We start from the raw sequence: 142,549 nt of genomic DNA, 5'->3' as shown, positions 1-142,549 counted from the left end.
CTGTGGGTGAAGCCCACTTTACCAGGTATACCTTATTGCCGCCCAGAGGAGTCTAGTTAAACTTGCTTAGCCCACCTTGGAGGTATGGTAGGCTAACTGATTCAAAACTGAAGGAGGAATGACAATATGGGCAAACTACAGCATTGTCATGGGAACAAATCAGTTTCATCAGAGAACAGAGCGTGGTCTCCTGTCCCCACACCTCAGATCTCCCAGGAAAGAGCTTGTCGGTTTAAGGAAACAGATAAAGAAACAGACCCAAGGCTGCACTGAGCTGCCCCAAGTCTTTCAGGAAAAATAAGAAGATTGATCTGTATTATTTGATTTAATCTTGTTTAAATTTCCATTTTGTATATAATGAGAACTTGTAAATGTTTTTACTTTATAAGCCCATAAATAAACGTACACTGAGGGGCATGCTCACTGACAGGGAGGCCAGAACCAACTGAGCAGTATGGCTATGGGATCCCATGTGAGGTCTGCATGCGTTATCCCACAAGTCGGATCTCAGACATCTCAGGGACTCACAGTCATACAACCAAATAGGCTGTTGGGGAATTGCTTCCATCAAACTGGCCTGTGAGTGGGTCTGTGGAACATTTTCTAGTGATGGATGTGGGAAGGTCCAGCTTACTGTGGGTGGTGACAGCCCTGGATAGGTGGCCTCGGGATGTATAAGAAAGCAAACTGAGCCGGGCGGTGGTGGCGCACGCCTTTAATCCCAGCACTCGGGAGGCAGAGCCAGGCGGATCTCTGTGAGTTCGAGGCCAGCCTGGTCTCCAAAGCGAGTTCCAGGAAAAGGCGCAAAGCTACACAGAGAAACCCTGTCTCGAAAAAAAAAAAAAACAAAAAAAAAAAAAAAGAAAGCAAACTGAGCAGCATGGAGAGCAAGGTAGTAGTCAGCTTTCCTCCATGGTTCCTGCCTCTGCTCCTGCTTGAGTTCCTGCTTTGGTTTTCATCAATGGCGTATGGTGATTGGGCCATATGAGCCAAATCACTCTTTGCTCCCCAAGTTGCTTTTGGTTACTGTGGTTATCACAAAACCAGAGAAGCAAATGCAGAAGCAAAAGCTGATTCTTAGCTTGGCTGTTGTGAAACAGTGCCACAGTGAACACGGGTTGCAGCAGGTACTTCTGTGGTATACTTAGGTTCCTTCAGATATGTACACAGGGGTGGTATAACTAGGTCTGCTGTACCTTAGTTTTAGGGTTTTTTTTTTTTTGAGAAACCTCCATATTAATTTTCACTGGTGGCTGTACTAGCTTACAATCCCACCATCAAAGAATAAGGAGGTTCCCCCTGACATCCTCACCACATTTTGTTATCATTTGATTTCTTTTATTTTTCAAAAACAGTATGCATGTATGTGTGTAAGTATGTGTGTGCTGAGTGTATGCATTGAGTGTATGCGTATGTCTGTACCCATCCTACAGCACACACGTGGAGATCAGAGGACAACCAGTGGGGTCAGTTCTCACCTTCCATCACATGGGTTCTGGGGGTTGAACTCAGATCATCCAGCTTGGCAGCAAGTGCCTTTACCCACAGAAACATCTCACTGGCCTTTGTTTTCTTGATGATAGACATGCGGCTGAGGTGAGCTGGAATCTCAAAGCAGTTTTAATTTTCATCTCCCTGATGGCTTAGGATGTTGTACATTTCCCACGTTTATCGACTGTTTGTGCTTCTTCCTTTGAGAACCTTCCATTCCATCACCCCCATTTATGGATTGGATGATTTGGGTTTTTTTTTCACCTTTAACTTCTTGAGTTCTTTATATGTTCTGGTTACTAATGCCCCCATCAGATGCATGACTACAGTGGCTTCCTGTGTCTTCACTCTGCTGCTTCCTTTGCGGTACAGAAGCTTTTTAATTTCACACAAACTCCAATCAATTCTTGCCGTTACTTCCTGGGGCCGTTTTCAGAAAGGCCTTGCCTGAGCCATGACCTTAAGGTGTTTTCTAGCAGCTCTAGAAATTCAGGACTTACAGTGAGATCTTTGACGCAGTTTGAATTGATTTTTCTTTGTACAGATATATGTATGGATCTAGTCTCATCCTTATACATGTGGGGAACCCAGTTTTCCACACAGCATTTGTTAAAGAGGGGGTCTCCTCTATGAAAAAGCAGGTGCTGAAGCTGAGTGGATTTCCATAGTGTTCCCTCTGTTTACATGTCTGCTCTTGCTCTCTTTGGGGGTAGCGTGTTCTTTGTTACCCCCAATACTTCTCCTTTATAGAGTCATGTAAGGCAGCTTCTGGAAATGTCCTCATTTCAGATGCCATATGGAGGCTCCCTCCTGTAACCAGGAGGGGATGTTAGCTTAGTCGTAGCCACTTTCCCTCCCTGGTTTCCTCATGCGATGGATGTTGATTGTTTTTCCTGCTGCTGATTTTTGTTAATTTTGTCTCGGTGTCTTTCTTCACTATCATTGTGGATGCTGCTTCCGGCTGGGTCGGCTCAACTGTAACAATGATCTCTCTCAAACTCTCAGGCCTTCCCCGTTCCATTGCAATGGCCCTTTAAATGTAATTGTTTTCTTTGAATACTTGAACCCAGTCCCTGTTCACCCTGAAAACAGTTCTATGATATGCCTCCCTGTGTGATTTCCTGCTATTTCCCCTCTGAGCTCTGACTTTAATACCTATTGCGTTTTGGGCAGAGAGTCAAGAAACCCCTGTCTTCTGCTGTTAAACACCTGTCTCCTGCATTTCAGGTTGCCCTAGAAAAGTCACAAAGTAAAGACCATGAGATTCTCGGCTTCAACTCAAGCTCCCGTCTTCCCCTCCAGTCATGTAGACTTTGACCAATGGGATAACGGCAAACATCACGGTGGGAAGCAGGGAAATGACTTCTACATTTGGGTCTTTGCTTCCTTCAGCTCAGGTGCCCACCCCAAGGCTGACAAGGAACCCCAGCTGGATTCCTGAAGGAATAGTGGACCTGTGATGAGATCATCTCTGTTATCTCAGCTGATTTCAGCTGAGTGGGTCACTGTAGAGTAGCTGACATTTGAGGGAGACATTTGAGGGAGGGCAGACAGAGCCACATCAGCCTAAGATCTATGTCTTAGTTAGGGTTTCTATTGCTGTGAAGAGACACCATGACCATGGCAACTCTTAAAAAGGAAAAACATTTAATTGGGATGGATGGCTTACATTTTCAAAGGTTTAGCTAGCCCATTATCATTATAATGCTGGAGAAGTAGCTGAGAGTCCTACATCTTGACTCCCAATGGCAACAGGAAGTGGTCTGAGACACGGGGCAGTATCTTGAGCATATGTGAGAACTCAAAGCCCACTTCCACAGTGACACACTTCCTCCAACAAAGCCACACCCACCTCAACAAAGCCACACCTCCTAATACTGCTACTCCCTTTGGGGGGCATTTTCTTTCAAACCACCACACTATACTATGAACCAATCCATTGTGGCTAAGTTACTAAGTTTTGAGGCAATCCCCATCTCTGGAAATGCTAAATTCAGTTCCCATTTTTGGAAGAGACCCTTTCCTTTTACTCCCCATCCCCTTCCCTACCACTCCCTTTCTATTCACATTCTAGCAGTGTAGCCATTTAAAAACATCCATCACATTAGGAGGCGGAGCTCCTGACCATGAGGTACAATCCACTCTTCCTCCCTTAGGTTATGTCTTTTGGTACTGTGGTCACAGAAATAGGAGACTTGATGTGGTTCTCAGAGCATTCTTCACATGGGAGAAGAGGGAGGGCAGAGGTATTCCTAACATTCTAGAATAAGTCAGGCAAAAGGTCTGAGACCCTCCCTTTCCCTGGGCCTGGAGTGTCTCCCTTGGTAGCCTCATTGGTCCCCCTTTCCGGTGAGCTGCTCTTGCTGGTGGGTTCTATGTGGAGCCCTGGGCAGGGAGGGTTGGGGATCCAGGGCTTCCAAGCCTAGCTTTCTCCTACCCCAGCCTCTCTAGTTCCTCCTCTGGTATCTGGTGCCTCGAGTCCTTGAGCCTTTCAGAAAAACCACCCAACCCTCTTTGCAGCACCAGAGCAGCCAGCACAAGGCCACTAAGTGTAGAGGAGAACAACACTCCCTTTACGTAACTGCAGTTCAGAGCTTCAAACATCTCAGCTCCTGAGTTTGAATTTCTGCTTGCTCTTATTTGGGGGAGGTTATATCTATTTACTTTTTATTTTGAGGTAGGGCCTCACTACGTAGCCCTGGCAGGCCCAGAACTCACTGTGTAAACCACGCTGGCCTCGAACTTGTGGACATCATCTGCCTATGCCTCCTGAGTGCTAGGATTAAAGGTGTGTGCCAGAGGTGGTTATTTTTTTTAACAAGAAGAACAGCAATGTCTTTAGCCGGCTACCATCCTAGGCTCTTCCACCAGAGATCCAAGTGGAAAAATACCCTAGTACTGGGCAGAGCCTCAGCAAACTGGTTCATTAGTATTTTAAATGGAAAAACACTGTTTTGAGGGGTAGAAATGTGCCAATAATATGGGTTCAGAGACCGTCACTAGACACTCCATGTCTCCCACGAAAGGGCTTGGCATTCTGGTTTTACAGATGCACTGGGCACAGTTAATAAAGCAACAAGGGATGTACTGAAGGAGTCATGGGTAAGCCACTGCAGGCTGGGCAGCAGTGAACCACTGCTAGGAAACCTAGACTAGAAAAGCAGGTGGGGTGGGGGTTCAGCCTGCGCTTCCAACATGGAAGTCTCATTGTCAAATACTTGGACCCCTTCTCTCTGTAGGCCTCTGCTCAGAGTCACTTTTTCAGAGGGTCCCCTGCTCTCCTAAGACTGTTCAGCCATGACCTGACTTATGTGCTTGTCTGTCAGCCTGGCAAGGAATGACAGACATACTGGTTGACACATCTATTTGGAATACCTGCTGAACCCTGTATCCTATGAGCTGTGGGAGGGGATCAGGGTGTTTTTTGTTTGTTTGTTTGTTTGTTTGTTTGTTTGTTTTTTCTCACCCTCTTGCCTAGAACAGTGCCTGGCACACAGTAAAAAGTTGAGGTGTAAATGAACATGTAAATGGGTGATTGCATGGCGATCCAGTTTTCTATGACAGCCACAGATCGAGTCTGTGGGGGACTGATTGGGCCCCACTGCCCACAGAGTGAATACTCTGCAGATGGTGGCTCTTGCTCTCCAGGAACCTCTTCAGTGTCCACAATAATAACCCCCTCCTGGGAGGTCAGGGGACTATAAGAATGGGAAGAACATGTAGTCCTCTTCAGGGGAGTGGATTCTGTCTCAATTAAAAATTGTTACCTCCAAGACCACCAGCTGCCTGCCCACCATATCCCCATGGTCTGCCTACAGGCCTAGCCTGGCCAGAAAGAGCCCTGGAAACTAGTCTCCCCTTTAATTAACAAGGAGCATAAGCAGGCTAGGGAGTGGGGTGGGGTCAGGCTCATAAAGTCCCTGAAGGATCACAGTCTCATGTTTATTTTCCCCAACAATGTTCCCCTTTCCCCAGAACAGGGTGGGGGCCCAGCAGGCCGCAGGCAGGGAAAAAGCCTTAACCTCCACTGCCTGCTTCCCTCAGTATGTTGCAAATGACTTGCACTTTTCAATAATTACAAACTTAATGAAAAAATAATCTAACCCCCAAATAGGCCAGGGACTCATGGCTGGCACTGGCCGGAGCCCCAGGCAGCTGCCAGGGTGAGACGCAAGGAACAGAGGAGCTCCTGGGAGACAACGGACATGTTCTGCCTGGAGACACCTCCCCAGAACTGGCCTTCATTCCCCACTGCCTTTTTGGATTTGGTTCGAATGTTTCAGCCTGCGTCTTAGAGCTGATTTCGCCCTGTCTTCCATGCAGCAGCCCCCAGCTGCTCCCAACACAAAGAGGAAAGGGAATAGTTCTGATTGTGTGGGGCAGCAAGCTAGGTGACGACGAAGGTCAGAGGCCAAGCTGGGGAAGAGGGCATGCGGCCTCAGCCCCTTCAGAGTCGACTGAGGACACGCAACCCACTCAGGGAAGCATGCACATGTGCATCCGTCCTCCTGCCAGAGGACTAGATCCCAGGCTTGCCTGTCTCTTGAACTCCGCATGGAGGGTTCTAAAGGGAACTGGGGGTAGGAAAGTGGACAAACCCTCCTGACAGCACAGATGTGCACTGCCCACCTGCAGCACATAGGCTGTGCCCAGTTGGTCCCCATTACCATCTCTTCTCATGCTCTGAGTGGGAGGTGGTGGTATTGACCCACTTTGCAAATGAGTCCAAAGTTCTAGAGACTGTAAGCTTATGCCATAGGACAAATGCTGGGCCACAAGAGGGGTCTGGAATGAGCTTTCTCAGAGCTCCAGGGACCCTGTCTTCCATATTTACCTTTATGTCCTTGGAGCCCAGAACAATTTGACATGCAGATATTCAATCAAATAGTTGGGGTGTGACTAAGAATGAACAAAGATATGTAGTCCCAGAAGCAGCTTCCCAGGCGCCATCCCAACTCCCCTTCTCCATTTCATAAACCTTCAACTTTAAAGTGGATGAGAGCTAACGGGGCTTCAGAAGCCAGGCTGAGAAAGAGGACTGCCTTGCAGATCCAGTAGGGAGCCACAGCACGTTCTTAATAAAAGAGTTCCAGGCTATGAGAGGAATGCTCTTCCTTTGTCTGCATGGACTATAGGCCTTAGTAAAGGTCAATGAACCTTTGGCCAGAAGGTCAAGCTCTCTCCAGATGTTTCTCAAGCTTGTCCTGTTTATTTGGTTGGTGGCTGAGAGTGCCAGGATCCGCTAGCCAGCCAGGCTCCTAGCTTGCGTGAGGCAAATCCACAGGGTTATGGATCAAGGATCCCAGAACGTGGTGTCTCCACTAGCGGCTTACAGAGTTGGAATGGCACAGAATCCTTGAACAATAGATTCTTTGAAACTTGCAACTCTAGAGTCTTGGAAATAGCCATCTTAGGGTGAGAGTGTCGGAACATTCTCTCTGAGTCTAGAGGTGGGTATGAAGCATTTATTGAGTGGTTACTGTGCTCCAGGCACTGTGTACAAATATCAGCCCATTTAACCCCGCAAAACACCCTGTGAGTTAGTAGCTACCAGAATCCCTATGGGTGGGAAACTGAGGCCCCAGAAGGGCATGCAACTACCAAGATCGCCTAACCAGCGGGGTAGGGCCCACAGTGGGCAAAGAGTGTTTTTTGGTTACTTTTTTTCCCTGTCATTTCTTTTGAGACTAAAGTCTCATGTAGCCCAAGCAGGCCTCCAACTAGCTATGTAACCAATGATGACTCTGAACTTCTGATCCTCCTGCCCCCACCTTTCCATTTCTGGGATTACAGGCATGTAATACCGTACCACTTTTCATGTTGTGTCGTGGATCAAACCCGGGGTCACATGCATACTAGGTACTCTGGTTTGCTTCTTGTTGCTATGATAAAGCACTGACTGGAAGCAACTTGGCAAGGAAAGGATTTATTTGGCTTATACTTCCATGTCACAGTCTGTCACTGAGGGGAGGCAAGACAAGGATTGGAAGCTGGAGGCAAGATGCCCGGAGCAAGGCTGCTCACTGGCTCATTATCTGGCTTGTTCTCTGGGCTTGCTCACTGGCTCTGCGAGGCTTCTTATATAGCTCAGACCCACCTGCCTGGGGAGGGTGACACCCACAATGGGCTGGGACCTCGTACATCAGCTGTTAATCAAGACAATCTCCATAGACATGGCCACTGGCCAATCTGATAGAAGCAATCCTTTCATCAAAGTTCTCTCTTCCTAGGCAGGCATCTTGCCAACTGAGCTACATCTCCAGCTCACCAGGGTCTTTAAAGCCCAAGATGTTTAGATTCTTGGACTCACTCCATAGGCAGCAGTCCCAAGCCCAGTCTTCTACATGATGGATGTAGGAAGTGGGGTCTGTGGAGCTGAAGGGAGATTTCCCCAAAGACTGAGCTTAATGGACTCACTGTCAGTATTCAGAGAGAGAAATTAGAGTGAACAAAGAAGGGGCCGGGTCGGCAGGGATCTGCTGGTGGTCTATGGCAGAGGATGTGCCCTGGTCACTGGTTCCACCACCGCCGTTAGCTGTTACCTCTTCCTTCCCTCTCTTGTACCATCTCCCCAGGCTGTCCCCACCAGGCTGGAGGTCCTGTTTATACTGCTCACAAATTTTTAGAATTTGACCCACACAACTGGCTTCATGTGCTGCAGGCTTTCCTCATAGATGTGGGTTTTGTCTGTAGGATGCATACTCCGCAGGGGCTCAGCGTAGCCTCTCTGCTTGACTCACTGGGATCTTAGGCCAAGAAAGATGGGGGACAGGAACTGTGAGACAGGTGGCTGGGGCATGGGTAGGTCAGAGCAGGGAAGCGATATGTTCATGGAGCTCCACGCCTGGAGATGAGCATCTGATATGGAGTTCTCAGTCATTCAGTTATGTCTGTCACATGGGGCTTGTCTTAGGAGTGGAGACCAGTAACCCGGGAAGGCTTAAGCCTGGGGCCGATGAATGACCTCTGCAGTTAGGCCTTAGTCCCGGAACCCCACAGTCAATGGTAGATGGGGCCCTAAGGGGCTAGCCTCAGACTGAAGGCAAAAGCATGTGGAACTTTCTAGACCATTCTAGAGTGTTCGCAGTCTAACTCTTAGGAATGGTAAGACATCATCTTTTCTCCTCACTCCAGGGGTTTCCCAAATTCCAAGCACAGCAAGTGATGCACCATCGTGCTGAGAGAGGCACAAAATATTAATGCCCAAAATTCCCTCACAAATAAAAAAACCCAAACTTCAAGTAATTACATTAATTACATTAATTCAATCCACATTACTCACTTTCCCTTTTGTCTTACGGTCTCCCTTATGTATACAATGTTCTGCCTGCATATATGCATGCAGGCCAGAAGAGGGCACTGGATCTCATTACAGATGGTTGTGAGTCACCAAGTGGTTGCTAGGAATTGAACTCAGGACCTCTGGAAGAACAGCCAGTGCTCTTAACCCCTGAGCCATCTCTCCAGCCCCATGGATTATATTTTTAAGTATTGAAATGTTTATTTTAATGACTGGAAATTTTTTTTTTTTGGATTTTTCGAGACAGGGTTTCTCTGTGTAGCTTTGCGCCTTTCCTGGAACTCACTTGGTAGTCCAGGCTGGCCTCGAACTCATAGAGATCCTCCTGGCTCTGCCTCCCGAGTGCTGGGATTAAAGGCGTGCGCCACCACCGCCCGGCATGACTGGAAATTTTTAAAGATTTATTTTTATTTTCAATTATATCTCCACTTCTACCCTGTGTGTGAGTGGTGTGTGTGTTTGTGTGTGTGTGTGTGTGTGTGTGTGTGTGTGTGTGTGTGTGTGTGTGTGTTTATGTGTGTGTGTGCAGTGCCCAAGAAAGCCAGAGGTGTTGAACTGCCTGGAGCTGGGCTTACAAGTGGTTGTGAGCTGCTTGACATTGGTGCTGGGAATTGAAATCCAGTCCTCTGCAAGATCAGTACACCCTCCTAACTACTGAGCCATCTCTCCAGCCCATGACTGGGATTTCTGATGCACTTAAATTTGACACCCTACTGAGTGCCTCATTATCATTAACCTTGCTCTACTTCCGGGTCAGGTGTGTATAAGTGGAAGTGTTCCAAAGGTCCTGAATGGCTGAAGGGCATAAAGGGGGTCCCCAGATCAAAATGACGCGGGGATTAACAAAGGAAGTGGAAGGACCTAGACTCCAAGGTTATGAGCCCCATCACAAGGCATGTAGCCTAGGGGAGGGGCTAAGTGCCCAGACCTTCTGCCCCTGACATCTATGCCATTGTCTTATTAGTCAATGGGAAAGTACCCAACAGCTTTCTGTCACACTCCACGTGAAAACCAAGCCTTCTCCATGCTTCCATGTCCTGTGAGTCCTGGTCTGTCCCCAGACCCTTGCGTCTGGCTGGCATCTTTCCTGCCACAGTAGTCTCTTCCCAGTTTCTCAACGTGCCAAGCTCTTTCTCATGCTGATCCCTCTGACTGGAACTTCTTCTTTCCTCTTACTGGCTATTCCCCCCCACCAACTTTTTATTTTTAAAGTATTTAAAATATTATTTTAAATGGATACATAAAACTGTATGTATTTACAAGGCAATATATGACATTCTAATATATGTATAAACTGTATCATATTCAAATCTGCTCAAATATATCTACCTGCTTCAACACTTTTTTTTTTCAAGACAGGGTCTCACTATGTAGCCCTGGAACTCACTATGTAGATCAGGCTGGCCTAGAACTCAGAGATGTGCTTGCCTCTGCCTCCCAAGAGCTAGGATTACAGGTGTGCACCACTATTCCCAGCGAACCATTTCTTCGTGGTGAAAACATTCAGAGTCTTTTCTTCTGGTGTTTTGAACATGCGGTACACCAGTCACCCTCCTGTGCAGCAGGTCCCAGAGCTTCTTGCTCCTATCTAGCTGTAACTTACCACCCACTGCTCTGCAGTTCCTGAGCCCCCTCCCCTCCTCTCCCCAGCCTCTGGGTACCATCATTCTGCCCTCCACACCCAAGAGATCACCTTTCTCATGAATAACCTTTGAGAGGGAGAAAGGGAACCCTACCCGGTCAGTCAGATTAACCTTGGCCATTGGAGGGTAACAGGGGTCACAGCCAGATTGCCCTCACAGCCCCCAGTTCCTTTATATAGACAGTTCTACCAAGGCTCAGAGGTGAAGGACTGACAGAGACCTACACTAGGCCATGGAGGGCACCAAGGCCAGCAATTGCCAGCACTGTGACAGCTCATGGGGACAGGGACAGAGAAAGGCTGGAACTAGAACATGGGGGCCAGCTGGCAGCCTTCCATTCCTCTTCTGTTATCTCACCACCGCCTCCTTCCTCCCCAAGTCCTCCTCTGCCATCTTCTCTGTGTGTATCTGTCCTAGTTAGGATTTCTGTTGCTGCGAAGACACCATGACCATGACAGTAACTCTTACAAAGGAAAAACATTTAATTGGGCTGGCTTACAGTTTCAGTGGTTTAGTCCATTATCATCACGGTGAGACATGGTGGCATGCAGGCAGACATGGTGCTGGAGCAGAAGCGAGGAGTTCTGCATCCTGCAGGCAACAGGAAGTGAGCTGAGACATTGGATGTAGCTTGAACATATACGTGACCTCAAAGCCCGCCTTCACGGGGACACACTTCCTCCAGGACCACACCCACTCCAAAAAACCACACCTCCAAATAGTGCCACTCCCTTTGGAGACCATTTTCTTTCAAATCACCATAGTATCTCTCTGTCCCTTCTCTCTTTTCTCACTGCAGAAATAAGAATCTGAGGTAAAAATGGGTTGCAGAAGCTTGCTTGGCCAAGTGCCTTGGGATGACTCTGGTGAGGAGTAAGGATGACATGCTGGGAATGAGGGCACAGGGGCATGGCAAGTAAAATCACAGCAGGAGCTAAGGATACCCTCAGAGTTGTCATGGCTTCGATGTAAAAAGACATGCATGGGCCATGTGCAGAAGGTTTGGTTCCCATCTGGTGGTGCTATGGGACTAGGGAGAGGAGGTCAGTCTTTAGCAGCATGTATTTGAAGGTATAGTATGGCCTTTCTCCTGCTCTCTCTTCTCCCTGGTTTCCAGAAGTGAGAGGCTTTTCTTTGTCCTGCCTTCTCTACCTCGATGTTCTTCCTCACCACTGACACAGAGCAGGGCCAAGTGACCATGGATTGGATCCTCGGAAACTATGACCAAAACAAGCCATTCCTTCTTTTAAGTTGTTTCTCTCAGGTATTTTGTAACAGTGACAGAATGACAGGCCTCTTTTTATCCTAGACACTGGCCATGGACCACCCCTGGGAGGGACTGTGTCCTTCAGCAGGGCCAGGGCAGTTCCCAGCCAGGAGCCACCTGCAGCCATAGTTCCATCAGCTGGAATGGGTGTCGGGGGCGGGAATCCTGAGGAGCCCCAGCACCCCCTCCGACTCTACCCTCATCGCACAGTGTCATTCCCACAGTGGCCTCTGCTGGTGGACACTGGCCACTTCTCGGACACCTAACTGCACATATCTAGATTCCCTCGTGTCATCCCAATAGTGACTCCAAGAGGAGGTTACCCCCACTTTACAGATGAGGAAACTAAGGCTCAGTGCATTGAGGAGTTTGCTGGAGAATTTTATAGCTGGGTCCTAACCCAAGTATGAGATCTCAGGCTTCTACCTGGTCTCTCCTAAGGGTGCCTTCATTTAGTCCACCTTATCTCAGAGTCCCCGGAGCCATAGCTCCTGGCTTTACGAAGCCTGTAGATTAGTGAGGAATTCGGGACACCTAGGAAGAGGACAAGGTGCAGTGACTGTGAGAGGTGACTTGAAGTGGGGACAGGCCATCGGGCAAGGCACAGATACTGAGTTCAGCCTCAGTGGATGACAGATGAGAAGAATGTTCCAGAAGGGGTGGCAGGGGAGATTCTAAATGGTGAAAACACAAATGTAAAGACAGTTTGAAAGAGCAAGACCCATTAGGAATGGAAAATGGTCTGCTGGGACAGGACAGGTTGGGGGCGGGGGAGATAGAAAGGGCCTAGCTCCATTGCTTTGTCCCTATTAGTATTTTTTGAATGAATGAATGAATGAATGAATGAATGGTTTTCTACAAATGGGGGTGGGTAGGGAGACCAGAGGAAGGCAGAGTGACTGTCCAGGTGAGAAACAATGGGCCGAATTACATAGGAACCATAGAGATGGAGAAGGAAGGAAGAAGGAAAGAGAGAGAAGAGAGATAGACACACACACACACACACACACACACACACACACACACACACACACAAGGAGAGAGAGAGAGAGAGAGAGAGAGAGAGAGAGAGAGAGAGAGAGAGAGAGAGAGAGAATGTGCACCCCACGGAGTCCACGACCCAGAACTTCTCTGGCACATCTCAAAATCTAAGTTGTATTCTTAGATTTTGGTACCACATCCTCTGCCCAGCTGTTCTTCTCCCTTGGCATCTCCAAGACTTGCTTAAACTCTGTGTCATTGGGAAGTTTGCTGGACCACTGCCCCTTTCCCTTCCCCTGATGGGCCTCTTCCCTCCTGTCTCAGTTCTGAGACTTCCAACCACAGAGTCTGTGTTCGAAGCCCAGCACTCTACAACCTTGAGCGTGTGTCTGGGGAGGCAACCTGGAGGATGTACTGGAGCTGGCTGTGACAGGCCGAGCACAGGGCCACATCTCAACAGAGGTGGGAGCTCCCCCCAGCCCACCCACTGCCCGCTCCCTGGCCCTCTCAAGGCAGCATCTGGTTAGAACTGGGGCCTGAAGTTTGGATAATTGGAAACAGAATGACATCTCTGAGGACAGTCCCTAGATTCTCACAGAGCAGACAGCACAATTCTTCACAGAGGGGCTTGAAAGCCCTTAATTAAAGTTGCCATCGGAACAAAGACTCTGATGTAAGAGTTTGGACCCCACTGGAGCTCTGGATCCAGGGAACCACGCTGCCCCAGGGTGCTGCACAAAAGCCCACAAGCCCCTGGGGAAGAAGGGCTCCCTCATGAGGGATGAGCCTGCAGCAGGCACTCATCAGCCTTGTATCTGATGGCTCTTCTTGCAGAGAGAACTGGCCTTCATATAGGATGGGAAGGCTCCTGCTTGAGCTCCAGGGGCACCAGGCTCCAGGAGGCTCTAGTGTGTTGCTGGGGTAGACTTTGCCTCCATTTCTCTGCTCAGTATCCCTCAGAGTAGGCTCCGTTCTGAGTCTCTAAGGAAGCCAGATTGGCTACATCAGGAAGCAGCCATCACAGGCAAGCTGTATTACACTGTGAGTAGCTGCCCTTAGGTTATACTGTCCAAGGGCAGGAAGGGGTTCCACAAACAGAAGAGTTGAGGGGGGCTGGATTCAAGGGCAGGACACCATCAAGGAAGAGGCAGGCAAGCACAGAGCCAAGCCCGCCTGCCATCACAGCTCACCCTCCAAGTGCTCTGCCGCCCTGCCTGCCAGGCCACATCTGTTTGAACTTGGGGCATGGCACCGGGTAATTAGAAGGGTGACAGCGCCAAGGGGCCTTCCCTGACACCCTCCCTGACAGCCTGACACTCGGTGGCAGTGGCTTGAATTAAAGCCACCCTCAGAGGAGACACATTTGGGGCTATCTGAGGAGACAGAGGAGCTGGGGGAAGGGGCAGCTGCAGCGGGTGTGGAGGACCTCCAAGCAAACAGGGACTGCAGGAGGAAGATGCTCCGTTCTCCCTGGGCTTCGTGGAGCTCTTCTGAAATCGTGATAAGGAACATTTCTTCATTATGTGCCGCGGGGTGGGGGGTGGGGGTCTGTTCTATGTCTCTTGTGTGCTTTAGCCTTGGTCTTTTCAACAGTTCCATGAAGCTGGTGTTATTATTGATCCCCATTGTTGGGTTGTAGAAACTGAGGCATCATGTAGCCTCCACTCAGTTCAGAGTTCAATAAACCCCATGTTAGTCAACTTTCCAATGCTGTGGCAAAATACCAGAGACAATCAACTTAAAATACAGAAATACTTAGTTTGACTTATAGTTTTAGTCCATGGTTGCTTACTCTTGTTCATTTGAGCTTATTATGGACAGTGTAGTGGATGGATGCATAGATAGAAGGGTGGATATAGAAGGAGTAAGATGGTTGGGTAGGTGGAAGGAATGATGAATAGGTGGAGGGAAGAATGAAGAGGTGGAAGGGAGGATGAAGAGGTGGAAGGGAGGATGAAGAGGTGGAAGGAAGGATGAAGAGGTGGAAGGTTGGCTAGTCGTATTTTGCCTATGTGGTTTACTGGCTGGTTGGATGGTAACTTGGTAGATGGTTAGAAGGAAGGATGGCCATGTGGATAGGTGGTAGATGGTTAGGAGGAAGGATGGCCATGTGGATAGGTGGTAGATGGTTAGGAGGAAGGATGGCCATGTGGATAGGTGGTAGATGGTTAGGAGGAAGGATGGCCATGTGGATAGGTGGTAGATGGTTAGGAGGAGGGATGGCCATGTGGATAGGTGGTAGATGGTTAGGAGGAAGGATGGCCATGTGGATAGGTGGTAGATGGTTAGGAGGAAGGATGGCCATGTGGATAGGTGGTAGACAGGTTTGGAAGGTGGTAAGTGAGAGGACAGGCAGAAGGGTGAATTGGTATCTAGCTAGAGGATAGGTAGAATGGTGTTGAGAGAAACACGGATGATTGTCTCTGGCCTCTTGGCCACCTCTTCCCAGCTTCCTTCTCCAGTGGAAAAATTGAAAATCATGGGCCCTGGGAAGACATTCCCCTGTGTGGTCTGTTAATAGAGGCCCAGAAAGGCCAGCCGAGGTTGTCAGCTCACCCCATACCAGGACCCTGTCATTAGCCACATTCCCCCTACCCTGCCCTAGAGTGTAAGTATGAGTTGGTGGCCACTGAGGGGCTAGGCCCCTCATTAAGGCTTATTAAGACCACAGAGGGAGAGCAGACCAGGAGGGGAACTTTCTCCAAAGGTCAGCAGTTGGAAAAAGAAGGCACTGCCATGCTCTGGGGAGGTCATCTGCCCTTGGCACGCTGTGAAGAATGTGGAGTGTTGCCTAGCCCATTCTGAGCCACCCTCATCTTGCAGGCTGGGAAACCAAGGCCAGCAGAAGACAAAAGAGAGGTGGACACAGAAGCCAGGGCAGAGCCAAGCCTGTCCCCAGGCTTCTTGACTCAGACATTAGCCTTACCTTTCTGAGATTTATATCCTCTTGATCAGCAAGGGCAGTTTTCATACTCTAAAGCATTTTCTGATCATGAAGCTACTAGGCCTCCTGCGGGCTGTTGTAGAGTCTGGGTTGGCAGTTAGTATTGTACCAACTTCACAAGATGAGCTGGAACATATTTTCTCCTCTTCTAGTATCTGGATAATAGCAATTAAAAAAAAACCATCAAGCAGCTGCCATTGGCAGAACCCTGATCTAGATGCTAGGAATATGGAATAGCATGGCCAAAGTCCCCACCCTCACAGGGTTTACCTTCCAGAAGGATTATAGACAGACACATAGATGAAAGATGATGAAGAAAATTAAATAATGACAGGAGATGTGCAGTGACAGAGGGACATTTCTTTTTTTAAGAGATGGTCTAAGAAAGGTGTCTCTGAGAAGGTGATCATGGGCTGTGTAGTAAACTGTAACTAAACTCTGCGCTCCCCTTCACTAATACTTGCCCATGGACTATCTACATCCAGTATATATCTACTATGACTCCATGACCTGTTCTTGCCATCTAGGTGGGAGCAGACCTGGATTTTGCAGAACTGAGCAAACCTCTTCCATGTTCTCTTGTCTTCCCCTTGGCTGAATGCAAAGATGTGGCCCTGCGATGGAATAGCCATAGCTGAGGGGAGCCCAGGTTCCTGTGTCACCACCTGGAAGAGCGCCACTCATTGCCCTACCTTGTCTAATACAGGACTGAGAAATGCACTCCACAGCTGCTTGAGCCTGTAAACATTTCAGGGATTTTTGTCACTTACATCTTATCATGGTGCTTGAAAGACATGTGGCAAACTGAGTCAGGACAGAACTGAGCTCGGCATGTTTTAGGGATAGAGAGGATGGTGAGAGCATGGTAAAAAATAAACCCAAACAAACAAACAAAAAACAGAACAAAACAACAACAAGAAAACCAAAATGAAAAACCAAAATGGCATAAGAAGTAGAAAGGTATGATAGGAGTGACCTTAGTCAAAAGTCTTGATTTTGGAGAAATGTCAACAGGGTGGGAGGGGGACACAGGCAGTGTAGAAATGGAGGAATACCGTTCAGTTCATACTTTGAAAAGATCCCCCTGGCTGCTGGGGAGTGAGCTGGAGAGATGCAGCTGTAAGTTGACACAGCACACAGCCCCATGAGGATGGGGACAACAGAGGGTATGACAGAATGCATTCTGGATCAGCATCAGAGGCTGGGCTGGTGGGTAGCCAGCAGAGGGCAAGGACAACTACATATCCCACAAACCATCAAACCAGTGCATAAGACAGTATATGCTAACTGACACTTCCGGGGTATCCTTCTAGTTCCTAGCTTCTCTTCCCAAAGAACCTCTCAACCATGCTTATCCGACAACTTACGCTTATCTGAGGACCTTGTCCCACCTCTGTCCTAGCTGACTGGACCAGAGCTGGGTCCTCAGCTGATAATCCTAGCTGTCAGAAGACAGAGCTTGCTTCACTCCTGTGGGAAAGGAACTGAGTCCCAGAGTTCTTCCTCCTCAATGAAAACTCAAGAGGGATGGGTGAACCTAGAAACTAAGAAAGAATGTGCAGTTCAGTGACTATCCATTCACCCCATAGGCACACGCAGATGGGGTCAACCTCCCTTATCCATAGCAAGTATTCATTAAATACTTCTCCCCATTTCCCCAACCAGCCTCTATGTCCTGCAAGCTCCAGGAAGCCCTTCCACACTTCACAGGATCTGCTGAGGGTCTCGGCCACCCCAGCCTAAGTTCCTGCTTATTGTGTGACTTTTCCTGGGGAGATGTAAACACATCTCTTCACCTGAGATAGGGCACTGACAGTGGACTGAACAAGCAATACCACTCAATTCTAGCTTAGCAAATCAGTGAGTTTATTGGGGTCACTTACAGAGTAAGGATGAAGGAATTACTTACAGAAGCATGGTGACTTACAGGCAGCTGTCACTGAGAAGCTCACCCCAGCATGGATGACAACTACATTCCTGGAACTCCATCAGGCTGTTTCGCTGTTCAGACTTTCCCTTCTCACTAGCAATTGTTGCCTATATAACCTTGGGGAAACCTGTTGTGAATCTTGTTAAGTTTCAGGAGCTTCCTAAGACTTGTGAGTTCACTGGCTTCCTAAGACTGCCTGAGTCTTAGCATCCCTCCAGGAAGGTATATATCAACTAGAATAGCTAGGCAGCCTCAGAGAAAAATCACTATATAACAAGCTACACCCCCATTCCTCACCTCCTACTCCGTCCTTCATGTGAAGCAAGGCTCACTTTGTTCCAAGTGTCCATCATGGCAATGGCCCTGCTTCAACTTAGAGAGCAGAACCAGTCCAGAGAAGAAGCCCCGCTTCTGTGCCTGCCATGCCAGATGCACACTTGCCCCTAGGCTACAGACTCTCCCAGTTGCCAGGGTCCCACTGTTGATGCCAGGAGATGCTCCCCTCAACCCCAAAGGGACCGGAGCCTGCCTTCCTTCCAGATTCTAACATCTGTAACACTTTCCCCACATCCCAGAGCCCTCCCCTCCAAATTCCTCCCGCTTCATTACTAGTGTACACACAACATGAAAAAAATTCAGCTGTCTTCATCATTTTCCATATTAGCTGACAGCCGGCTTCCACATGTCTGGGGGATACCATACCTCCTGTGTATCCCCCTGCCATTCCAAAGTAACTACCTCAAATGAAGTCCAGTTGTTGAAAACCTTTGGTATTGGGGCCTCCACAGCCCTGTCCCCTGGGTCCTGCATGGCTGGCTGAAGGTTGACTCATGTCCCAGCAGACACGGGGCTCAGGGCAGGACCCTACTAAGCCTGGACCCAATCTTAGCACTATCATTCATGAATGGGGGGCCTCCATTTCCCCTGTGCTCTCCAGAAAAGGAAAGGATGTGCATTCTAGAGCAGATGGATCCGATCCAAATGCCAGCTCTGCAGCTGTGAGTCACCTAACCTCTCTGAGCCTCAGTTTCTCATTTGTGAAGAGGCAGAAACAATGCAACCAACAGCTCAGCATTGTGACCAGGAGTTAAGAACACGGTGCCAATGAGGACAGTTGACCCCCACACAGTCCTGCTGTGTGCCAAACACTGAGCCAGGTCCCTCCCTGGAGCCCTTACACACTTTAAAGACAGGGAATGGAAGGGCCAAGAGGTGAGGGGGTCTCCCCCAAGGTCAAGAAAGGGACAGTGCAGGAGCAGAACCAAATGTAAGTATCCTGAGTCCAAGGCCTGCCACATGTCTGCATGCCCTGCTCATCCCCACTTACTCTTGAATGTGGATATCAGAGATTTGCAGCTTTGCAGAGTCCCAGCCCCACTGTTCAAGTGATGAGTATCAGAAGGCGAGGGAGGGCATCGCTAGCCACATCTAACACAGATCTCGAATAAGAAGTCCCAAGCTGGAGGGAGATGCACTGTCTCCCAGAGCCTCACTCTTGAGAGTGAGGTTTTTGTTGTTGTTGCTGTTGCTGTTGTTGTTGTATACTCAACTGCAAACCAAACTGACTTGTTTGTTGTTTGTTTGTTTGAGACAGGGTTTCTCTGTCTAGCCCTGGTTGTTCTGGAACTCTCTCTGTAGACCTGGCTGACCTCAAACTCATAGATATCTGCCTGCCTCTGCCTCCTGAGTGCTGGAATTAAAGGCATGTGCCGCCGCCACCTGGCCTCTTTCTGATAAAAGGAAAGACAGAGTAAGTCAGTTTCTGATAGAAAATTCCAATGCATCTTCTACAATTTAGCCTAAATAGATCTTGATCAAATTAGCCATATTGACTTGGAATATTTATATCTATAAATATTTATGTTTGTAAAGACATCTAATATTTAGATCACCCCTAATATTTGATCCAAACCCCTACCGGTTATATTGAAGCACTTATTCTGAGCCTTGCACTTTGAGTGGTAAAATTTTATCCTTTGCATAGCCATTTGAGGGAAGTATCATTTATTTCTATCTTACAGATGAGGAGGTTGATACAGGAGGTTAAATGATCTGTAAGAATAGGAGGTGAAGATTGAACCCAGACCCCCGCTCTTTGGCTCTGTATGTGTGCCTTCACATGACTCTGTAGGAGGCTGCTGGCCTGTAGAGGAACAGCCATGGACCTCCCTCCTCTGACCAGAGTGGCTTCCATCCTAGGAGCTGGTACCACAGGCTGCTGCTTGGCGCAAGTACGGCTGAGTCGTTCAATCACCATGACAACTCTGGGAAGTCCTTTGCCTCCTCTGTATTAAGACAGAACACACAATATCTTCTGGAATTCTTCTGGGGAAGGAAGCAGTGATGAGCCTGAAGAAGTGATGTCCAGGGGCTAGAATTATTTTACTCCTATGACCACACCCCCAACCCAGTGTGAAGTGAGGAGTACAGGGCAGGAGCTCGCAGATTGCTCACTGGTGGCAAAGGAAAGCCGAAACAATATGAAAATGATGGGAAAGGACTCTCACAACCCCGCTGGTGATGGATGTCTCTGTGGGATGGTAGGTGAAATTCGTGGTACTGGGTTTCCTGGCTGTATGAAGGCCTGATCTGGGAGCAGAACCACCGAAGCTTATCTGGGAGAGAGGCAGACCTGCCCACACTGTGTTTCAAAACATGTTTGGCTTTTAGAAAGTTAAACTCTGTATGAACAGAGAAAGGAGGGTGCCTAGAACTGAGGAGCCAGATCCCCCGTTGCACCATCAAGGTCATGGTCTGGAAGGCTGTGGTGGTGTATGTCTGTAATCCCAGCACTTGGGAGACTTTGGAGACCAAAGCAGGGGGCAGGAGTTCAAGGTCATCCTCAGCTACATATATTAGGTCCATGAGTAGCCTGGGTCTCAAATGAGAGAGAGAGAAGGAGAGAAAGGGAGGGAGGGAGGAATGGAGAGAGAGAGAGAGAACAGGAAAACGAGGGGGGAGGAGGAAGGAGAAAGGGAAGGAAAAATCAGTAAAGAAAGATAAGACAGCGGTCAGGTAGAGAGAAAGCTGCTAACATTGTTGTGTGTTTATTTGAAGTATTGGGGATGAACCTTGTGCGTACTAGGTAAACGCTCTACCACTGAGCCACACTACCAGCTTCCAACTGTACTTTTTGAGAGGATGAGGAAATGAACACTCTTCATTGTTCTCAGAATCCTGAATGTCATCTGAATCCTGCCTGCTCACCTGTCCCACCTCGAGCACGCTAAAAATCATTACGTGCATATGTGCAGGCCGGTGTGAGAAGTCTGTGTCTCTGGCTTGGGACTTGGGAGTCTACTGAAGGTAGAGATCCCCATTCTGATCCCTGTCCCTGTCCATTTCCTGTCCTTTCTGACCCCATATTACAAATGAGAAAAAGGAGAGGCTAGAGGGTGAGGTCATCAGGACCTTCCCGCCAGACGGATGGAAACCCTTCTGCTTTTCCACTCCCCAGCATCCTTCTCAGCCTGCCCACCTTATCCCAGCCCTCTCCCCTTCCTGCTGGCCAGATTTCTTCATACACTTTCTCCCTAAGTGCTGAGTGCCCTGTTCTTCATTAACAAGACTTCGGGTATTTTTGTCTCTCCGAGTACTGTATTCTAGTGCCAGCAAATAACTTTAAATAGAAAAAATATGCCCAAAATTAGACTGGAAAACAGACAATAAATAGAAAGGGGTTGGGCTGAATGTCAGCCTGCTTCTTGGACAGAGAGGGGAATGTAATTAACCTCCTCAGAGCACCTGGCTTCCAATCAGAGGAAATGGGGAGTGGACACGCCATTCAGGGACGACGGGGCACGCCCACGTGACTGGCAGGCAAGGGTGGGAGGAAGGCAGAGAGAGATGAACTTTGGAGGGCTTCATGGTGCCTGTCCTGGAGGACTACCCAGCCAAGGGGATTAAGGCTGGGGAGTTGGGAAGGTTACACTTCAACTCTGGCGGTCATTGTGTCGACCTCCTAGGGTGCGATGGGACTCTGTAGAGATGATTCATGCCCTGCTTAGATCATCTAAGTGCCCATTGCTGAGTGGAATTACAGGTTCATTCATTGCTCAGACATGGGGATACTGTGCGGAGAGTTAAGGGACTCTGTCTGAGTCCCCAGTCGACCATTCTCATTCAAGACGTATTGCAGTCATGTCATTTTTCTGTAAGTACAGTTTTAAGAGAAACTATCTTCCCCCCTATTCCTGATCTAATGGTTCCCAGCTGCAGTGTGACTTTTCTGAAGGCCTAACTTAGGTCACAGAATTCCCAGCTTCAAAACCTTCCCATACTCCCTAGCCTCAGTCCTGGGCTAAGCCCTCCTGGATAGCCTCTGTGAAGGCTTCAAATTCCATCTTCCTTCATTTCCCTGTGATGGTTCTTCTTGTCAGCTTGACTGGGTCTGGAATCAACTAAGAGACGTGCCTCTGGGTGAGTCTGTAAGGTGTTTTCTAGAAACATTAAGGATGAAGACCCCTTCTTGAGTGGGTATCATCTCCCATCTCTAGCCCATTTATAAAGAGGTCCCATGCAAAAGCTTTTGCTTTTGCCTGCCTACTTCTACTTCCTGCTGGTGAGTGCATATACTCTGTGGCTGCCACTGATCCTGCCGTCCATTGTTGACATCAGAACCTACTAAAGATCAGTGGCTCTCCAAGAATCCCCCAAGTCTTCAGCACCAGATTGGAACTGCTGAGGCTTCCAGCCTTGTAGACTGAGCAGCTGCCAGGCTTTCAGCCTTTCCAGTGGGAAGACAGCCATTGTGCAAACCAACTGAATAAATCCTCCTTTAATACAGATTGCTTCTATTGCTTCTTTTCCTGTAGAGTACTAGTCAGCTTCCTTTCACCCCTGCTTGCCAGCCATGTACTCCTTCCCCCTTGGTCCCTAACTGGCACTATCCTCTTTCAGGTCCCCCCTCACTGGCATCCAGGTGAGGAGAGGTGGCTAGTCCTATTGTTCTATAATAATTTGCCCATTGTATGTCTCCACAGATCATCCCTTTCACGCCACTTGACTATTTTCATCCTGCTTAACCCAACACTCCCACAACACATGGAGGGTATGTCTCTAAACATGCACAGCTCCTTGGAGAACACACACAGGTGTTTTCTGTGTGTATAATTTGAATTTGCAGACATGCTTCAGGGTAATCTGGGCTTACCCTGATTGTGCTCAGCTGATAAGATGCAGCAGTGTTTTTTATTTTTTGTTTGTTTGTTTGTTTTTTTCTGACTGCAAAATTCAAAATGAGGCTCAGGGTATTCATTTCATCTAAATCAGAGAAAGCAGACTAAGTGTCGAGGCTTTTGTTCAATGTGAAGCAGATGATGAAATCAAATAGCCTTGGGAAAAGACAGAGAAACTATGGGGCACAGATAATGTTGAAGTATTCAGGTTAAACAACATTGAAGCAAATTGGGTGTTGAAGCACACAGCTCAAAATAGTTATGGCATGGCCAATGGCCTTTTGTACAGTATAGAGGAGTCCCCCTGGGTGTAGCAAGGAAGAAATTGCTCAGTTCTTCTCAGGGCTGGAAATGGTGCCAAATGGAATGACACTGCAGGTGGACTTCCAGAGGGTGAGTACAGGGGAGCCTTCCTGACATTTGCTTCACTGAAAAGGCTCTAAAGATATACAAGGAAAGAATGTGACATTGGTATATTGAAATATTTAAGACAGTGGAGCTGAAGTTAGAACTCACTATGATCCACTACGAGAACTTACGGCCATGCAGCAGCCAGGTCTCTATGACAGACCTGCAGATGGCAGAGGGTATAACAGCATTGGTAGAGGAGCTGGCTTTGAGAGATGAAGTGTGGTGTTTGTGGTGGAGGTTACTGAGGCTATGTTGATTATAATGGCTATAATGATAGCTATTGGTTTGGTTCAGACAGATTTGGAAGAGACCTCAATTATTGTTTTTCATGAACATCTGGCCACAGATATGGGGATGGAGGCTCTATTTCCCAGAATACAACACTGGACACAATGTACACATTACCTTACAAAGAACTACTGAGAATGACATTTATATTTTTTCACCACTCAACCCTGTGATAGTACATATTGAGATTGGACCTGATGGCAGATTCACTGGTGAATCTGTGGTTGAGTTTGCAAACTATGAAGGTGCTGTTGCCGTTACGTTTAAAGACAAAGCAAATATGCAGCACAGATATATAGAACTCCCCTTGAATTCTACAGCAGGAGCAAGCAGTGGTGCTTATAGTAGCCAAATGCTAGAAGGCATGGGTTTGTCAAACCAGTCCAATGACAGTGGCCCAGCCAGACAGCAGCTGAATAGTATGGAGGTAGCTACGGCAGCCAGAGCAACATCAGTGAATATGACCAAGTTTTACAGGAAAACTCCAGTGATTTTCATTCAAACATTGCATACGTAGCCAAGGAACAGTGAATCACATTACTACAATAGGAAGCTGTGCATCTATGTTCATGAATGGAATGAGAGGGATGTCTAGCATGTTGGTGTGAGTGGTAGGTAAATGGGGACTGTAACTGATTTTGATAATTGATGCTCAGTAAATTTTTTTTAAAAGAAAGTAAACCCTTGACCTACTTTAACAGTTTTTGCAATCCAGCCCTGTGATTTATGTCTACTCTCATAAATGAACATTAGGATCACTTGAAGGACTAAGGTTCAATATTGTTGAACAAAGCAGTCACCTAGGATGAAGATATAGTGAAGTTGAGTGAACTATAACTGTTAAACAATTTCTGTTGCTTTTGAATCAAAATATAGAACTCTCAGCTCCTTCTCCAGCACCACATGTGCCTGCATGCTGCCATACTCCTGGCCACCATGCTCCACACCATGATGATAATGGACTAAACCTCTGAAACTGTAAGTCACCACTTCAATTAAATTCTTTCCTTTATAAGAATTGCCTTGGTCATAGTGTCTCTTCACAGCCATAGAAACCCTACCTAAGACAGAAGTTGGTACCAGAGATGGGGATATTGCCATGATAGGCCTGACCATGTTTTTATTTGGAGGAATTTGGACTTTGGAACTTTGGGTTAGGAAAGCAGGAGAATGCTAATGGATCATATTAGTAGAAGCATGGAAGATAATGGTGCTGAGAATGATTTGGACTATGGGGGGCTGACTTAAGAGGTTTCAGAGGAGAAGAATTTTAGTATGTTGCCTAGAGATCATTCTTGTGATATTTTGGTGAAGAATGTGGCTGCTTTTTGCCTTGTCCAAAGAGTCAGCCTGAGGCTGAAGTGAAGAGATTTAGATTAATTCTGTTGGCAGAGAAAAATCTCAAAACAGCCTAGTATAAACTCTATTGTGTGGTTGTTAGTAGTAACTCTAATGAAGATTTATAATGAAAAAGAACAATCTGAGAAAGGAAAAATACAAAATGTACAATTTGAGGAGAAAAGGAGCACCAGGAAGTGGAATGAGGCCAAATTCTGTGTTCAAGGAGATAAACAGATTAAAAAATGGAATAAAGGGAGTGGTAACTTCAGGGCAAGATTCCACCCAGCTAAATTTCCAACTTGTGAAAAGGAATTAAATGAAAGCTTAAATCAGGGTATGGTGGTGTACATCTTTAATCCCAGCACCCCCAGGACTTGGAAATCAGAGGATGGCAGATCTCTGAGTCTGAAGCCAGCCTGGTCTACAGATAAAGTTCAAAGACAGCCAAGCTTAGGCAGTGAAGGAAACCACTGAAAATAGAAAGTTGGTGAAGATGTAATTGAATGAGGCAGCCATGTTCCATGGACATGTTTGCCAGCAAGCAGCAGAACTTGGCAGCTTTAGTCACATGGTTCTGGCATCAAGGATAGAAGAAGGGAGCCTTAGAATTTGCCTCCTCTACTAAGGAAAGCTGCTGAGGCATGTGTCTGGGGTATCCCTGAATGGAGGCCTAGAGAGGCCATTGTGTGAAGCTGTGAAGTTGAAGGAAACTTGGATTTCCTTAGAGACCCCAAGATATTGGAGATACCAGAGTTGTGGGATATTTGCCAAGGAAGCTGCTAACAGGGAGTGGAACCAGCCCGAGAGAGAGAAGTATGCTGCAGTCAACAAAGCTGAAAGGAGTTGGATATCTGAAGAGTGTTTTGACATTAGATAAGGAGATGCAGAGTTTAGAGTTTGCCCAGCTGGTTTTTGGTCTTTTTTTGGTCCAGTATTTCCTCACTGTGCTCCTTTCCCTACATTTTGGAATGGTAATGTATATCTTGTGCCATTACGTGCTGGAAGTATGTGATCTGCTTTTTTATTTTAATTTTACAGGGAATTACAGTTAAGAGACTGAATCTCAGAAGAGACTTTGAACTTTAGACTTTTAAACATTGTTGAGACTAGACTTTTGAAGTTAGACTAAATGCATTTTTGCATTATGATATTGTTACAAGCTTATGGGGGGGCAAGGAGTGGAATGTGGTAGTTTGAATGTAATTGGCCCCCATAAGCTCATAGGGAGTGGCACTATTAGGAGGTGTGACTTTGTTGGAGTGGGTGTAGCCTTGTTGGAAGAAGTGTGTCACTGTGCGGGTGGGATTTGAGGTCTCTTATATGTTCAAGCCACACCCAGTGTCTCAGCTCACTTCCTGTTGCTTTTGGATCAAGATGTAGACTTCTCAGCTCCTTCTTCAGCACCATGTCTGCCTGCATGTTGCTATACATCCAGCCACCAAGCCCCCACCATAATGATAAGGGACTAAACCTCTGAAACTATAAGCCACCACCTCAATGAAATGCTTTCCTTTATAAGAGAGCTGAGCTCTTGGTCCCATTGGCCACTGACAGCCTCCCCCTGACTCCACTATACCTATGGACAGTGGCTCGTGCTGTGTCTGACAGTATGTACCTATCCCTTCATTCTGTCATCGGGATGATGCCACCACACCCTCTGAGTCCTCCTGTGTCTCTTGGGAAGGACACAGGCCTAGAGGTCCTGGGAGTGAAGAGTGGAGAGAGCTGTGTGTAGCAGACCTACATTGATCTTGGAGTCTGTCCCAGATCAACTGAGCCCTGGCTTACTGGTCCTCATGAGGGACTGTGGGGAATGGACAAAGTCCTAGATGTGGGGAAAGGATGACGTAGATGTGTATGGTTGATGTGAGCACAGCCATGTCAAGGATCCTAATGCCTCTGACCTGTAAGAATGGCAAGGTCTTCCCAGCGTATCCCACTTTGCTGTTTATCAGTCAGTTTGCCTTTGTCTGCAAGTGTGCTGCTTCATGGTTGCAAGATAACTGCCACAGCTCCAAGCATTACATCCATCCTCAAAGATACAGAGAAGAGGGAAATCAATACCAGCATGTGAACACATAGGTTGGCTGTGTCTCATCCACATAGCATCTAATTTTGTAGGTGTCGAGTGAAACCTGTGCTGTGGCATTTCTAATTAACTCCAGGTGCTGGTCATGCTGTAGATCTGGGGACCAAGCCCTGAGACATCTGGATGACCTACCTTGAGCAGTGTTCAGAGCCTGCCTATATGTTGGACTCACAATACTGGTGCGTGGGTCCCATCATCCAGAGCCCGCTGCTAGTGCCCTGTATTATATCCCAGGAACCCAGAACTAAAAGCCTCCCTGGTGATCCTTGCATGTTGCCACAGCCAAGAACGACTGGTTAGGAGACTGTGCACATACTGCTGGGTCCTCATTTACTTCCCTTCCCCACATTTGTCCTCTGAGTTCAACCCGGACAGCAGTCAGTCATCCAGCACCTTCACTTGCCTGATTACAGGTGTCTAATGTCTGCAGGGCTGAGGTGGACTTTTGTTTTCTTTTTCTGTGGTGGGCACAGTGTTCCTGTGGGTATGTGCAAAGGTGTGTGCTAGAACGTGTGTGTATGTGTGTGTGTGCTAGTGCGTTTGTGTGTGGATGCATGTACACTGGTGTGTGTGCATGTGTGTACACTGGTGCGTGTGGTTGTGTGTGCAAGTGTGTGAGTATGTGTACAGGTGTGTGTACAAGTGTGTTTGCATGTTCATGATGCACAAGTGGAGACCAGAGGTTGATATCAGGGGTCTTCCTCCATTTATCTTCACCTTATTTTTTAATTATTATTTGATGTATATGGATGTTTTGGCTGCATGTGTGTCTGTGCACCATGTGTGTGCCTGGTGCCCACAGGGGCCAGAAGAGAATTCCCTGGAACTGGAGTTATAGATGTTTGTGAACTGCTATGCCAGTTCTTGGAATCAAACTTTGGTCCTCTAGAAGAGAAGCCAATGCTCCAGCCCCTTCTACTTTAGTTTTTGAGAGAAGGTCTGTCACTGAACCTGGAGCTCATTGAATGACCTCTAGGGATCCACCTGTCCCATTCCCTGAGTTCTGGGATTACAGACACCCACTTCTATGTCTGGCTTTTATGTGAGTGCTGGGGTTACAGACACCCCTGGGGCCTCATTCCTATGCAGCGACCCTTTACAGACTGAGACATCCCTCAGCTCCACATCTGACTCTTTATTTCCAAACACACCACGTCTCTGTCTTCCTCATTTCAGGAACAGCATCTTGGTCCTCTGGTTTCTCAGATAACATCCTTGCATTTGGCCTTGGCTGCCTTCTCTCCTCCGGTGCTCCAGATCCTTAGGTATATTCTGCCCACTCTGCCTCCAGCATATCCTCCAGTCTCCTCTTTTTCCCACAATCACGGCTACACCTGAGTCACAACTCCGTGGGCTCCTACCAGGCACTCAAAGAGGCCTTCCCCTTCCCTGACTCTCCCTCTCTTGCCAAGATATCCTTCACACAGCAGCCAGAACCAGACCTGTACAGAGTCTTCCAAACCTTCTTCATGCCCAGTATGCAGGTCCCAGTGTGACCCACAGCCGGGGATCCCTTCTGAAGCATCTCTAGCTCCCTCTTTCCCTGGCTCAGGTGCTCCACCATGCTGGCTTGCCCTTTCCCCACACAATGCTGACTACCTCCCCTGCCAGCTGTCCCAATGGCCTGCTTCTTGTTCTCCAGCCTCTGCGAGGCAAGCTGTCGCTCATCACTCCTAGCAAACATGTCCCTGAGCCACCTATTACTTCCGGTCACATATTTGTACCCTTTTAGTTCCTTCCAGCGTCTGCCATCATCTGCTTTTCTCTCTAGACCAGGAGCTTCATGAGACAAGTTGGAAAATACTCAGGTAAGGGGTGGGGAGAAGGAAAAGACCAGAAAAAGGAAATGAAGAAGGAAAAGAACCAGAAGGGAGGAGGGAAGGGAAGAGAGGAGGGGAGGGAGGGAGGGAGAGAAGGAGGGAAGGAGGGAGGGAAAAAGAAGAGGGGGAGGAGGGACAGGGGAAGGAAAAGGATCCAGCAATGCTCAGAGACATCCTCACCACCATACTTGCTTCTACCCTTGAAGTGGTTCAGGCTTGAAGTTGATTTCACGTGTCCAGACTGAGTGTCCTGAATTGCTGACCCGAGACAGAACATTTGGGCAGTAATGCCCCAGTGGGAACTGCCTCCAAGTCCCCTGAGCTTAGCAATCATAGCTCTTTGGCTCTTAAACCTGGGCTTTTGCACAGCTCCTGGCTTAAACACTGGTTCAGTCAGTGTTTAGTGAGTTATTTGAATGGCCCAAAACTCAAAACGGACATCCAAGGAAGCCTTGCCTCAGTTTCTGCATGAAAAGGGGTGAGGAGTTCCGGTCTCCCTTTCCACAGATCTGCCATCATCCTGGAAGGACTGGCACGCCAGCGCCCCTGCGGGGTGTCTCCAGGAAGCTGTGTCCCTGCACGTCAGAGCTCTGACCTCCCCGGGACCCCCAGTGGCCCAGCCTACCCTGCTCTGCTTTGCAGGAGGATGTCTAGCCGTCCTGGCCGGCTCACAGCTGGCGGCACAGGGGGCTTCCTCTAATCAAAAGCCAAACTGCAATTATAGCTGGGCCGAAGCTAGGCACATGGTGCCACTTAAAGGGACAGATTTATGGGACATTAACAACTCCAGCGGCAGAGCACCAGGTGCCACAAATCATCAAAATTAGAACCAAACGAGTCACTGAGGCTCCCGATACAGCTGCCAGTGGGGCCTGATGGGTAATTCCCAGACATGTATAAGGAGCACTTGAAATCCACTCGCTGTGTTCTGTCATAGGGCCTTGGCACACACTGCTCCTTCTACATCGTCCCTGATGCAGCAGAGAGTCCAATCTCCATGAAGATTTGCTCCTTTACAGATGGCTTCCCTGGCCACCCGATCAGCATCCTGGTTTACTTTTCATCATAGCATTTATTGTTGTTAGTACTGAGACAGGGTCTCCTGTACCCCAGGGTACCCTCAAACTCACTATGTAGCTGTTGATGTCATAGAAATTCTGGCCTTCCTGCTCCCACCCACTGAGGGCTGGGATTATAGACACACACCACTACACCTAGTTTTTGTGATATTGGGGATCAAAGTCAGAACCTCCTGAATGGTAGTCAACCTCTTTACTGGCCGAGCTACATCCACAGCCCCAAGCATTTATCATCATCTGATAGTGTACTTGTGTTCAGATTGACAGCCCTACTTGAATGAAAGTAAAACACATATCCAAACTTAAAAAAATTTTTTTTCAGATATGTTTTCCCATGCTGTATTTTCTTTATCTAGTCTCACACAGTCATGTGCTCCAGGTCAGTCTGCATTTCCACTCTCCTGGCAACATTTGTAGCTTCCTCAGATCTCATGCTTCTTTCCTCTCATGTTTCACTGAGCAAATGAAAGCTATTGGGTTAACAGTCACGGTTTTTTGTAAAAACTTTCATCACCACTTTGCTCTCTTCTTCCTCTCTCCCTCCCTTCCTTCATGTGTCCTGGACCCCTGCCATCTTTCGCCTAAACAAGAGCTTCACTCCTACAATCAGCCCCATGCGCTGCTATCCCTCTCAGATGAATCATTCCCCTTGGTAAGTAAGCACACCGCTATGCCCCATCTTAAAACAGAAAGCAAACCTCTGTATTCAGCGTTCTCTGTCTTCACGTCTTTTCCTTCAACACCAGTCAAGTTTTCTCCCTCCAGTCCACCAAAGCCACGGTCACCACTGACTTCTCCTTGCCACATCTGGGGGTCACTTTGCAGTCCTCATCCCACAATCGCAGACTACTCATAAGCGTTGGACATGATTCTTTTTGTAATTCCTCCCCCTGGTTCCTGACTTCCAGGTGTTGGTGGCCCCAGACTTCAGCCCCAGGAACCTCTACCTTCCTTCTCTCTACTCCTTCTTCAAGGCTTTGTCTAGATCCGTGACTCTAAATAACATGTCTGTTCTGGCGACTTTTGAACAGCTCTAGCTAGAAGCTCTCCGGAACTTGAGGCTTTCCCTGAAACCTGACCGCCTTCTGCTTCCAGTCACCACAAACGAAAATGAAGATGCTTTTGATCGCCTTCACCCAGCGAAGGGGAATGACTGGTTCCCGTGACACAGGCTCAGAAACCTCACCCAGGATGGCACGGGGAGAACGCTTGGTGGGCCCCAGAGAGAAGCCTACGTGTTTGTGAATGCCCTTCCTTTCAGCAAGAATGGTGCCCTACTCACTGTGATTTCCCAGCATGCTGGGAAGATCTCTCACTCGTCTCTCAAATTCCTCTCCAACCTGTTAGAATGTTGGAAGGTCTGCTGTTGCTGTGCCGTGGCAGATCACGCTTCATTCAGCTATGTTAAGCTGAACTGTTTCCCAGTACGGCTCCTCCTCTCTGCAGCCCTTCCAGCAGGGGTCAGGGGCTCTTGCTGCTGTGTCCCCAACAACAATCAGCACTACCAGCCCCCCGATGTTTGCCAGGCCAATAGATGTAAAGCAGTGACTCATTGGTGACTTATTTACTGTATTAATGAACTGAAACATCTCTCATCCATTTATTATCTTGTATTTCTTCACTAATCATTAACCATTTCTCCTTGCCAGTTGTGTGTGGGCACATGAAGAGCACACATGCTCAATCCAGGTGCTGCAGAGGCCAGAGGAAGGTGCAGGATCCTCTGGAGCTGGAGTTACAGCACGTTGTGAGCTGGCTGACGTGGGTGCTGGGAACTGTACTCTGGCCCTCTCAAACAGCAGTATACACTCAACTGCTGAGCCATCTCATCAGCCTCCATGGTTATATTCTTCAGTGCCAATTAAAGGACTCTGCTGAAGTGACTTGTCCTTGGTCAGCTTTCAAAATCTGCTGTCACCCAATTATCTTTGCATGTCTTTTAAGAAAAGCCCTTAACTTGTGAGGTTTTTTTTTTTTTTTTTTTTTTTTTTTTTTCCGAGACAGGGTTTCTCTGTGTAGCTTTGCGCCTTTCCTGGGACTCACTTGGTAGCCCAGGCTGGCCGTGAACTCACAGAGATCTGCCTGGCTCTGCCTCCCGAGTGCTGGGATTAAAGGCGTGCGCCACCACCGCCCGACAACTTGTGAGTTTTTTAAAAAAACTTTTTAGATATAAAGTGAAACATAGAGAAAATCACACTGATTAGTAAATTTTTACACGCTGAACCTTTGTTCACATAGGTCAACATGTGCAACTTTTCAAAATTAATGTTTTAGGCTAACATATGCTTGTTCCCCTCCCCCACTGCCTGTCCCCATTCCCCCTCCAGCTGGTCCCCTTCTGTCCCTTGGTCACCCTTCTGCTTTCTTTCTTTCTTTTTTTTTTTTTTTTTTTTTTGGAGCTGAGGATCGAACCCAGGGCTTTGTGCTTGCTAGGCAAGCGCTCTACCACTGAGCTAAATCCCCAACCGCCTCTTTCTGCTTTCTTATCCTGTGTGCGACATTACCCTCTATTTCCCTGTAAGATCTCTTCCTCTGCTCTCATGATCCCCTTTCTACTTTTACGACCTACACACACAAACACACATATCTGTACATATATACTTATAATTTTTAGACTAAGTTCTTAGTAAGAAAGAAAACAGGCCATGTTTGTCTTTCAAATCTGGCCATTTTGTTTAACGTGATGATTTCCTGTTTCACCCATTTTCCTGAAAATGCCATGATTTTGTTTTTTGTTTTTCAAGGCTATGAAAAATTCCATTGTGTACATGTTCCACTAGCTTAATCCATTCGTCAGTTGATGGACATCTAGGCTGGTTCTGTTTCCTGTTTGTGAGTAAGCAACAATGAGCATGAATTTGTGAGTATCTCTACAGTGAGATAAAAGCCCTTTCGCTGTGTACCCAAGAGTGATACAGTTGGGTCTTATGGTAATTCTAGCTTTAATTTTTTGAGGAACCTCCACGCTGGTTTTCACAGCGATGGTATATGTTTACAAGCCCATCAACAGAGAATAAACATTTTTCTTTCCCCACATCCTGGACAGTGTTTGCCACCATTTTTCTTGATGGCCGCCATTCTGACTGGAGGTGATCTCCCAATGTACTTTCAGTTTGCAGTTTCCTGGTGACTAGCAGTGTAGGACACTTTTCCAAGAAACTATTGGTTATTTGCATGCTTTCTTTTGAGAACTGTCTGGCCAGTTCATTTGCCCATTTATTGATTGGAAGATTTCTTTTTCTTTTTGGCATTTAATTTTTTGAAGTTCTTTATATATTATATATATTGGCTACTGTCTGAGGTGTGGCTGGCAATGATTTTCTCCCATTCTGTAGCCTGTCTGTTAACTCTGCAGATAGGTTCCCTCATTGAGCAGAAATGTTTTACTTTCATGTAATCACATTTGTCTGTTCTTGGTGTAATTTCCCATGCTGTTGGAGCCTTTTCAGAAAGCCTTTGCTTGTGCCCACATCTCGAAGTGTTTTACCTGTTTCCCTCTACCCATTCCAAAGTTTCAGGTCTTACATTAAGGTCTTTGATCCATTTTGAGTTGAGTTTTGTGCAGGATGAGAGGCATGGATCTTTCATTCTCCCACATATGGAAATACAGTTTCCCCAGCATCCTTTGTTTAGTGTGGTAAGTGTTCTGGTGGAGTCTGTAGGGTCCATTAAGTAGAGAGAATGCCATCTGCAAATAAGGATAACTTGACTTCTCTCTTCCCTGATTATAATCCCTTTATTGATTTCTTTTGTTTTATTGTTCTGGCAAAGGCTTGCACACAATATGGAATAAGAATAAAGAAAGTGAGCACCTTTGTCTCATTTCATATTTTAGAGAAAATGCTCTCAGTTTTTCCCCATTTAGGATAATGCTGGCTATGGGTTTGCCATATGTAGCCTTTATTTTGTCAAGGTATGCCCCCTTCTATTGCTCATTTCTTTGGGGGCTTTTACCATGAAGGTATGTTAAATTTTCTCAAAGGCTTTTTCTTTGATTAAGATGACCATGTGATTTCTGTCAAGTCTATTTGTGTGCTGTATTACATTCATTGATTTGCATATGTTGCACCAACTGTATACTCCTATAATAAAGCCAACTCAGTAATGATGTGTTTGATAATACACTAGCTGATCTGAAAATGGAACAATTAAATGAGAGGATAATTAATGTAGATGGGATTTACATAATGTTAATTATAAATATTATTTGTTTAATCATTTCTGTTTTATTATTTAAAAAGTTGGTTGATATGAGTGTCAAGATACAAGTCTTAGAAAAACTTATTAAAACAGATCATAGAGATATTCAGACCCAGACAGAGGAATTAAAGGGAGTACCAATTTAGCATTGCAGAGAAACAGCCTAAGGCTTTCAAACAGCCAACTTTAATTTATCCAGTAACCTTACAGGAACTGCCAAATGATAAATATCCTCAAGACGGTGTAAGAGCTGAATGGATGGACGCCTGTGCAAATGTTAGATTTGAGGAGATTCAAAGAAGTGATAGTCTCATATGGTATTCTTTCACCTTTTGTGAAGCAGATGTTAAACTTGTGGTCAACCTGTAATAGAATTATCCTTCAAGACTAGAGAGATTTGGTTACATCAGTCTTAGAGGCTGGTTCCCAATTACATTGGAGGACCTGGTGGAAGGATGAGGCTAAGACCATTGAACAATGAAGTAGGGCAAGAAGTATTGAAATTTGCCAAGATCAACTTCTTGGGGAGAGTGATTATACTGATATACAAAGACAATCTTTATACTATGACCACACCCTAGCTTTATGTGACATGGCAGCCTTGAATGCTTGGGACAGAATTGAAGATGTAGGAAAGAAAATGGAGTCATTTACAAAAGTTATAGAGGGCCCAAAAGAAACCGTCACTGATTTCTTACAAAGATTGACTTTAGCAGTGAATAGATTGATACTAAATTCAGAAGCTAGATAAATAATAATTGAATCTCTGGCTTTTGAAAATGCTAATACAAAATGGTAATTAGGTAATTAGGCAAGATCAGCACCTTTGGAGGAATGGATCCAAGATACAATCAATATTGAATCTCATGACCTTGATGATGCTTGGATAGAAGATCAGAGGACAGAGCTAGCCACAGAGTTAGCCAGAGAGATCAGGCAGTGGTGGCACACACCTTTAATCCTAGCACTCAGGAGGCAGAGGCAGAGATCTGTCTGAATCTCTGTGAGTTCAAGGCCACCCTAGACTACGCAAGATTAATCCAGTCTAAAAGAAACAGAGCAAGGCAGTGGTGGCACACACCTTTAATCCCAACACTTGAGATCTCATGCCTTTGCTACCAGTATTTGAGAAGCATACATGCCATTAATCCCAGCACTAGGAAGACTGAGACAGGAAGTGATATGGTGGGACAGAGAAAGGCATATAAGGCATGAGGAGACAGGAACTGAGGTCTTTTTGGCTGAGGACTCAGAGGCATTCCGTCAGGATTTGTGGAGATTGGCTGAGGAGTTGGTGAGGTGAGATGTGGCTATGGCTTATTCCTATGTCTCTCTGATCTTTCAGCCTTTACCCCAATATCTGTCTCTGGGTTTTTATTATAAGACCATTTAGGATTTGTGCAACAATGGTGTATCATCTTCTTTATGTGTTTTTTAGTATTTGTTTGTAAGAATTTTATTGAGAAATTTTATATCTATGCTCATCAGGGAAATTAGTCTATAGTTTTCTTTCATTGAGGTACCCTCATCCTTTTTTGGTATCAGGATAATGCTGGCTTTATAGAATGAGTTTGGTAATGTTTCTTCTTTTCTATTCTGTGGAGCAGTTTGAGGATCATTTGTGGTAGCATTTCCTTAAAGGTTAGATAGAACCAATCAGTAAGTCCACCTACTTCTGGGCATTTTTGTATGGGGATTTTTTTTTTTTACAATTTTATAATTTTAATCTTATGTGTACAGGTGTTTTGCATGCACATATGTCTGTGCACCACATGTGTGCTTGGTGCCCACAGACGACAGAAGGGGGTGTCCACAAAGTGTATTGGGTCCTCTGGAACTGGAGTTACAGATGGTTGCGAACCACCATGTGGGTACTGGGAATTGAACCCAGGTCCTCTGGAAGAACAGTCAGTGTTCTTAAACTCTAAGCCATCTCTCCAGTCCCATGTGGGGATATTATTATAACTGCCTCAGTCTTGTTGATTGTTATGGGTCTGTTTTAGTTTTTTCATCTTTTTACTTTAAATTTGATGGGTTATATGTGTCCAGGAAGTTATTATCTTACAGACTTTTCCATCTCCCTGGATTTATTAGATGTTAGCAGTCTCCTTTTACCACTCTAGTTGGTGGCATGGACCTGGGAGAGCAGGGCCTAAAAATGAGGCGGACTAAAGTCTCATGCAGTAGCCATCTTTATTCAGAGCACCAGACAGTTTATAGTCTGAGGGTTAAGAAGAGTCACCCAGGTAAAGTGTCCAATCACAAGGACAAGCCACATGTGACAAAAACATGTTTTTAACAAAACTGAAGTAACAAAATAACAAATTAACAAACTAACTTTTAATAACAAAAGCTGAAGTAAACTCACTCCTATTCACTACACCTGGGAGGAGCATGAAAACACATTGCAAGAACAGTTCTGTGTCTTGAAGAAACGGAGGTCACAAGACTTGTTTTCTTGGGGTTTTCTCACAAGCACTCAGAATTCTCACACAATTCCATTCTTGGACTGTGTTCTGACAACCTCTCCTTTTTCCTCTCCAATTTTTTTAATTTAAGACCTTCTTCCTCATTCTTTTGGTTAATTTAGCTAGGAGTTTGTCAAATTTGTCAATCTTGTTAATTTTCAAACATTCAATTCTTTATCTGACCAATCTGTGCATTGTTCTTTCAGTCTCCAGTTTATTAATTTCTGCCCTGATTATCATTATTACCATTATTCCTTGAGTTTGGGTTGCCCTTGTTTTCTTGGAGCTGCAGGTGCATCATTAGGTTATTCATTGGAGATGTTTCTCACTTTTTAATGTTAGCATTTAGAGTAAATCGTATTTTCATTTTCATTTGATTCTAGGAATTTCATATTTAACCCCTGCTTTTTCAACCACCTACTAGTCATTCAAGGATGTATTATTCCATCTCCATGTATTTATGTACCATCATTTTCCCTGCTGTTGATTTCTCATTTTATCCCACTGTGTTTTGATAAAATGCAAGAGACCATTTTAATTCTTTTTATGCAAAAGACTTGATTTGTGACTTGGGAAGTGATCTGTCTTAGAGAAGATTCCATGAGCTACTGAGAATATGTAGTATGTATTTGTTGGGTGGACTATACATACATATACATTCATACATATATATCCTATTTGATCTATAATGTGATTAAATACTGAAGTTTCTCTCTTTTTTCAGATTCATTTTTATTTTTAATTCTCTGTATATGGGAGGTATTTGCACATGAGTGCATTTGCTCTTAGAGCCCAGAAGCATCTCATCCCCTTGAAGCTTGAGTTGCAGGACATTGTGAGTCAGCTGACATAGGCACTGGGACCCAAATCCAGATCCTTTTCATGAGCAGTGCATGTCCCTAGCCATTGAGCCATCTCTCCAGTCTCAATACTGAGATTTCTTTATTGGAATTGCAGTTTAGATGACCTATCTAAAGATGAGAGTAAGGTAATGAAACCATCCACTCTTTGGCATCAGGACTACTTAACCTTTCATGTCTACTAGTGAAATTGGCAGTCACAGCATTTGGTACATATGGATTCACTATTTGTGCTCCTAAGTTTCTTGATGTTTTGCTTTGTTTTTGGTCAATTTGACACAGTGAGGATCATCTGGGAAGAGGGAACCTCAACTGATAAAATCCTTCCATCACATCAGCCTGTAGGCAAGTCTGTGAAACTTGTACTTAATTAACATTTAATGTGGGAGGGTCCAGCCTGCCACTGAACCTGAGTGAATCACAGGGAGCAAACCAGTAAACAGTATTCCAGCATGGCCTCTGCTTCAGTTCCTGCCTCCAGGTTCCTGTCTTGAGTTACTGTCCTGACTTCTCTCAGTGATGGACTGTGACTTGGGATTTATAAGTCAAATAAACCCTCCCCAACTCAAGTTGTTTTTGGTTGTGTGTTTAATCACAGCAATAGAATGCCAACTAGGACACAATTGTTATATCCTCTTGCTGAGTGGTTTACGAATATGCAATGGCTTTCTTTATCTCTTCTGGCTACTTTGCTACTTTATCAGATATTCAAAACAGCTACACAAGCTTATTTTTTGTTACTCTTCACTTGATAGATTGTTTCATATCAGTCTATATGTTTCTTGGAGTTGAAAAATAGTTGAATCTAGTTTTTCAATCCATTCAACCAGACTGCATCTCTTTATTAGTGAGCTTAGGCCATTTATAGCTAAGGTTATTACTTAAGATGTGTAAGCTGAATTTCCTGTCCTGCCAGCTAGCTCCCAAATAACCACACAGAGATTTATTATTAATTATAAATGCTCAGCCAATAGCTTAGGCTTGTTACTAACTAGCTCTTACAACTTAAATTAACCCATATTTCTTATCTAAGTTCTACCATCTGGCTTGATATCTTTCTTTAACACAGCATATTCATCTTGCTTCTCCCTGAATCTCCTGGTGACTCCACCCTCCCTGTCTGCAAGTCCCACCTAACCTCTTCCTGCCTAGCTATTTGCCATTTAACTCTTTATTAAGTCAATGAGAGCAATACATCTTCACAGTGTACAAAAGACTGTTCTACAACATTTCCCCCTTTTTGTCTAATTAAAAAGGAAGGTTCTAACTTTAACATAGTAAAACTGTATACAACAAAAAGTTAAGTAAGAATTAGAGTTACAATATCCACTCCATTTATATTTGACAAATTTAGAGAAAATGCTCTATTATCTCTTATCTTTGTGAGTCTAAAGTTTTATACCTAATTTACTTTTTATCATAATTAAGAAAAACCATAAGTTTTACTATTTAGTCTTTAACTCTATCAAAGACCCTAGAAGGATGTTATTATCTAATAACAGGGACATCTGGATGCCTGGACAGTCACCCAAAGCTCCTCTGCAATGTTGGGGCATCCATTTTCAGTCTATAGGCCTAGAATATCTGACAGACATTTCTGAGAAGTAGGGCATTTTGAAGGACTGTCCTACCTTATCTTGGCAAAGTTCAGCAGTTACTTTCCTTTGTGTTCTGTTTGTCCAATTTGGATAGCATACTGTCAGCTTTTGAGGCAAGGCAGTTTCTTGCCCAAAAGGCTAGCTTTTGCCACAAGGAAAGCAAACTCCATACATAGGTTCTTCAATGCCCATCATCTTCTCTGAAGTAGATTGGTACTGTCAGGAGCAGCCATGTTTCATTGCTTTGAAAAGCCTCAGATTTTTAAACATATTAAATGCCATATTCTGTAGATCTTTGAAGTGTTTAAAGACCATATAATCTATCTAAATATATCTGTTTAACCTTGAAAGCATACCTAATATGACTAGAAGTTTAATTATTATAGAAGACCAACTACTAACCTGTATTTCTTAATTACACATTACATTTTAAATGAGCTGCATAAGCACAATACTTCAAACAAAAGTAGAAAGATAGATATAGTATAACAAAAATAACTTTTAACTTACATCACTAAACCAAAATCCATACCAATATAAAATATTTTGAGATTTTTTTTTGGATTAAAGTAGATTCAAAAATCTACCCTTTCATCTCATCATTTCTATACTATATCCCCCTTTTTTTCCTTCAGAAAGAGATCCTTGAATCTAACTACTTTGTTTAGCTTTGTTCCTGACCATGACCAATAACAACTTGTAACCAACCCCCCAAATGATGACAAACATCCATAACCCATTTCTTAGGAATATGAGCATTGTTTTCTCTAGACTGCTTCCTGCTTTCTGGGGTTGCTGACATCTTTGGGAAACCCTAACAAAAATCAAAATAATGGTCAAGTCCTGGCTGGAGTAGTCTGTGGGGCTGGACCATCTCAGCCAGCTGTTCTAGGTGCAGAACTCTGAGGAAACTGCAACAGAGGTGCTCTGAGATATTGGATCACCTGTGCTATCCATCTTCATTGGTGTTTGATCTCCTTGTTCTGAAAACACATCAACTTTGAAAGGTAACATACATATCTGTATTAACACAAATATGGAATGTGAGGTGCACAAGTCAGTTAAAGATGAGTTTTTGTTCTGTTTGAGCAGATAAAATATACATCACCTGTCCTGTAGGGGTTTTTTTTAGCATTATTTCTTTATGTCTGTAGCCAGGATTTTAAGGGTGTCTTACCCCAATCAAACCTGATCTTCTTCAACCCTGAACAAATCTACAGCCTTTAGTTTTCTGTGGGAACAAAAGTACATTTTCCCCAAAGCAATACATCTTTTGACTTCTGTTTTGAAGTCAAAACACTTTAAAAATATATAGGTTGACTTAATCCAGCAGCCTATACAATCCAATGTCTCTCAGCAGCTATTGCTTTTCATCAGAAATTGAAAAATTTAAAGTCAATACAATACCATACAGGATCTAGACTCCTTGTGTATTTTCTATCTTCACATGGCTTATTTTTTATTTTACTTTTCTCTTTAAAGACTTTACATTATTTTTAAACTATTTTTCTAAGACTGTCTATACCCTTTCTCTCTCTCTCTCTCTCTCTCTCTCTCTCTCTCTCTCTCTCTCTCTCTCTCTCTCAAGCTTATATACATCTTAAATATTTTTAAGCCTATGTACATTTTAACCTGTTTATTTTTTTTCCATCTGACTATGTCTTTACTGAGCATCTGCAGTGTTCTCTGATTACATGAGACCAATCTCCCCCCCCCCTTTTTTAGTTTCTCAAGACAAGGTTTCTTTGTGTAACTGCTATGGCTACCCTGGAACTTACTTTCTAGACCAGGCTGGCCTTGAACTCACAGAGATTCACCTGCTCTGCCTCCTGAGAGCTGGGATTAAAGGGATATAACACCACCACATGGTATGAGTCGAATCTTAAACTGCTATGTCAGTTGCCAGCACAGCTCAGCATAGTACATGGTACTGGCAGCTGGCTCTATTCTGCAAGCAGTCTCTGTATGCTGAGCCTACCCTAAAGACCTCGGTCACCGGGAAGCCACATTTGACTCCATGTTCTGAACATTTTTTTTAACTTTCTCAGGCTTTATGTGGATGTATGTGGTCCCACCTTGGGTGCCATTAGTAGGCTGGATTTCCTGCCAGCCAGCTCTCAAATAACCACACAGAGACTTATTATTATTTATAAATGCTCAGTCAATAGCTTAGGCTTGTTACTAACTAGCTCTTACAACTTAAATTGACCCATATTTCTTATCTAAGTTCTGCCACATGGCTCAGTATCTTTCTTTAACACAAAGTACTTACCTTGCTTCTTCCTGCATCTCCTGGCGACTCTGCCCTCCTTCTTCCCAGAGAGCCCTCTCCCTGTCCACAAGTCCCACCTAACCTCTTACTGGCTAGCTATTTGCCATTTAGCTCTTTATTAAACCAATGACAGCAACATATCTTCACAGTGTACAAAAGGATTGTTCCACAGCAAAGATGCTTACTAATGGCTATAATTTTGTTGGTTGCTTTTCTGGCTTCTTAGCTTATTGTTTATTCTTTATGTTCTCCCTGTATTAATTCTCTGGGGGGGTTTTCTAGGAGAACAGAAATGATAGCATATGGGACTTACTGGGTTGGTTTACACAGTTTCTTCTGGGTAGGTCAACAATAGCTGACTTCACCCTGAGGAGGCTGAGACCCACCATCTGTTCAGACTCTGAGGATAGATACCTCAACAGTTCCAATCTGGTACTGATGGCCTGGAGGATTTCTGGAGAACCATGATGGAAGGCTAATGAAGCTGAGTCCTGATGTCAGCAAAGATGGTAGCAGCAACAGTGGCAATAGCAGCAACAGAGTGGATGAACTCACAGAAAGATGCAAAGGCAAGCATGCAAAAGACAAAATGTTTCCCCTTGAACTTCCTTATTTCTGAGCTGCCACTGGAAAGTATCATTTAGGGTAGATCATCCCACTTCAGTTAACTTAATCAAGAAAATATCTTACGTGTACCCAGAAGCTTGTCTCTAAGTCAAGTTGACAGCTAAGATTAACCATCACCCTCCCCTGTTGGTATCAGGGTTTTGCTGGTTACTATGTGGGACATGGTGGACTCCTGGCTTTCCTGGGTTTCTGTAGAGAGTTGCGTGCAGCCGCGCCTCCTAGATGGCGCTGGCTTCCGCCTTCCACCCTCCCGAGGACAGTGAGTGCTCTCTGAAAAACAACTCTGAAAAACAACTCCTTATTTGGCTAAGGCTGGGATCTGGCTTGCTTCCGCGTACCTGGACCTATCCATGGTACCCACGTGGCAGACTGGGGTAGGCTACCCAGAGGCTATTTAAGTTGTGGGTTGGCTCTCCCCGGGGTCAGAAGATTGTTTCAAGGTACCTGAATAAACTGCTTGGAGAAGAGCCTGGTGTTGCGTCTTCCTTGCTGGTCGAGGCGGACGCGACAGGTTTCCCTATTCCTCTCATAAAATTGTGATTGACAAAGTCTTCCTTCCTCTTCTGCTTATAGTCTCCCTCTAATAATTTTACAAGGCTAGCTTGGTGGTCATAATCTGCCTTAGTTAGTGCTTGTCTTGTCTTTTAAAATTGTCTCATTTTCAAAAGATAGTTTTATGGATATAGCAATCTTGGTTAGCCACTATCTATCTATCTTCAGAACTTGAAATGTATCATTCCATGCTTCCTGGCATTCAGGGTTGCTGACAAGAGATGCTATGTTCTTCTATGTTTCTGCCTCTGTAGGTGAGTGGGCATTTTCCCTTGACAATATTCTTTCTTTGCTTGTATGGTTTTTTTCCCTTCTTGACAGCAGTTTGTCAAGTAGAGGTCTTGTCTCTTTGGGGTTCTAAGGACTTGTTATGTTTGGTTGCCTATTTCTTTCTCTAGATTTGGGGACATGTCTGCTACAGTTTCATTGAGTAGATCCTCTGTGTCTGTAGCATTTATCTCAGTTCTGTTTTTTGTCCCATGAATTCATAGACTTGGTATCTTGATGGTATCCCAGAGTTCCTCAATGTGGTGGTCATGTTTGTTCATGTATATTTTCCACTTGATGTTTGAACGTAGTATTTTGCCAACCTCATCCTCTGTTCCTGATGTTTGTCAACCTCATCCTCCATTCCTGATGTTTGTCAGCCTCATCCTCCATTCCAGATGTTTGTCAACCTCATCCTCCATTCCTGATGTTCGTCAACCTCATCCTCCATTCCTGATGTTCTTTCTTCTGATGCTGCTTCCCACTGTGTTTTTTTCTAACATTTTTTGCATATCAACTTCCTTACTGAATTTTCTTCTGTATTTATTTTTCACCCATACTTATGGTTTTCTCCTCTGTTTTGCTGACATTTTCCTCTATTTTGCTGAGTTTCCTCCTCAGATCCTGACTGAATCCATCTACTTGTTGATATCCTCTTTCAGGTCTTCTGGTTATTCAACCAGAAAAGTGTTGAAATATTCCTCTGGCATTTCACCTGTTTCAATATCATAACTTCAGCAGCTGGGGGTCAGTCTCCTTTGGAGAAGTCATGTTGCTTTGCCTTCCTATGTCTCTTATATTTCTGTCTTGTGATTTGCACATCATGTCTTCCAGATTTTTTTTGTGGGGATTTTGCTATTGAGCAGCCTTCTCTTAAAAGCTCAGCACGCCTTTAATCCCAGCACTCGGGAGGCAGAGCCAGGCGGATCTCTGTGAGTTCGAGGCCAGTCTGGGCTACCAAGTGAGTTCCAGAAGAGGCGCAAAGCTACACAGAGAAACCCTGTCTTGAAAAACCCAAAAAAAAAAAAAAAAAAAAAAAAAAAAGCTCAGTAACTTAAAGAGATTCGGAGAAAAATATTTCCCAGTAATAAAATACTTCAAAAACAAAATTAGAGAAATATAAGAAGGGGAATTTTTAAAAAAAAAAAAACATGAGAATCAAAAACACTAAGATAAAGTCAAAATACTACTAAGTGTATGGAGGGAAGCAAACAACAGAGGATAACATAAAACAAAAGAAACTAGGAAAAGAAAAAATTAATGCCCAATAAAGACAAAAATGCATAAACAGAGTCATGTGAATGTATGAAGGAGATTAATAAAAATATCTTTACTTTTTTTATACATAGTTTTCATTGTGTTGTGGTATGCCCATTGTATTCCCAATTTCTTTTAAAGTATTTTCTTTATTTTTGAGAATTTCATACATGTATACACAAAATATGTTCATATTTATCCCCTCATGTCCTCCTTCCAAATCCCCCATATCCTTTTCAACAGGCCCCCCTTTCAATCTCATGTCTTTTTTTTTTTAAATAAGCTGTTAAGTCTAGTTAGTGCTGCCTCTGTACATGGATCTGGGGCCTTCCAATAGAGTGTAGGAAACCTACCAATGGCCACATCCTCAAAGAACAGTGATTCTTCCTCCCCCAGCAACTACCAACTTCTAAAAGCTCCTCAGTAAAGGAAAGGCCCTGAATATCTATCCCACCTATTCAGACTTTTATCTGGCTTGATATTATGCAGGTAACCACAGGTACTGTGAGTTCATGAATATGATGGACATATCGTGCCCAGATATTTGATGCAGATTAAACGTACATTCTCATGCTTTCATGGCAAGCATTCCATAGCATTCTTCCTACTCTTCCACAATAATGTCCCTCCTGGGTCTTGAGAGAGTAGTAAGTCAACATAGATGTTCCATTTTATACAATGAAGTAAAAATCCTGCCAAAGGTATCCTAAGAGAAGGGCAGAGCTCACATGAGAAAATTAACAGGATAAAGGAAGATGACATGATGGCGCAGCTCCTTTCTGGGTTCTCAAATATTGGAGACTGCCCCTGGGTCATGCCTGTCTCTGCCTCCTCAGTGCTGAATTCCAGGTGCATGGTGTTTTGTGGGCTGCTGTGCTGGGACTAAACTGAGGTCCTCACGCTGTCATGGCAAGTACTTTACCATCTGATTCCTGTTTCCAGCATGAGTACTGTGTTCTTTCATGGCATACCAGATATCTGGCCTTCTCTCTTGGAGAACACACTAATACTCAATTCTTAACAGGAATGAGTTCATTGGAAATTGGAAAATGAAGATGTTCTATCTTCTTTTTTTCATTCTTTTACTGGAAAAGTCGGTAAGGAGACTTTTCCCCCCATTGACTTGAGTTACTGTTATGGTTTGAATATGAAATGCCCCCACAGGCTCATGTGTTAAATGCTTGATTTCCAACTGACATTATCATTTGGAGAGGTGGTAGAAACTTTAAAAGATGGGGCCTTGATGCAAGAAATGGGTTACTGGGGACATACTTTTGCAGAATATCCCATTGCTTCCCCCAACTCCTTTCTTCCATGAGGTGGACCACCACCTCCTCCACCTGATGCTCCTCACCATGGGTCCAGATCAACAGGTGGACCACCTGCTCCTCCACCTGATGCTGCCTCACCATGGGTCCAGATCAACAGGTGGACCACCTCCTCTTCCACCTGATGCTGTCTCATCATGGATCCATATCTACAGATGGACCACCTCCTCTTCCACCTGATGCTGTCTCATCATGGATCCATATCAACAGAACCAAGGGCAGTAGACTGAATTCTCTGAAACTCTGAGTTAAAATAAGGAATTCTTCCTGTGGGCTGTTTTTGTCAGGCATTCATCACAGCTGTGAGAAAATGACTGAGGCTGTTACTGTCGTGGACTGAATTGTGTCTCCCTCTTTTCTGTTCCTCTGTTGAAGTCCTAGCTCTACAGACTGTGAGTAGTTGTTTTGGGCAACATGGAGACAATTAAAGTGAAATGAGGCCCCAAGGGTGGGGCCCTAATCCAGTAGCGCTGGATTCCTTACGAAATGAAGGTGACACCAAAAAGTTTGTCTTTCTCTCCGCATCCACACAGAGGGCATGTGAGAACACAGAGAGAAGGTGGCCATCTTAAAGCCAGGAAGAGATTTCACAGAGACCTAATTCTGAATAGCATGATCTTGTATTTCCAGGATCCTAAACCGAAAGGAATGTGTTTCTGTTGGTTAAGGCGTCTAGCCTGTGGTATTCTGTAATGGCATCCTGAGCAAACTAAGTCGCTGGCGGTAGAATTCATCCACACAGGGGATGAAGGTTACTGTTTGATCCTTTCTCTTTATTTACCAAATTCCAAGACAATTAATTTGTTTCTATCATCCTCCAAAGGTCACCCCATTGTGTAGATTCTTTTGTCATTATTGAATCACGGGTTTAAGGATAGTTTATAAGTTTCAGTCCATCACATTCCTATTCTAACACTCAAACTATTTCATCTTTGGCCAGGAGGGAGCCACTTCATGTTGGCACCAGAATCCTTCTTTGAAGCCTCTGTATGGGGTGTGGCTGAACATTCCAGGTTTTTCTGGCCCTGGTATCTTGCCTCAGATGGAAGATAAGCTATATCTTCAAGAAGCCTGGGTTCCTGCTAATGAGAACAGGTATCTCAAGAAAACAAACTAAAGGCTAAGCTTGCTGCTGGGATGGTTGTTATTTCTAGGCCAGGGTTGATGTGAACACACATAACACAGCTCACAAGTTCAAGAACACTTGCCTGCCATGTGCAAGAACCTGGATTCAGTCCCCAGTACTGGAAAAACAAAAACTCTAGATAGTTCTTTCTCTCCCTCTCCCTCTCTCCCCCATCTCTTGTGTGTGAGTGTGTGTGTGTGTGTTGCATGTATGATACATTTGACAATTATGGATTCTAATGTCACAAAGATGATAGAACTAGACCAGACCATTGTTAGTCATCTGCTTTATCCTGGTGATACGCAGGAACTTCAGAATATTATGAATATTCCCAATCTTATCTATAATCACTGAGAACCATTTTAAAGGTTTGTATATGGGCTAGGGGTTTGGTTCCATAGATAAGAGTGCTTGATGTGGAAGAATGAGCAGTTGAGTTTGAGTCTCTAGAACTTTCATAGAAAAGCTGGGCAACACACACACACACACACACACACACACCCATATACATGCACATATAAACACATCCCTACACACATACACATATCCACACACCCACACACACACTTATATATACATCCATACACATACACCCATACACACACACCCATGTACATGCACACATAAACACATCCCTACACACACACACACCCATATCCACACACCTACACACATCCATACACACATACCCATACACACATACACACACCCATATACATGTACACATAAACACATCCCTATACACACACCCATATCCACACACCCACACATATCCATACACACATACCCATATACATGCACACACACACACACACACACACACACACACACACACACACACAGGTTTGCATGTGCAAGTCCATGTTTGGTCCCAGTTAATATTATACTTTTTCTTTCTTCCCTTGGTATGTGGCATTTTTCCTAGGAAGATGGGACACAAATGTTTATTCATTCCAAACAAAAAAACTAATGACAGGCTGGGCAGTGGTGGCACATGCCTTTAATCCCAGCACTCGGGAGGCAGAGCCAGGTGGATCTCTGTGAGTTCAAGGCCAGCCTAGTCTACAGAGTGAGATCCAGAACAGGCATCAAAACTACACAGAGAAATTCTGTCTCAAACAAACAAACAACTAATGACAGACCAGAGTAATAACAGCACCCGAGTCCAGCTAGGAGAACCAATGAAGTCATCAGGGCTCACTTACAGGAATATGAGCGAGAGGTTGTCTACAGCAGCAGGAACCACCCAAAGGCAGCCTCATCACTGACAGCCCACCCAGATGGGTGACGCCTCGCGGAAGCTGGGAGCCTGATGCTCACTGAACCACTTGCAAGCAGCTTGGCAGGTCAGAGTGTCTTCAGAAAGCCTGTTGTTACATCCCCTTTTCATTTCTGATTTGGTTCATTTGAATAGTCTCTCTCTGCCTTTTGGTTAGTTTAGATAAGGATTTGCCTGTCTTGGTCATTTTCTCAAAGAATCAACTCTTTGATTGATTCTTTGTATTGTTCTCTTTGTTTCTATTTTGTTCAGTTCAGCCCTGAGTTTGATTATTTCCTGCCGTCTACTCCTCCTGGGTGAGTTTGTTTCTTTTTTTTTCTAGAGCCTTCAGGTGTGCTCTTGGATTAAAGTCCTGCAGACACTAGAGATGTGGCTTAAAATAATAGAGGCAATATACAGTGATCTCATTTTGAGTGGAGAGAAACTGAAAGCATTTCCACTAAAATCAGGAACAAAACAAGGAGATCCCTTCTCTCCACCCCTACTCCATATAGTACTTGAAGTCTTAGCTAGAGCAATAAGAAGGTGATCAAGGGATACAGTCAGGAAAGGAAGATGTCAACGGATCCTTATCTGCAGACAATGTGATTTTTTTTTTTTAAATCAGCATCTTTCTGTGTAGCCTCGGCTGGTCTGAAACTCATTGTATAGAGCAGGTCTGGCCTCAAACTCATAGTGATCTACCTGCTTCTGCCTTCCAAGTGCTGGGAATACAAGAGTATGTTACCATGCCCAGGTAGGTGATAGGAATGAATGAACGAATACATACATACATACATACATATATGTGTGTGTGTGTGTGTGTGTGTGTGTGTGTGGATGTGTGTGTGTGCATGTATACATATATATTTATATTTATATTTATATCTCCCTAAAGACTCCACCAGAAAATGTCTATAGCTGACAAATACTTTCAGCAAAACGGTGGGGTATAAAATTAATAGACTTTATTTCTTAAATTGTGTTCTTTATTTCTAAACAGAATTTGTAAACATACAGTGGAAGGAATTCTTCAGGTTTTGGAATCTCTTCTAGGCTAGCTACATCCCTCCCCGTGATGTTGTTGTTCATGGTGGGATGTTCAAAGCTCTGAACTCAAATGACAGGACTTCAGAACTAGGACTTGAGACACCTGCTGGTTCGGCCCCACGTCCTGGACAAGCAGCAGATTCCTTTCCACTCAGCCTCAGTCGTCTTCTGGCCCAGCACACCCTCAGCCTTGCATGCTTTCAGGTTCGGGTGCTGACCCTGAACTGACAAAAATCCACCAGCAACACCACACGTCAAAGGCCAGCAATCCTGGCTGAAAACCAAGACGAGGAGGCCAGGCACGATGGGTGACTGACTCCTAGGATCACATTTTTTTTTCTCCCGCGCTGGCATTATGTAAGCCCCTCCGGAATTAGATAGCACCTGTCAGAGAAGAATCTGAACGACAGGACTGAGATGTCAGCCTCAATCTCCACGCTCCCTCTCTCCCCCAGCCATGTGGGTCCTCCCCATTTCTCCCAAGAGAAGCCGGGCTTGCTCCAAAGTCCTTTGTACTTTTGCCTCTTGCCCAGCTAAACCCTTTGTCCTGGGGCTTTCCAAGCTCACACTCTTATGTTGCACATGTCTGTGTAAGAGCCACCTGTGTGAAATGGAACTCCGTCAACCGCACCCACCCCCCCTCTCGCTTTTTAAAACCTTTTTCTTCTATGGTTTCGTACAGGTACATAACGTATCTTGGTCGGTTTTTTACCTCCGTACCTCACTCTGTCGTTCTCCCACTTCTGCTGAGCCCCCCTCCTCTTCCCATCAAGTCCCCCTCCTGCCCCTCCTGTTTTCATGTCCTTGTCTTGTGACCCCCTCTTTCAATATGAATGACTACACTGGAGGGGGGATGAGTCTCTCTTCTAGCAACAGTTAACTGCCAATAACTCTGTGGGGAGGAGTGGGGCTTCGTGAATTTTGCCCAGATCTTGTGCTGGGTACCACAGCTGCTCTGAGTTCACCAGTGTGACGGCCATGTCATGACCAGAAGACCGCTCTTCACTCATCCCCACCCACAATCTTCTCATTGTTTTCTGCCCTCTCTTCTGCAATATCCCCTGAGCCTCAGGGGAAGTGATAGAGATGTCCCATGTAGGGCTCACCACTCACCAATCATGTATTCTCAGCACTCTGACCAGTTACGAGTCTCTGCATTAACTACTGCCCACTGCAAACAGACATGTCTCTGACCAAGAACGATAGCCACACTAACGTACCGAGGCAGTTTGACATGTCCCTTTACAAAACAATGGTAGTAGGTTCCCTGTTTGGGTCTATGACCTCCCCAGCCAAGGGCTTTTGACCAGGTTTACAGAACCAGGCCCCTCGCTTGGTTTTCTTCCAAATATTCATCAGTGTTTACACCAGCCCATCATACATTCATCTGTTGGCTCCTCCTTTGTCTCCTCCACTGAATTATAAGTTAAAGTCCAGAGTGGCAGAGATTTTATCTAATATGTCTATGGTTTAATTATTGTTCCTTCCCCAGCCAAACCTCTTGGGACATAGAAATTCTTGAGAAACATCTGTTGAATTAAGCTCTGCTACCTGTATAGATAGAAACTCTCATCAGATATTGTTTTATGTATGAAAAGGAAAACTACATTTATCAGAATGTGTACTTGGCTCATCCATGCTTGGAGTCAAGATAGATTTGTTTTGAAATGTTTAGGTTTCTGCAATATTGGGGATTGAATCCAGGGCCTTGCTCATGTTAATCAGGTATTTTATCACTGAGCTACATCTCACCCCTCTTTTTACCCTTTATTTTGAGACAGAGTCTCACCAAGTCATCCAAGCTGGCCTTGAACTCATGCTGTAGCCGAGGTACAATTTGGACTTCATTGTTTCAGATTCCCCAGTAAGTGAGATTGTACATCTACACTATCAAGCCCATCCGAGATACATTGGTTTTTCAGCTCTGCTATCTGTAAGCATCTACAATTTACCTTATGTGTTTCCAGGTCCCCATAACACTGCCACATATGCCAAAGATGGGATAGTGTCGGGCCTTGGTGCTCTGTGCTGCTCATCCTGACAGACCAAGCCAGACCGTAATGACTCTGAGATGTACAGACTGAGCCCAGGCACCCGGAAACACTTCACAGAGCAGCTCCAGCTTTGGGAGATAATTGGAAGAAACTGTTTGCCCGGCAAGCACGATGCAGGCACAGCCATCACTGGCCCCAGCCCCGACCTGATTTTTACTTCTCATGAGCACTTGTCTAAGCAGAGAAGGGCAATCCTAGCCTCGTGGGATAGGTTTAAGTACCACTAGGGTGCGAAGGGGAGCATCCACAGAGAGCAGGGATGCCAAAGTCATCAAGAAGAATAGATGGTCCTGAGAACTTGGTGCCCACTGAGGAAACTAGATGTCTCTGGCTTATGGTCACATAGCCACACACTCATGGGGACTGGGCCAGTGACTTAACAGCGAGACGGGGTCAGGCAGACAGTTGGTCTATATCCCTCTTTAAGGGGTAGATTTGACCAGACCTTGCCAAAAAGGGATACAGGCTCAGTATGGCCAGGTTTTCTGATTTCTCACTGAAAACCGGAAATCCAAATGTGTCTATGAAGTCTCCCAACTTGAAACGTTGCCAACAGAATGAAAAATTTTAGAAGCACTGTTTTCTAGTTAACATTTCCGTGTAACAAACCACCCTGGATTTAGTGACGTGAAACAACTGTTCTGTTATGCCCACAAACTCTCTGTGACAGAAGTTTGGACAGGATGAGTGGAGATGGTTTGACTCAGCTCCATGGCGTCTGGGGCTTCAGCTGGGAAGACTCAGGCACTGGAGCTAGAACCATCTGGAGGCTTTCTCTACTCACATAGCTGGTGCTTGGGCTGGAATGACTCAGGCCGTGACTCGGCTGGGACAGTCCACTAAAGCCCCTACACATGGCTTTCCATGTGGCCTGAGCCTGTCATGCATGGCTCTGGGTTCTGAGACTGCGTGTCCTGGGAGTGGTCTCTGCAGGAGAACCAAGCGGAAGCTCCCTGGCCTTTTACCATCTGGCCTCCAGTCTCACAAGATCACTTCCACTGTATTCTACTAGCCAAGGCAGCCACCCCTCCCCCTGAACTCAAGAGAAGAAGGGCCCAGCTGCCATCTCTTCATGGAAGGGCATCAACAATTTTGCAAGCTCCACATGCTGGGTGGGCCAGGCCTGAAGGGTGTGCAGGCCAGACTGGCAAGAACATTGCCAACAGTATGCCTGCAAGGCACCAAGGGATAGCGATCCATCCCAACCGCTGAAGACCTGCGGCAACAGTCCCAGAGCACAGACCCAGAAGTGGGGCCACAAGCAGAGGAGCCTTCCTGAGTGGGCTTCCTCGGACCTGTGGTCCAGATCCCATGCCAGATCCAAATGCTACCTGCACACAGTCAGGCACTGGGACCACACACTCAGGCCAGTCCCCAGCCTCAGCACAACCTCAGAACACACCCTCGGGTCTTACGGTTTGGATCTGAAATATTCCCCAAAGGTCATGTGGCTAAAAGCCCTTCATTGCCAACCTGTGGTGTTTGGGGAACTAGTATGGTTTGTAGAAGGCGGGGGGGGGGGGGGGGGGTCTAGTTGGAGAAAGTGCATCACTGGAGATCTGTCCTTGAGGGGTGGACACGTTCCCAGACCCTTCCTCAGCATCCCTCGCCTCCCCTGCTCTCCCCTGCTTCCTGGCTGTCATGCTTGCCACCACGGCGCCTCGTCACTGAGCCTCACCCCACGGGCCCAGAAACAATGCAGCCAGATGACTATGGTCTGAAACTCTGGGACAGAACAACCCTTCCCTGTTCTAAGCTGACTTCCCCATGTATTTTGTCACAGTGACGGAAGATGATTAGCACATCAACTCCCACCAAGGCATCCTCTTTCACACAGACCCAGAGCCCTAGCCATGTCCCTTCATCTTCCTCTCTAGGGAGATTTTTTTTCAATCCTTAGACCAAAAGAACCAAGCCCATACTTAATCCAGATGCCACAGACTGAACAAGGCCCCTGCAAATCTGCGTGTTGAAATCTAACCCTCAACGCAGTGGTCTTCTGTAGTTTGGAAAGGGGATTAGTGCCTTTACAAAATGGGCCCCACAGCTTGCCTTGCCCTTTGCACCATGTGGGGACATATTAGAAACCATTTTGACTTGGAAGAGGGCCCTCACCAGGGCCAGCATGGGAAACTTCTAGGGCAATGTGCAGTTCGGGCCCCAGAGTCACCTGCACAGGGCCACTCTCCTCTCTAACCACAAACCTGGCCTCGTGCCCACCCCCGGGACACATCCTGACGGGTTAGGTTCGGATCTGAAGTGTTCCTCATAGGCCACATGTCTAAGGGACCCTTTTTAAAACAGCACCTTGCTCTCAGGCTCCCAGCCTCCAGAATGGTAAGAATTCTTTGTTTATAAGCCACTTAGTCTGTGGCTGTGTTCAAACAGACCAAGCCACCGGACCGTCTGAAAGAAGTACTTCTGGAGAGCCTAGCTGGTCTCTAGTGGCAAACACCTTCTTCATCGATCTCTGAAGAAGTGTGAAAGAAAAGGCACATGGGGAAACAGCCATGGCCTTGGGCAGAGAGTGGATGCTGGGCCAGGCCATGTGCTGGCTTGCTTATATTCTTTTGTGGACTATAGTGACCCTGTGGAGCAATTTTTGTTTTCCATTTAAAAGATGAACAAACCAAGTTTCACGGTAAGTACAGCAAGTGTGTGGGCTCCTGCTAGGTGAACTCATAAACTTACCTGGGGAGCGAAGAGTGAGAGAGACCTGAAGTCCACAGGTGGGGCCCAATTGTGAAGAGCCTTGCAAGCTCTGCAGTCATGAACTTGATGAGTCAGGTTGTAGGGAGCCATCCAAGGTTCTGCAGCTGAGGGTGACTCTGCTAATTAAAGCCAGTGGAGATAAAGTGATTCCTTCCAGCGTCTTGTTTTCCACACCCTCCTTTCTATGGGCTTCTCATTTACGGTTGCCATGTGAGCGAAGTCAGAGTCCCAGGAGTCACAGCGTCCAAAGTACCAGTGGCGAAACCAAGACAGGTGAACCTCCTGAGTCCACATCCTGGTCGGTGAGGGTCACTTGGGCCCCCATAGCATAGTGTACATCTTCTCCTCATTGGAGCCGTCTCATATCACTGTCGCCCCATCTTTCTCTCATATCTTACCCCCAGCAGTGTTAATCATTGGTCCTATGTGAGCAGCATGAGGTCCAGCTGGCCAGTCTGAGTGACTGTCTGCAACTACAGGGATGCTGGAGGAGAGCCAGCCTCAGGCTTTCTTAGGGTTGTCAGTGGTCCTCATGCCCTGGCCACCACATCTACTGCCATGTGGAGAATCTCTTCCTGAGGTGAGTCCCAGTGATAATACTTCAGGCTTCTCCAGAAGGAAACCGAGTCCCAGATTCATTCTTGCCTGGACTGCATTTGTGGGACACTCTTATTGTTGACACTTGTTCCAGAAGCAGCCCTCGAATCCATGCCTTGGTTAGCCATGCACAGGTGGGTTTCCTCCAAGCCCCAACGTCCTCATTTGTGTAAGGACAATGATTGAAACAGCAAACTTAGGGAGTTTGTAGAGTATTGGATGCATGTCAGGACGGCAAGGCAGCAAGACAAGAAAAGGAAAGGAAAACACAAGTGAAGGTGTCACGGGAAGGTATACAAATTGTGTGTAATTATACACAAGTGTTGATCGTGTGTGTTTATGTTTATAATTGGATGCACATGACACGATCATTTTCAAAGAAATTTCAAATCAGGAACTTTGCTTTCTAGTGCTGTGATAAACAGCATGACCGAAAGCAGCTTGAGGAAGAAAGGGTGTATTTCCTCTTACAGCTGATAGTCCACCATGAAGTGAAGTCAGGGCAGGAACTGAGGTAAATATCACGGAGGCGTGCTGCTGACTGGCTTGCTCTCCTTGGCTTGCTCAGCCTGCTCTTTCATAGAACCCAGGACCGCTTGCCTAGGGATTTCACCACCTGCAGTGGGCTGGGCCCCCCCACATCAGTCACTAGTTTGTTTGTTTGTTTGTTTGTTTAATGCCTCATAGACTTGCCTGTAGGCCAGTCTAATGGAGGTAATTCCTCCACTGCTATCTCCTCTTCCCAGACTCTAGCTTATGTGAGTAAAGCTGATAAAAAAAAAAAAAACTAACCAACACATAGACACACTATTAGAGCTCTTAAGAGTTCAGCAATTACTAGATAGATAACCAATAATCAAAAATCAATAATGTTTCTATATATCAGCAATGACAAATCAGAAAAAAAGAACTCTTTGAAAAAGAAACCTCACTGGACAGTAGTAGCACATGCCTTTAATCCCAGCACTCAGGAGGCAGAGATAGGTGGATCTCTGCAAGTTTGAGGCCACCCTGATCTACAGAGCAAGTTCCAGGACAGTCAGGGCTACACAGAGAAACCCTGTCTTGAAACTGACCCCTCTTCCCAAAAAAAAGAAAGAAGGAGAAACTTTATTCACTCTAGACACAAAATCTAAGCGTTCCAGAAACAACCTGTGTGATATATGTACGTATATGTATGTGTGCATATACGAAATGTGTGTGTAATACATGTGTGTGTACACATACGTGTGGATATACGAGATGTGTGTGATATATGTATGTACATGTATTGTGCATATCTTAGATGTATATGTGTATATGATACATGTGTGTACATATCTGAGATGTATATATGTATATGATACATGTGTGTCCACGTATGTGTGCATACGCGCAGGATGTGTATGTAGGAAGAAGACAATTCACAGGGGTCTGTTCTACCCTCCACCACGGGTCCCGGGGATCGAAGTCACTCACAGGGCGTGCACAGCAGGATGTGTATGTAGGAAGAAGACAATTCACAGGGGTCTGTTCTACCCTCCACCACAGGTCCCGGGGATGGAAGTCACTCACAGGGCGTGCACAGCAGGATGTGTATGTAGGAAGAAGACAATTCACAGGGGTCTGTTCTACCCTCCACCCTCCACCACGGGTCCTGGGGATCGAAGTCACTCACAGGGCGTGCACAGCAGGCTCTTTTACCCGCTGAACCATTTGTTGGATCTCAAGCCTGGGACAAACGATCTAGGTGTCAATTCAGCATATCAAAGTGGACCTGGCCTCCAGGCTCTCCCAGCATCCCTCAGTCCCTACCTGTTACAGGGTCTTCCTGGCTGGCACCCCCCATCCCCTACCCTAAACCTCTCCAGCCCAGGAACTGGGCGGGGCTGCCCTTCCCCCAACTGCTCTTCCCTATATAACCCAGCTGTTTTGGCTACACCGAAAGGGGCCCTTTTTACCCCTTTTGGCCTCTTGCCCTCTTGGCCACTGCTCTTGGTTCCCTCTCTCCATCTCCCCTCCCTCCTCTCCTCACTTGCCCAGCTCAATCAGCCAAACTCTCCCGGATGTCTCTACCTCTGCCTCTGCATGTATTCTCCCTTTATCTATAATAAAAACCTAAACCTCAACCCCTTGGGAGCAGTTATGCCCCTTTTCTTTCTTCCTTCCTTCCTTTCTTTCTTTCTTTCTTTCCTTCTCTCTCTCTCTCTCTCTCTCTCTCTCTCTCTCTCTCTCTTTCTCTCTTCCTTTTTTTTTCTCATTCACCATCTTGACTGCTTCCAGAGTTTTTATTTTATTATTTTTATTTTTTGGTGGTTTTGAGACAGGGCCTCTCTATGTGGCCCTGGCTGTCCTGGAACTCAATATGTAGACCAAACTGGTCTCACACTCACAGAGATCTGCCTGCCTCTGCCTTCCAAGTGCTGGGATTACAGGCATGCACCACTACTTCCAGCCAAGGTTCTTATTTTAATAAGATGATAGAAGGTAATTTATTGTGTATATTTCAAATATTTTTGTCGTATTTAAGTATGCATCTGTATGTGTGTCTGTGTGTGGGTATTTGCACATGAGTGCAGGTGCTTGGAAGGCCAGAGGCATTGGATCCCCTTGAGCTGCAGTTACAGGCAGTTAGTTGTCAGTGGGGCCACTCTAGGTGCTGGGAACTGGAGGAGCAGCACGTGCTCTTAACTGCTGAGGCATCACTGCAGACTGAAGGTAGTGTTTCCAGTTCCTCCAGTTCCTGAGCCATGGACATCAAACCTGGTCAGATGACTGACTTTGACCAATGATCACATGGACATGAGTGATGTAGTGGTGCTTGGAGCAGAGCCTTCGGCTGCACCATGTTCCCACCTTCTCCCGACCTCCATCAGAGTATCACACTCCAAACCCTGTCACCCCTCACCTGTGCCAGAAGGGAGAAGGTTAGGCCAGAGCCCCAGCCAATTGGGAGTGTAGAGTGAACAGTAAGTCTGCCATGTTGGCATAGCTCAGGGAATCTGACTAATAGAAATTACCTACTGAACTGATAAAATGCTGCCATTGTGATTCATTTAGGCAAACAATGGCATTTTATAATAGTGCATTGATGTCTCCAACTGATTCCCCACTGTTGAGCTAATCATAAGCATCCCCCAAAATATTTACAATGATGTTCATTTGTTTGTTGTGATAGCGTCTCACTCTGCAGCCCATTCTGTGTGAACTCACAACAATCCTCCTTCGACAGTCTCCAAAGCGTTGGCATTACAGGCATGCACCAGCACCACAAGATTTTTATTTACGAGAAGTCTTATGAGAAATGAGTTTGGGGGAATGCAGGCCTTTTGCAGGCGATCCACCCTCCACATTAGTGTTGTGAAGAGTGCCAAGTCCTGCAATGAAAAGACTGTTATTAGATCAGGATTTCCTGACACCACTTGAAGACAGGCCCCATAGCCTGCTTAAGAATGTCTAATGAAAATTTGCTTCACAGGTTTTTCTCAAATGATTTTTTTTTCTTGAGATGACAGACCATGGAGAATTAGTGGGCTGGTTTCAAAAGCCAAACTGAATTCTCTTGTTAGCACATCAGTCATTTCCGCATCCACGAGCACGGTCCTCAGGTCCTCAGTCTGAAAGAAGAGCCTTGGAGAACAAGATGTTTCCCAAGTCCCTTATCGGAAGATTAAGAGCAGTTTGGGTAGGGGAGGTCGGCGACTGCCCCCCTACTCCAGGATGGAGGTGGTCAGCACTCCTAGCTGCCCTCTACGCTTCCTGACATTTGTGCTTTAATCAAGTCCCACTCACCCCTCCCAGTTTCAAAGCCCAGTGAGGAACCACAAACTCCCACAGCCTCTGGCGGGAAAGCCAAGGGGAACTCTTTGAAAGGTAATTAGCATCCTTTGAATCCTAGACCCTTTGATTTTGCTTCCTGGCCTTAAACAGTCACAGGAGATTTTGCAAAAATGGGAGAAAAACAAGGCACCAAGCAGAGGCCCTTCCACGGACGCTTTTCAAGAGAGAGGGAACACTTGTCACTGGGGTGGGGGAGCAGAGGTTGTAGTGATGTCCCCACAAACCATTCATTCATTCATTCATTCATTCAGTTAGTCTGTCAGTAGTTAGTCAATGTGCCAGGCATAATGCCAAGTATAGAGCACACAGTTTTAGCCATCAATCATTCATTCATTTGTTCAGCCTGACACAGACACAGAGCTGGACTCCAGGGCTTAGTAGGATAGGCAGATGGTAAACAAGTGACTAAATAAAAATTGTAACTGTTGATAATGGCTCAGTCAGTACAGTGCCTGTCACCAAAGCCCGAGGAACTGAGCTCAGATCCCCCAGGCATGTAAAAGACCTAGAGGTGGCTCTCAGATCTGTAACCATAGTACTGCAAGGGGCACTCACAGACTGGCAGATCCCTGGAGCTACTGGCCAGCCAATCTAACCAATCTATTAGCTCTAGGTTCAGTGAGGGACCCTGCATCAAAGGATGAGGTGAGGCATGGCATGGTGTCACATGTTTTCAGCACTCAGGAGGGAGAGGCAGATGGATCTCCATGAGTTCTATGCCAGCCTGATCTAAACTCTCATGGAAGATCCCTAACATCAACCTCTGACCTACACACACACACACACACACACACACACACACACACACACACACACACACACGAGATTAAGTTCCAGGAGCTAAATGAATGGATTACAATATTCATCCAGGGAAAAGCAGGGAGTTGTCCTTAGGGGAGGCATTACAGCTTGGATAGCAAGTGTTCCCCAAAGGCTCTTAGCTGCTGCTGTGTTGCCCTTGCTATAGAAGAGTGGTTGGATCACCAGGTTACTGACCCTTTGATGAGTTCATCTGCACAAGGTATCAGGAGGGAGGACCTAACTGGAGGAGGCAAGATCCATGGGGACATCTAAGCAGGAAGGGTATATCTTGTCCTCTTCCTCCTCCTCCTTCCTCCTCCTCCTCCCTCTCTTCCTTCTCCTCTTCCTCTCTTCTTCTCCTTCTTCTCCTCTTCCTCCTCCTCTTCTTCTTCTTTCTTCTTCTCCCCCTCCCCACTTCTTGGCTGCCATGAGAAAAGGAGCCTTGTCCCACCACACTCCACTGCAGTGCTCTCCCCCTTAGTACAGAAACAACAGAGCCACATGAAACATTTGAAGTCATGCCCCAAACAGAGCTTTCCTCCTTTATATTGATGTTCTCTGGGATTTTATCACAGTGATGAAGGTTGTTCACCAGTTTCAATGTGTTCTAATCTGTAACACAGCAGAACCTAAGTAACTCCGTACATGAATTTGTAAAGTGGTCTCAATTATTTTGGACAAAGACACTGTTGGTGATCTGACGTCTGGATTAGAAGCTGTTGGAGGATGAGCACTGAGGGGCAATGGTTCCAAGCAAAGATGGGTCAAGACTTAAGAACAGAGATGTTTGAGTCCGGATGATAACCAAGAGGTTTTTTATGCTCCCTGTCAGTTAACACGAGGATGATGCACAGGCCATAATGGACAGCTTTTTTTTTTTAAATTTCTCCCTTGAACCATGTACATCAACCCTTCACCAGTCCTGGTAATGAGCAGATGGAAGACAGAAAAGAAGCCTTTTCCCATGCCAGTGCTGCAAACTGCACGTAGAACTGACATTGCCCAGCTCCTAGGGTGTCCTAGGGTGGTGACAAGGCCGTTGATGTCAACTAAGTCATGAACTCAGGTAGCACAAGGCCCTTGTGAAGGATTCTGGGAGAACTGCCTACTGCCTGGTCCCTCCACGCCTCCACACACCCTTGGTTTCCTGTTCTTCCCGCTTCTGCCAGGCCAGGACACAGCCTGGGAAAGAGCTGAGCTAAGAGACATGATCCACCCATGGGCAGAGTACACACAGCTTATCAGCCGGGAGGTGGGAGGAGGAGGAAGGAAAAAGGAGAAGAAGCAGGAAGGAGGAGGAAGAGAGGAGCGTACAATGGCTTCAGTCCACTCCTCAGCCTGGACCCTCTTCTCCAGCGACCCGGTGCCTCCAGCCTCTGAATCCCCAAACCACTGCAATCAGGGAGAATCTTCTGGCAATCTCAGCAGCAGTTTTGGGGGTTCCCTAGTCAGCTTTCAGTTTCCATGCCCAGAGAACGATGGCCCAAAGAGTCTATAATTCCAATTGCCTATGCCCTGTGCTCTCCCTTGTTCTAGAGGGAAAGGAAGATGGCTAAGGCTGGAGTTAACTTAGTTCAGCAGTTAAGAGCACTGGCTGCTCTTCCAGAGGATCTGGGTTCAATTCCCAGCTCCCATACAGCAGCTCACAGCCGTGTGTAACTACAGCCCCAGAGGGTCCAATGCTCTTTTCTGACTTCCTCAGGCACCAGGCATGCACATGGTGCACAGACATATGAGTAGGCACTCACCCATACTCATAAAATACAAAATAAAGAAATCTTTTTTAAAAGAAAGAAGGAAGGAATGTGAATGCTCCCCTACCCACCCCCACCCCCCGAAAGCCAGGGCTTTGCCAGAGGAAAGGAAACAAGTATGCCAAACAAGGAGACACTACAAGCCGCAAATAATCCCTTTAAGGATTTCCTGGGCCTGGACAAACCCCCAGATAGATTATCCAGTCCCAAGTGGTCAGGCCCAAACACATACATAGTGCAACACTAAATAGGCTCAGTGGTGTGTGTGTGTGTGTGTGTGTGTGTGTGTGTGTGTGTGTGTGTGTGTGAGAGAGAGAGAGAGACAATAATGATTACAGAAGAGGTCACGGACTTGAGAAGGAGTGATGGGGTCATGAGAGGATTTGGGAGGGGGTGGAAATGATGTAAATACAGTAATCATGCATGAAATTCCCCAAATGTATTTTTTAATCTCTGAGAAAATGATTGGCAAGCATCTTCTGTCTGACTCAAGCGCAGGAGGCTGCAAGTGATTACTTGACACCCACAGTGAGAGCTGAGGAGGCCTGTTGAAATGGTTGAAAATCCCCTCTCCTCTCCCTTCCTCTGAACAGTCCAGGGAGGGGAGGCTGCACCCACATACATCTAGCCTTGGGCTTCTAAGCCTGATGCTCTCTGGTAATGCCTCCAGGGCAAGACCATAGTGACCAGAGCCCAAATGGAGTCAGTGGGGGCTCTGAAATCCCCAGGGAATATTTCTGTTGAGTGTGGGAGGAGGAAGAGGGGCTGATCTTTGAGCAACAGCCTGAGGGTGGCAGTATGTTTGTCTGGAGGAAGACAGGCTTCCTCTTCACTCACATTTGCCAGTCTATAAGAAAATGAGGCAGAGGGAGCTGAATGTGACCTGGGCACTGCAGGCCAAAATAAGTCTTGTACACAGACTTTTGACCAGTGTAGAGTCATGGAGGCTGCCTGGTAGTGGTGATGTCTGAGTTGGAATGTAAAGCATAAATCCAGCTGGAAATAGCAGAAGGCCTTCCCTATGATGGAGACGAAGCATATACAAACTCCGGGTAAGCCATTAGAAAAGCACATGGCTCATCATGAGTGGATGTGCCCATGGGGATGGGAAAATATTATGCTTTGAATGTTCCCACCAAAACTCATGTTGAAATTCAACCTTTGGGGGCTGGGAAGAGAGCCATCAGTAGAGTGCTTACCTTGCCAACATGTGAACCAGGTTTAATCTCATGAAACCATGTAAAAGAAAAAAACCAAGCATGGTGGAACATACGTGTAATCTAGCATGGGACAGGTGCTGGCCTAGCCTACTGGACTATTTGTAGACCAATGGGAGACTCTGTCTCAAAAAAGAAAAGTGGATGCTCCTGAGGAAGGACACCTGGAGTTGTCTCCTGGCCTCTACATATGCACACACAAATGTGCACACACATGCACATACACGAAAGAAATGTAATATTCTCTGTGTATTAAGGTGGGGCCAGATAGGAGCTCGAAGAGTGATTAGGTGGCAAGGGCTTTGTCCTCCTAAATGGACTATTCCATTCATGAATTAAGGAATTCTCTTAGAATTGGGTCTCTTTTAAGAAGCAACTTGGTTCTAGCTTTGACACACACCCCTCACTTCCCTTTCTAAGCACAGAAATGTGATGACTTGTGCTACTAGCAAAAAGGTCTTCATCAGGTCTGACTCTTGAGTTTGGGGTCTCTCATGCTCTGGAACCATGAGTTGATTCAACTTCTATTGCTTACAACCTGTTCAGTCTCTGGTGTTTGGTTATAGCAATGGAAACTGGACTAACACGACGGTGAAGCTGTGGTTGGCAGTAGGCATCATGCCACTGTCCTGCTGCTGTTCAGCAGTGGAGGGTTTCAGGATGGGATGAGACCACATGTAAATGTGCAGTGGTTCTAGTCTTGGCACAGCTGGAGAGGTGCTAGGTGTATGGATGAGCACTCCTGCTGGGAAGGGACAGAAGGCAACCAACTCAAGCCCTGTTGGCCCAAAGCACAGTCTAGGCAGGATCCTGGGGTAACTTGTCATCACTTCAAATTGTGTGAAACATCTGGAAAGAGATGACAGTGTGACTTCGTATTTTCTTTCTGGGAGGCCATGGGCAAGATGAGTAAACGTCTAAATAATCTTTCACCTGGAAAGTTCTCTTCGAGGAATTTACCCAAAGGAAATCATTAAAGATGAGGAAAAGACTTTACCTCAGCGATGTTCCCTGCAGCCTACTTAGGAAACAACAGGAAACAGTGTGAATGATCAATTCCCCCCACCCCCAGGTCTCGTAATGACTAGCAGCCCGCTGATGGGTGCTCTCTAGCTACTTTATCCTCTGCTAGAGTGAAAATGGAAAATTCCCACAGATGTTTGTCCATGAGCGAGGCTGCTGTTTGAAAGTTTTCGCTAGCTCACGGCATACTCAGAGAAGCAACAATAGAAGATGTCCATCACGTCTCTGCTCTCCTCTCCTTCTTTGGCTTCACAGTGATGATGGATGTTTATTATTTCTTCTAGAAAGGAAAAGACCCAGTTTAATTGTGCCATAAACATAAAACAAAGTCTGAAGGCGGCAAGTGCTAGGGGAGTGTGCCAGTGTTCACCAAGGATGGGCCTGGAAGGCTCTGTGAGTCTCTCGCCATTTCCCTTAAGGTTCTAAAGGATGGAGCTGCTCATGACATAGTTTTCTTATTCAAGGTAAGAAGACGGGCATGAGAAGGTATCAGTGACATTTCCCTGCTACAAGAGAGCAATAGCTCACTCCCAAGTCTCCAGCAGACTGCTTATATTCCACAGCTTCAGTGAATTCACAGGGACATAGCAGCAAGGGAGTCAGTGCAGGAAACCAAGGGTCTGGCAAAGGGAATGGGCACAGCATAAACAGGCTTTCTGATGGTGACTCTGGACAAGGTACACCAGCCCTTCAAATGAAATCAAGAAAGGAAGGGACAGAGCAGTAGGAAATGACTACTGAGAGGGCAGCCAGCCAAGCTTGCCACACCTTAAGGAAAGAAAGCGGGCAACCCTAGATTGTGCCCTGATTTTTTAAAAGTAGAGTGTATTGGCCTATGGAGGACTGAAGACTAGAAGTTATTAGAATAGATAACTGATTTCAAACCAGATTTCTGTGTCACCATGTTAATTTAGGGGTTGCCACTGGAATGAGAAGGAAGAAGGGAAGGCTGTGGGTACAGGCCCTCAGTCTTCAACACAAACATCTCCCTTCTGTCTGAACATCATATTGAGTGTACAGATAAAATTCTACTGAATTTTATATGTGTGTATTTAATGTGTATATATGTGTATGTACATGTGTATATATTTATTTTCATATATATACATATATGAAAATTACCTAAAAGTCTACCTAGTAGGAATTTCAAAGTGGTGGCTCCTGAAACTTAAGTCTATATTTAAAATATTTTTAAGGGATTGAGTATGGTGGCATGTGCCTTTAATCCCAGCACTTGGGGGGCAGACACAGGTGAATCTCTGTGAGTTCGAGGCCAGCTTGGTCTACATAGCACATTCGTGCCAGCTTCTATGCATAAGACTCTGTCTCAAAAGAAAAGTCTTTTTAACTTGCCAGGTGTGGTGGCACACACCTCCAATGCTAACACTCAGGAAGCAGGGGCAGAGGCAGGAGGATCTCTCTGAGTTCAAGGCCAGCCTGTTCTACTTTAGCAAGTTCCAGGCTAGCCAGGGTTGCATAGTAAGACCCTTATTTCAAAACAGAACAACCCCCACAAACAAAACACCTCTTTGACCTGCAGCTGCCGTCACACTGCCTACATAATCTATAGGACGAGCTGCCGAGAGTGGACGGACCCACGACGACAGCAGGACACATTGGCCTGAAGCTGTGCATCTGTCGACAGCCCTTGCTGTGGGATGGTCTGTATGTCAAGTGTGTTGCTGATTGGTCAATAAATCACTGATTGGTCAGTGGCCAGGTAGGAAGTATATGTGGAGGAGAATAAAGCTGGGAAGTGGAAGGCTGAGTCAGAGACACTGCCAGCCGCTGCGATGACAAGCAGCATGTGAAGATGCCGGTAAGCCACGAGCCACGTGGCAAGGTATAGATGAATGGAAATGGATTAATTTAAGCTGTAAGAACAGTTAACAAGAAGCCTGCCACGGCCATACAGTTTGTAACCAATATAAGTCCCTGTGCTTACTTGGTCGAGTCTGAGCGTCTGTGGGACTGGCAGGTAAGAGAGATTTGTCCTGACTGTGGGCCAGGCAGGAAAACTCTAGCTACAAGCCCTGGTCAGAGCAAACATACGAGATAGTGCTAATGTCAGAGTTCACTCATTTACAATAATTTTCACATGAACTAATTCACCCTATGTACATATACACGTTAATATGTGTGAAAACATGTGGGGGCCTGTTCAGGAGGATGCACATATGTGTGCATGGATGTGTTGTGGAGGCTAAGGGGACAGCCTCGGTTCTGTTCTTTGGTGCCATCTATCTTGTATTTTGAGGCAGACTCTCTCACTGGCCTGGAGATCGACTACTGGGCTAGACTGACTGGCCAGTGAGCCCAGGGACGCGCCTGCCTCTGACTCCCCGGTGCTGGGATCACAAGGACGTTGCCACCATGCCCGGGTTTTCTGAGTGGGTCTCAGGGCTTGAACCCAGTCTCCTGTGCTTGGTGCAAGCGCTGAGCCACTTCCCCAGGCCCTCACTATGAAGTTTAACACCCACTTCACATTTACATTCGCAGTCTGGCCCCATGGGCATTCAGCTCATGACTCCCGGACGTACGTGGGTGTTAACAGGTCTCTGTGGGTCACGGGTCGCTTTTAATTTTTCTTTTTCCTGGTCTGTCTTTTCTAATTTTGATAAAATAAACAGACGTGGCTTTTGTAATAAGGGGGAAAGACGCCGTTTTAATTAAAAAGTAATAACCATGTGGCCTGTGACCTTGTGGGCTGTTTGGACCATGCTCCCACAGCCCCCACTGAGCCTGGCTCTTCTGGGCCTCTGCTCCTCCTGCCTCCCCAGCTTGCCTCAAATGTGCAGCCAAGTGAGTAGCAGGGTCCCTGCCCTGCCTCATCCTGCCCTCTGAGTGGAGCCAGGGCTAGACACTTCTGAAGAGCAGGGCCCTCCTTGAAGGGTTCTGAAGCCCAGCTGGGGTCTGAGGGTTTTCAAATGCCAAGATCAAATGTGGGGACACTGTGCCTGCCAACGCCAATGCCTGTGCTCTGTCCAGAGCTGTTGATAGATATATGGCTTCACACTAATGTGCTGTTATCACAACGATTCCACCCTCGGCTACTGCAACTCACCAGCACATCTGGCTTGAATCTTTCCTTATTATGTCCTTAAAAAAATAAAAACTGAAATCCCAGTCACCCCTTTGACACCCTGTCTCCCTTCCTCCTTTCTTCTCCCTTTCCCTCCCTTTTCTTTTTCTTCTCTGCCCCCACCCTGCCTTTTCTCTGGCACTCCCGAAACTTCACGCAACTTTGAAGAAGGACTTTAGAGATTATCTATCCAAAGTCCTCTTGTTCCCATTTTACAGATGGTGACACGAGGTCCAGGAAGAGCCCTAGCTTGCCATATCACCATTCTTACTAAGCTGCTATGTACCATGTGGGAAGCAGCCCAGACCCGTTAGGTTCCTGATCTGCAGGACAGAACAGTGCTGCCATGCTGTATTAGTTACTTCTCTATTGTTGTGATGAACACCATGAGCAAGGCAACTTACAGAAGAAAGAGGGATGGTGGGGAGGGGATGAGGAGGGGGCACAGCAGCAGCCAGACAGGCACGACGCTGGAGCAGCAGCTGAGAGCTCACATCTCAGTCCACAAACAGGAAGCAGAGTGTATACTGGGGATGGTGGCAGAATTTTGGAGCCTCAAAGTCTGTCCCATGCCATCCAACAGGCCACACCTGATCCTTCCCAAACAGCTCCACCAACAGGGGACCAAGGAGTCAAACAAGTGGGCATTCCCATCCAAACCATACCACGTGTGCCTGCCTTGGATTAGTAACCTCCTAGAAGTCCCATGTTGAAGGCTTGGTCCCCATAACAGTGCTGCTGCTAGCAGTGGGTATGGGCTAGTGAGGGGTCTTTAGGTCACTGGGGGGGGGGGTGCCCCAGTGCTCTCTTATTCTTTCTTCTGCTTCCTGGCTCAAAGCATATGCAGTTTTCTTTGATACTGCTGCCCCCATGATGTCCTGCCTTGACCAGGGGCCCCAGGCAACAGGACCACAAATCTAGACTGCAATCCCCAAGAAATACACCTTTCTTTCTATAAGTTCATGAGCCCCGGACACTTCGTTTTAGTAACAGAAGCTGACTAAACCAGGTTCCTTACAACCAGCACCACATCCCTCGAGATGGTTAAGAAAAACAGGGGCAGGAGGGGGACCAGGGAGGCAGACGTTAGGATTTGACTTTATTGCACAAGAGTTCTCAATGCACTGGTAGATCTGTTAAGTCTTCCCAGAACTCAAGTCCTCTTACTTCTAATCATAGTTTATTATGCATTTGGGAGGAAGATCTGGGGAGACAATAGTAGCTTCTAACATCCTTTGTGCTGCATTAAATGCTTTGTGAATACTTCACGAGGCTGTCCTGGGGGACATCCCAGGGCTCTGGCCTCTCCAACATCCTGGATCTCCACTGCAGCTGAAGGCTTCACCTTCCCAGCTTCATACGATGGCCTCTCAAGGCCTCCTTTCAGGGATTCCAACCCTGACACACACTGGCTAGCCACACAGTGACTCTCCAACACCATGGAGGGAGACTCAATGACCCTCTCAATTTTGCATCTTTCATGCCTGTGAAACCATCATCATGTGGACAATGCTGTCAAGTTCTGTTGTCAGCTTGGGAAGAACCTGGCCACCTTTGGACCACAGTTGCAGCAGCCTCTGTATGCTGACCCTAGGGAAACACACTTCCAGGCAGTTGCTTTCCAGGAGCAGGGGACCCCTTAGGCATTCTAAGCGCAGGCTCTGTCCTTTCAAATAAGTTTGAATTTTCGCATGTTGGAGCCTTTGATGGACAGGGTCTTGCCCTGGGCTCCTTTCTTACTGCCCCAGTGCAGAACACTTTAACAATCACATCCTCTTTCTTATTATGTGCCTTGGCTGTAAAGTTAAACTTATCTGAGTTCTTTTTATGGACACTCTGCACTTTTAAAATATGTTTCTGCCCTACTTTTTCCTTCACTTTAGGCCTGGATAAAGGCAGTAATAGCAGCCATGTCTCAGCCTGAACCTTTTGTTATCTTGAATTACCTCCACCTATGAGATTAGCCTGCCGCTTCTGCATTTGGGCCCACTTAAGCTCTAAAGGCACGGGTTTAATGCAGCCAGGTTCTTTGTCAGAATACAATTTGAATAGCCTCCAGCCCCATTTGTGACAGAGTCCAGTTGCCCTCTGAAACCTCGTAAACTGAACCACTCACTAGTTTTTCAAACTCCCACCAGAATGGCCTTTTAAACTCTGCTTACAGCATTCAAAGTTTTTTTTTTTTCTTAGCCAAGAATTCCAAATTCTTCCACATTCCTCTTGCAAACCAGATCTAAAGGCCTAAGAATCACATGGTCAGGATTACCATAGCAACAGCCTCACTTCTCAGTACCAATTTTCTGTATTAATTACTTTTCCTATTGTAATAAAAATACTCTGACAAAATCAACTTAAGGGAGAAATGGTTTGCTCTGGCCCATTGTTCAAGAAGATCGTTCTGTCATTGTGGGGAAGACATTTGTCATTCTTCTTGTGTGTTTGTTTGTTTGTTGTTCGAGACTGGATTTCTCTTCTCTCTGTAACAGTCCTGGCTGTCCTGGAACTCACTTTGTAGCCCAGGCTGGCCTCAAATTCACTGAGATCCACCTGCCTCTGCCTCCCGAGTGCTGTGTGTGTCTTTCTCTCTATCTCTCTGTGTGTGTCTCTCTCTCCTGTGGCGTGTGTGTGTGTGTGTGTGTGTGTGTGTGTGTGTGTGTGTGTAATCCTTGGAATTTTCTACAAGGTCATGATGATGTTATCTACAAATAGAAATACTTTTATTTATTCCTTTCCAATCTGGGTACCTTTATTTCTCTTATGCTGTTATTGTTGTACAAATTATGTTTTTATAGACTATACACTACCAGCACAGACTTATAATCAGTTCTTTACATAATAATCTAGGTTATATGTATCTATACTGTGTACCTTTAGTGAAGCCTTTATCTTTGGGTATGGAGTTGAGTTAGTCTTGTATCCTTTCATTTAATCAAAGAATTCTCTATGGAGTATTTGCTTGGTTTTTGTCTGCTTGTTTGCTTTGGCACGAGGGGATGAATCCCATAGTCTCCCACATGCTACACAAGTTCTCTCCCATGGAACAACACCCCAGCCCTAGTTGATTGGTTTGGTTTGGTTTGTGACATGGTCTCACCATGTAGCTCAGGCTGCCCTTGAACGTGTGATCCTCTGCCTTGGCACCTCAAGTACTGGGATTATAGCCATAAACTAACACACCACATACATGAAATAGGTGTAAGTTTGTTTTGGAGCTCGGCATTGAACCAGGGCTATGGACTAAACCTGGGCAAGCATTCTACTACTGAGGTACATCTCCAGCTCTTTGCTGCTAACCACAAAATCCATGCTTTTGTTTATCTAGAAATGACTTCATTTTTTCTTATTTTCTAAAGACACCATGTTGTTACATTTTATTTATTTAGTATCTATGTATATGAGGCAGTATGGACATGCCATGGCACATGTGTAGAGGTCAGAGGACAGATAGTGAGAGTTTGGTTCTTTACTTCCATCATGTGAGTCCCAGAGATGGAAGCCAGGTCATCAGGCTTGGTGGCAAGTGCCTTTACCTGCTGAGCCACCTTTCTGGCCCCGGATACAGAATTCGTGATTGACAGTCTTTGTCTTTCAGTGCTTTGAGAATGTCACCCGCAGCCTTCTAGTCTTCGTGATTTCAGGAGGGAACTCAGCTGGTGAGCTTACTAGACTCCTAATACTAGGTGAACCACATCTTTCTTTTTATTTTCAAGATGTGTGACTTCCTTTGACTTTCAACAGTGTGACTGTGAGGTGTCCAGATAGGGACCTCTGAATGTGTGCTATTTACACTCATTTGTTTTTATTTTTTTTTCCTTCAAATATTCTTTCTCTCCTAGGAAGGATATATTATGTTTGATTATGTCCCGCAGATCTTTGTAGTTCTGTTCATCTTCCATTGTTTTCTCTCTGAGGCCCAGACGTGGAGATCTCATTTGGCCTACTTTAAGTTCCCTAATTTTCCCTTTGGCCGGCTCCAGTTTGCTGTTACCTCCTTCTAGTGAACTTCTTATTTGAATTATACTGTCCCACTCCTAAATTTCTACCTGCTTCTTTTTAAAGTAACTTACAGCCCTCTATTATTATTGCCTCCTTAATGGGACATCACTCCACTTTCCCTTAGCTCTTTGTAAGTGGGTTCCTTGGTTCTCTGGCTATATTTTAAACATATTACTGTAAGCCTTTGTCTGGGTAAGCCCAACATCCAGGCTTCCCCACAGACACTTTCTATCAATTACTTTCCCTGCTCTGTGTTTCCTACAGTTTATTGTTTCTTTGCACGGTTCATCATTTTTTGTTGTTGAAATCTGGAGTTTTTATATAACATAATGTAGATACCCCAGGTGTTAGCTGTGTTTCCCTCCCATGGATGTGTTGTTTGCCTTGGTGTCGTCTGTGAACATATTCTAGAAGGTCTGCATCCTTCTTTGTGTATGGTACTGAAATTTCCACTCAGTTACTTTAGTGGTCAGTCAATGATTGGGCAGAGATTTCCTTAAATACTTGGAACTTGTAAGTTATCCTGTCTGTGCAGAGGGGTTCTTTGTATATGCAGAGAATTGCTCTCAAAACTCAGCCAGGCAATTGGTTACCTGCTGGACTTTCATTCAATGCTTATTCAGAGAGGAAGTGTAGAGCCCTTTCCTGGGCCTGTGCATGAGTATAGGCACTGCACAGCCCTGCAAGCACATGGTCTTGTAGAGTCCCAGTAACTGACCGAAGTCCCTATGAAGCTTCTCACTCTCTAGTTATACAATTTAAGTTTTTGACTAGTCTGTTGTTCTCCCCAAATTATATCTGCCACCAAAGCCATCCCAAAGTTGCACAATTCCTTGTAAATGCCTTGGCAAACATTGCCCAGAGAAAAAGGCCCTCTGTGCTGGGTAAGTTGGGAGTCAGGTAAAATAAAAACAGTCTTGCAAAGTGGGACCTTCCAGAGACTCACCAGACAAGATGCCTAATTACAATTCTTAGGCCTTGGAGGAACTTTCGCCCCATCTGCCTCTTCTGGTGACTGTCAGGATGATTTTTCATCATGGATGTGGTCCACCGGTTTCCAAAGCTATCACAACATTGGAAATGAGTCAAGAACCCCACAAAGGCCGATGCTTCAATTCACACTTAGCCTTCTTTCTTTGGATACATGTGTGTGTGTGTGTGTGTGTGTGTGTGTGTGTGTGTGTGTGTGTGTGTGTGTGTATGTGGGTGCATGTGTGTGTGTGTGTGCACATGTGGAGGCCAGAGGTCAACATCAGGTATCTTTTTCCATCAGTCTTATTTTTTGAGACAGGATCTCTCTCTGAACCTGGAGGTCACCAATTGTCTTTAGACCAGCTGGCCACAAAAGCCAAGGCTCTTCCTGCCTCTGCCTTCCAAGCTCTGGGATTAGAGGCATATGCATGGTGCCCAACTTTTCACATGGGTGCCGGAGATCCAAACTCCGATCTTCATGCTTACAGAATGAGCATTTTTTTTTAAATCAACTGAGCCATCTCCCTTATCTCTTGGATAAATGATTCCTCAATTGCTGCAAGCCTTTGGTTAATCACAAAAGTTCTGAAAAAGTTGGTTCTGACCACGCTTTCCAGTTTTCTTGTTGCTTTTCTGGGGGAGAGATGTTCAGTCTTCACTCCTGTGTCCACCCTCGGCATACTAACTTATTAAGTGTCACCTCGGCCTCCCCTAGCTCTCAGCACTGTCGGGTAAGGGCCCAGAGCACTGGGCCAATCCTCACCACAGCTTCCTCCCCAGACCAACAGGTAAGGAGTCCCTGAATCCTTAGTCCACAGCCCAAATGTCTGCAGTTCCCTTAGCTCCTGGAATTGACATGTAAACAATTCCCAGACCCTCAGCTCCCACATCACCATTCCACTCAACCAGTTCTGGATACATAGGTCTCAAAGCAGAAACAAAACATGAAAACCCAAGACGGCCTGTCTCCCTAGCTGTCACCACAGCCCTAGTGAAGGTGGTCTAGCCATCACTAAATCCATCTGCAGATGAAGAAAATGAGAGCCAGAGATGTGATGTGCATTGCCAAAGCCCCCATCCAACTGGTGGTAGAGCCGGGATACGAAGCAGAGCCTGGCTCTGGGGCCAGTGTAGTGTAACCCTTTCCTCCCAGATCAAAACATTCCTCCCTGCTCCTTAACAACAACAACAAAAAATTAGCTTCAAACTCCCTGAAACTGACCAGATTCCCCATGTCCCTCCCTGCCAGAAGGAGCAGAGCCCAGCTGCCAAGAAGACGCTCAGACCAGCTGAGCTGCAAAGATTCTGAGAGGAGACAAGCCGCCCCAAAGACTCTCGGATAAGAAGAGGGGCTGCCTGGAAGAGGGTTGGACCAACCGAGGCCCGGTCGAAGGACACTCTCCAAGCTGTAGAGCTGCCTGCAGGCTGCACGGTGTGCTCTAGGTTTTCCCGGCTTTTGAGGGCTGCACGGTGTGCTCTAGGTTTTCCCGGCTTTTGAGGGCTGTCACCCATGCTGGTGATGCAGCTGTCCTTGAGTCATAGCTGAACCTGTGAGTAACCCCTCACCCATATTCCTGCAAGTAACACCAATAAAGCTCGCTGGTTCACCACCACGTCAGACTTGGGTGGTGTCTGTGCTTTGGTCTGTCGTGGGTTGCCTGACTCGGGTGTCTAGATGAGTGTGTCCCAGGAAAAGTGTTGCCACACAACGTGGGTACACCAGGATCTTGGTCTCCTCAGAATTGAGCAAGGGACACAGGCTTTGGGGAATCAGGAAGTCAAGTCCCAGCTTTGCTTCTGTCCAGTTAAGGCTTCTCTGAGCCTTAGTGCCCCACTTCCTGTCATTCTGCCTCAGTTTCCTGATCTGTAAAATGAAGCTGTTGGCAAGATTCTCCTATGCTCCCTCCAGATTTTGGTTTTCCAGGGAGCTTGTAACATCTACCATACACTCTCTCCCATGAAGCTGTGATCCTCAGCTGAGGACAAGGCTGGGCACTGCTGCCACAGGGAAGCCCTGTCACCCAGAGGATGGTGGACGGTGGCAGACAGCAACATGCTCTGGCACAGTCCACTCACCTGGGGGCTTTAGGTGTCTCAAAGGGTGGCACAGCAGTCTCCAACAGCAAGGTCCCTGATCAGCCTTGCTATATAACCAGACGCCAGTCCTCCCTCTCACTCCTCATCTGGACTCCTGAAACTGAGGGCCAGGCTGGTTGTTCTTGCTTTGTCTCTATGCCCTCCACTTCTGTTCCCTTCTTCAATCCCCTGCATCAGCAAAGCCTGCAGGAATCTAATGGTTTTCAGGACATGGAATAAAAAATTTTTCCTAAAAGATTTTTCCATTCGTTTCCTTGACGCTATAAGACCCGGATGATATCTGTTACCTCTGACTTCAAGTCTCATCCCTTGCCTCCCTCTCTACTCTGGCCACACACATCGGGCATCCTTGTTCTGTAGGGCCTTTGCACCTGCTAGCCCCTCTGCCTACGTCATCACCTGACTCCATTCATCATCGACTCAGGCATCCTTTGTCAGTAACGGCCTTCTCAGCTAAAACATGCCCACTCACCCCTGACCCCTCATCCTTCCCTGTTTTGCTTTCTCCTCAGGACAGCTTTGTTATATAAGCCATAAATGCCTTTTTTAAAAAAAAACCAGTTTGAGTTGTCTTTTCAAACTAAGTCTATATAATGATAAGGGCTCTTTTCTGCCCTGTCAATGGATAGCATCTGGGTCACTAAAGGCCTTAACCGATAGCAGGAGGCCCTTCTCTTGCTGTCAGTGTTAGGACAGGAGTGCCCTGAGCTAGTGGCTCTAGCCAGGTGACAGGGAGGTCACCCACAAGGCATGGGAACACCACTGCAGAGGAGGCTAGTCCCTGCCCATCCTGCTTACCCTCACCACCCACTTAGGTTTGACCTAGTGGGTGAGATCCGTCTTTTTCTTTCCTCTTGTTAGAGTCCAGTCAGGCTGGCCCTGTCTGCCAGGCCATGTGAGCAAGGTGGAAACTATGGCGATGCTGGATGGTCTGAAGTTCATGTGCTGGAGGCTGGAGGCCACCCTGCTCCATCCCTGCCAGTTGCCGTGACTCACCACAGCCATGCCACCTGCCAGGCCCTTCCCAGGCTGCTCTGGTTTGGAAGCTTGGCAGCTGTGCAGTGGAGGGAGTGGAGCAGGCAGCATTCAGGAGGTGAGTTCTGTAACTCTCCTGGGGAGATGGGCAGAGGAAGAGGTCTTATCAGGGAAGGAGACCTATGTGGATCACACAGGCATTCAACAGAATCAATCATTCCTTTTCTTGACCTACAAGGCCCTGATAACATTTGGCTTCCTGTTATTACTCTCTGAGCTCATAGCCCATTCCATATCTCCCTCTGCACTCTGGCGATACATGCCAGGCTTACCATGACCTCAAGTTGTACTTGCAGTTCCAAACTGTGCCTGGGGCATCACTTGATCCAATAACCTTCTTTAGGTCTCCAAATTGTGATGGTTTTCAGAGCATCCGTGAAGTGCCACCACCTTTGTGGGGTTGGTCTGCTACTCAGAGTCTTGCTCATTATGGGATGTGCAGAGGATGGAGTAAGGCAATCCAAAACAAGGAGCTCGATCAGGCATGGAGGATCCTAGTGAGAATATTAAGGAGCTCCAAAAGAGAGGTCAATGCTTGCTCACACATCATGAACCTCGTTCTAAGCAGCTAATGGCTCATTCCACCTTCTCAGCAACCCTGGAGGGAAATCAGTTAGTAGTCCCCTTTTACAGAGGAGGAAACCAAGACCCAGACAAGCTGAAAAGAACTTCATTTGCCCAGGATACGAAGCTGGAATCTCCAATCCTGTAAGCCTGTCCCTTATGTTTGATGCACGCCCCCCCCCACCCTCTGTAAATTATAGATAACTATACCTGTGTAAACTCTGTCTTGTCGTGTAGAATCTTTTTATTTCCCTTTGTGGAAAAACAGACTTAGCCTTTATAATTCAATTCCTTTAACCAGTTATAACATCTGTGTGGGTCCCTGGCAGTTTAACAAGTGAAGTAAAATCTTACAATGTGGTTGTTTTCACAGCTCTGTAAGAGTTATGCTCTTAGTTCTTTGCTCTGACAACTGTCTTTTAACAGGGTCATAGAAACCAATGGCTGATTCTTACTAAAGCAGCCAAGCAAAGCTCTATGCCTCTATGCTTCCTGTTCCCCTTCAGTGATGGGGCCCTGGGAAGAGTGTACTTCCAGGAATGGGGCATCAGGATCCCCTGAAGACTGCCTCTCCTGAAGTCAAATGATGTGCAGAGCTGAAGGTCGCTGTGTTGGCATAGCCTCCTAGGGTCTTTGGCAAAGGGCTCAGTAGAAACCCCCTGAAAGAAGGAAGTAGTATAATGATGTGTGCCCCGCCTCCTTCCTGGACATTTGGATGGATACGGGTGCCCTCTAGTGGCTTCCCTCACCTCTGCATGGGCCTTTCAAAGTCCCTGCAGTTGGGAGGGCTTTTCAGGCATTTCCTATTTATTTCTCTGTCCCTGGCTTGGACTCTTCACTATTCCTAGCCCTTCCTGCCCCCAAATGACACCTTAAAAATAGCACACAGCTATGGCTTTGTCACTTTTTCCTGCGTTGACCTCAGAATTCAGGAATGGGTTCCCGCAGGACAGGAGTAACACTGTTAGAGGGAATGCCCTTGTAGTGTGTATTAGTTATTAATGCTATTCTTTTTGCCATGAGATATTAACCCAACAGGAAGCCGCTTGAAGGAGGGGGCGTTTATTTTGTCTGGCTGTTTCCTTGGAGAGGCATGGTAGTGGGACTGACTTCTGTCTCTGGCCACAGGAGCTCGTAGCACAACTAGCCCGCAACACGGTGGATAAGGAGGCAGAGAAACCGGGCGAGCATGGCATGGTCCTCCCAGAAACCTCTCCTCCCAAAATTTCCACAGGTTCTCCCATAAAGCACCACCAGCTGGGGGCCAATTTAAACAGATGAGTCTTGGGGTGAGGTGGGAGAGGGGGGAATTTTCTACCTAAACCATAATAGCACCCTTTTTTTAAAAGATTTCTTTCTATTATTTTTAATTATATATGTGGGGGGGGGGGGCGCTATGTGTGTGTAGGTGCTGAAGACCAGAGTGTAGATAGCCCTGGAACTGGAGTTACAGGTGGTTGTGAGCCACCTGATGTGGGGTCGAGGAATTGAACTCAGGTCCTCTGGAAGAGCAGTTTGTGCTCTTAACCATTGAGCCATCTCTCCAGCCTAATAATAGCATTCTTTAATTGTTTATATTCTCTTAAATAAGCTAAGATATTGGAGGCCTGCTTAATTTGACTCCCTAGTTGATAGCTGTTTGTGCTGTGGTTTTAACTGTCAACTTGACAGTCTAGAATCACCTGGAAGAGAGTTTTTAATGGGGAATTAACTAGGTAAGTTAGCCTGTGGGTGTAACCATGGGGATTTGTCTTGGTTGTTAATTGATATAGGAAGACCCAGACCACACTCACTGGCACCATCCTCTGGTTTTGGACTCTGAGCAAAAGAATAGAAAAGTGCCGGGTGGTGGTGGTGCATGCCTTTAATCCCAGCATTTGGGAGGCAGAGCCAGGAGGATCTCTGTGAGTTCGAGGCCAGCCTAGTCTACAGAGCCTGATTCAGGACAGGCACCAAAGCTACACAGAGAAACCCTGTCTCGGGAAGAAAAAAAAAAAGCTAGCTGAGTACTAAGCAGGCAAGAGTCCCCATGTTTATTCTCTCTCTGCTCTTAGCTGTGGACGTGATGCTACCTGGACTTCCCCACAATAATGGACTGTAACCTGGAATTGTAAGCCAAATAAACCCTTTCTTCCCTAAATTACTTTTTGTCAGGATATTTTATCAGAGCAGGGGAAATGAGATTGGGACATTGTTAAATTCCTTCCTGGTGGCTAGCTGTCTTAAGTCCTCAATGGGGCGGGGGGGGGGGGGGGAAGCAGCCCCTCTTTGGCAACCAGCTGCTTTGAACCTTTTTTGGACACCTTGAGGAAGCTACCCAACAACCGCAGCTGCTTGTCCAGAAGCACTACTGCAGCCGGAGAAGTCATTCCTGTCAGAACGTTCCAGCTTGTCCAGAGTCCTTGCCAATCACAAGCCTTGGCAACCCCGGCAACCATTGCTATCCAGGGATGGGGTACTTCCCCGGTGGCCTAGCAGAAGGCCTTTGCTTGGCACAAACACAGTCCTCCATCTGCATTAAAGACTATGACATGATTGGTGCAAATATCTTTGCTATCCCACCCTCCTGGTTTCAGCTATATAAGCAAGCATTTTGCTCGCTTTTCTGTCAGCAAGGAGACACCTCCCCATGTTGCAACATTAGGCCCATTTAAAGAATCCTCTTGAATACTTGGTTGTTTTTTTAAAGACAGGGTAGTTACTTTTCTATTGCTGTGAAGAAACACAGGCAACTTAATGACCAAAACAACTTAAAAAAGAAAGCATTTAATTGAAGGCTTGCTTACAATTTCAGAGGGTGAGTTCATGACCATCAGAGTGGGGCCCATGACAGCAGGCAGGCAGGCAGGAATGGCACTGGAGCAGTAGGTTAACATGTTGAGACAACAACCACAAGTCAGAGAGAGAAAGAAAAAAAATGGCTTGGAATTTTGAAACTTCCAAGCCTGTTGGTCCCCAGTGACACACCTCCTTCTCCAAGGCCACGCCTCCTAATCCTTCCCAAATGATCCCATCAACTGTGGACCAAGCACTCAAATATATGAGCCTATGGAGGCCATTCTCATTCAAACCACCACACAGGGTCTCAGTGTGTAGACCAGGCCCGACTCAAAGTCATAAAGATCCTCCTGCCTCTGCTTCCCGTGTGCGGGGATTGAAGCTGTGCCACCACACTCCTGCCTACTTTTAATCTTTAGCATTAATAGAGCAGGTGGAACTGATAACATGAAGGGGAGGGTACAGATGCAGTAATGGCAAGAGATGTGCCGGAGAGATCCAGAGAGCGGCCATGGGTCTGGAACAGGGGGACGTGATGAAGGTCATGAAATGCTACTGTGGAATTCCGCCCTCATTGCCATGGCCATCACATCTCAAAATCAGAGGGGCTCTGATTACCCAGACGACTGTCACTGAGGCAAGATAGCACGATAAGAGCTATGGGAACAGAGGAAGGGACCTGAGCCTTCATGCCAGAGTCTGATGAAAGCCTCTCACCAGCTGGGAAGCCAGAACTCCAGCACAATGAACCCTTGTTATAAAGGCTGCCACAAGAAAATCATATTCCTTTCATATGTAGATTAAAGTAACAATGAACCGGGCTTAAAACCAGAATGCATATGACCCTGAGCTGGGACGCATTCCTTTTCCCAGACTGCTAACTTTGTTTACAATAAAGGTATCCTGTCTTCCTGCATCCTGGAGATCTTATCAAGGGTAATCCAGTCTGTGTTCCTCGGGAACCACCCTTTAAAGATAGTGTCTTATTTAGGGTTTCTATTACTGTGAGGAAACACCGTAGCCAAAAGCAGCTTGTTAGGGAAAGGGTTTATTTCCATTGTACTTCCACATCACAGTCCATCATGAAAAGAAGTCAGGGCAGGAACCTGGAGGCAAGAGCTTATGCAGAGGCCATGAAGCGGTGTTGATTACTGGCTTTCTTCTCATGGCTTGCTCAGCATGCTTACTTATAACACCCAGGACCACCTGCCCAGGGGCAGCCCTGCCCACAGTGAGCTGGGCCTGACCACATCAATCATTAATTGAAACTGCACTGCAGTGTTTTCCCTAGGCCAATCTGATGGGAAGATTTTCTCAATTGGCGTTTCCTCTTCCCAAATGACTCTACTAGAATCCAATATATGACTTTTGTAAAGAGAGAGAGAGAGAGAGAGAGAGAGAGAGAGAGAGAGAGAGAGAGAGAGAGAGAGAGAGCTAGCTTCAACTCATCTTAGAGAAGCCTACATCCATGTTCTTGGGTGTGCTTTACTTTCTTCTGAGAATCACTCTTAACTCTCAGGCTTAAGCTTAAGTTAAAATATCTTTATTAAATCCTAACCCTGATTTGTAAACTGTCTTGTCCTGAAATTCTTTTTTGTTTGGGTCCACGACAAGATCCTTAAAGGTCTAGAGGGACTGCTCAGGCTGCTGAGGGTGAGAGTGGGAAGTTGTGCTCCTGTGACCATACCCCACATTTCTGACATCTCAAGATAGGGCCCATTGGCATTCTGAACTGGAAGAAGGTTATCAGTCACTTGAGATTCTAGCACTCCCCCCATATACTCCCCCCCTCTCCATTCACACACCTACCCTCCCCCCATGCACTATTAGTCCTACTCCAGCTGGACATGGTCTCAGAAGCTGTTATAGTCTGCAGGAGGTGGAAGGCTAACTGAAGAGAGCCTCCATCTAGGCAGCTTTTGGGAAGTCATCACCCATGCTGGGATGGGACTTTTCAGTAAAACAGCTGATTTTGCTCCTGTAAGTAACCTCACTCGACTCACTGATTCCCCCAACATGGTCTTGGGTGGAATCATGCCTTTGGTATGTTGTTGGTACTCTACCAGGGATGAATAGAAAGAGATTCCTCAGGAAGTGTTACACTATCCAGCTGTTTTGTAAGCACATTCCATATTAAATCCCTTCCTGCTGGATGTGGAGCAACTAGGACTCTCATTCAGTCCTGGGGATGAGGGAAGGAATGGCATAACAATTTCATAAATCCATCTGGCAGTGTCTGATAAACATGGGCCAGTATGACACCAAGCAATCCCACTCCAAGGAATTTATTCCACACCAAGACTAGTACATGAATGTTCACAGCAGCATGGTCCATTTGGCCCATGGAAACAGCCCAGATGTCTATCAGTAAAGAAATGGATATATTGGGCTATAATCATACAACCATGTTATTAATCAGAAATAAAAACAGAGATGAGATTAACACCTCTGCTGTGGATGATTGATTGATAAATAAAACACTGATTGGTCAGTAGCCAGGCAGGAAGTACAGGCAGGACTAGCAGAGAGGAGAATTGAGAGAACAGGAAGGCGGAGAGGAGGAGACGCCAGCCTGCCGTCCAGGGAGCATCATGTAAAGGCAGCAGGTAAAGCCACGGAACACGTGTCGACATATAGATTAACAGAAATGGGCTGAGTATAAGAGTAAGAGCTAGACAATGGTAGGCCTGAGCTAATGACTGAGCAGTTTAAATAATATAAGCATCTGTATGCTTATTTTATAAATGGGCTATGGGACTGCCAGGGCTTGGCGGGATCTGGAGAGAAAAACTCTAGCTACACACCTCCATCGGCATGGGCAAATCTCAGACATGCCGATGAAGACAGACACAAAGGAATTATGTATTTCATGTCAGCCATAGAATGGGGACTTCAAGCAAGACATTGTCAAGCAGCAATAAGTATAGCCTGCTAACAGCCCCAGCTGTGGCACCCCTGGGCTCACAGCACAGCCCCTCTCTCCAGAAGCAGCCTGCTGAGCATGAACATCAGGAAAACTTAAAAACATTTGTAAAAAGATGCTATCAACAGGTGCTGGGGAGACAGCTAGGTTGATAAAGTGCCTGCTGCACAAACATGGGGACCTGGGTTTGATCCTCAGCATCTGCATAAAAAGTCGGGTATGGTGGTGTATAGTTGTAATCACAGCATGACAAAGACAGAGACAGGCAGATGCCTGGGAGTCACGGCCAGTCAGCCTACTGAGTCAGCAAGCCCCAGCTCCCATTCGAAGGCCCTGTCTCAAAAAACAAGGTGAACAGTTCTTAAAGAATAACACTAGCAGCTATCCTCTGACCTCCAACCCACACGGGGAGGAGGGAGGAGGAAGAGGGAGGGCGAGAGGAAGAGAGGGGGAGAGGGAGAGAGAGAAAGATACAAGATACTATCAGAGTAAAAAAGCAACCTATAGGGGAGGGAATATTTGTAAATCATACAGCTGATAAGGAAATAACACTCAAAACATACAGGGAAAAATCCTGAAAAGCAATTCGAAAACAAGCCAGGGCATTTCTCCAAATAAGAGCTACACCAGAGGATGTTCAGCATCACAAAGCATGAGGGAAATGCAAATCAAAACTACAGTGAATGCCATAATGAAACCTAACACTGTGTGTGTGGTGATATATCATGTACCCGAATAAAAATTGCCTGAAGATCAGAGACTAGTACAAGCCACTAGATTAAATATAGATGCCAGGCAGTGGTGGCACACATCTTTAGTCCTAGCACTCTGGAGGCAGAGATCCATCTGGATCTCTGTGAGTTCAAAGCCACCATGGGCTACATGAGATTGATTCAGTCTAGGAGAGAAACAGAGCCAGGCAGTGGTGGCACACACCTTTAATCCCAGCCCTTGAGATCTCATGCCTTTGTTTCAGAAGCACTCATGCCTTTAATCCCAGCACTAAGAAGGAAGTGAGATGGTGGGTGGAGAAAGGTATATAAGGTGTGAGGAGACGGGAACTAAAGTCTTCCGGCTAGAGGCTTTTTCAGGCTGAGGAGTCCTAGAGGTAAGATGTGGCAGTGGCTTGTTCCTTTGTCTCTCTGATCTTTCAGCATTTACCCCAATATCTGGCTCTGGGTTTTTTATTAAAAGACCAAATTAGATTTTGTGTTACATGTGTATCTTAGGAAAAGAATATTCCCATTAGGGTGGCTCCTATCAAAAAATGTTGACCAGATGTGGTAAGAGTGAAACCTTTATGTTCCACATATTGGAATAAAAAGTAGTATAGACCCTTGGTAAACAGTAGGTGGCGATCCTCAAAAACTTAAAAATAGGGCACAGAGATGTAGCTTACTTGGTAGAACGCTTGTCTAGCATGCAGCAAGCCCTGAACTCCAGCATCACATAAACTGGGTGTGGTGGCACACACCTGTAATTCCAGCACTCAGGATGTGAAGGCAGGGGGATCAGAAGTTCAAGGTCATCTATAACGAGCTTAAGGCCAGCCTGGGATACATGAAACCCTGTCTCAAAGTAATTAAAAATGGAACTGTTATATGATTAAGCAATTCCAATTTTAGGTTAAAACCCCTAAAGGATTGAAAGCAGAGTTTTGAAGTCATATGTGTACGCTCATGTCAAAGCTGTATTGTCCACAAGAGTCAAACTCATAGAGATAGAAAGTAGAACAGCGGCTGCCACCCAATGAAGGAAGGGGATGTGGGAAATTATTGTTTAATGAGCACAGGGTTTCAGTCTGGCAAAATGAAATGCCTGGAGCTGAAGGGTGGTGACGCTTACACAATAGGAATGCCTTTAGTGTCACTAAATTGTGTGATTACAAATGATTAAGATGGCAAATAAACTCTGCTCTGTGTGTTTGGCCACAGTAAAAATCTTTGAAAGACTAATAGTATTATATTAAAATTATATTTCAAAAGAAAGTTGTCTTCTCTTAGTATCAGCTCTGTTGTATTCCCAGTGCAAGGGGGATGGGAAGTCTTAGCTTCTACTCAGCCATTTGGTGGATGTAAAAGACAACATCTATTATATAGATCCCTCTGGAGATGGTGAGTGGCTGAGCTGAAGCAGAAGCTGGAGGATGCTGGTTAGACTCCTCATTACTCCCATTGCCTGCCCTGTATCACATCTCTTAACAGTTTCCAAGGGAGCACAGAGCTTGGAATGTACACATTGCTATCACTTGGCAACCAGGAACTGGTGGCTACAGCCACCAACCGGTCCTTCCTAACATCCTCTGCCCTTATCTGGCATGGGCCCTTTTCCACCCAGATAGACAGGGCCTACCCGGTGGGCAGGCATCTTCCACCTGCTCCCTGTCTCAGCTTCTCCTGGGTCTCGCAGGCAGACTGGGACCTTGGTGATGTAGGTATGTCCACAGAAAGCTCTGGATGGACCAGGGAGGCATAGAGAACTTCTGGTACAGAGAATCTTCTCACTTGTTCCCATGGGTGGAAGAAGTTGGGGACAGGGTGAGTAGAACACAGCCATGCCCTTGCAGGCTGGTTCCGGGAAACAGATTAGCTCCATTCTTTCAATTTGCTAATGCCTTTTCCAAATTGACTGCTGAGACACAGACTTTCTAAGGGACAGATCACCATTAGCTGGGGATAGGAGTACAACAGCAGATGCTATGCCCTGATCATCTCAGCAGTCACCTGTAAGCACCAAAGCCACTTCCTCTGAATTCTGTAACTCTCTACCTGAGGGTTTTTCATAATTCTAGAAGTAGCTCTTATCTGAGTGAAACACTCACAGTTCCCCAGTCTTGAGATGGGACATCATCTCTGAGATCATTCATACCTTCCCCTCACTGTTCCCCAGCAAGTGTGAGCCCCAGCTGCCCACAGAGCCTTGCTCAAGCACCTCCTTTAGCCCACCCCTTCTGCTAGGTACTAGAATCAGCTCCCAAATAAGCCACTCAGAACTTTTTTTCCAACAGGATCTTCTATGTAGCAGAGGATGGCCTTGAACTCACCATGTATCTGAGATTTGCCTTGAGCTCTTTATACTCTGCCTTTCTCCCAAGTACAGATTACAGACACATGCCACCATACCTTCAGCATTGGCTTTGGGAGAAGCCATGCTAGGATAGCCGGTGGTGTATAAAAGAAAAGGGAGGTGTGTGTGCTGCAAGTCACAGTAATGATATGCAAAGCGGTGTGGAATGAAAGGGTAGGGGTGAGAGAGCTGACTACTCATAAAGTAAGAGGCTGCATTGCAAAACAAACAAACCAAAACAATAATAGGGGAAGAAAACACTTAAAAGCATTAATAAAGTTGACCAAAAGTCTAGCCGGCCTTTTATCATTATCATGAACCAGAAATTCTAACCTATTTCAGTGATAAAATTCTCCCTCCTTACTGTACTGGTGCTGATAGCTTTCTCTGCTGCACGCCTGTCCCCTTGGCATGCCACCGACTCCTAGAGCACAGTGTAGAGAGTAGAGATGAGCACGAGACAGTGTTAATTCTCCAGTCACACAGGGGTAGCTGCATTTCACACGCACGTGCCTTTGCACATCCTGTTCCCTTTCACAGGAGCATTTTTTCCTTATTCTTTCACGAGAGTTCTGTGCAGTTGGCCATCTCCTTCTCCAAGAAACCCTTCCAGACCCTCACTTGAGTCACATGATTCCTGTGGGCTTGTGCAGGCCTCTGAGCACTTCCAAAATGGCAGATTTCACACTCGATTGATTTTGTCTGTTTTGTTTTTGTTTTTGTTTTTAACAACTAGACAGCTCCATCAGGACAAGACCTATGGCTTGTTAACTAGGCATGAAGCTGAGGGAAGTCCAGGCTATTATAGCCAGGAGAACAGGGGAGTGAAAAGACACTTGGAGGTGACATTAGAAAGGTGTAGGGCCTGTGGAGTAAGAGGGTGGCAGACCTAGAGTAGACTGCTCTTCTCCTTTGTGGTGGGAGCTCTAGGTGGTTTGGACCTAAAGAACATGGTCTTCTGTGTGTTTTAACAGAGTCTCTCTGGTTGCAGGGTAAAAACAGCGTAGTAGAAAAGGCTGATGCCAGGCACCCAAGTGAAAAATGACAATGGCTTGGGCCATGGTTCCAGAATGGGAAAATTCTTATTTGACTACAAAGAAGTAATGGACTTCAAGAAACTTGGAGAAATAATAGGTGGTAAAAATCTTGATGGAGATAGGTGAACAAGTGACTGACATTTGGCCATTCGCTCACGGGCTCCAACAACTCTCTGATCTGTTCTGTCACTTGCAAAGTGAGGATGGGTAACAGAATAGACCCCATGAATTTGTTGCGAGAGGGTGTAAAGGTTTTGGCATAGGATTCAGCATGCAATCTACATGGACAAATGCTATCCTAGAAGCCAAGTTACCAGCTTTCCAGAGTATCTCTACCACTTACTGGCTGACTGTGACACAGTTTCCAAATCTAGAAAGTGGTATAGTACTGTCACTAATACAAATTAGATGAGATATAATCTAGATGTATGAAAATTTTAAAGAAAGACATAATCTAGAGAGTTCAGTAAATGCATCCAAGTTTAGCATGTAGAAAAAAGGTGCTACCAGGCAAGCACTACAGGCATGCTAATAAATTACTATGAAAACATCTAAGCCAGCCTGCTTAAGTTCTTCCCCAGCCTAGTACAAACTCCACTTTGCCGATGAGAAGTCTATTGTAGTTGGCAGCGAGGTGGCCTCTTCCCAGGGAGGAACTGCCTGACAGACGCTCAGCGGTTGGTGGGCTGAAGGCGGAAGTAGAATCTGGCTTTGAGAAGCTGCGTCCCCGCCTTCGTGCTCCCTAGCGGAACCTTCCAGCACGGTGCGGGCGGTTCCAGCCCGGAGCGCCTACAAAGCTAGGAGCTATTTCCGGCACAGGTTTCTGTGTTTCTGCGCAGGTGCGGACGGAGCTAAAAGCGAAAGGAGCGCTCTAGGTGTCGCCGCTGCTCGCAGTCCCGCTCCTCCTGGGCGGAGCGGCTTGCTGCACTGGCAGCTCTTTTTCTTCCTTCCCCACAGAAGCCGCGAGCGTCCATGGCGGGCTTGGAGGTTCTCTTCGCGTCGGCCGCGCCGGCCATCAGCTGCCCACAGGACGCGCTCGTCTGCTTCCTGCACTGGGAAGTGGTGACAAACGGCTACTATGGCTTGGGCACCGGCGACCAGGTACGCTGCGGAGCCGGCCTGGGTGGAGGGGAGTCCGAAACCAGAGGCCCCGAGGCCTCGCCTGACTCTGCCAAGCTAGGGCCCCAGGCTTCTGACGCCGCACTTTTTGCGCGCCTGGCGCTGGTGTCAACAGCTGGCACAGCGTGTGTGTAAACCCGAGAACGGAAAGGCGTCCCAGCACAGCCCAGCGCTCAGGCCGTGTTGTGTGGATCTGACGCCGAGACAGACTAACTAGTAGCTTCCTCAGAGTCCTCATCCACCCGACTTCCCTAAAGCATCTTCATCACACAGTCGTGGCGTGGAATACTCAATGCTACACACCCAACTCAAGTCAACCCCCAGACGTCTGGTCCCAAGCACTGGTGTGGCTGTGAACTTTGACCTACTCAGCCATATTCTAGGACCCCTTCTTCACCACTCAACACGATGGACCAGCCTCAGCCCACTCACTACTCATCTATAGCCCAGGCTTCTGGAAACAGCACCTAGGTTCTGCACCTACCCAGCACCTACACACATACACCTTGGTTGTGAGCGTTCTTCCCTTAGCTCTTTCCATCAGAATTCCCATCTACTCTCCCATCTCCAGGTTCTGCCTCTTTAACTGATGGGGCTTTGGTGATATCCCCATCGAGGCCCGATATGGGACCAGTATACATCACTGATTCTCTGTCCTAGCCTTCTCCTTTTCTCTGCCCCTTCCTCATGACCCTCAAATCTACCTGTATGGCAGGTTTTTGGGTAAACTGGCCCTGGTCCCCTTACTGCCCCTTCATTTCTCACGTGCTCCATCAGAGAAACCTCCTCCCAGCCACAATCCCACATATACATTCTTGGGGACTCAGGAACTCCAGGCTTGGCCCTCTTTGTTACTGTCTTGGCACTCAAAATTCAGACCAGTTCCAGAAAGGCGGTCCCCTCACCCCCTGGATCTTACAGAGGGATTTTAATCTTTCTCTCATTTCTCACTGCATCAGTTCCCAAACCCCTACGTATTTTTAGCTTCTTAGATAAACTTTAGAGACTCAGTGCATTTTCTCTCCAACACAGCTTTAAAGTCTCCTCCTTCAACACACTTTGAACAGCCTGAGCACTTGAGCAAGCATGGCCCTGCTGGTGTTCTATTCCTGTCTGTCCTATAAAAGTAAGAACTCTCCCAGCACTCGGGAGGCAGAGCCAGGCGGATCGCTGTGAGTTCGAGGCCAGCCTGGGCTACCAAGTGAGTTCCAGGAAAGGCGCAAAGCTACACAGAGAAACCCTGTCTCGAAAAACCAAAAAAAAAAAAAAAAAAAAAAAAAAAGTAAGAACTCAGACCACGCTACCCCTTTCACACTTCATCCTCATCAGAAGGAAGCAATACACAAACATTTTTATTGATTTTTTTTCCTCTCCCTGTTCCCTCCCAAACCTCAAATAGCTTCTCAGGACTAGAAGATGCAGGATCCAAACATCTTCTGAAAGGACAAGGAGCCTGGGGGATGGGGGTTTGGAAAGCATTGCCTGCTGAGCCTCTGTCTACCTCAGTACTAAATCCTGCATGCCCTTAGAGGTGGCATAGTGTTTGGGTTTCAGACTAGCATGCTGAGTTTTTCTTGCTGCCCCCTCTCCTAAAGTCCTTTCAGGGCTCAGGTTGCACTTGTCCACTCACTGCAGATGGATGGGTGTATTCTCATTCAGAGTAGAAGCCAAAAGAATTTGAGAGGCATCTTTCCTGTTGATTTATCTAGTAGAGAATTTTATTTTCCAGCCTGGGGCCAGCAAACCAGTAATGCTTGCCAGACTCCGAGGGTAATTGTTTTGTCTCTCTAGCCACCTCCTGCCTCTAGAGGGGGCGGCGCGGTGGGGAATAGGGAAACACAGTACTGTTCTTGACTATGTCATAGGACTCAGCAGTTAAATAGAAAGCTGTATTGTCCGCTTCCTCTTTGGTTTCGTCTCTAGCACTGTAGAGCTGTGCATATAATATTTGATTTGAAGACCAACAGATCCCTTAACTTGAACAGCAATCTGACATTGGTTTGGTCTCCTTATTGAGGTCAGGGCTACTCTCCGTAAGAGCTCTGTAGCTATGTGAGGTGACTTAGTGACAGGGGCATGAAATGGCCATAGACATGGAATTTGGCTTTCTGTTGTAGGAGTCTGAAGATTATGAAGAAAGAGAAAATGGCCTGTTTGTGTGTGTGTGGTTTTATTTGGTTGGTTGGTTGGTTGGTTGCATTCTAGCCCATTGGCACTGGGGTGAGCTCAGTGGCCATTAAAGGAGGTTTCTAGCCTCAGGATTTCGCCTAAGATGGCAGTTACCCTTACCTTCTTAGGACTCCAGCCTGCCCTGCACTGCCCTTTAACAGGTCTCTGCTCCTCTTGGGCCTTAGAGTTTTCATCTGAGGGAGTTAAATTATACAAACATGCCTTGGTCACTTGCCAACCATGGCCTTCTGGGACACTTGATATTTTCTATCAGAGCGCAGAGGGTGGCCACATGATGTGTTGGGTGTGTGCCACTTCTGTTTTCTGGGGAACACCAGTCTTACCATGGTGAGGCATCAGCTTTACCTGACCCCAGCGATTCTCTCTTGCTCTGGAACGAAGGTGTTGAGGTGGGGAACAGAACAGGTTATCTGTATACCAAGAGAGCGTGCTGGTGGGTCAAATGCTGGACATGGAAGAGGCAGAGGAAAGCCAAAGGTCTTGACAGAACACAGATAAGGTATATGGCCCCAGTTTCCAAAGTAACCCTTAAAATCCACAACACTGTCGGAAGTCACCGCTGTAGGCAAGGGAGTGGTTTCACTTTTGTTTTCCCGTCACTCTGTCACTCTGCTTGAGGCCTGCAGTTTGATCGCCACCTAGCCAAGTTTCATTAGGACTCCTCTGCCAGTGGATTTCCAAGCACCAGGGGTGGCCTTTCCCTGTTCCTGCGTGTACAGTCCTTCATGTCTGGACACTGTCCTTGTCAGTGTTCTCCATCTCTAGCCCCATTCCCTCCCACCACGTTCTCATGAACACAGCTTCTAGTCATGTTGCTCTGTGTTGACATTGTAAATGTGTGCTTTCTAAAGTTTTTTTCATAAATGATACTGGACCATAAACCATTTTCCAGTTCCCCCCACTCTCCCTGTAAATCCCTACTTCAGATGTTCCTCAACACCCCCCCCCCCCGCCCCTTATCACCTGCAGAGTCCAGTTGTGCTTCCTGCTGGGTACTGCTCATTTTGTTACTTAATCTTACGTAGGTAACTATATCTGCTGTGAGTTCAAGAGCACAGTGGCCATGATGTGTCCCAGAGGACAGTGTTTCATGGAATTCCTCCTCGTCCTCTGCCTCTCACATTGTTTTCCCAACACACATACACACATATAAAGTTTGCTCTAGAATGCTGTAATTAGATCTAGAGTGTTCTTTCTAATTGCCGTGTTGTATACCGCTGTCAGAGTAGTTTGCATTTTCCCTCTGCTCTGGCTGCTCAAGCCCAGGCTAAGATGAAGCCCCCTATTGCTTATCAAGTCTTCCATGTGTCTGCACAGTTTCTAGGAGGACATTTGAGTCTTGGCTCCTAGGCTAACCTGAGCTGGATGGTATCAGAGGCCTGTGTAAGTTTAAATTCCCACAAGTAGTCTCTGAAAGTCACTCTATAGCGCAGTCAAACTCACAGTCATGGGCTGATGGACGCGTGTGACCTAGATCTCATTATTTCAACTGTGCTTCTCTGATAGTAAATTTAATAAAAGAAACTTTTATACTGTTTGCTGCTCTTTTTATTGTTTTCCCAGCACCCCCTTATGTGCTGGTTATTTGTGGTTCCTTTTAGCTGTAGTATCTGTGGCTGCTCATAAGCTTTAAGTTATGGCTGTCTCACATTGGCACTGTGTTTCTTATAGGGGTCCAGCTGAAGAACTTTGCTTCCCCACTGGAAATCACTGTTTTTACTATAACTCAAGAACTAGTCTCATACTTTAATGTATGAAAGGGAATGTCCTAGTTGGTTGAGTGTTTTGTTTTGTTTTGTTTTGTCAACTTAACACAAGCTAGAGCTATATGGGAAGAGGAATCTAAATTTTGGAAATGCCTCTGTAAAATAACTAAGTCTGTAGACAGGCCATTTTCTTTACTAATGGTTGATATAGGAGAGAGGGTCCAGCTCACTGTTTAGGTGGTTCTGAGGTGTATAAAAAAGTAACCTGAGCAAGCCAATAGGCAGTGTTCCTCCATAGCTTCTGCTTCAGTTCCTGCACCCAGGGTTCTGCCTTGAGTTCCCACCCTGACTTCCTTCTACGATAGACAGTGATGTAGAAAAATAAATAAGATAATAAAGTAAGTAACCCCCCCCCAAGTGGCTTTTGGTCATGGTGATTTATTATAGCAGTAAAAGTTATAACTAAGACCAGGAAATCTTAGAATTATTAAATAGGAGACTATTACAATGAATACACAGAAAGATACATTTTACAGCCCACCAGACTGGCAAAAACAAACAAGTAGTATAGCAGTGCTGCAAGCTGTGTGTGGCACCAGGAGCTCGCTTGTTTCAAGTTGAGTGCTGTAGGTGGAAGTTTCTATTCTGTCAACAACTCCCAAGCAGCTGCTTCCCAAATTACCACACAGACGCTTGTATTAATTATAACTGTTCGGCCATTAGCTCAGGCTTATCACTGAGTAGCTCTTACACTTAAATTAACCCATAATTCTCATTTATGTTTAGCCACATAGCTTGGTACCTTTTCTGAGTGTGGCATGTTCATGCTTTCTCTGTGGCTGGCTGGCGACTCCTGACTCTACCTTTCCTCTTCCCGGAATTCTTAAGTTTTGTTGCCCTACCTTATACTTCATGCCTGGCTACTGGCCACTCAGCATTTTATTAAACCAATTCGAGTGACATGTCTTTACAATGTACAAGAGCATTATCCCACAGTAGAGTGCTATTAGTGTACAGTTTGCTTTTACCTTATAGAAGTTCATCCTCTGGGCATACCACATGTGTGCCAAATGTGTACAACAGTGTGTTCATCGCAGCATTGTTTATAAAGGAAAAAGAAATCAATTAGAAGCACTTCTAATGTCCATCAGCCAGTGAATTTGTAAATCACAGCATATTCATTTAATGGAATACTGTACAGTTGTGTATGTAGATCAGCTACAAAATACATCTACATGGATCACCTTCTCAAAACAACGTTGAGTAAAATGGGCAAGTGTTGGGTCAAGAAGATGGTTCAATCAGCGAAGTGCCTGCCTTGTAAGCACCAGTTCCTGAGTTCTCATTCCTAGGACCCATCTAAAAGCCAGGCACAGAACTTAGAGGAAGAGGCACACCCTTGGAACTCAATGTGTGGGAATGTTTTGTCTGCATGTATGCTTGTACACCTTGTGCATGTCTGGGACCCACTAAGGCCAAAAGAAGGTGCTGGATCCATTGGGTCTGGAGTTACAGGTGGTTGAAAGCACCTGTAACTCCATGTGGGTGCTGGGGCTCAAACCGGTTCTTATAGAAGAGCAGCCAGGCCAAACTACATCTCCAGCCCTCGAAGCACTATATTTTTATAACTGCACATATAGTGATGCAGTGTGAAGGTAAAGTAATAATAGGGCGGTGGTGGCACACGCCTTTAATCCCAGCACTGGGGAGGCAGAGCTAGGCAGATCTCTGTGAGTTCGAGGCCAGCCTTGTTTACATGAGTGAGATCCAGGACAGGCACCAAAACTACACAGAGAAACCCTGTCTTAAAAAAAAAAAAAAAAAAAAAAAAAAAGATTAAAAGTAATAATAATAATAATAATAATAAGTGGTGCACGCCTTTAATCCCAGCACTCGAGAGACAGAGCCAGGCAGATCTCTGTGAGTTCGAGGCCAGCCTGGTTTACAGAGTGAGATCCAGGACAGGCACCAAAAAAACTACACAGAGAAACCCTGTTTTGAAAAAAACAAAAAGAAAAGAAAAGAAAACAAAAAAACCCACAGTTTTGGGTGCTCTTGAGGACAGAGACATTCCTTGGGGTACACGGCTTTAGTGATAATTTTTAGTGGCTGATGACACTGAATTTCCTATGCTAGTGGTGACTACATAGGTGTCTGTTTTATAACTTCTAAATCTTGTTTGTGTGCTACATTTGGGGTGTATGTTCATGCTTTTTATCAGACCACTACAGTTGGTTGGAGAGTCTCTGTTAGGATCTTGCTTTCAGGCATTTTATGATCCTATTACAGATAGCCCAAGGTCTGAAGTGTGGGGTATACTGCTTTGAATTTCACACTGGTCTTATTCTTATCGGGATGATAGATGATTATTAAGCCAAGGCTGTAGTTATTTTGATTTTAAGTTTTGGTCGTTCTGGGAATTAGCACATGGTCCTCACAAATGCTAGGCAAGCCCTCTGCTACTTAGCTATATTCCTAGCTCAAGGCTGTTGATTCCTGACAGGCGCCTCCTGTGCTGTGTTTTCAAGGCAGCTGGATAGCTGAGTGAGAGTACCGGTTCCCAGATCTCTAACCTGTTGTGTGTCCCCGAACACACACCCATGACGTGAGGGATGGGATTAGGTTAGGGTAATATGGTCCCTTATAGTTCTGTGTTCTGAGGCCAGGGTCTTTCTCTTCTCAACCCTGGTGTCTTCTCAGCCAGGTCCCAGTGATAAGAAGTCAGAACTACTGCCAGCTACGTGGAACAGCAATAAAGAACTGTATGTCCTCCGGTATGAGTCTAAGGATGGGGCCAAAAAACTCCTTCTGAAAGCTGTCTCTGTGGAGAACGGCATGATCATCAATGTGCTGGTGAGTCTGAGCCCAGGGTCTGCTGATGGTGTGGGATTCAGATGACTGTCTAGAAACCCATTTCAACAGTGGATTCAGAAATGTCCCCAAAGCCTTTATCTAGTAATTCCACTTTGGGCATTTTCTCCTGAGGTAAGAAACCAGAGTAGATGTAGAAAAGCTTTGTACATAAAGGTGTTTACTGCCTGTATTATACAGAAAAGGGATTTCCTGTCTACAGCAATACTCACTCAGTGACAACACAGGAGATAAAAGCTATTATAGTCCCAGCAGCTCTTTTAGTTTCTTAAGTAAGAGGTTTTACTGACTTGGGCCCTTTACATTTCATGTTTATTGCTCTGGAGACTATCATCTCACCATACACATACATACCTCCACTGTTCCATCATTCCTTTAGTGCTTCTCTCTCTCTCCCTTCCTCTCTGTCTGTCTGTCTGTCTCCGTGCCTCTGTGTGTGTGTGTGTGTGTTCATGTTCATCTATTCAAAAAGTTCAGTCATGACTATCCACCCCTACCTGCCAGACAAGTCTTAAGTGCTAGCTCTCAAGCCTGTTTATTTTCCATTTGGTACACATAACATCTTGCATTTATGTTCTTATTTGTGCTCTGCTTTTAATGCTGGTATTTTGCCCCTGAACTGTGAGCACCTTGAGGTAGATGACTTTCTTTCTGTTCCATTTTGTGTTGGTGGTTTGTATGTGCTCATGGAAGTATCTGGCTGTATTTTTCATACTTGGGTTTTTTCTACTCAATATGTTTCAGAGGTCTTTACATAACACAGATAGATAGACACCATTCTCTTTCATTACTATATATTACTCCACTGTCCTTTCCCTTACTGATGAACATTCAGTTCTTATCTAAGAACTGGCTTCTTAGTTGCAAACAATTAATTCCTTCAGGTTAATTTAAGTGGATTAAAAGAACTGAGATAGCTCATTGAAGTAGGTTCCAGGCTAGGCTTCCAAAAACAGTACCGCAACCTCTAGAAACCACTGTTGCTTGCCCCCTTCCAGGCTTAGGTACTGATTAGTACTGTCAGTGTAGAGTGCCCATGCTGTGACTCCTGCAGCCCGGTTGTTCCCCTCATGAGCAGGATGCCTGCCCTTAGCTGGGGCTGCTTTTCTATGTTGCTCCATGTTATGGTTATGTATTCATCAGGTACCTCAATTCCTTGCCCACCTTCCCCTGTATACCAGTAAACTGAGAACTATACCCCCGTCTCTCATTTTCTGTTTTCACTTTTCTAGGAACATGGCACACAGCAGGTGGCAGACTTGACTCTGAACTTAGATGATTATATTGATGCAGAAGACCTGAGTGATTTCCACAGGTACTTCTAAAGGATGTCTTTTCCATGAGAAAAGGCAGAGAGACTCAGTAGCGAGAAATGAGGAATGGTATGGAAGTGCCCAGAGAACAAGTATGGTTGACTAAAGAGCTCGCGTCCTAGGCATGGTCAGTTCTCTGTTCTCTTCTTGTTTGTTTGAAGACAAGGCTACATAGAAAATGTCCCATGAAGTAAAATGATGCATTCAGGAGTCCACAGATGCTGCAGTGGCTCCACACTTGGGTCTAGACTAACTGCTTCAGTCAAGAATAGGTCCTCAGGGGGCCAGCAAGTGCCTCCGTGGGTAGCAGTGACACTTTCCGGTAGAGGTGCTTGTGCACAGGCATGACAGCCTGAGTTCTGACCCTGAATCCCACAGGTGGCAGGAGAGATCCATGAGAGAGTTGTTCTCTGATCTCCACACACGTGCTATGGTGCGCGCGTGCACACATACGCACATATGCACACACGCGTGCGCGCGCTCACACACACACACACACACACTACACACACAAATACATTCTAAAAAAGAATAGGTTCCTGCCGGGCGGTGGTGGCGCACGCCTTTAATCCCAGCACTTGGGAGGCAGAGGCAGGCGGATCTCTGTGAGTTCGAGGCCAGCCTGGTCTCCAAAGCGAGTTCCAGGAAAGGCGCAAAGCTACACAGAGAAACCCTGTCTCGAAAAACAAAACAAAAAAAAAAAAAAAAAAGAATAGGTTCCTTAGAGAAAGCATGCTTAATCAAGTCTTCTCTCCGCTCCCAGCTTTTGTTCCCAAATAAACATTTTAGAGCCCAAAGTTAGTTCCCAGCTGCCCACTGTTCCCATCATCCTCTGGTGCCAGAGTTTATCTGTTACAAGCCCTAGACCGACCTGGGCACAGCACCTCTACGTTGGGGTTCACTGTTAGTGTTGTACGTTATGTGAGTGTGGGCACACTCAGGGTTTTAGTGTTAGATGGCACTGTTTCACACTGTAAGCATCCTTTGTGTTCTGCCTGTTCATTCCCCCTCCCACACTGTCCCTGAGCAACATCGATCCTGTTGCCGGCTCCATAGTGTCACCTCTTCCGTGAGGTTGTGGTTGGAAAAGGAGTCCACACAGGGTGTTTTCTGATGCGGCTGGACTGCTCTGCGTGCCTGCTGCAGTGACTGAGGGAGTCTGCACTGCCACACCCTGGTCAGCATTCGGCAGTGCAGCAGTGTGTCTCCCTGTACCAAGTGCAGCTCTTTGGGGACAGGATATGGATCGTCTTTCTTAGGCTGATTTCTCTCTGTAGTTCTTCTTTAATGAGGCTGTTCAGGTCAGTTTTGCTCAGTTTCAACTTAGGTGGTTCATTCTCTTACTGAGTTTTAAGAGTTCGTTGTATAATTTAGGTGACAGTCCTTTATCTGGTAAATGCTCTCCACATATTTTCTCCCAGCTTATGGGAGAAAACTTTTAAAGTTTGTAACCTACAGAAGAGAGACAGTTTGCAAAAACACACAGTGGATTAACCAGTTTTTAATATTTTGCTGTTTTTGCTCAATAAGAAATTATGGTATTTTTTATTCTTGAACCATCTGAGGATTATTTATAGGCTTTATGTAGTTTCATCCCTAAATACTGTAGCATGGAACAACAGTGTGTGTGTGTGCACATGTGTGATGTATGTTCATGTGAGCTTGCATGTGTGCCTGTTCTTTTTTGTTTGTTTGTTTGTTTGTTTGTTTTCGAGACAGGGTTTCTCTGTGTAGCTTTGGAGCCTGTCCTGGAACTCACTCTGTAGCCCAGGCTGGCCTCGAACTCACAGAGATCCGCCTGTCTCTGCTTCCCAAGTGCTGGGATTAAAGGCGTGCGCCAGCACCACCTGGCATGCATGTTCTACAATATGTGTTTGCAAGTCAGAGGACAGCCTCAAGTTTAAGTCCTCACTTATGACAGGGTCTCTGTTGTTCTGCAGCTAGTGGCCCACAAGCTTCAAGCGTGGTTTTGCCTTTGCTTCCTATTTTGCCACAGGATCACTAGGATTGCAGGTGTATGCTACTGTATCTGGCGTTATATGGGTTCTGGGCATTTGAATTTGGGTCCTCACACTTGAGTGGCAAGTACTTTACCCTTCCCTCAAGATCCCCACTAAAGCCATCTCTTTAGACTAGCAATCTTATAAGGATGTCATCTTCCTTAACTTTAAAACAATTATCACACTTAAGAATGTAGCACCAGGGCTGGAGGGATAGCTTAGCCGTTAAAGGCTAGGCTCACAACCAAAAATATAAGAATGTAGCACTGTTGCAATGTTTAATATGCAGTCCACATTCTGATTTCTGCACCTGTCCCAACAGTGTTCTTCAGAGCTGATCTTTTAGTTTTTTTATCCACCTAAAAAGTGCCCATTGCATTAATTTTTAAATTCATTCTAACTAACATAGTTCTTAGACTTTAATTTTCTTGTTTTATTAAGACTTGAAGTGTGTGTGTGTGTCTGTCTGTCTGTCTGTGTCTGTGTGTATATCTATGTGTATATTCTCCCTTGCCTTTTGTGGTGCTGGAATCAAAGCCTGACCTCATGGGCTGTGTTCCTAGTAATGCATGAAGGAAGAACCATCTCATGGAAGCACAGGCTCTGAGAACTAACTATGATCAGCTCTTCAGCACTAGCCTCCTTCTCACCCTCTGCTTCCAGCCTGCATTGTGGTGCTCCTAGCCACTTCCTCCCATCTGATTCTCCTCTAACAGTCGTTGAGTACCACCTCTTCTAAGCAGGAGCTGGTGCCCCTCGGTGTGCTTGCTGGCTAGCTAAGAGTGTAACCCTGGCTAACTCCTCTTTGCCTTGGCCTTTCTGTGTCCAGACAGTAGAGTAGGCTGTCTTTAGCCACTACCAAAATGACATTTGTTCTTGCAAGGAATAGTCTTCCAGGAAATTCTATAAGAACTTCTGCTTTAGGAGTTGGTAGTTCTTGAAATCAGGACTGATTTCTACAAGTGAAAACCCATAAGGGAAATAGATGCCTTCTCATATCATAGCTGATTGAAGGGAAAGAGGAGGTAGACTTGTCTCGCCTTAGCTTAGGCAGAAAAACAAACAACAGAGTCCCTAGTGTTCTGTGTGCTAAGTAAGAACATAATCTGTGTAGAGTTGGTTGGGCCATGGGCTCTCAGATCTTCTGGCCCATGGCAGCTGCTGTGCCATTTGACTTTTTGTTTTGTATTATTTTGGGTTGGTTTTTATGAAACAGGGTCTCATTCTGTAGTCCTGGCTGGCCTGGGACTCACTTTGTAAACCAGGCTGATTTTAAACTCTCAAAGATCCCCCTGCCTCTGCCTCCTGAATGCTGAGACTAGAGCTACAATGCTTGGCCCTTTGTTACCTTGTTGTTTTGTTCTGCTTTTGTCTGTGTGTGTGTGTGTGTGTGTGTGTGTGTGTGTGTGTGTGTGTGTGTGTGTGTGTGTGTGAGGATCTTGCTAAGTAGGCCAGGATGCCTCAGCTTCTTGGTAATTTGTTCTCCATTTCTAGAATTTTGTCATTTCAAACATTTTACATAAATAGAATTAATATGTAATCTCAAGTTTGGCTTTTTCACTCAGCATAATGTTCTTGTGATCCATCTAAACTGTAATGTACATTAACTGTTTGTTCCTCTTGTTCACTGAGTATATTCTATGTCGTGTATACAACAATTGATTTTACCACTCACTGGCTAAAGGACAAGTTAAATGACTAGACTGTGTCCCGTTGGGGCAATTATGGATAAGGATGCCATAGCATTTGAGTACAGACTTCTCTGCAGTTGTGGTTTTCATTTCTCTGTGGAAAATGCCCCAGAGTACAATGGTAAATTCGTTTTTGGTTTCGTTTTGACGTGTCTGCCATTTCACATGCACTACCATTATGAGCAACCACTTCTGTGCATCTGTCCTAACATTTGATTTTATATTATTTGTTGACTGTGCAGTGACCTCTTTGGGATCGTTAATTTTCATTTCTCTAATACTGAGTGAAGTTTTGAGGTGTTTCATTTCGTTGGGGCAGGCTTTCGTTGGAAATTTGTCATAGGCAAATAGTTTCATTGATCACTTTTTAATCTTTATGATTTTCTTCTTTTCTCTTATTATAGTGCCCATAGCTTCCAGTGTTATGTTAAATAAGGGCTGCCAGAGAGAGCTTCCTTGCCTTATTCCCACAGTTAGGGGACAAAGGATTCTGTCCCCACTATTGATTGTAGGGCATACAGCAGATGTTTTTTATCAAGCTGAAGATGGTTTCCTATATTCTTAGTTCTTTGTTAGTGCTGAGTTTTTAGCATGAGTGGATTTCTCATATTGTTTTGTGAAATGGCTTTGCTTTATCAGTTGGTAGGATTATCTGATGTTTTTTGCTTATTTGTTAGAATGGTGAGCTACATTGATTTGTGGATATTAAACCACCCTTGCTTACCTAGAATTAATCTTATTTGGTCAAATTGTATGATTTTAATATAATTTGAGCTCAATTTTAATATTTTGTTGAAAGCTTTTGTTTTGAGTTGGTAAAGAAATGCTAGTATGTAATTGTTTAGTTTGTGCTCTTTCTAGTTTCAATATCAGACTAGTACCGACTTCCTGAAATGATTAGGGAGTGTTCCCACCCGAGTTTCTGAAAGTGACTGTAAAATTTTGTAACTAGACTTTACTGTATTGGTGTCTGGAGGAGGGTTATGTTTTGTTACTTTTCTGTTGCTGTGATAAAACACCATGACCAAGGCACCTTATAGAAGAGTTGATTTGGACTTATGATTCCGGAGGGGTAGGGGTCCATCCTGGGGAGGAAGCATGGCCGCAAGCAGCAGGCTGGAGCAGGATGTTAAAGGCTGACATCTTAAACCACAAGCAGGAATCAGAATAAATTGAGAATGATGCATGGCTTTTGAAACTCACCCAAGCAACACACTTCCTCTTGCAGGGCCACACCTCCAAAATCTACCCAAATAGTGCCACCAACTGGGACCAAGTATTCAAATGCCTGAGACTATGGGGACATATCATTCAGATCACTACAGTATGGGTCCAGATTTTTCTCTTTGATCCCTACATTATCTGGAAGTGCTTGAGTTCCACAAGTTCAAAGACTTCTCTTTTAAGTTCTAATGTGGTTCCATATGACTAGGGAACACACCCTGTAGGACTTCAGGTGTGGAGTTGGCTTTATGGACCAGAATGTGGTTCATTTTTAAAATGGCAGTTTTTAAGGAGCCTAGAGTCCTGCCCACTTGTTGCTGTCTCATCTGGCCACCACACCTCTGCTGTAGCTCATGTTGCTTATTTCTCACAGGCAAGAAAGGATACCTAGGAGGGGCAGCCTTCCCAGGATGTGGCTGAACTGAGCTCCAGAACCCTGCCTCCACCCCAGGACCAGGATCCTGGTTCATCCTCACACTGAGCCTTTGCCTTCCATGACCCTTCCCATGACATGTGATGAACACATAATGAAGCTGAGGGAGGGGTGGCGTGGGGATAAGGAGGAGCAGTCAGTCCAGGCCCTGTGCCCCTACCTTCACCTCTTTCTAATGGGGTGGTAAACGAGGAGGGGCAACTCAGATGCCTAAGAAAGTTAGGCCCAAATCTCGGAGACAGCGCCAGGCTGTTGCCCCCCTCACCCAGGTCCGCCGGACGGCCCGTTCCCACCATAGTAAACAGGCCAAGCGCAAGGCCAAAAGTTCTCAGGGCCGCCACCCCTGCCACCAGAATACTGTGCACAAGATTAGCAGCCAACTGCAGGAAGCTGACTCCTCGTCTTCTTCCCGTAGGACCTACAAGAATAGTGAGGAGCTTCGGTCTCGGATCCGATCTGGAATTATCACACCTATCCATGAGCAGTGGGAGAAGGCTCGTGCAAACAGTCCCCATCGAGAGTTGCCCCCTGCCACTGCCAGAGAGGTGGACCCACTCCGGATTCCTTCACACTACCCTCACACTGCCCGGCAGCCTCCTTGGTGAGTATGGAGCCCCTAGTGGCCAGCCCATGAGTCTGTGGTAGGATCCCACTCTCCATCCCATTCTTCTGCTTGACCCCTCCCTGGCCTCCAAGTGTCTTCAGCAGAATTGTTGAAAGTCTTGGGGTGTGGAGGTAGAAAACAGAAGCCTGACTAGATCAATGCGTTCTGGTGCTGCTGCTAGTTTCTCTGACTATGCAGCTTCCTAAGCTGCCTGCCTTATTTCTAGAGACCACACAGCCCCTCCATCTGCAAGGGTCAGGGGCTGCTGCCCAGGTGAATCACAGTTACTGTGTGTGGGTCTGGGAGTGAGACTTTTGGGGAGAATGCATAGGGACAGAAGTGCCATCCTGAAGGAGAGGCAGCCCAGTGTCTTCTTCTCCATTTTACTGCATCTTGTTGTATACCTTCACCACTGACAGCTTCAGAAGATGGCCAAAATAGCTGCTATATGAAGGAGTCATGTCCAAGATCTTTGCAGATTAGTTTAGCAACAATAGTCCTAGAGACTTCTCCTCTGATGGAGGGGACAAAGACCAGGGGACTGTAGTCTCTATCTGAGACCACATGTCCTAGTCTGGAGCGTACAGTATAGTTGTACATTTTGGTTAGTTGACATAGTTGATCAATTAAAATCTTATAATTAATAATTGGCAAGTCAGTTTCTTCTAAAATATTGGATCCTGTAGAGAGAATGGAGAACAACAAAAATTACTTGAAATGTCTAGGAACTGCTTATGCTGTTACCCACTTATTTCATGGAAGAGGACTGGCAAGATGGCCTGCCTAAGGTCACCAGTCACTAATGAAGAGGCAGAGTAGAGGTTGGATCCCAGGTGTCTTCACTCCCACCAAGTGCTCTGGCTGTGGTCTCAGTGAGCATGCTTGCAAGATTTAAGAGTAAGTGCTGGGCAGTTTCTAGGCCTGAAGCAGTGCTACCCATCACTGAACAGCTTTAACAGAGCTGCGAGCCTCTGCCCTTCACACGTGACACAGACCCGTGCTTCACTTCTCACTGTCCACACCTGCATTTTACCTGCCTCACACCTAGAAACCACCACTCTGCCCTCACACGTGGATCTATTCTCCTAAGTGTGGAGTGGCCTTTCTGGGGCTTGTCAGGGATATTGGATGTATTCAGCTAGGAGCTGGAGAGGTCAGTTCGTTGTAATGGAGAATGCCAGGTGGATAGGGGCTTTGCGCTCCTAAACTCCTAAATTACTAAAAACTATCCGATAAAGGGAAGGTTGTACGTGTTGGGTTTTTTATTTTGTCTTTCTGTCTAAGCCTAACCTTTTATTGTTGGTCTTATCACTCTAACCCCTTATGTTGGCTCCATCTGTCTGTAGGTAGGAAATTGTCTGCCTCAGATCATGTCCTTTGTCCTGAAAATAAATTTTTCCTGTGCTTATCCAGTGTCACTAAAAGTAAATCTTCAGTGTCAAGCCCTTATTTAGGTCATTCTAAATTTATTTTTTGATCCTTATCAGTTTGTCTTTACATGTGATTTTTAACAGTTCATGTTCTGCATCTTCTTACTATTCTGTTTAGTAAAATGCTAAATATGTCTTTTTTTAGTATCTGATACTTCATTTTCTGGTGTGCTGTGATTTGTCTGAATGCTTGGAGTATTTCAAGCATTTCAGGTTTTCATTGAGAGTAGCCATGAACACTCCCTATCTAATTCTGTATCTGTATGTACACACACACACCATAATAAGAAATTAAATACATTTTTTAAAAAGAAGATAACTAGATTCCGTTCACTTCCTTCCCTCTCTTCGTAGTTGGATTCCCCCCTTTTTCTTTTCCTCTGGTACTACAGATGGAACCCAAGGCCTCATACAAGTTAATAAATATGCACTCTACCACAGAGCTATATTCCAGCTAGATTCTTATTTCTGCTTCTGCATTCAGTGATGTGGGTTTTGTTGAAGGGTCACACAGATTTTTGGAGTAAAGAGTGATAGAATGTTACTGCTGTAGCTGGCAGCATGAACCTGAGAGAAAAGGGCCTAAAAATGAGGTGGACGAAAGTCTCATGTGTTAGGCAGCTTTATTCAGAGAATCAGACAATTTGTACTCTGAGGGTTAAGAAGAGTCAGATGAGTAAGGTGTTCAATCACAAGAACAAGCCACATGTGGCAAGACATGTTTTTCCATAGAGGCGTATGAATAACAACAGCTGAAGTCAACTCGCTCCTGTCCGCTGCACCTGGGGAGAGCACAAAACCACATTGCAAGAACAACTCTGTGTTTTGAGGAAACTGAGGTCACATGACTCCATTCTTGGACTGTGTTCCAACAATAGAGTAGTGACCTTTCTAAATACTTTTTGTGGTTATTCTTTACTGTTATACTAAGCACTGATTGACAAGTAGTAATTTTTACAAGTTAGTTGTGGTGTGAAGACTCACAGACTTTCTGTGTGTCTGTTGCATTAAAATCTGCTCATCTGTCAAGCCCTTTGAATGGCTCTTTTCATCCATTATATTGGAAGATCATTTATTTGAACATTTGGGAAATACTAATTCCAAGATACATACATCTGCTAAAAACTCATATGTTTTATTTAAAAATATCAAAAATAACATTCAAAACTATTACTAATATCAGAAAAGTACTTGAATTTTTGTCACGCAAATGGTGAATACTTTTCCAATTTGCTAGTTTTTACTTAAAAATTTCATTTTCTAACTGGTAACATATATTGCTCATTGTTTTCTTTGAGCTAACAGGTCTCTTCTTTTGGAGAAAGTGCCAAATATATAATCAAGTCTGAATAACCACAGTCTTTCTGTTATTCTTTCAAGTAAAAAGATGGTTTTATTAGAAGATGTCTATTCCATTTATAACTTAAATCAATGGTACAAATTCTTTCTAGAAGTGCTTTGGTACATGTGATCTCCCCCAGTGTGTCTCACAGAATATAACAAGGCTTGTACAAAGACAGACATTAGAAAATACCCTTGAATGTGGTTAATGTACCCAGTCAGACTCCACTGGAGAAAACTAACTTTTCCTTTGCAATGGATGTCAGTTGGAGATAACTTCTTCTCTAGGGATGGAGAACCGTGCCTGCTTCCCCCTTGCAGTGCGGGGAGGGCTCTGCCAAACTTGAATGTGTGTGCAAGTCCTGTGAGTGTTGCCACAGTCTGGAAGTTCCTGTGAACATCAGTCCTGTTGTGTCAAGAAGACACGGTTTCCTTGGTGTCGCCCATCCCCTCTGGCTCCTAAAATCTTTCCTTTCCCGAATAGCCTCCAAACCCCGAAGAGAGATATTTGATGAAGATGCCCCATTAAGGGCTAAGTGTTCCAAAGTCCCTCACTCTGCACATTGTTCAGTTGTGGGTCTCTGCTAGTTCCCGCCTACTCCAAGAGGAAGCTTCTAGGATGGTGGCTGAGCAAGGCACTGATCCACATGTCCTCAGGAGTCTTTTTGTTGCTATGTTCCTTTAGCAAAAGAATCATTTTATTTGGTTTTCTCCTGGGCCCATGGCCTATCCAGTCTCAGGTTCTTGGCCACCCAAGCAGTGCCAGGCTTGGTTCCATCTTGCGGAGTGGGTTTTAAACACAGTCAGAAAACGATTGGCCACTCCCACAATGTCTGTGCCACTATTACAGCAGTGGCACAGTTAATTAATTTTGTTCTTTAATTAGAACCAGAGAATCTTGAATCCTTTGGATTTTTTTTTAAATCCAGGGATAGCAAATTTAGTTCAATAATATTCTTATAGCTACTGTTGTCTTGTTCTATATGTGTCAGACAGCATATTCAGTGTGTTCAGCTTCTCAGATCTGTCATTTAGCAGATGAGGAAGCAGGTTTGTGTATAATGTGCAACTTCTTATGTTACAATAATAATAGAGTATTGAACACTGCTTATTGAACTCTTTACTGTGTAACAGGTATTATGCTCTGGTAAACACTATCTTTTAATCTGTATGGCAGCCCTCAAAAATAGATACTCTTGTCTGTCTTTTGTGGAAGAAAAGCCTGAGCCTTGGAGATTTCATGGCTTGCCCCGGGTCATACAACTGTTAAATGGTGAAAGTACAGTTTGAACTTGAGATTCACTCAAAAGCCTTTGCTCTTTTCTTATCCTTATGTTACTCTCTGTGCCCATCATATGTCAGGCACTGTACTAGGGCTCTGGCACTGTGTGATGAGATATGCCCCAGTCTTTAATCAGCTCCCAGTTGATGACTGATTGCACCTTTCAGGCTTATCATATGTCTTGAAAACAGTGACAGAAGTAAACCTGAGGTATGCTGAAGCAAAGAGAACAGTGTTAACCTGAAGGACTAAGGAGAGCTGGACAGAAGGAAAGGCTTCATAAAGGTGGTACTTAAGCCTTAATTTAAAAGTATATGGGCCGGGCGGTGGTGGCGCACGCCTTTAATCCCAGCACTCGGGAGGCAGAGCCAGGCAGATCTCTGTGAGTTCGAGGCCAGCCTGGGCTACCAAGTGAGTTCCAGGAGAGGCGCAAAGCTACACAGAGAAACCCTGTCTCGAAAAACCAAAAAAAAAAAAAAAAAAAAAAAAGTATATGGAACTGAAGAGATGACTCAGTAGTTCAGAGCACTTGTTGCTTTGCACAGGACCTGGATTCAGTTCCCGGCACCCACATGGTGGCTCACAGCCATCCATAACTTTAGTTCCAAGGGATCCAGTGTCCTCTTCTGACTTTCATGGGCACTAGGCATGCATATGGTGTGCGCGCACACATACACACACACATACACATAAAAGCAAAACATTCATACACATAAAATTAAATAAATCTATGTATTTAAAAAAAAAGACCAGTACAAACTTGATGCTTTTATAAGTGATTTGTTTTTATGGTCAAGGAAACAATAGAACCTATGGGACTATGAAGTCCTCTTGGGTGGGAGTAAACTCTACTAGTGCTAGCTCATAAAGGAAGAAGAGGTACATGTGACACACACACATAACCATGGGCAGATGGTATGTGCCCCAGATCCACATTTGACCTTGAGATCATGGGAGCCATCTAAAGGTTTTAAAAGTAGTCTAGTTATAAGCCCTTTACTATTTATTGGTTTTGTTTCACCCCTCAAGGAATCTCAGTAAGAATCTGACAGCTTTGATGCTACTAAAATGGTTAATATTTATTGAGCCCTTACTGTGTCCTGAGTAATCATACTAAATGTAAAGATTATATCAGACATAATCTCCTAAATTGCCAAATAAGAGGAGGTAGGCACTGTTGTTTTCTATATAGAAAAGTGAGGCACAAAAGATTACCCAGAAAGCACAGGTCCTGTGCTTCGGGTCATGATTCAGCCCTTTTGCGTTTCCTCTTTTTGACATGCGTATCAGCAGTTGTTTTGGAAGTGATGATCATGGTTTGGATTGTTCCAAGAACAAAGTCCACATGGCTGCAGTACAGTACAGAGGTGGGGTCAAAAGATGAAGAGGATACCATAGTTTAGCACAGATCACTGGATGCTGAGCCCTAGGGCCAAGGTTAGAGGCAGCAGGAAGCCACTAGGTTAAATTCAGGAGGAGGGACTTCATATTGTCCACATGTTGAAAAGAGCTCCCCAGCTCCTCTGTAGAGCGTTATCGATTCTATAATATAGAAGGACGAGAGTAGAATAAGACTAGTGTTGCATGAACTTTTCCTGAGGAGATGAGAGCAAATATCTGTTCAACCCAGGGGAAACACCAATGACTGTCTAAAGAAACAATTCCACCCAAATCCTGCTTGATTCCTTGTAGGAGCAAGCCTGGGCAGTGGACAGCCACTACACTGAAGAAAACATCTGCCTGTCTCCTAGCTCAGTGACTGTTAACTTATATGGCCTCAGGGAAGGGAGGAGCCCTGTGTTCATGCTTTCTTCCTGTGTGATGCCTCTTGATCAGTGGTTCTCAACACATGGGTCATGACCCTTTTGGGGGGAGTCAAACAACCTGTCACATATCAGATATCCTGCATATCAGATAAATTTATATTACAGTTTACAACAGTAGCAAAAGTACATTACTACTTCTAGCAATGAAATAGTGTTCTGGTTGGGGTCACCACAATGTGAGGAACTGTGTTCAAGGGTCGCAGCGTTAGGAAGCGTGAGAACCACTGCTCTTGAGCCTCCTATCTCCTCTGTGAAGGAATGTAGGTGAGCACAAACCTGTGGGAGTGTTGTGAGTAGCAGTAGCTTCTGAGAGTTCAAGTGGACCACAGCCCCATGTCATGGCAAAGGCCAATGAAGGCTCTCAGCAGGAGATCTGGGAGGGAGGTGAGAGTTGCTGGTAAAGCAGAGAGTTGACCTGACTGGGAATAGAAACCAAGGATGATGCCAAGGATGGTACAAGTTTGTTTCTGGTTTAATGGTTTCTTTTCTGGACTACTCTGGTGGTTTGAATTGAAAGGTTCCCAGTTGGTGGGACTATTCAGGAAGGATTAGGAGGTGTGGCCCTGTTGGAGGAGGTGTGATACTGGGGGCAGGCTTTGAGGTTTCAAAAGACTCGTGCCATTCCCAGTGCTCTTTCTCCTTCTGTTGTGGTTATGGATCAAGGTGTGGGGCTCTCAGCTGTTCCATTGCTCCACCACCATGGACTCTAACCCTCCAAAACCATAAGGCAAATAAAATGCTTTCTTTTATAGGTTGCCTTGGTCATGGTGTTTCATCACAGCAATAGAACAGTAACTAAAACAGCAACCATAGCTAATGTAGACTCGGGAGACACATTTCATGTACCTTAGAGCCCATCTCTAAATATTCTTATCATACATTACAGAAGAATTGCTATCTCAAAGACTCAGTCTGTTTTTAAGGATTTTGATACACCCAAATAGTTATATTAATTCATCTTCCTACTATACCCCAGTATCATTCCCCTGTCCTTGCCAATGCTGGAGTTGGTCTCAGGTTTTGGGTGGTAGTTCATTTTGTTTGTTTAATTCCTTAGGAAAAAATATTGTCCCCCATGACACTTATAAACCCAGTCAGGCAAACACACCGGGTAAGCCATTTGCAGTACATATAGACAAGTTTTATATTGCTGCATAACAAGTTGTTTAAAATGATACCTATTTATGTCACTGTTCTATAGATCAGAAATATGGATACACTCAGCCAGACTCTGCTCCGGGTATGAGAAGCTCAAAGCCAAAGTCTCAGCAGGGATTTAGTCCTTTCTGGAGACCCTAGGAAACAGTGTGCCTCCAGTGGGTTGAAGCAGAGGGCCCTGCTTCTCCTCCTTACCTCACCTCTGCATTTCTTCCTCTGCTCTTCACCATTAGAGCAGCTGCCATGTATCAGGTCCTTGTGCTTCCGGTCTCCCCCTTTGCCTACCTTCTCTGTCACCAGTCGCTGTGGTTAGGTTATAGCTCACTCAGATCATCTCCCCTTTTGAGAGCAGCTGTGCTGTGTGTCAAAGCAGCCATAGGAGTACTTGTTCACTGAAGTCACAGGTTCTGGGGGAGAGAGTGTAGAGTTCTGATAGGGCCCAGATTGTACCTACTGCAGTCTGTCTCTGGCTTCCTAAATAAAAAATGCACTTCCTTCCCTCAAGGTCCAAGAGCCTTGCACCATTTGTGCATCAACTTAAGTTCAAAGTCTTACCTAAATTTTATTATGTTAAAAGACCCAATCTCACCCTCTAACTCCAGTGCCATGGAGGCTCCTGAGTGCAGCTTCTTTCTCTCTGCTGACCAGAACATGTCACGTGCTCCCGATGCTTCCATCGTATAGTGGGCAGGCAGAGGGGGGCAGTCAGCATCTTCTCGTAGAAGAAAACGTGTGGAAGTTAGTTAAAGCTCTCTCAGACTGGGGAGCAGATTGGAGAATGGCAGAATCTGAAGTACCACCAAATTTTCAGGCAGTGAATTAATTCACCACTGTCTGCCTGATGTTGTACAGTCTGAAATCAAGGAAGTTGACTGGCCTGGACAGGGTGCTCCAGGTCAGCCCTGTACTTCTAGCCTTTCTCCATCCCTTTGTACCCTAGACTTCCGTCTGTAGACACCTACAACTGAGAAAGAAGTCCTCCTTTCTAGTGGGAAGACTCAATGTCTCTAGAGTATAAGGCTGAGCCAGGTGTGGCCTGGAATCCCAGCACTCCGGAAGCTGAGAGAGGATTCCAAATTCAGCTCCAGCCTGGGCTACATGGTGACTATCTCAGAATGCTACCACCTACTACCAAAGATCATGAGACACACCAGTGTGGTTTTTCCTCCCTTTGCCTTAGTGCCACTTGATATGGACATTGGTACAGTTACAGAGCACTGTAACTAAAACCCAGTTTTCTAGCAAAGGACAAAAATAGGGGATCTCTCCACATGGAAATAGAATGTGCCCAAAAAGACCACAGAGAGACAAGAACTCAGAAAGGCTCCCATAAGCAGTAGATGGGCTTCTGGCCTCACTTGCAGACTACACAAATACACTTAAGTTTAAAGAGTAGTTCCAGCATTTCAAGAGCAGAACTACAGGAGAGCCTATCATCCAGCTAGACAGGCTGCTGGACACCACACATGTAGTACAGAGCTTAGTGGTATTGCAAAGGCTTTAGGAACACAATGGACATGGTTTGTTGGGTTTGTTTTTGAGGTAGTGTCTCCCTATACAACCAAGGCTGGCCTCAGAACCTCAGGATTCTTCTGCCTCTGTTCCCTGAGTTGGGATTATAGGAGTGCACCACCATGCCCAGCTCAGCACCAGTGTTGGAGCCAGAATTTAGAGCCCTAACCCAACTGCAGAAGAAAAAGATTTTTTTATATGTGTGAGCGTTTTGGCTGCGTGTGTGGGTGTGCACCACATGGATGCAGTGCCCACAGAAGCTAGAAGAGATCATTAGATCCCCTGGAACTGGGGTCTCACAGCAGACAATTGTGAGCTGAATACTGGATACTCGTGGGTTGGATACTGAACCCAAGTCCTCTGCAAGAGCAGCCAGGGCCCTTAATCACTGAACCGTCTCTCCACCCCAAAGAAAAGATTTAAAAATAAAGTTTTAGGAACTTATGGAACTATTATAGAAGACCTAGTAATATGGCTGTGGGAATCTTGGGAGAGGAGAAAGACTGCAGTAAGAAGGTATACTGGATTAATGGCAGCTAGAAGATTGCTTGATTTGGCAAAAGATCTAGAAAGCTTGGCAAATCTAAACAGTGTGAACCCAAAAAAGTCAGTGCTTGGACATATAAACTGCTAAAATTTAAATACAAAGAAAAACATCTGTAAGCAACTAAAGAAAATGCATTGCTTATGCAGAAATAAGAATGTCAGTGAGTGTTTCTCATCAGAAATCATGGAGACCAGAAAATTAAATCAGTATTTTTAGTCTGGAGAAAGAATCGTCAATCAGTAAGTCAAACAAAAGGCTGTGTAAAAAGTCCCACAGATAGAATGAATCAATGAGAGAACAGAATGTCAGGGTTTGAGTATAGGGTAGAGCAGTGGTTCTCAGCCTTCCTATTGCTGCGACTGTTTACTACAGTTCCTTATGTGTGGTGACCCCCTCCCCCATAAAATCATTTTTGTTGTTACTTCATAACTAATTTTGCTACTGTTATGAATTGTAACATATCTGTTTTCCAGTGGTCTTGGGCAGCCCTTGTAAAAGGATCATTCAACATCCCCCACCTAACCCAGAGGAGTCATGACCCACAGATTGAGAACCACTAGGGTAGAGAAATTAGAACATTCATACAATGAGAAACTATGGGGAAAAAAACAAATCTTTGAATCATGGGTATAGAAGAAGGAGAAGAAATTCTAATAAAAGCATAAAAGACACTTTCAATAATAGAAAATTTCCCAGATCTAGAGAGGGAAAAAAACGCCCATGTGTGTTTTTCATGCCAGGCACTTAGAACATAAGATCAGGAAAGAACCTCCCCTATGCCATGTTACAGTTGAAACACTAAATAGAACAAAGTATATTGGAAGTGGCAAGAGAGAAACACTGAGTCACAGAAAGGCAGACCCATCAGAATAACAGATGTCTCGACAAAAACTTTAAAAAGCCAGGAGGGCTTGGAATAATGTATTTTAGGCTCTGAAAAACAAAACGTGCCAACTCAGACTACTATACCCAGCAAAACTATCATAATTTAAGGAGGAAGAAAAACTTTGCACAGTAAAAACAAGCTGAAGGAACTCATGACTTCTGGCTCGGCTTTACAGATCCTATTTGGAGGAATCCTTCATACCAAAGAGGGAAAAAAAATGCATCCAAGATGCTGTCAGTTGTCTGGTGGGCAACAAGAATATGAGATTTTTAAAAGCATTACACATTAATATTTTTATCTACAGTTCTGAAATAGTAAGAACTCTGGAAACCAAATGTATCTTTAAAATTTTTATTATGCCAGGCAGTGGTGGCGCACGCCTTTAATCCCAGCACTCGGGAGGCAGAGGCAGGCGTATCTCTGTGAGTTCGAGGCCAGCCTGGGCTACCAAGTGAGTTCCAGGAAAGGCGCACAAAGCTACACAGAGAAACCCTGTCTCAAAAAACCAAAAAAAAAAAAAAAAAAAAAAAAAAAAAAAAAAAAAAATTATTATATTTAGTGTGGGGTGTGTGTGTGTACTCAGAGAACATCTTGCAGAGTTAGTTCTTTCCTTCTACTGTGTAGGACCAGGGGATCAAACTCAGGCCACCAGGCTCAGCAGTGATGCCTTATCCTACCAAGCTATCTCAACAGCCTGCAAAGCTTGGTGCCTAACCTGAAGAAGCATGAAAGCTTTTGTGTCTTCACTTATCCTACTTAAGGATCAATATTCATTTTTTGCAGAAATAATAGGATACTAGTTACAGGATCCTTTTGAATGTGTTAAATACACCTCTTGGTGTATCCATTGAGCCTTTCCAAAATAGGATGAAAAAATCTGAATTCCAACATATCTAGCCCAAGATATAAACCTGAGTATATTTTTTGACTCATCAATTTTGAAAATAAGGGATGCATTACCTATTTAAAATTAAAATTTAAAATGAATCTTTTTTTTTTTTTTTTTTTTTTTTGGTTTTTCAAGACAGGGTTTCTCTGTGTAGCTTTGCGCCTTTTCCTGGAACTCACTTGGTAGCCCAGGCTGGCCTCGAACTCACAGAGATCCACCTGGCTCTGCCTCCCGAGTGCTGGGATTAAAGGCGTGCGCCACCACCGCCCGGCTTTAAATGAATCTTTTAAAAAACTAAAGAACTAAGTTTAGCAAACACCTGACAGAGCAGGTTCTTGATAAGTGGCGGTCACTGTTGGTCCAAGCCTCTCCTAGCAGCAGGTCCCTTATTCTCCTCAAGTGTGGTTACCATCATTGTGCCTTATTGGGTGTTACTGTCAAACTTAGTGTCTTAAAAGTTGGGGATACAGAGACATGTGACAGGTCCCTGCCAGCCTGGTATAAAATCTCCTACTCCAAATCCAGAACACACAACCCTGACAGTCCTGAGGTCTCCCCAACTTGCCAGGCCACCTTAACTGTTTAGAAGGGAGTCATCTGCATTTCTGTGCCCAAGAGTTTGGGACCATGCACAGAGTGTTTCTTTTTTCTTTTTCTTTTCTTTCTTTTTCTTTTTTTTTTTTTTTATGTCTGGAGTACATTAGGACTGAGCCTCAGCCATAGAAGCAGTGAACAGCATGATGGTCCCTGTGTTGTGTATTTTAAATGGATTCCCAAGTCATGCAGAATGAGTTCTTGGAACGTGTTTGCCTTGTAGCAAGGCTGTGAAATACCTACAGGACAGCCATGGAAGTCTGAGTACATAAGTTACTGGGGTGGACCTTGCAGCTCCCCTCTTCCACTCTGTTTACTTTCTTCTTCCCACACTGGTCCAGAAGGACAATGGAAATGCTGGTTTCTTAGGAACCTTTACTTCTGCTCTTTACTCATTCTCAGTTTTGCTCCAGAGCTTTCTCAGAGAAGGAAGAACTTGATCCTTTGAAGGGAAAGGAGAAAGTATTAGAGATTGCAGAGGTTTATGGCCAGTGGCCATCCAGCAAGCTGCAGTTCAAAGATTCACAGTAGACAGTGGTGCTATAAGTACGCAAGGGCCGTGATGGGCAGGTCAGGGAGTGCTACACCCCACTCAGGCTCTCATGCCTCTGTCTCACCTCGCCTGAGAAGCTTTTATGTTTTAGCTCTCCGGTTTTGGTTTTGAAGTAATATTGAATGTATCAAAAGTTCTTGAATCTTATGTAAAAATATAAGAACTTTAACAAAGTCTGAACAAAATAGAATGTATCTGGGGTTATTTAATAGTTTGTCTTTATTCAGACTCAGCCCTTCATTATTTTAACTTTTTAAAGATTAACTTATTTTTATGTGTCTGTGCCTGTGTAAATTTATGTGTAGTTCATGCATGCAGGTGGCCGTAGAGCCAGAAGAGGGTGTCACATCCCCTGGAACTGGAGTTACAGGGGGTTGTGATGAGGGTGCTGGGAGCCAAACATAGGTCTTCTGTAAGACCAGTATGTTCTCCTAGCTGCTGAGTGTAGCAGGAGTCTTAGAGAGTCTTATTAATAAAATCAAACCTGAGTCAGGTATTGGGGTGAAATGCTGGATGGTCAGAGAGACAGAACAAGCCACAGCTAACCTCACCTGGCCAACTGCTCAGCTGGTCTTGTTTCCTTAGACTGGAAGCCTCTGAGTCCTCATCCAGAATGGGTCTCAGCTGAATTGCTGCTCAAAAGCCTGACTGCTTAACCAGCCAAATGCTTCTAGTTTCTGGTCCTCACGCCTTATATACCTTTCTGCTTTCTACCACCACTCCCTGGGATTAAAGGCTCGCTTTCTGGGATTAAAGGCTTGCTTTCTGGGATTAAAGGCATGATGAGTTACCATGCCTGGTCTGTATCCTTGAACACATGGATTTCTGCCTCTGGATTGCTAGGATTAAAAGCGTGTGCTACCACTGCCTATCCTTTATGTTTAATATTGTGGCTGCTCTGTCTGTCTCTGACCCCAGGTAAGTTTATCAGCATGCACAGTATTTTGGAGAACACAGTACCACAGCTGAGCCATCCATCTCTGCTGCCTCAGTTTCAACTTTTGATTCTTTTATGTCTGATGAGTATTTGGGCTGCGTGTTTGTGTGCCATGTGTATGCCTTGTGCCTGTGGAGACCAGACAAGGGCATCACATCTCCTGAAACTGGAGTTACAGATGGTTGTGAGCCATCATGTGGTGCTGGGAATTAAACCCAGGTCCTCTGAAAAAGCAGCCAGTGCTCTTAACCACTGAACCATCTTCCCCAGCCCTCCCATCCAGTTCTAACTTTTGTTCAGCTCTTTTCCACGTAATTTACCGTTTAGTAGGATCAATGTTAATCTCTGCTAAGGACCACTTTAAAGTATTCCTTATGTTGTGATTGTATGAAAGTTTCTGCCTTGTCTGGTGTTCCTTGTGCACCCACTGGCATCAGCTTTAGGCCCCTGGGAGCCGAGGTGTTTGGCTGCTCTGGGAATTGTGGTAATTGTCCTTGTTTGTTTCAGGCGTGATCCCCTGAGCCCATTTGCTGTCGGGGGAGAAGACCTAGACCCCTTTGGGTGAGTATTTCTGGGGAGGTGGCAGCAGTTTGACTTGCTCAGTGGCTTGCAGCCCAACTCATCTAATTTTAGAGTTTTCATCAGCCTCCCTTTGGAGTGAAGGAGGTAGTTGCTGAATGGCTGAGGAATCATTGCTACTCTCGGTGCTCTGCCATACCTAGAGCAGCAGAGAGAACTGGGAGGACTGCTTTCCTCCCTCTACATAGGAGGCTCGCAGCCCTCTCCTGGCTAAGAGTCATGAGGGTTTATCAGATGCAGAGAGAAGAGCACACAGTGGGCCGCAGGCTGTCGAGCAGCAGCTCCGGGCTGTTGCTGGTTACCTCACCCCACAGAGGGAGTCTCTAAGCCCCACTGTATCCTCTGATTCTCATCCTGCATCCAGCAGATTCATTCTGCAGCCTCAGCTGTGCTCTGCTCTCTGAGTGAGTCAGAGGAGGTTTAACTCCTGCTGAAGAGTGACCCCACTTTCATCTCATTTTTAGATAGTAGGACTCACTCAACTCTGCAGAGCTGCTCAAACAGTGACCTCAGCATGTGAGGAACATTAGCCTATTCATCCCAGTTGGAGTTCATGAAGTCAGGTCCATAGAACTCAGTGAGGGACAGAGAATGTCAGGAGCAAGGCTTGGGCAACCCACAGGCTATCAGCAACTGTACTGAGGCCCTCAAGGAAATAGCAAAACCACATCATGGGTGGTCATGATGTTATTACTCCTAGATTTAGAGTAATACTCTGCAGAGTCTGACAGTTCTGTATTGATCCTGGCCAATTCTAGCTCCAGTTCTTGACCAGTTGACCCCATCAGTTGTAAGACATGGCAGAGATCTCAACTCTGTGGGCTCGGGAAATCCTGCAGAACTTCCTATACTGCTACAGGCCCTTTCAGCATCCGCAGTATACACTTTGTATGCACTTTGTGTTCTTGTTTACTTCTTGCTTGATCTCGGGTCTGCTTGGACCATCTACAGTAGTCATCCTGGTCAATTTCAGTTCACTCTATGCTTGTCTCCCTTCTTCAAGGGCAGTAAGTCCCTGTCGCAGCTGCTTACCCAGCTTTCTTCCTGTCTCAGGTGTCAGAGAGGTGGCATGATTGTGGATCCCCTGAGATCTGGCTTCCCAAGAGCACTTATTGACCCATCCTCGGGCCTCCCAAACCGGCTTCCCCCTGGTGCTGTGCCCCCAGGAGCTCGCTTTGACCCCTTTGGACCCATTGGGACCAGCCCATCTGGGTAGGTATTCATTCAGGTATGCTGAAAGGTGGGATTTGATGGCAGCTCAGTTTGGCTTAGTTCAGCATTGCAGCCCAGGTATCTGACTCCAGGCACAGTTACCACTGCTGCCTCCCTAGAGCATTCCAGGAGTTCTCTCTTCACCTCCTTCCCTTGGTGTCTTAGAGTTATCATTGCTGTGATGAAATTGAACAAAGCAACTTGGGATGTAAAGGGTTTATTCCACATCAGTGTTCATCAGCGAAGGGAGTCAGGACAGGAACTCAGAGAGAGCAGGAACCTGGAGGCAGGAGCTGATGCAGAGGCCATGGAAAGGTGCTTTTTAGTGACTTGCTCAGCCTGCTTTCTTATAGTAACCAAGACCACTATCCCAGAGATGGTCCTGCTCACAATGAGCTAATCTGTCCCATCAATCACTAATTAAGAAAATGCTGTACAGGCTTGCCTACATTCCGATCTTGTGAAGGCATTGCCTCTCAGGTGACTATAGCTTGTATCAAGTTGACATAAAACTAGCCAGCACACTTGGTGACCTCCCAGGGAGGACTCAGAGGAAGAGATGCTTGGGCCCATAGTCCTTTTACAGATGAGAAGGGCAAGGCCTGGAGAATGGGTATTTGAGCCAAAGTAATATTTAGACCCAGGCCATAGAGTTCGTGATTCAACTCCATGACACTCTGTGGGCCTCCTCTATACAGGGCATGTTTCCTGTGCACTCAGCCCCCTATCCCTCCAACTCACTAGACCCTCTTTCCATTGCAGACCTAATCCAGACCATCTCCCCCCACCGGGCTACGATGACATGTACCTGTGAAGGCCTCAAGAATGTAACATCTCAGCCTCCCTTCCACTCTCCTGGAGCTGCCACCACTAGCCCCATCTGTGTCTGTGTTCTTGTGGACTCAGGGCAGAGGGTTCTGCCCATGTGTTTTCAGGCCCGCTGGGGTTGCATCCCCAGCCCTTGTCAGAGCCAAGGCGCCTGCTGCAGTACTCCATCCAGCTGCATATAGGTCCCAAGGAGAAATCAGTGTGTCTCTATCATCACCAGCTCCTCCCCACTTCCAAGGGAGACTCCGGCAACATAAACCCTACACCCGATGCAGTCCCGGTCACAGCGCTATAAGAACAGAACGCATTTTGGATGTTATTATAAGAACCAAATGTCAATACAGAATTCATGTTGCCGGTCTCCCACTGTCCTTTTTATGTTAATGAACAAACTCATAAGAGTTTGAGCCTTCATAGGACTAAATGACTCCTAGAAGGGCCCATTCTTCTCAAGCACCCCCCTTTCATAAGTTACTCTTGCTCCTGACATCACTAAGATGAGCCCCACTCAGGCTTTGTGCGTAGAAGTGTGACTGGAACCCCATGAACCACAAGGATGGTCTCACCAAGGCAGGCACTCTAGAAAAACTGCCGTCTCCTTCCAAGGGCATCCTCTTAAGTTGCTCCTTGTCTGTGCAGCCCTTGGCTGTCTCCATGGGCTGCCATGGCCAGTAAGTAGAGGAATAAACAGAACAGATCTGTAGGCTAATCTCATTCCTCCCCATAGTGGCCCTAAAGAAGTCCTTTCTCTTAGAGGCTAATGGCTGCCTGTGAAAACAGGCTCCTTCACTGACGCTTTGTAATGCATCTGTGTGCGAATGGGAATAACCCTAAGGACTGGAGAAGTGGAAAGAAGGAAAGTCTACAGCTGTGCAGCTTGTCCTCTTGTGGCCATCGAGAGCATAGGGACATGAGTCCAGCCAGGTGTGGTATTAAACTTCAGGAGGGAGGGGGAGCCCCAGTGTCTGGAAGCCTGTGTCCACCCCCCGGTCTGTAGACTGTCTGGATCCCTGGAAGCCCCAGCTGACAGGCTTTGGCAGTGCTCAGCCCTGTGCTGTAGTGATGGAATAGAGTGCAATAAAGGACCAGGCCAGGAGACACCAAATCTAGGCAGTAAATACATTATTCCACAACCAGTGTTTCAACCATGTGGCTGCTTTCACATCTCAGCTCCTTGGCATTCCTTCCCCCAGATTAGAACTTACCATTTTTACCTATAAGCAGCAACAAGTGACTGTAGCTTTTCTGGAGTACATTCTAAGAGGGTGTCCTGTGTGCCCAGCCCAAGAATGGATAGGTAAACTGAACTGACGGGACCAGGGCCAGTCTCAGGTGGAGGCTGGGCCTTGGGGCCAAGCTAGTATGAGCAGGCTCCCTAGCTGTTGTAGAGGGTCACACAGGTCAGGCACTGACCACCTTGAAGCTCTAGAACATCCTGTGGTCTGTGGGGGCCACAGATGAGGCAAAGTTAAGACAAGCATTCATTGTACATCACCTTTATCCTTGGGGCTGGCAGATGAAATGTTTGTTTTGGAATTGGATCATACCTGCAAAAGAGCTTAGGGCACATTGCTCATTAAAGCATCCCTTTTTATACAAGGAAGCATTTAAAGGAACAGCTGGTGGCAGTTCTTGAGATAGGTTGGGGAAGGTGGATAACTCAGGGCCCTGATTTGAGGAAAGGTAAAAATGGAAACATTCTCCAATTGGACTTTTTAATAACAAAAGTAAAAAAGATAGTCATGTACATTAGTTCTATTTTCTGCAAACAAAAGTTATAGTGGTTTTGTAGAAAGGGCCGTTTTTGTTGTTTTTACATGTGATCCTCCTTACATAATGCCCTTGAGAAACACAGTATCGTGGATGTGGGTAGCCTTGAATGGGGCCTCCAGGAACTTGTGGTCAAGCTGTTTGGGTCTCTGTCGTTTCTCTCCTTCCAGCTGTGAGTAGCCAACAGAAACAGAATATTTCAGGCATATGTCCTATAGAACTCCCAAATCAGAGCCTTCACAATAAACAAAGACCACTTTGTAATCTTTTTTTATTAACAATTTTATTAAGAGGATTTACATACCCAGGAATTTCACTCTTTTAAAGTACACAACTCAGTGGGTTGTAGGGTATTCACAGTGCTGTGTGTACATCCACCCCCAGATCTAATTCCTCAAAACAGACAAAACTATCCCCATTGGCAATCACTCTCATTTCCCTCCCCCAGCCTAGGCATCCCCGTCAGTTGTCCACAGATCTGCCTTTCTGGACAGTTCTCATAAATGAAATCACTCAGTGTATGGCCTTTGTGTCAGGCATCTTCCACACCTTGTTTTCACTGTCCCTGTGAATGCAGCAACAGCACTTTATCCTGTGGCTGGATAAGCACGGTATGGCGGCTTCACATTTTGCTCATTTATCAGCTGATGGATACTTGGATTGTTTCTCCCTTTTGCTTGTTATGTTGAATGCTGTTAACATTCATGTTCAAGTTTTTTTTGTGTGGGCGGATGTTTTCAAGTCATTGAATATGTCTAGGATGGATTTGCAGGGTCCCATGATAGCACTTTTAACGTTCTGAGGAACTGCCAGTGTTTTCCAAAACAGCCACACTCTTCATACTACCAGTGGTGCTCCATTTTTTTCCACATCCTCACTAAACGCTTGAGGCCAGACTAGAGGTGTCAAGTCATACCTTGTTTGTATTGTTGTCCTCTATTTTATATTTTTTTTAATGGAAAATTTTGAGCAAGACCATTCAGGGCAGAGACCAGAGCAGCTTGCCTTTGAGGAGGAGGACTTGTGGCTTTGATAATGGCCACTGTGGAGTGGCCATGACCAGTCGTGGAGTTGGGTTTGACTTTGGGGATGTTCCGGACTAGATGTGATACCTGGTAGCCTTTTCTCTGGGGGAAATTCCTGAAACCTTTGGACATCTAATAGGATTCAGAGCATCATTTTCACTGGGTTTGAAATTTCATAGCTCATCCAGTGGCTTACAAATAGAATCAAGGTCTACTTCTAAATCATTGTCTTCGGGTGCTAAATAGACCACTCATACTATTTCTAGGATGCACCGGCCCACATCCCACCTTCTCTTCTTGGCTTGCTGTCTTTTCTATTCTTAGAGCTGGCTGTTTTGCATTGCATTTATCTCCTCAGTCATGAGCTTCAGCCAACCTGCAGTCTAAGGCATGAGTCTCCTAAGACCCTGACCCCAGGAATGTATTAAGGATTAAATGGGGCTACATTCCTGGGCTAGAGTTAGTACCTGTTGACACATGCCTGGAGAACAGGTAACAAGTCTGTACAGTCTTCCTGTAGAAACCAGCTTCCTCATGACTTACCCTGCCATTGCTGATACTTTGTCATTGATCCATGGCTGTCTTCACAGGACGGAAACAAATCCATGGATCACTTCATATTCTCTTATCACCTGATCTTGTACACTTGGGTGCAATTCCAGTAAAGACAGGTCCTATCACCAGTGACAGTCCCCCAGGCATATTCCCAGCTTTACCTGTCAGTAGTAATTGTTGCTCACTGACCACTGTCCACCTCTAGAACAGATGCTCATGGTCAGCATCCTAGCCACCAGGCCTAGGCCTTGTTTTGCCCTTGGGATGCGACACTAAATCACTTCATCTGGGCTTGACCCAGAGTCTTCTCCTGAGAACAGGTCAAAAGGCAAGCATGGCCGAGAACAGGGGTATGAGCAGTGAGGACCAGCAAGGCCCTAGCCACTGGACGGATCCTAGAACACATCAGAAGTCTGAGCACCTCACTAAGGCAGTGCTTGTGGAAGCGGAAGGCCCATCTCCTACTCACAGTAAAGGACCATGGGTAACCACTGAACGGTGTCAGTGGTATGAGCTACATAAAGCAAGTGCTGGGAAAGTCACAGTGTAATGGTTCAAAGGGACAACCGAATAGGAGGGGCCAGTCTGGAAGTTCAGTGCAGTAAATACTCACTTAACCTAGGGGCCAGACAGCTGGTCACCATGGTCTGAGAAATAGGAACTATAAAACAGCAGGTGCCCAGATCTGCATAAGAAAGTGAATGCCTTTCGCTCTGTCACCTCATGCCCACTCAGCTCAATTCCAAGTTCAAGGCTCAGTGGACTGACTACACCTGGTTGTGAGAACCTGTATCACCTCTGACTCTAGCAGCAAGAGGTCTCGGAAATGCCCTTATGCCCTTTGCCCATCTCTGTCATTGGAAGGTGCATTGGAAAAGGTCTGCTGAACCTCCTGTGATTGTGTCCCATCTCCCATGATGTAGATGGGTACTGCACTCATGCTTGCCACCCCCTACATCTCCTGAAATGCTTGTATGTATACAGTACATCGTGGGCCCCAATCCACAGCTCTAAGGAAAGGCCTTCAAGTCCACTTGTAATTCACAGGTGATGCACGTTGAAGAACTGCAAAGGGCAGTCTTTCTACACAGCACCACCAACAGCAATGTTACCTGGAGTCTTGTTAGAAATGAATAATCTCAGGGCCCACCTCAGACTTACTATATGTGAACTTGAATTTTAATTATTTTTATGTGATGGGTGTTTTGCCTGAATGTATGCATGTGCACTAGGTGCATGTCTGGTGCACACACAGGCCAAAAAGGGCATCAGAGCCCCTGGAATTGGAGTTTCTGATAGTTGTGAGCTGTCATGCAGGTGCTGGGAATTGAACCAGGTCCTCTGGAAGAACAGCCACTGCTCTTAACCATTGAGCCATCTCTTCAGCCCCAGTGAACTTGCCTTTTGACAAGTTCCCCACATCCCATGTGCACACTGAATTTGCTCATGTACAGCTAGCCCTTTACCTTCACCTGGATATCAGGAGCAAAGACCAAAGTCAGCCAGTCTCGGTGGATGGCATACATGATTAATGCATTTATATTTGCATTTTCCCAGGTTGTACCCCTAATAGCCACTACATTCCCTAACTCTATGGCTCATTCAAGCATATTTCATAAATGTCTTTAAATATATGGATGCCTTTGTGAGATAACAATCCTCAGATCATTAATCACTCCGCCTCATTTCTAAACCAAAGAGGATTAGAAAGGTCTGGTAGTTTGACAGAAACCAAGTGTGGAGATGATTCCAGCACACTACTGGTATAGCCTTCCTCGTCTTCGAAATGAGTGTTACCCCCGCCTGCAAGACTTCTGGAGAGTTACCACTAAATGTGTCTTATTAAAGGTAGTGGGGGCCCAGTGGGTGTCAGCAGCTATCATTACCAAAGCCATATGGGTAAGTGAGAATGGAGCTCACAAAGGAGAGGAACTCCGGGCCAAACCAGTGCAGGAGACAAGGGTTTATCTGGTACCCACAGTATGCACAGCTTCTTATCCCAGACTCTGCTTGCTACAAGCTGAGGTGAAGATTGAGGGCGTTAGTCAAGATGCTGGACACACCCAGGGATGGGCACAGCTCTGAAGCTGGGCCTGTTGGCTGGGTGTTCATGATCCTGAGCACTTAACAGCTACTGCACCAGCAGCACTCAGGTTAGACCCTTCTGATACCACGTGGTACCACCTTCACTCTGCAAGAGACAGGCCCAGTAAGCCCCTCTGAGGGTGAGTTAAGGGCTCCTCTGGACCCCGAGGCTGGCTTGCGCTCTGTGCTGGGCCTTGCCACATGGCCCCAGCTGCTACTCACATTGGCCCTCGGGGGTTGGTAGGATGGAAGCTACTCTGTACTAAACAAATGAAAAAGCAAATCCACAGTAGATGTATGAGAAAGATTTCCCCCAGGGCCTCACAGACCACAGAAATTCTGTCTTCATATCCCAGGCTTCCCTGCTCAGTGTGGACCAAAACAGTCATGGAGTCCTTAGTAACAGGAACACATCAGCTCTCCTTCCTCCTCACTCAGCTAGCCTGTTAGGAAGCACCATGTCAATTCAGCACCCTGGTCAGCACCCAGCCTCGTGGCGCTGAGATCTCGGTCTACATTAAGTTTGACTGCTCTCCAAGCCAGTATAGCCCATTTCTGGAGGTAGGCAGACATCTCCGAGAGGAGAGGGCCTGCCCTCCTTCCTGATCCCTGACACCCCCATCCCTTCAAACCAGCACAGGTGCCTCTGTCAGTACTCCTTGGGTTTTTAACTCTTCAACGCTAAAACTAAAACGGGACATGGCAGCTACTCAAACCTCTGCGAAAGGATGAATGAGGATGCTTGGGTGGGCACCATCAAGTGGTCCCTGGCCTGCAGTTCAGAAGTGCCCACCGTTTCAAAGGCACCTATCTCTATGAATGATTTAATAAGCCTCAGGGAAAGGAGTTGTGCATCCCTGGCCCCAGAAGACGACATCTTATTGACATTCCCTTGACCTCAGTCACAATTCTCACCTTGCCACATCCTCCTACCCACAAAGTCCAGCTGTCCAGCAGCAATTGAAAAATTTGAGATTCTGATGGCCACAAAGACACAGATGGCCAAGGCCAGAGCAGACACTCCCTTTAATCTTGCCACCACTGCCATGGCCAGCTACTCTGCTCATTGATATTACCTGCAAAACTGCAGACATTTGCATTTGGGCTCCCGCTTTAATGTCTGGTGGCAAGAATAGGGGCTACTGGGAGGGTGTCAGCAATGGTGGCACAGCTCACCCAGGAGTAGCTTCAATGAGGGAAGGTGTGGGTACACAAAGGAGCCTAGCAGGAAAGAAGAGGAAAGAAGAGGAGATGGGTTTCGCTGAATGTCACTGGCCCTGGAGTCAGTACTGACCCAGATGCCACACCTCCCAGGAAGAGGTTGGCATGGCAGCTGCCTTCTTTCCCTGTCCTTGTTCCCCTGGGCCAGATCTGATTAGTGAGTCTCTTTTCACTTGCTACTTTTCCTTAAGCCCAGGAGACCAGCAGCCGCCACCTGACCTTGGAGGCTCAGAAGTCAAACAGGAAAGGGCTGCCAAGTTGAGGCATGGAGTCAAGACCATGTCCCCCTGGCTGTAGTAAGAGCCCTAAAAGAGGCTCACGGGGTGCTACAGTATTGCCCCCACAGGGCATCTGACACAAAAGAGTCTTCCTTCCACACAAACTGGCAAGTGGAGGGAGGACAGGCCCTGTCACCACAGCGCCACACTCATGCCTTACAGCCTTCCCACAGTATCCTGCCCGTCCGCCTTCTCCAGATGATGAAGCCCAAGCACCCACCGGGGGTCCCACTGCACATTCCTCAGTCACCTCCGTACCGCCTGTCCACCTCATCTCAGCAGCTGCTGAGGCCTCTGAACCTCTGATCACGTCTTTCTGCCCAGAACCCTTCCGTCAATTCTCCACATCAATACTTTCTAGTTAAGATTCTCATTAGGCACCCCCTATCCAAAAGAACCTTCCTAACCCCCAACTCACACAGGTCCTCCTGTCTCTGTCTCTGTCTCCTCCCCCGCCCCTGGAGCACAGCACAGTCACACCATCCTGCACAAGACAGCCTAAGTGCAGCCCAGCCAGGACTGTGTTTATTCATCGAACCATAGAAGGATACCATGGATGAACTAGAGAACATGAATAGCTGTTTACTGAGCAATTAGGAAACGCAGGGCACTGTGCTAAGTGCTTTAAAGACATATTTACCCCTCACTGCGGTCTTACAGGGAAGTCGTTGCATCTAGCACAGCTGCTTTTCAGAAGAAACAGGCCAGGAGGCAGTGAGCCATTGCCAAGCACCTGAGCAGCCATCCCTTACACTGTGTGATCAATCAGTCTCCATGGACCCTCGGGGTTCTGCCTCTTTTCCCTCTGAGATTCATGTACAGGCAATGCTCCAGCACTGTGTGCCACCCTCCGCACCATGCAGGTGTCCTATTGCTGTCCATCTGCTTGGGGCAAACCAGTTGAGGAAGAGGAATGTATGTAGGTAAGAGGATGCACAGGGGCTCAAGGACAAGAAGCTAGAGCAGGACAAAACAACAGGCTCTGTCCCTAAAGACTTCGGTTCTCCTCAAATGAACAATTTGGAAGCTCGGAGGAGCCTCAGGTAAATCCAGCTAACCCACTGTGCTCCATCTCTGAAGATACCTAACTCCTGGCAAGTAAATGCTAACATACCTCCACTGACGGGCACTCTCTATGACTCCAGTTCATCCAAGACCCCAGCAACCTTCTCTCCCAGATGAATCTAACCCTGGGGAATTTAGGGAGGAAACCAACAAACTGAATGGGAGACATCTTCCCACCGATGTCCATACCACTAACATCCCACTCTCCCCTAACAGAACTTCGCCTCTGGCTTCTTGAAGCCTCCCACATTCTTGTCCTGCCTTCTGCTTGATGTCACCCACAGCCAAGTGGTAACCAGCATGACATGGCTCTCCCAGTTCCCAGCTCAGGCCCCTCCCCAAGTGCCAGCGTTCTGGAATCCCCCAGAACTCTCCTCCTTTCCCAAGAAAGGAAACAAGAGGGACTATGGAGGGGACACTGGGCTGTTGCTGGGGAGGATGGCAAGATTAAAACCACACGTCTGTGGTAGACAGAGGAGAAAACCATCACCAGCTTCCAGAGGATGCCCTGGCTTAGAGCTCTGCAGCCAGAAGCTGAGTCCTTGGCTCCTGAGCAAGGTCAGATGAGAAAGCTGCAGAAGTAGAGACAGCGTGCATCGTGTGTGTGTGTGTGTGTGTGTGTGTGTGTGTGTGTGTGTGTGTGTGCTCGTGCACAGAACTGTGTATGTAGGGAGGAGGACCTTTGGAAGAGAATCCCTAGGAAGGTGAACTGCTCCCAAGAAAAGGAGCAGTGGTGGTGGAATCAGCCAGCAACCCCTGATGGCTGGGAGACCCAGAGGGTACCTTCGAGGAAGTGGAGGTGATGACGGGGCACGGTCCCAAATGCCTGGGCCTAGACACCCCAGGGCCTCAGATGCGCAAAGAGGAGTCAGGGGTCACAGATTCCTCTCCCCCTACAAGTGTCTCATGGATCCAATTATCACTGGGCTATGCCATGCCGGGACTGGGAAGAGGACCTTTCTTCATCAGGGAAATCCCTGAAACAAAGTTAAACGAAGGCCCAGAGAGGAAGTCCCAGGTGCAGAGCCCACTGACAAGCCACCACACTTCTAGTCATGGGATCTTCTATGTCACTGATTCTGACCACAGCAAGGGCTCTGGGGAGCTGGGCAGGGGCTGTGGGACTCCAGGACCTTGGAGAGGGCACCACTTGCCCTAACAGGAATAGAATTTTTTGTTTCACCCTTTCATTCAAACATGAAACTTACGTACGCCAACCATGTTTCTCACCCTAGGAGTGCGGTATGGCCTAGTTGGCCCACTTACACAGGGAGGTGGCGTAGCTCGTCCAAGGTCACAGAGCCAGTAAGTGGCAGAACTCATTCAAACCCTGATCTTACCAGTTCTGAAATCGCTGTCTGTTAAATACAGTGAGGAGAGCAAGATCTGGGGGCCTAGTGGTCTGTGGGATGGCAGAGACAGTTCCTAGAAGTCAGGGAGGCATGTTCCAGCAACATCAGGGACAACTCTACATCTAATCCCAAAGAAACCCACAGCGCTCCTCACGCCTCCCCGACTCCCTCCTAAACCTGGGTCCTCCGGCTGGGAGATCTCAGCTGCATCTTGGGGAAATGCTTTCGGCATCTCTCAAATCGTCTTAATTCACTGACAAGGTAATGACTGCCTTGATCCATTTACATGTGGTTTCTAAAGGAGTTTCCCCATCGGAATGTAAAGCAGGTTCCTCTGGCTTGGGGGAAAAAAAACCAACAACCTGCCATTCCTTTATTTTCTAGCAGATTTAGCCCCTAAAAACATTTCATTGTGTTTAAGCTGATCTGAATGGACAGCTCCAGGCAGATACTCTCAGTAAGCACTGTAGCCTAACATGCCCCCCCCTTCTACTGCCACAGGAATCCATACTGCTTGGATCAATACATTTATTATCATCATGGATTTGGGAAGCTGGGGCCCATCACTGGCAATGTCCCATCTTACTATAATTCATCTAGCATGCTTCCTGTCATTTTGTCCAGCATTTCCCTGCTTCAGCAGGGGAAAACTGACATGTCTACAGAAGTCCTGGGATTGGGACATTTTGCTCTCTTGAGCTTTGTCCTTTCTAAGCCACACCCTCTAGGCACCAGAGCAGAACCTCTGAAGCCAAGCTGCACAATTTTGTCATCCCTCCTCCACTCAGCCCTCTGCTCCAGGCAAAAACTGCCAACATGAGCAGACATTTGATCTGTCTCAGAAGCTGTGATATTATACTGCCCAGATGTTCAAGCTGCCTGGGCTGAAGGTTCATGTTCCACATAGTCAGGACCTCTCCAGCCCACAGACCTTTGCCACCCCATGTTCTGACCACCCCCCACCAACAGCTAGGCTCTCAGCTTATGCAGGCAGCTAGGATGGAGGACAAGGGACTTGCTTGGAGCAAGGGCTCATGGAAATGACCCTTTTAGAGTCTTCCCATAGCCTAGACAGTATGTGCTCTGGAGGTCTGCTGGGGCTTTCTGGACTGGACAATGCTCCCCAAATGTCTGCCACCATCCCTTTGCCCCCTAACGCCTACTTCCATTGTCAGAAGATTAAACAGTTTGGAGGGGCCCTGGAAATATTTCACTGAAGGAAAAATGCAAACAGCAGTCCATGTGGTTGGAGTATCCAGGTCACTTAAGTGTGCCTTATTTCTCCCCAGATGATTGGCAACTGAACTTTACTAAAAAGGAAAAGCAGACATTACAAATTCAGCATTAAAGAAAATTGTTTCTGCTACCAGGATGAGATCAGGCCTAAGTAACAGCCCACTGAGGTGATAAGCCCCCAACATGCCCACAGAAATACAACCAAGTCCTCACACCTAGGTGCCCAGGAGAAACTGTGCTTTGTAAATGTGCCACTGCAGAAAATTAGCCACCGTAGGAAATCAAATTCCAAGACCAATTCACACTGTGTCAAATTTTGGATTGAACTAAACCCACTCACCCGGGCTCTGTAGCAAGGCCATAGAACCACTGGCTCCTGGCAGTGGTAGTCACCAATGCGGGGCCAGAAGGTGGCAGTGACAATGGTCAGTCCCTGCCAAACACCCCCATCCCTCCTTGAAGGTTGGCCAGAGGCAGACTGGCTTCCTATTCCCAGGGAAGATGTGGCCCATGGTAGGGCACCCAGTCCTGCTCCTCACGTTAGAGACTGGGCAACCGAGGTCTGGAGAGGGGAGGGTTATGGTTCAGTCAGTAGGGTGCTGCAGGGGGCTCACCTCAGAACCGACTTCTCCCATCATCATGAAACCACACTCTACCCCAGATGGTCTCCCAACCCTCTTACTTGGCTAATGAAGATAGTAGAGGTCTCAGAATTCCCCAAGGCATGAAGAATGAAGGCAACCTTTCACATGACTCCCAACCCTGAGAAATGCCAAGCAACCTCATCTTCTAAGAGCAGTGGTTTCCAAAAATGTATTTTTAGCAGCAGAAGCCATCCTCCAAACAAAGCCTTATGCAAAAACTTCAAGCTGCAAAACACATTAGGAGTGCTTGCCTTAGTAGGGCCTAAGCCAGAATCCTGGCTGCCCCCACACCAGCACCAAAACTCCCTCCACAGGACCCTCTGTGGATCTCACTTTGAAGCCCCAGGTTTTGGGGAACCTCCAAGCTCTGCAGCTAAAGCAGCAAGATAGGGTGGACTCTTACTTAAGAGCCCTGTGTGGTATAGCTGGTCTCTGAGACTTGGACAACCTCGTTCTCCACTAGGACCTGGCCCCCATCCCCAGCGAGCTGCCGCATACGCAGGTTGATGGAGCCGTAGGTCTTCCTTGTTCCCCTGCCAGGGACGAAGGTCTGCCTGCGGTACAGCTCGCCCTTGCACAGAGAGACCATAAGCAGCACGGACAGGAGCATGCCACCCACTGTGAGCAGCCCCAGGCCCGCGATGATGCACTTGTCCAGATGCGAGCCCAAGCGGGCATAGTACATCTCTAGGCGTTCCATCTCCCTTGCTGTCACTGTGTCAGGGTTGACTCGGGCCTCTCGAGGGATGGCATATGCTGTTACCACCAGGAGGATTCCGCTCACCAAGAAAACCAGAGCAGAAACAAAGCCATAGTCGACTGGGCGGCTCACAGGTTCCAGGCCCGGCCCCTCCTCTGAATGCAGAGAAAGATCATCCCGCTGGGACCGGGTCAGTGAGGGGACACCTCCAGGAGGACTGGGAGAGCTACCCAGTCTGGCATCCCCAGGGTTCTGGAAACGAGTCTCATGCTCCTCAGAGAAGAAGCAGGCATTCTCCACACCCATCCTGGTTGGCGCCACTGGGCCCAGTGGGGCTGGTCTCCTTGGAACCTGGGGACCATTGCTCAATGTCTTCAGTTCCAGACCAGGGGGAGATGCCATTGGGAAGAACGACCCCAGCTCATCCCTTGGCCCCTTGGCAGCTAGAAGAGAAAACAGAATGTCAGTAGAATTCTCCTGCTGGAGCTCAGCATCACACTTGCCCCTGGCACAGCTGGAGGGAGCTATGGACTGTAGAGCAATATGGCCCATGCTAGGGCACCACTCCACAGTGGCTGGTGCAACTGTCCTCTCTGGGTCTCAGTTTTCTCCCTGAAAAGAATTCCCCAGTGACAACATTAATACCTACTCCCTACTGCACAGTGCTAATGGAGAGGCCAAGGTAACCCGTGGGTAAGGTGCGCAGCAGAGTACCCAGTAAGTATTAGTGATGGGATGTTATCATGATGGAGAGATTTAGAGTGGACATGAGGTCCATATCCCAGCCTCCTTGCTTGTGCTTAAGCATGTGACTGAGCTCCTCTGCAGGAACAGTGTTCTCATCTATAAAGTGGGAAGCCTCCCTCATCATCAGGTTGTAGCCCGTTCAGCTAATAGACAGTGTTGTATGAGCATGTGTGAGGTGCAGTGATGACGTGGGGTGTGGCAGACATAGTCCAAGTGTTACAGGAACTAGTAGCTGAAAGCTCGTGAAAGCTTGGGATGGGCGGGGGGGGGGGGGGGGGGGGGGGGTGTGACGGCATCTAAACACTGCCTAAAAGAAAGAGAGGGAAATTCCCTAGCAGGCAGAGAATGGGGGTATTCTAGAAAGAAAAGGGGGACCCCAGAGATCAGCTGGGCTAGTTCACAGGCTACTGTGAAAGCCAGGCCAAGAAGGAGTGGGCACTCAAGTCGTTGCAGCAGGAAAGGCTGGGATTTGTGTGGATTTTAGAAGGCAGAAGGTCGGATGCATGGAGGACAGGGTCCAGGGAGGAAGCCCAGGGCACGCGGCCTGGCAGAAAGAAAGGTTGAGAACGGAAAAGCCATAACTGAGCTCAAAGCCAAAAGCCTCAGTGTAAGCAGGGATTGGGGGTGGGGCAAAGAGGTGTCACTACCAAATCCCTGGACATATACCACACAGACTCACTGCACACACGCCCTTGTGCCTAAAGGCCACCAAACTATAGCCACGGGCCAGACTGAGTACACTGGAGTTCTGCTTATTTCCTTTCCAATTCTATTCATTGAGTTTTGGTGCGTTAGTTGCCAAGATATAAAAAAAACAAAGGTTTCACTTTTAAGCTTTGAGTTCCTGTAGGGAGCAAGTGAAGTGGTCAGAGGATGTGTATTGTTGATATGGGCATGGCCATCTCAAGGACCACAATGCCTCAGTCCCACAGGAGTGGCAAAGCTTTCCCCACAGGAGGCTCAGAGGGGTGGCAAAGCCTTCCTCAGGTCCAAATGCAAATGTAGACAGTGTGTGCAGAAAATGTCCATTTTAGATTCCCCCTCCCCCACATTTATGACCTGATGACTTCCCCTACAGAGACTGCTCTTACCAAGTTAGCTAAACCTGCCTCCTTGTTCAGCAGGATATCATAGTCCTGCCCTCTTGTTTATCTGTAATATCCCCGCCTCTTTATTTAGCCATATACGACAACCCTGCCTCTCTGTTCAACTGCATATAATAATCATGCTGACCTAGGACTGCTGTAGCTTCTCCACTGGAGAGTCCAGACCACCTGATCCAAGCTTTTCTCCATATCCATGTGTCTGTCTTTTCTTCATTCCCTTGCTGCCCCAGTCAGGCCAATTCCGAGGGCCATGCAGATGCAGCAGCTTCCCATTTCCAACTTCTCTTGCAAATCTGACCAGCATGTGCCACCACCCCCTCACAACATCCACCTGGCATTGGTAACTGGGCCATTCCCTTATGTGAGTCTCAACTCTTCTCCACAGGCACACCTCCCCGAAACGTCACTTCTGCTCCCACAGCAGACGTACAATGTCCCATACATACTCTGTCCTGTGGGTACATACATCCGCAGCCCTGGCATATAAATGCCCAGGCAGCAGAGACCCTAGGCATGGAGTGGGCTCTCGCGCTCTGATGTGTTTACACACCTGAAAGCTGGTTCTCTGTATTCTCAAGTCATTCTCCAGTGCTCTGTGGGTGCCCGTGTTTCTGTGCAAACATGAGCAAATCAATGAAGTGATGGTAAGCGAGAGGAATAAGTGAATGAAACGCCAAGGGGTTGATCGTTAGAAGTCTTTCGGACCTTCCCCTGTGGACTTGTTCTCTTAGCAAACATAGGGCTTTTCGTCTCAGTTCAAAGGCTGTGTCCTCCCTAGTGTATCCATTTAATACATGCTTGCTGAGCTCCCATTGTCAGTTAGACTCTCACCTCAGCATCTCACTCAGGAATAGCTCAGCTCTATCACCATCTTAGAAAACATGATCAAGACCCCATGGTATGCACGCAGACTAGAGACTAACAGTGGAATATGGGCACCCCAAGAATCTCTATTCCCTACACGCATGCAAACCCACACACTCCACCTTCCTTCCCTGGCTCTTTGAGCCCTTACTTGAGACATCAAGCAGGGGCATCCTGAGGGCAGAGATCCCTCTCATTCTCCCTGGGTTTCTGGTCTCCTGCTCCGGCTGCTCTCAGTTCCCAGAGGACAGATCGTAAGGGGGGGGGTGCTAGTTGGCTTTTTGCTCTTGGCACTAAAAGCTACTCAAAGCCTGAAAGTAGGTGCCACTTGTGGCCCCCACCCATCAAGCCCTCGGTGGGCCTGAAGAACTCGGGAGTGGCCCATAACCCCTTACCTAGATTGGTGCATTAATGCCTCCATATCCCAGAAGATATCTGGGGCACCCAAATTCTTAGAGCAAGACTCTCTTTTACCCAAAACTTTTTCCTTATGATGATGCCTGGGTGAAGGAGCAGACACAAGGAGGTCCTCTCTCTAATAGATTTAGAATGTATTTCTCTCATAAGATGCTTAGTAAGTTATTCAAGGGCATGCCCATCAATTAATTACTCAGACATAAGCAGAGCCACACAGATGTTGGTGCCCACGGATCACACCCCAAACCCGAAACAGCACCAGCTATTGTAATTGCAGTCCTATAGTTCCTGAAAGGCAAGCGCCCTCCCCCACCCTCGTTCCACACTCACAGCTCCCGGGACTGTACCCACAGCAATACCCACAGACCTGGGAAATAAGTGTGACTCACAGATCCACGGGTCACTCTGGTGGTACCCACAAGAGGGTAAAATTGGGGGAGATAGTGCGGGATGAGAAAGGGAGAGAGACAGGGAGAAAGGAGACAGCGACTACCTCTAGCACTGCTGAGATCTAAGCCGGAACCACCCAGACCTGCCCGAGTCCAGCACCCCCACCCATGGCGCACGCTGACACCCACCCGGGAGCCCGACACACTGCGAGGCTGGGTGAAGCTTCGCAAACCCAATCGATAGACACACGCACTCGTAGTACACAAAGCCTCGGGCGCGCAGATGCACACACGCAGGTCCACGCTGTTATACCCAAAGTTCCGCGCGGAAAGCCCCAGAGCCCCGGCCTCCCGCCTCCCCCGCGCCTGCCGGCCCGCAGTTCACACCCCCTGCTCCTGCCCTTGACCGACAACGCCACGGGCCAGAGCAGGCCGGACCCGGCCGGTCAGCGCTCGCAGCGGGGCGGCCCGGGGAGGCTGGGCTCAGCAGGGCCAGCGTGCGCTAGGGTGCCCGGGTCGCGTGTCCTTCTGCCGGCCGCGAGGTCAGGAGAGCTGTCCTTTGCTGCCACTCCCCGCCTCGGGCCCTGCGCCGGCGGCTCGCGGTTGGCGTACGGAGCCGTGCCGGGCCTCCCCAGTCTCCGCACGCGGGAGCACAGGGCTCCTGGCGGCCGAGGGTGTGCGCGGATCCCGGCCCGGCCGCCGCCTCGCCCTCCCTGGCTCCCGCCCCCTTTCCTGCCCGCCCGCAGCGGCTGCCCGGGCGCACGTACCTGCTCGCGCCGTGCCGGGCTGCACCGCGTCGGCCGCTGGGGGGCTCCGAGGAGGAAGGGACAGGGCAGGGCGGGAGCCGGGATCCTGGAGCGCCGCCGATCGAGCTCCGCCCGCGGCGGGCGAGGGCGCCCGGAGAGTTAGCGTGGGGAGAGAGAGGGAGGCGGCTGCGGGTGCCCGGCCCCCGCCGTCCCTAGGGACACCTCTGTCTCGCCCGCGCGCGCCGGCCAGGGAAACCCGAGGCTAGGAGCCCGCGGCGCTGGGCGCAGGGGCGGGGCGGGGCGATGGAGGGGCGGGGGAGGAGACCCCTCCCCCGCCTCTGGGGAGACCCCGCTGCACCAGGGATGCCTTTCCCACCCCAGGTAGGACCCAGGATCCTCTTCAAGGTCTGCAGGTCCAGAGTCTCATCACTACTTGAGACTCGATGGTTCACGGGCGCCACGTGAAGGCTGAAACGAAGCCTCTGCCCACCTCTGTTTCTGATGGGTGTCCTCCTGGGGTATTGTTCATGGCCACGCACACCCTTGCCCTCCAAGGCCACCTGCAAGGCTCCTTCTGAAGGCAGCCTGTCTGACTTCCTCACACATACACCCTCACCCTGAGGGGTTCCTCCATCTAGACACTCCTGTGACCTGGTTCGCCGCCCTGTGCACAGGTTTCTGTTTTAAGGGGAACTTTTTCCTCTTGGAAGCCCAGGGCCAAGCCCAGAGAGAGGACTGGTAAGGAAGGTAAGATACGGTTTCTGGACTTGATGACTCAGGACTTACGGGAACCATGAGGTCCTAACAATTAGAATGGCCATAATTCTGTCCCTGTCTCATACAGTCCTGACTCACAGCACATCCCCAGGGGTTACTCTGTTCCCTCATTTCGTTCAAGTCTTTGCTCACATGTCACCTTCTCAGAGACACCTCCCCAGGCCATTCTCTAAAAAAAGTAGATGTGGCACACTCCTTTAATTCCAGTACCGAGGAGGCAGAGGCAGGTGGATCTCTGAGTTCAGGCCCAGCCTGGTCTGCAGAGTGTGTTCCAGGACAGCCAGGGCTACACAGAGAAATCCTGTCTCTAAAATCAAACCAACCAACAGACAGACACACAGACACACAAAAAATAGTATAGTAGAGGCTTTGTCTCTTTCCCTGGTGTATCTCCAGAGACTTCAAAAGGAGCCAACACTTCGGAGGTTCTTGATAAATACTCTTTGAATAAAGAATTGAGAAGTGCATGACTACTTCTGGAGCTCCTGTTGCATACTAGCAACTAGGCAGAACCCATTTCTATCTCCAAGAAACTCCTGAGATATTCCAGGAGAAAGGGATACCCACAGGTAGCGCAGCAGCTGAAGTAAGGACTGCGAAACAGGTACGGTGTGCTGTTTGTCTTAGGCAGAGTGCTGGCCCAGTCTTGAGGATGGGATGGTTTTCCAGCAGAAGTAAGGACTGAGCCAAGATGGGCAGGTTGTATAGACGGAAACTGGATAAAGAGCAAGGAAGAGGGATTCAGCAGAGGACTGGCATGGGAAGATGCCTGGGGGTGGGTGAAAGGGAGGGCAGTGAGCATGGATGAAGAAGCGTGGTCACAGTGGGAGACCCAGGTAGGAACCTGGTCAGGGATGGGGCTGTGCTGGACAGGAGCCAAGTCTCTGCAAAGCCTTGAAGGCCAAGAAGTTTGCTCTTTGTTCTCAGAACAGTAGGGAGACATGTAGAAGAGCCTGGGCAGAAAGTTAACCACCACCACCCCCTTTCCCCTTTTACATGTGAATCTGACTTTTGGTTACCTGTCAAGCTCAGACTTTTTTCATATTTTTTGTTTGTTTTTGGAAGAAGAGAAATATATGACAAGTTTCTGAGCAATGCTACTTAGGTAAATAGGACCCCTGAGAAGGAAGCTAGACTGGGTGAGAATTGGAGATGTCAATATGAACTTATGTTCAGCTTAATTTAGGATGTGAGTGGTTACATATATAAATATTACAGAGTGGTCCTAGGCACTTCTGGAGCCGTGGGTTGCCATGCAGACACGGCAAAGTCCAAGAACCACATCGCACACGACCAATTCCGAAAATGGCACAGACATGGCATCAAGTAACCTTGGTCACAAAGATACGAATCTTTTAAGGGGGTCGACCCCAAGTCCCTGAGGAACACGTGCTTTGCCGAGAAGCACAAGAAAGGCCTGAAGAAGATGCAGGCAAAGGATGCAAAGGAAGTGAATGTTCGTACAAAGGCTATCAAGGCCCTCATGAAGCCCAAGGCAGTTAAGCCCAAGATGCCAAAGGACCCCAGCCGCAAGCTCAGTTGCCTTGTTTTCAACACTCACCCCAAGCTTGGGAAGCAGATTCCAGGCTACACAGCCAAGGGTTGCAGGCTATATCAGCTACAGCCCAAGCTCAAATCAAGTCCGTAGCTCCAGCTCAGACCCAGGCTTCAGCTCCAGTTCAGCCTTTCAAAGGTGCAAAGGCCTATAGAAAAGGTTTCTCTCTGCCAATGTGAAGACAGATGGACTGGTGTGTGACACACCTACACACTATTTGCAGGTGGTCAGTGTCCAATGCTATTTTTACAAATAAACTTGGTGAAATCTGTTTTAAAATATATAAAGAAATACACATATGCATGGGTTCACACACATAGGTATTTCTTTGCTAGAGGCAATTGTACTCCATAGCAAAGAGCACACCCAGTGTAGTGTGTGTGTGTGTGTGTGTGTGTGTGCCTACAGGAATCGTTCTCTTCTTCCACATGTGGTTCCCTGGAATCAAATTCAGGTTATCATGTTTGGTAACAAGCACCTTTACTGGCTGAGCCTGAGATCTTGGTTTCTAGTACCATTCTTCAATAAAAGAAAACAAGGGTCCTTGGAGCAATGAAGCAGAAAATATACAAGATGAATCAAAAAATAAAGATATACCACACATAGGGTTGGAGAGATGGCTCAGCAGTTAAAAGTACTGGTTGCTCTTCCAGAGGACACTGTTTCAATTCCCAGTACCCACATGGTAATATTCCATTATCTATCCTATCTTGGTGAGTATAAAGTTTTGTACCTAATTTACTTTCTATCTAACCTTGTAATATCAACCCAAAACTATGTTTTTAGACCTCAAACATTTTCTTAGATAAACAATTTAAGCTTTTGTGTCTTTCAACCTTATACACTTTACATCTCTTTTGGGAGTTTCTTTTCTGAATTTGGTAACAAGGAAAACTGTACCTATAACTATCTAATCTTCAACTCCATCAGAAACCCAAGAATATTACCCGAGTAAACAGAAAGTACAGAGCAAACAACTTCCAAAACTATAGAAATGACAGAAACAGCTGGCTGCCTGGGCAACACTGGGGCATCCATCTTCCACCTAGAATATCTGACAGACTTTTCTATAAATCAGGAATTTTGAAGGACTACCCCACTTTGTCTTGGCAAAGTCTGGCAGGCATTTTCTTCTGTGTCTTGCTTGTCCAATTTGTACAGCATACTGTCAGCAGTCGAGGCAAGGGCAGTTTCTTGCCCAGTGGCTAACTTTTGCCACAAAGGAAACAAACTCCACATGGAGGTTCTTCGGTGCTCATCATATTCTCTGAAATAGATTGGTGCTGTCAGATGTAAGCCCCTCCCCTGAGGAATTCTAACTGCCAGGTTCCACCCACAGAATACTCTAACTGCTGGACCCTGCCCCCACCCTACAAGAGTAAAAGGCCCAATCTCTGGACATGAAATCCCACCAATCTCCACCCTGAAAAGTTCCACCCCCTTCCCAAGAAGCTCTATATAAGCTCTGTATCCTGTCCAGTTTGCTGCTGCTTCCCAATCGAACAGAGGCAGCCACTTCCTGTTTTTTTCCCTCCCAATAAATCTCTTGTGTGAAGTTTGTTGTGCAGTGTGACTTTACAGTATTCCTTGGCTCCTAGCTACCAGGACAACTTTTAGTCTGAACTGCAATGCTTACATTTGATGCCTTGACTCAGGTAGGCTCTCCTAGTGCCTATGTTTCCCCTCATGGTCTAAGCTGCACTGGGACTCTGTCCCTCATCTCCAGTCCACCCACAACAGACTCAGCTTCTGGCTCACTGATCACTCAGCACCCCATCTACCAGCACCAATTAGGTAAGTTTCCCTTTTGATTGGTGTAAATGTTCCCCTGAGTTTGAGGAAGTGACTGTTGTGTGTCCGGCACCCCTCTAGTACTCTTGGAGGTGGAGGTATCCCCAGCCATGATCTTTAAGGCTATGCCTGTCCCTCTTCACCTGACCCCATCCCCCTACCCTTGGAGCTGCAACCCTGAAGTTTCTTAGGCCAAACCAGACTATTGTGCCCTTTCGTGCCCTCTTCTCCCACCATTCCCCGGAGCTGCCCGTAATCTCACAGCTCCTTTAGGCCCTCATGGCTTTTGTGACCCCATTCCCCACACTTTCCTGTGGACGAGACCCTCCTAGAGCTCGGCTTTCATCCTCGCCTCTATGAAAGCCCTGGTACCAGGTGCCAAGTCTCTCTGCCGGCTTAGCCAGGCTAAGTCCTGACCCCCGTTGAGTGTGGTGATGACCCACTGAATGAATGGCTTGGTCTTCCTTCAGTTCTTTTTGAGTCCTGGGGAGGCCTATGGCTACAGGCTACAGTGATGTTTTCCTTTTCTGTCATCCATGGGACTGTGTCTTTCATACCCTCTCATTCTTCCTTGGGATGCATGCCTCTTAGAAAACCTCCAGCCTCTCCATCTGACACCAACCTGAAGGGCCCTAAATGTATTCTCTTTTACAATCAAATTTGGATTCAAATTTGGATTACCCCTTAGATAATCAATCCAAAGGGCCACCTATTGGCACCTTAGACCCTAGTAGTATTTGGGGGCTTTACAAATACTGTGAGCGATCTGGGAAATGGAAAGAGATTTTCCCATTCCCTATTTTGTTGCTAGAGTTTTCCTGCCTGGCCCACAGTCAGGACAAATCTCTCTCACCCGCCAGTCCCAAGACGCTCAAACCCGACCAAGTAAACACAGAGACTTATATTGGTTACAAACTGTATGGCCGTGGCAGGCTTCTTGCTAACTGTCTTACAGCTTAAATTAATCCATTTCTATTAATCTATACCTTGCCACGTGGCTTGTGGCTTACCGGTACTTTACATCTTCCTTATCCTGATGGCGGCTGGTAGTGTCTTCCCCACCCAGCTTCCTGTTCTCTCAATTCTCCTCTCTGTTAGTCCCGCCTATACTTCCTGCCTGGCCACTGCCAATCAGTGATTTATTCATTGACCAATCAGCAACACATTTGACATACAGACCATCCCACAGCACTATTTCTCTGCTCCAAGCCCTGTTTGTTTTTGTCTAGCCTCCCCCTCCCAATGCACACTGTGTAAATGTCCTCTCTCTTAAGTTACCATACATGGATCTGTAAGTTTGTTGCAAAACGGGAGCTAGGAGACCTAGTCAGAGAGGAAGAAAACAAAGGAGTAGTCCAGCTACAACATGCACACACCCTGCACACTCTTCACTGGCTGGTGTTTCTCAGCTCCCTCCTGCAGCATCCTTTGTCTACAGCCAAGACTCAAAAATTTCCTATCTCTAAGCCTTCTTTGTTCTCAGCTTACTGGATTCAGTTTTACAGGGATTCCGGTGTCTTTTAGGTATGAGTGACATTAGACTGTTGTTTTATGCCGTCCCACTTGAATTAAAACCTGGCTCTAGAGTTAGGGTATGTCTCCCCCTTCTCTAGACCAAATCATGCTTGCTTAAAGAAAGGTAAGGTATAAATCTTATCTCAAGATTTGTAAAACTAAGAGGAGAGAGGTGGCTCAGCAGTTAAGAGCACTGACTGATGTTCCAGAGGACCCGGGTTCAATTCCCAGAAGTCTGATCATGCCAGGATAAAAAAAAGAAGAAGGAGAAGGAGAAGAAGAAGAAGAAGAAGAAGAAGAAGAAGAAGAAGAAGAAGAAGAAGAAGAAGAAGGATTTGTAAAACAATTGTGTAGACTTCCTATATCTCAAGATTTTTAAGCATATTGGATATGATTAAAACCCTGTAAAATCTGTAACAAAAGGATTAATTTGAAACTCATAACACCAAGGTTGATAGTTAAAAATCTATACATAGGTAATCTCAAAGGAAACATGTAGCTTTCTGCCACCTTAGCTGCTGTCCCCACACTGCGATGGAGGTAGCAATGTGGTTGACAGCCATCTTTGCTAGAGTTGGAAAGGATGGATTTGCTATGTGACCTCACTCCCATCTTGATAAAAGTGACCACATGTCATAAGCCATCCAAGGAAAAACAACTCCTCCTAGCTGTGAGGCCAAAACCAGATGATTCTTCCACTATTTTCAATCACACTAAGAAGCCTCTATCGTTCAATCACACTAAGAGAACTCCCTTCTCTTCCTCTCTAGCCACTCTGGTTTCCCTTTCTCCCTTCTCAATGACTGGCTGCCCACCCAGTCAGGACTTAGGCAGTCCCTGACCAGGACCTGAATGAAATTACAATACCCCAGGGAGCATCTTTGCTAGGAGTCAGTTTGTAACTTGCTTCCTAACTGGCCACCCTGAAAGAGGTAAATTATGAAAACATCCAAGAGGTCATCCAGGACAAACAACCCATCTCAATCCCTAGACTGCCTCACAAAGGCCCTCTTACAATATACCAGTCTAGATCCCAAGACCCCAGATGGAAAGCAACTCCTTACAACCTACTTCTTCTCCCAGAGTTCCCCTAATATTAGTGCCAAACTTAAAATGTCTAAAGAAAGGACCCCTGACTCCACAGGCAGAAGTCTTAGCAGAGGCCTTTCAAGTGTACCATGGAAGAAATGAAAAAGCCCAAAAACAAAAAATATGTGATGCTAGTGAAGGCCTTTCGACTGGCCATAGCAACTGCCCAGGCTCCTGGCCTCCCAAAGGAGCCAGAGACCTGCAGTACTTAATTATATCATGAAGATGAAGATCAAGATTGCCTCAAGAACCTCAATGCCCTGATTCAGCAGGAAGTAGGCTAATGATAACATAGACCCTTTACCCCATGACCTGTTTACCAATAACAAACAAAAAAGTGGGGAATGTAAGCCCCTCCAGTGATACAAGTAGCCAGGCTCCTCCCCCAGGACCTCTAACTGCCAGGTTCCACCCACAGAATACTGTAACTGCCCAACTGCTGTCCCTGCCCCCACCTTATAGAGTAAAATGCCCAATCTCTGGACATGAAATCCCACCAATCTCTACCCTGGAAAGCTCCACCCTAAAAAGTTCCACCCCCTTCCCAAGAAACTCTATATAAGCTTTGTATCCTGTCCAGTTTGCTGCTGCTTCTCAATCGAGCAGAGGCAGCCACTTCCTGGTTTTTTCCCTCCCAATAAATCTCTTGTGTGAGCTTTATTGTGTGGTGTGAATTTATGGTATTCCTTGGCTCCCAGCTGCCAGGATACCTTTCAATCCAAGCTGTAATGCTTATACCAGGAGCAGACACATCTCATTGTCAAGAAAAGCCTAATGTTATTAAACATCTTAAATGCCATATTCTGTAGACCTCTAAAGTGTTCAAAGACTACCTATCTAAAATATATCTGTTTAACCTTGAAAACATACCTAACATGACTACAAGTTTGATTGTTATAGGAGACTAACCACTAACCTTCATTTCTTTATTATCCTAAATAGTTTGTGATAATAACTTTCAAGGACTAGAAATTTACATTACATTGTTAAATGAGCTGCGTATGTATGATACCTTAAACAAGAGTAGAAGTGTATGTATAGTATGTTCTAACAAAAATAACCTTAAATTTGTATCAATATACAAAATCCATACCAATGTAAAATACTTAAGATTAATAGTTGTTTTTTCTAGTTTAAAAGTAAATTCAGGCTGGGCGGTGGTGGTGCACATGTTTAACCCCAGCACTCAGGAGGCAGAGCCAGGCAGATCTCTGTGAGTTTGAGGTCAGCCTGGTCTACAGAGTGAGTTCCAGGACAGGCACCAAAATGACACAGAGAAACCCTGTCTCAAAGAAACAAACAAGCAAACAAAGTAAATTCAATAATCTACCCCTTTATCCTATCATTCTTATACCCCCTTTTTCTTTTCAGAATGAGATCCTTGAATCTAATCTCCTTCGTTCAATTTTTTTCCTAACCAATTCCCCTAAATGATGACAAACATCCATAACCCACTGAATGACCAACAACCACCTACCCGACCTGTTGGGAATGTGGGTGTTGTGTTCGCTAGACTGCTTCTTGTTGCCTGGGAGAGGGGGAGTGACAGCATCTCTGGAGACCCTAAGAAAAATTGAGATAATGGTCAAGTCCTGGGAGAGCTAGCTGTATCATTTATTGTCAGTCTCTGTGTGATGGGAAAGTGCAGGGCTTATCTGAAGTCCTGGCTGGAGTAGTGTGTGAGACTGGACCATCTCAGCTAGCCAACTTGAAATTGTCCTGAGCAGTTTATAGTCCAAAGCTGATCTTGGGGTGGTGTTTGTCCACTTAGTGGCATTACCACAATCCAGATGGAACTCTTGTTGTGGGGTCCCATCATCCTTTGGGAGACTTCAAAGGTTGCTGTTAGGAATGGTCACAGCTCACTGCAGAAAACTTAAACATTTTAAATGTCATATGCAGCAGATCTAGGAGAGGTTAAAGGACCACAATTTGTTAAGTACATCCAGGGTACACAACTTAATTCCTAGTTACCTGCTTCAGACTCAAGCCTGAAATCATGTACAGGAAGCTAGATGAAGCCTTTTTCTAGAATTAGTTAGTATTCTATAGGACCACTAATATTATGACAGAAAGTTTAAATATATACATTTATTTAAAAAATATAATTTATTTAAATAAATATATATATAATTAGTTATAAATTTCAAGATGATATTTATACCTTAAGAAAAGTTTTAAAGGGTCAAAATAAAACCAAAGGATTGTGAAATTGGTGACAGTAGAAGAGCCCCTTAATTTTGGATTTTCTTCTGTCCCATACCAGGTGGCTCTTCTGACATGAGACAGAGATTTTGGATTTTCTTTTAACAAGCACGCTTGGGTTTAGGGAAGGAGAAAGCGACACTCCAACTCCAAAGCCAGCTTTAATTTTTAATTGAACTGGGACTACAAAAAGACCATTTGCCTTACATGCCTGTAGAGAACAGCAGAAACAAACATTTAGGAAGGTTTATGGAATTTTATCCTGTTGGAAATGTGTTACACCATTAGGCCAATTTATTCTTTTTCTTGGGACACCAACAATTCAAATACATGCACATATAGGAACCATTCGCATTCAAATAACCACAGCGTTCATGGTGGAGAATATGTGACTATGCCCATGTGGATGTCAGAGGTCAACTTGGGTGTTTTAACAAGCAATCCACCTTGGCTCTTGAGATAAAGCCTCTCTGGGACCTGGGACTTGCCGATTCGGCTAGGATGGTGGCTAGGGAGCTCAAGGGGTCCCCCTGTCTCCACCGCGCTAGTGAGGGAGTTACACGTGTATGCACCATCCTGGACTTACGCAGCAAACACTTCACTATCTCTGTAGCCCCTCCTCTGCTACGCTTGCATCTCGGCTTTTCCTGTCTACTTAGTGACAGTCACAGAAATCCCCTTCCTACTATGGATGTCACAAAGCTATTATTGTTAAGGAGCAGATTTGGTCATGAACATGTAAACATACGGAAGAGAATCAACCATTAAATCCATAGGTAAAGGGTTATGGAAAGGACTTGAATTGGGGAAACCAAGGGACTTGGTTTCTGCTCTAGTCATCTGGCTTGTTGTGGGGAAATTGTCTATACTCTTGTCCTTAAGATATTCAAACAATCATGTCTTCAATAGAACAACATATTCCTCCTGCAAAAGTCTACTTGGCAGTTCAGGCTGACATGGTGGCTTCCACCTAAAGTAGGCCTGGTCTCCACCTGTCTTGTATGCCCAGGTGGCGGCTTCTGCTCCAGCCTCATCGGTGCATGGGAGTCAGCAGAAGGTAGCACTGGGGTCAGAGAGGAGCCCCTCTCCATCTTTTAGGAGCATAAACCAGAAATTGAATATGTAACTGCCATTCATATTTCATTGGCCTGTATTTAACCATATGACACACACGCACCAGAAAGGGAGCCTGGGAGATGTAGTTTTTCTCGTAAGAAAAGAGAAGAAAGTATATTAAACAATAACATATATGTGTATTTAAAATAACATTTTTATTTATTTTTTGAAATTTTCATACATGTATACAATGCATACTGATCATATCTATCCCAAACCCCTCTTCAGCCTTCCCCAAGGTATCTCCATATCTCCCTCCCAACTTCATGTGCTCTATTTTGATCCACCAAGTCCCGCTAGGACTGTCCATGTGTGTGGTGGGGGGAGGGTGTCATCTACCCACCAGGACATGGGCAACCTACCAGGGGTCACCTCATCACCCCCTGGCCCCAGCCATCAACTGCCAATAGCTCCTCTGCTAAGGGTGAGACTTCAATAGCCCCTCCCACATATGTGCTGGGATTTTTAACTGGCTTGATCCTGTGCAGGTAGGTCTTGTGTGGGCAACCACAGTTGCTGTGAGTTTATGCATGCAACAGTCATGATATACCCAGAGGACAGCATTCACAGCTCTCCTTCCCAGCCTCCAGCTCTTTGCACTCTTCCCACCACCTCTTCAGTTATGTCCCCCAGCCTTGGGGAGCCGGTCAGTACAGATGTCCCATCTGTGGCTGGGCACTCACACACAGTTGCTTATTCCCAGCAGTTTGAATAGGAATGCCTCTCTGCATTAACCACTACCCACCGCAATAAGCAGCTTCTTTGGCTAAGGCCAGGAGCTGCACAGATTTTCACACACAGTATATGTAAACACAAGCTTCTTTGGCCAAGGCCGGGAGCAGAACAGATTTGTATGCATAAACAGAAATATTAGACATTTAGCAAAACAACAATAGTAGTTCCCACCTGCCCATGGGGCCTATGACCTCTCTAGCCATGGGTTTTGACTGTGTTTATAGTACCAGGCATGAATCCCCTCCTGTGGAGCACAGCCAACAATTTTTGTCACAGCCCTTTGTTTACTTGGGCAGCCAGCACTCCATATGAGCCAAAGTCTTTTTCATTTGAAAACTCATACATTCATTTTATGCTCAAATATAGATGTATGCATACAGATACTAGGTTTGTATTATAAAGTGAGGGTTTTTGTTTGGCTTTGTTTTGTTTTGAGACAGCACCTCAGGTATCCGGGCTGGCACTGACTTACTGCACAGCAGGGGATGACATTGATTTTCGGGTCCTCTTACCTCTACCTCCCCAGTGCTAGAGTTACTGGTTAGTAGCACCGTACCCAATGAATGCAGTCCTAGAGATCCAACTCAGGGCTTCATGCATGCTAGGCAAGCACTCTGCTAGCTGATCTACTTGTCAACCCTACTTCTTACTTATTTGAAATTTTGAGCCACAATCTCATGTGTTCCAGAC

The 142,549-nt window shown here is 46.2% G+C and overlaps 2 protein-coding genes and 1 pseudogene across 8 annotated transcripts; 2 read left to right on the top strand and 1 right to left on the bottom strand.

Moving 5' to 3' along the window:
* Positions 1–22,072: 22,072 nt before the first annotated feature.
* LOC128101001 (heterogeneous nuclear ribonucleoprotein H2-like) lies at positions 22,073–23,963 on the top strand (annotated as a pseudogene).
* A 61,008-nt stretch (positions 23,964–84,971) lies between these two features.
* Psmf1 (proteasome inhibitor subunit 1) lies at positions 84,972–115,237 on the top strand. Of its 3 annotated transcripts, XM_052722561.1 has the most exons (7): positions 84,972–85,252; positions 91,867–92,019; positions 93,270–93,352; positions 99,114–99,299; positions 112,765–112,818; positions 113,890–114,048; positions 114,811–115,237. In XM_052722561.1, the coding sequence occupies exons 1-7, from the start codon at positions 85,124–85,126 to the stop codon at positions 114,860–114,862; spliced, it is 816 nt and encodes a 271-aa protein (XP_052578521.1). In that variant the 5' UTR covers positions 84,972–85,123; the 3' UTR covers positions 114,863–115,237. The 3 variants fall into 3 exon arrangements, with proteins under 3 accessions (XP_052578521.1, XP_052578522.1, XP_052578523.1); XM_052722562.1 differs by lacking the exons at positions 91,867–92,019; positions 93,270–93,352; XM_052722563.1 differs by lacking the exons at positions 84,972–85,252; positions 93,270–93,352 and having other exon boundaries at positions 91,908–92,019.
* A 1,333-nt stretch (positions 115,238–116,570) lies between these two features.
* Tmem74b (transmembrane protein 74B) lies at positions 116,571–131,318 on the bottom strand. Of its 5 annotated transcripts, none has more exons than XM_052722566.1 (3): positions 131,098–131,150; positions 129,211–129,271; positions 116,571–127,250 (listed from the first exon to the last, which is right to left on the bottom strand). In XM_052722566.1, the coding sequence occupies exon 3, from the start codon at positions 127,207–127,209 to the stop codon at positions 126,511–126,513; it is 699 nt and encodes a 232-aa protein (XP_052578526.1). In that variant the 5' UTR covers positions 127,210–127,250; positions 129,211–129,271; positions 131,098–131,150; the 3' UTR covers positions 116,571–126,510. The 5 variants fall into 5 exon arrangements, with proteins under 5 accessions (XP_052578526.1, XP_052578525.1, XP_052578524.1 ...); XM_052722565.1 differs by lacking the exon at positions 131,098–131,150 and adding an exon at positions 130,585–130,700; XM_052722564.1 differs by lacking the exon at positions 131,098–131,150 and adding an exon at positions 130,520–130,635.
* Positions 131,319–142,549: the final 11,231 nt, after the last annotated feature.

The sequence above is a fragment of the Peromyscus californicus genome, unplaced genomic scaffold (assembly GCF_007827085.1).
Source record: "Peromyscus californicus insignis strain IS unplaced genomic scaffold, ASM782708v3 Scaffold_7__1_contigs__length_154581171, whole genome shotgun sequence".
Taxonomy (NCBI): Eukaryota; Metazoa; Chordata; class Mammalia; order Rodentia; family Cricetidae; genus Peromyscus; species Peromyscus californicus.
Note: the sequence above shows the minus strand (reverse complement) of the source record. Positions and strands in the feature narration are given on the sequence as shown.

Excerpts from the sequence above, each read along its gene's own strand:
- Tmem74b (XM_052722568.1), bottom strand. The coding sequence starts at position 127,209 with ATGGCATCTCCCCCTGGTCTGGAACTGAAGACATTGAGCAATGGTCCC.
- Psmf1 (XM_052722561.1), top strand. The coding sequence starts at position 85,124 with ATGGCGGGCTTGGAGGTTCTCTTCGCGTCGGCCGCGCCGGCCATCAGC. Across the intron at positions 85,253-91,866 it reads GCTTGGGCACCGGCGACCAG|CCAGGTCCCAGTGATAAGAA; the intron begins GTACGCTGCGGA and ends GTGTCTTCTCAG. Across the intron at positions 99,300-112,764 it reads ACTGCCCGGCAGCCTCCTTG|GCGTGATCCCCTGAGCCCAT; the intron begins GTGAGTATGGAG and ends TGTTTGTTTCAG.